Raw genomic sequence first — 144,179 nt, forward strand, 5'->3', positions numbered from 1 at the left:
ACCTGTGCATATTTAATAGAAATAAACCAAGAAGTTAATTTTAAAAACATGTTTAATTCTCCCTGTGGAAATCAACACCTGCCCTTTCGCTGCTTAATGTTGTTATTATGATGAGTTTGGAAGCTCTGAATAGATGCAGCCATGCTTATTACTAGGAAAAATGTGATAGCCATGTTCAATAGAGAATAAAGTTGTCAAACCCAAATGACAGACCTGCATGTAGATTTCCCATAAGACCATCTTTATGTCCAGTAAAAGACAGCCAAGTCCCCCTTTAACAGGCAGCACTCTTGGCAGAGACAGTAGACTATTGCCTGGTTTGTCACTCCAAGGGCATATTTGAATTACTTTCTGTTGACTGATTGTTTAATTATAACTCATAAAAGTTTATCCTCCTTGAGACATTCAGTACTTTGACCCTGACCTCAGTTCCCTATCACTTTCCTAGCTTCAGCTTTTTCTCTATCCAAACAAAATGACCTCAGTGACAGACACCCTCACAACCACTTTTGATTCTTGCTTCTTTTGGACATTTTACAGATCCTCTATGTTAAGTCCAATCATTTCTTTTGTCACTACTGCTCCCATGTTTAAAGCATATCTAGGACGATGGCCTTAGAGTTATGCCCAATTGCTGTGCTTCACATTTATGGTTTCCAGCCTCAGCTGAGCCTTCATCTCTATACCTTTTAAGACATGGCTCTAAATAACGATTGTAGTGTTTACTGCATTGTGTACATACAACACGTCAGCGTCTGTATGCTGCATTTTACATTAAGTATCTTTTTCAGTACTTTGGATGCCCTGTGAGGTAAAAATGAGGCTGAGGAAACTAAAGCAAAGAAATAAGAGGTTACAAAATGTGTCTTGTTTTATACAGGTAGAAAATGCCAAGCGAGTTGCACGCTCTGGTTTCTCTCACACCTACGCCCCTGCTTACAAGCAAGCCGTCGATCAGCTCCTTCCTCTCTATGCTGAGACAGTTGGCAAAGCGTAGGGGTGGAGGTTCTGGCAAAGAATTCTTAAAGCATGTCTTGAAGAATTATGTATGTATTTAAAAACACATCAGCCTAATGGAGAAATCTCAGTTAATATTTATTTTCATCTACTTTTATAACTAATGCAATGATGGCTGTAGAAAATTTTGAAAATGCATAAAAAAATATATATATAAAGAAAAAAAGAAAATCATTCATAATTTCACTACCCAGAGGGGACCACTATTAACATCTGATTCTTTGCAATGTTACATAATCTAACATCTTTAAATAATTTGACATTTTTAAACAAAAGCAACTTAATTATTATTTATATAATTGATCTGTAATTATGATATATATATAATACAAATACACAGGCATTTGGAAGATATTTATAACTCAGGGAACTAACACTTCGAACTACCAATACATGATGTTACAAAATTATGGAAGAATAAAATATCCACTCAAAATGCAAGATAGACCAACAGTATTAACATAGTAAAGCACAAAAGATTTACCAATATGGTTTCAGATTCCACATTGTAAATAACTTTGAAGACGCTACCAGAATTTTGGTGCTATCTCAAAGAAAAATATACAGAATTTCCTGAAAGCTAATTGAAGTTGTCGGCCTCTTCCCACTACATATGTGTATACATCCAGGCTTTCTTCATCTACTTCAATCAAAACAAAACATCTCAACAGATTGAATAAAGAAGTAGGTATGGGAGTCCAACTATCTTCTACTAAACCAGACATTAAAATGTTAAATTATATTAAAACATAAGTGTTAAAATGATATCAAACCAACGGCAACCTTCTCCAAGTTTTGAAAATATATGGATTTTTAAAAATAAGTAATATATCATTTATGACAACATGCAATAGGCTTATCTTTAAATAAATTGACAAATAAATATATTTTAATTTAAATTTTAATTTCTAATTTGATAAATATAGGTAGATAGAGTATACATAAACTGAAGTTAATTGGGTCCTCAACAATTTTGAAATATATAAAAGGTCCTACATTCAAAACCTTTGAGAACCATGATCTAAAAGAAATGCACGGCCAGGCGTGGTGGCTCATGCTTGTAATCCCAGCACTTTGGTAGACCAAGGTGGTTGGATCATGATGTCAAGAGATCGAGACAATCCTGTCCAACATGGTGAAACCCCGTCTCTACTAAAATACAAAAAATTAGCCTGGTGTGGTGGCGCACGCCTATATTCCCAGCTACTAGGGAGGCTGAGGCAGGGGAATCGCTTGAACCCAGGAGGCGGAGGTTGCAGTGGGCTGAGATTGCACCACTGCACTCCAGCTTGGCGAGAGAGCGAGACTCCATCTCAAAAAAAAAAAGAAAAAGAAAAAGAAAAAAAAGAAATGCACATGCCAGTCCTCAAAGAGAGGTGTTTATCACAGCACTGACCACAGAGTTAGCCTACATATTGATCACAACGTGACTAGATAAGTAATAATCATAATACTTTATGCAGTATTTACCATGTCCCCTTGTTGTTCTAAATGTTTTGCTTATTATATGATTAAGTCATGTAATTGTTACAACAAACTTATGAGGAAGGTATGAATATTACTTATATTTTATAGATGAGAAAGTGAGCCCTGAGATGTTCATGACTTGCTGGTAAGTAGTGGAGGCCACAATTTAAGCCCACAGTCTTACATTAAAGTCTATGTGCTTAATCACTCTGCTATGGGGGTCCCTCTAGAATGTGGTATTTGAATGGAACAAAGCAGCACGCAGTAGTCAGAAACCATAGGTGAGGACTGCATAGCCTCGCATGGGTAAGGTGCCTTACAAATAATGTCATTTTTAAAAATGTGGGAAGATGGGGGTTGTTTGTATGGTAGAAATAAAGAGACGATCAAAGTATGTCACAAATCGCAGTTGATTGCTATATAGCATGGTTTGAATGTCTGTCCCCTCCAAAATTCATGCTGAAATCTAATTGCCACTTTAACAGTATTAAGAAGTGGGATCTTTTTTTTTTTTTTTGAAATGGAGTCTTGCTCTATCATCCAGGCTGGAGTGCAGTGGCTCAATCTCAGCTCACTGCAACCTCTGCCTCCCGGGTTCAAGGGATTCTCCTGCCTCACCCTCCTGAGTAGCTGGGACTACAGGAGCCCATCACCATGCCCAGCTAATTTTTGTATTTTTAGTAGAAACGGGGTTTCACCATATTGGCCAGGCTGTTCTCTTACTCCTGACCTTGTGATCCCCCCACCTTGGCCTCCCAAAATGCTGGGATTACAGGCGTGAGCCACTACACCCAGCCAAGAATTGAGATCTTTAAAAGTGATTAGGCCGTGAGGGTTGGGTGGAATTAATGTCATTATAAAAGGGCAAGTTACACCGCATTTTGTCTTTTTTCCTCCTACCTTCCACCATGTGAAAACATGGTGTTCCTCCCCTCCTGAGGATGCAGTGTTCAAGGTACCATCTTAAAATCAGAATCACCAAACCAATAGTGCCTTCATGTTGGCCTTCACAGCCTCCAGAACTGTGAGCCAAAGAATCTCTGTTCATAAATTACCGGAGTTTGTGGTATTCTGTTGTAGTAGCCAAAAATAGACCAAGACATCATATAAGAAGAAATTTTTTTTCCTTAGGTTCACAAAACTTAAAGGGACGAGGAATAGGAAGAACAAATCTCACAGGGAATATGCTTGATAGATGAGGTACATTGACTACATGGTGAGTGAATTCCAAAATTACTGAAGTCTAATTGCTCAATTAGGATAGAAGCAGGCCTCTGTAAAAAGTAAAGTCTAGTTAAAGTTTGAGGTGTATATTTATATAAGTGGTTCTCAGGTGAGACTGTCATGAGTGACAAAGCAGAGATCTTAGATGACTGGTGTTGGCAGGGCTTCAGAGATTAGCTCAAAGGCTAACAGGGTGCGGCTCTGTCAAGGCTGAGGGCTCAGTCTTCTGAGAAGCAGGTGACAGTGTAGCTCTGAGTCAGCATATGTAGAGAGGTAGCTCACAGAGTGTAGACTACCATGGCCTAAGCGCTCGGATTGTGTGTGTGTGTGTGTGTGTGTGTGTGTATACACATGTATATATATATACACACACACGTATATATATATATACACGTGTATGTATACATATATATACATATGTGTATATATGTATATATAGACTATATATACACGTATATATACATGTATACATGTGTATATATACATATACACATGTATATAGAGAATTATATATACATATATATGTATATATATACATACATGTATATATATATACACACGTATATATCTACACATACACGTATATATATACACAGGTATATATATACGTATATATATACACACGTATATATATACACACGTATATATATATACACACACACACGTATATATATATATATAGAAGTCCAGTGGTTGAAATCAGTAACTCACACATGGGGTATGATAAGGCTAAGGCGTGGTGTCACATTCCTGAGGGCAGGGGAAGATCACTCCAAGTTCTCACATATGGAGTAGGATAAGACGTCACATTTTTGAGAGGCTGAGGAAATACACTTCAAGTTCTTATCACAGCAAAACATATATCGCTCACATAGCAGAGTACATGTTTGGAATCATTTCAAAGCTACATGACAGGAGAGAATTGTATCGCTATGACTTTATAGCAAAATACCACTTGTGCCTATGTTGAAGGCATATAAAACAGCACCATATATTTTCAAGGATAAACAAGTATCTCAATAAATTTGCAGAAGGTGAATTGGAAACATACTTAGTAGTTACCCCAGACAACTTCTGTTGGGGAAAATAAATGGACTAGAAAATAAGCAGATGAAAAATATAAATAAAATAGAAAGGCCCTTCACAAAATGATACTGATAATATGCAGTGAACTGAATAATATTGTTAATTTAATTTTTATACCAAAGTTAGCAAGAACAATGAAAATAACATCTACCCAATCTCCCACCCCTCATAAAAACATAACCTACAATTGTCTCGAAGAAAGAGATTCTCCTCTCTCTGCCATAGTGACAGGTATATGCCCAACTAACTGTGGAAAACAGTCAGCTCTTTCTTTCAACCTTACTCATCAGCCTCACAGTCTGTTTATGAGGCTCTCCTCCACCAGCCAGAAAGGATGACATGCCATACCTGCAAAACTTACACAGCATGAACAGAATGAATCTTTCCAACAAGCCAAAACACTGACTATTGTGGCACAGAATATGCCTCACCCATTACTAAATCTAGATATCCTTTTATTCCACCGTCTCATGATTTTCTTTTTCCTGGAAAACAAAAGTATTTCTTTCATAGTCCAGCTAGCATGATAAATCAGTGAGTCAGAATTCTAGCTTTGTTGTAAGGTTTTGCGAATATCTGATCCTCTTATTTTGTACTTTTCTATTTCCTAGGCAAATCTGAGTATTTCACCCAGTTTTCCTTAACTAGGCATTGAAAACTCAGGTTTTTTCTTACAAACCTTCATGTCTTCCTGCTCATTTGCACAGTCTTATCTGGCAACTCCTATAAAATGGAGAAACTTGACATTAAAACGTAATTTTTATTACATTTTGAGGGATTCCCAGAGAATTTTTTCCCCAATCTCCTTAGGTAGGGACTTCTTTACTACAGTTCCCACACACATCTATTACCCTCCCCAACTTCTACGCAATTTTGGGGGGCATTCCTCCCTTCTCCCACCAATCAAGGAGCCAGGTATTTCTACCGAGCTGAGTAACTGTAGAAATCTTTCTACTTCCAGTTTCTAGCACCAGCATTACCTGAGGGGATTGATTCCTAGAGGTCAAACACAAATGCTAGGTTTGGTGCCTGCGTTGATTTTAGGCTTCTTTTCTTTCCTGTCTTCCTCCTCCCTGCACAGGTTCAAAGTTGTTTCTTTCTTCATAACTATATCTGAAAAAGCAAGGCCCATTCTACTAGAAGACCTTGTATTTTCCGTGGAGAATCCACAGAGTGAGTAGTTTGAAAGTGCAGATAGGAGGAGGGCTCTTCAGGCTGTGGCTGCTGAGTGAGAGCGCGGTGTTCCCAAATTGGTGAGCACATTTGTGGAAATGAGACAAAGTTTCTAAGTCCTGAGCTGCACCCTTAATTCTTCACAGACATGTTGATTTTTAAAGTTAAACCTACAACTTCCTCCTTGCATAGAGCCAAACAAGCATGGTGTTAAGAGAGGAAGACAAATGAACTGCGTTCTAAACATTTCCCAGGACTTCAGTTCCATAAGGCATCATCTGGTCGAATTCCTATGTAGAAGTTGTCTGGTTCCTCAGTTTCACCCATTCTATGGCCAGCCTAGACTTCCCCAGGTAGGATTTATGCCCCTTCCTCCAGAAAGCAGGACTTCTCCTGCCCTAAATCCTTCATTCTCTCCATCTAGCAGTTAAATAAACCCCAGGAAATACACGGAGTGTTCCTTGTCTTGAAGTATCATACCATCCTTGTAATATGCTACATGGCCTTATCTTTATCCTTACATTTAGGAATTTCTAATATTTCTCCCTCTTTTGTTGCTTCAGGTGCCAAATAAACCAAAATGCTTCATCAAACCAATGACATACATCATGTGTCAAGTATCTGCCTCAAAGTAACTTGTTGCATACTCTTTACTTCTATATACATGCTCACAGTTTCTTAATATTTACTAAAAATCAGAATGCAATTCTTTAATTTTTATGTTCCCCTTTGTACATCATGTGTCACCTTCAGTTCTTTGTTCATCCTAGTTACTATGAAGTTTTTCATTTATTTACTTGCTTCGTAGTTACTTTGAAGAGTAAAATGTAGATGAGATGCAGTATACTGTTAAGGTTTTCTAATACCAAGGGGAGCGTTTCATTCGTTTTTATTTTTTATTTTTTATTTTTTTATTATTATTATACTTTAAGTTTTAGGGTACATGTGTACAAAGTGCAGGTTTGTTACGTATGTGTACATGTGCCATGTTGGTGTGCTGCATCCATTAACACGTCATTTAACATTAGGTATATCTCCTAATGCTGTCCCTCCCCCCTCCCCCCGCCCCACAACAGTCCCCGGTGTGTGACGTTCCCCTTCCTATGTCCATGTGTTCTCATTGTTCATTTGTTTTTAAAGTTAAGGCCATTGCAAGAAATTTGCTCCTTAAAATTCTAATTTTTTTTAAGCGACAGCTGTAACATTGTTTACAAACGTATAAATATCATCCCAGCGAGAAACTAGCTTTGTGCTTCTGTCATAAAAGAGACACAGGTTTCTAATAGGAAACGGAAAGGGGAGAACTACTGTGTGAAGTGCAGACTCCCTGCCAGGCAGAGAGCAGCTGACTCTACAGAACCGTCCCTCCCCGTCTCCCTCCACACCTTCCCTCCTCTGGGCCCAACCCCATTCCACCAGCACCCCGCCCCAGGTGCACTGCCAAGGTCTGGAAGGCAGGGACTAAGGTGACAGCTGACTCTGCCGGGGCGGAGTGCCTGTCCTCCCACCGTGCTGGCGCTGAACTGACAGTCCGCTGCCAAGGGAAGTGACAGCCGCAGCCAGGCTCTCAGCCAGCGGCCGGGCGCCCCGCGGACCATGCTCTCCAGTCCGCGGAACTGGGGCGGCTCCTATCAGCGGGTCCGCGGGGGGCTTGACGCACAGGTAAAGTTCTCTGGTCCTTAGGGGAGAGGAGAGGCGGGTCGTGGGGACCACTGTGGGTGCAGGAGTGGAAGTGGGGAGAGGTGAGTCCTCGAACCCTGAATGTGGACTGACGAGCCCTTGTTTCAGTAGCCATCACACACGGGACAGACAGACCCGCGTACACACTCACTCCTGAGAGCAGAGATAAGAGATCAGGGTGGGTGCAACTTGAACCAGAGAAGCTCAGTCTTGGTAGGGCTGGAGGAGAGGAAGAGGCATCTTTGTTCGAAGAGATAAGTAACTCCCCCATAAGCAGAAGGCGTGGGTGGGCCTGTCATCGCTGAAGGAACACGGGTTGGAGCGAATTCTACAACCAGTGAGTGAACCCATTAAAACCGCAGAGCATTGGGGATTAATAGCACTCAGTGTGGATTTTGGGACCCAGGTCTGGGGCAAATCTAGAAACTTCAGACAGTTAATTGTGCTCTCCTCTGGTGCACTATAACTCATGCTTTTACAATGGGAGTCACGTGCTAAGGCGGTAGTCAGAGAAATGAGCCCTACAGTTGTTGTGTATTAGCAACAATTCCCCTAACAAAAGTTCCATTTGTTTCACTTATCATCACTATACAAGACATGGGCTTAGAAACAGCCCTGTTGTCCTAACAAAGAAAAAATATATAATTCTGATTCAGGGGACTTGTTCTAATCCTGGCTTTTTTAGTAACTCTGAGTGTCAAATATATGTGACATCTATTCTGATCACATACAAAATCAAACTATAAATTTATTTAAAGTTAAGTTATATGTAAAGTACTTTTATAAAAGTCTATAAGACAGAAGGGCTGAATAAGTTCCTTGAAAATGTGAAAAAGCTCCATCACTATAGCATGCGTCATTTTACCGTACCGTAGAGATGGCAGGCTCAATTGCGCAAACTGGTTTAATATCATTAGTAACCGCCAAGGTGACCAAAGGCAGTAAATTATAAACTTGTGGTTGAAAAATTTAAAAACTCAATTTTGTCACCCCAAATTCTGGTCGACTCTTCCTTTAGTATTCAAACAACGTTTGTTTCCTGATTATTATTCAACTTTGATAGCCTTCATAGATCAGGAATCTACTTAACCAAGGTTGAAAATATTCATTTTAATTTCATTCTCTATTTGTTATTTCTATGATGCCAATTTTTTAAAAAGTTGATGGTAGCCAGGCACAGTGGCTCACGCCTGTAATCCCAGCACTCTAGGAGGGCCAGGCATGGAGGCACGCTCATGTAGTCCCAGCTACTTGGAGGGGCTGATGTGGAAGGATTACTTGAGCCTGGGAGATTGAGGCTGCAGTGAGCCATGTTTGCTCCACTTCACTGAAGCCTGGGCAACACAGTGAGACACTATTTCAAAAAAAAATTGATGGCTTCAAAATGTATGAAAAACCTCTGTTTACTTACATATTGACTTCATATTTTTAATACAACAGATCTCAGGTAAAAATCCCTATGTAACTATAAGGTAAGAACATACCTTTTTAATTGAATTTTTATAGCTAACATGGTGACCTGTGAATAGATGCTTCTAAATATTTTTTGTTGGTAGTGATTAGCATCCATCCATTCAGTCAGTCAGTCATCCGAAACATGTTTATTATGAGCTGGGCCCTGGGCCTTGAGAAACTGGAGATTTCTCCAGAAGCTAGCGATACAGAGATAAACCAACTATAGTTTCTGTCTTCCAGCGGCACTAAATCTAGTAAGAGAGAATCACCTTCCAGGAAATAATGAGAGAGTTGGGTAATATGAGGGTAAATTCAGTGAGTGCCAACCTGAAGGAGCCCTTAAGTCCTCCCTGAGGAGTATGTTAAGGCTGCTCTGGTAATACAGAACCTGTTTCAGAGCCTTGGACTGGAGTGAGAGGACAGAGATTACAAAAGGCACTGAAACCTGAATCGGATTGAAGCACAAAAGCCAGGAGAAGGGAGGCAGAAGGATGTGGGCAGTAGGAAAGGTCTAAGTCGTGAAAAACAGTGTTGCATGGGTACAGAGTTGAGAGTGTGGATTTAGAACTGGAGTATAGAATAAATTAAGTGGTTTAGATCTTGTTTCCAATACTTTGTTGCAAGATCTTAGGCGAGTTTCTTAAACTCTGGGTGTTAGTTTCCCTTTCTATAAAATAGGGGTGACAGAAACTATTCCACCATAAAGATATTTTACGTTTAGTGAAATAATATACTTAGTGCAGAATTTAGCATCTTTTAAGTGATTAAAAAAATGTAAGTTTTATCCGTCTGGAGCCATGGCTCATACCAGTAATCCTAGCACTTTGACAGTCCAAGAGGGGTGGATCACCTGAGGTCAGGAGTACGAGACCAGCTTGGCCAACATGGTGAAACCCCGTCTCTACTAAAAGTTCAAAAATTAGCAGAGCCTGGTGGCAGACACCTGTAATTCCAGCTACTTGGGAGGCTGAGGCAGGAGAGTCGCATGAACCTGGGAGGCAGAGGATGCAGTAAGCCAAGATTGCGCCACTGCACTCCAGCCTGGGTGACAGAGCAAGACTCCATGTCAAAAAAAAAAAAAAAATGTAAGTATTTTTTTTAATTTCTAGAAGTTTTCCCTTCTCCATGAGCATCTACTTTAATTTTCCAGTAACTTCCTTCACTATTCCCAAAATCCCCGTATAAAATCTACACGGGAAGCTTCTGAAATTAGGCATTATGGGATATCAGTAAACATCTGTCACACAAACCATATTGCCATGAGGCCACATCTCAACATTAAACCCAAGGAACTTTGAAAACAGCACACTTCAGAACCCTGGCTGTGCTATGATCCAGTGGTCTAAATACTTCTTGTTTTTCTGCCATAAACCAGAAGTAACAGGACCTCCATTCTAGTGAAAATTGCTCTTAAGTCAGCAATGTCGAGGTATGTTTATGGAATGCCTACTATAAGCTCAATAGTAAATAACTACAATAGATATAAAACAGCTTAAACAAGGTCTGTAGTGGACATGGGGACACATGAAATGAGAAACTCACTTGGGGTCAATTAGGTCTGCAGACCAGAATTGCTGCCAAATTGAGAACAAATGAGTTAGAAAGATGATAAATATTTAATGGAGAAGATGGGAGTAAACTAGAACATTCAAAGATACTCAGAATTGTCACGTTCTATTTTTCTACATAGAAATTACTATGTGCAATATATAATCAACTCACTGAGATCCATAGTATGAATTCAATAATTATGAATGTATTGAAAAGTCATTTGCACATTCTCGGTGCTTGGTAAGGATTAATTCCCTTCATCAGACTTTTTTTTTTTTTTTTTTTTTTTTTTTTTTTTAAACCTGGCTGCTATTCCTTCTGGGAAATAAAGTATGGTTGGACTTTACTGTGATTCAGCATAAGATACCTGGTTCACATCTAAGGAGACTATGTACCAGAAAATATAAAGGGCATAATATAAGATGCTTTCACATGAAAAAATGGCCCTAGAGGGAATGTTAAACCAAATACTGAGTTCTTAGTCTGCTAAAGTAGCCATCTGCGGTAGCTTTGCAAGGCTTAGGTGCCTAAAACGACAACCATGTTATTTAGTTCATTATTCTTTGGGTCAGTTGGGTTGTGTCCTGGTTTGGGTCAGTTTGGTGGATAACTCCTGCGCTGTTTTGTGCATAGGATTGTTTGCGAGAACTAAATACAATGACAGTAATTCTACAATGATTGTAGAATCAGCTGGCAGATGGGCTGGTAGCCAGATAACCTAGAACCACGTTATTCCTATATCTGGCAGTTTTCAAGCTATTGGCCTGGTAATAGACCACCAGATGAGTGCCTTAGCTCTCCTCCACGTGATCTGTCATCCTTCAGCAGCCTAGCTCCAGCTCAGTGACATGGTGCACTCAGTGTTCTAAGCACAGCAGGAGCCAAAGCATTAAGGCTTTTTGAGGCTTAGAATTGGAGCTCTTTCAATGTCACTCCTGTCGTATTTCTATGACCAAAACAAGACACAATGCCAGCCCAGATACAAGGGATGGAAAATAGATTCTACCTCTTGATGGGAAAAGCTGCAAAGAATTGGTAGCCATTTACAGTTTTCCACAGAAATATATGTGTTTCAGCTATGAATCAGATCCTTTCATTGGTAGCAAATTATCGCATTAGCAACTCCCTGTGAAATTTGAACTTATGACATAAAATATGTTTTCCAGGTTAGAGAATTTTTAGAATATTGTTTTCCAATAATTTGTGTACTTATTTTTTAAATAATATGTTGGTAACAGTAGTGATGACAATTTTATTGTTCATATATTTGAGTCATTGTTTTGGGCTAATGGTGTGATAAATATTTTATATTTATCATTGTATTAGTTCTTGCAACAATCTTATAATGATAAATGCCATTTTGGTAAATTGTGTATATCTTACATGATTTATATTATATAATTTGTTATAACACAGAGAACAGATTTGGCTTCAAATATATTTTCTCATCTCTACTTTGGGCATTTTGTTGTATACAATGAAATTTGGATTTAGTCATTCCTTCTAGCTTCAGAAATTTTTAAACTGGTAAATACTGATTATGGAATCACAACTGAGTTAGAGAAGATCACAAGGAAATTTCTTAAATTTTGGACAGTTTCTAAAAATCAAAATTAACTTGGTGACCAGTCTTACTTTTTAAAATGCAAAGAGATTGATGATGACTATAAAAACATAAAATGGTTATTTTTGAGTCCTCTATTTTTAAACCTCTTTTCTCTTGGTTAAACCAACACAGTAAATGGGAAAACTTTATGGAAATGTTATAACCCACCCCAAAATAACATGTAATTGTGACAAATATGTAATTGTGTATATAATTTTTAAAATATGTAAACACACAGAGAAGTACACCAAATAACTATGACATTCTCTTTTCTATTTTTCAGAAAAAGAAAACTATCTTTAGCAATTTAAATGCTTTACATTTATCTTATATTACATAAACATATATAATACATATGTGTATAAATTATTCACTTATACTGTCATATAATTGTGTTAATGTAAATAGACAATATGGGCTAAGTTCAAAGAACTGTCCCTCTGTATGTGTACATATATATGTATATGTACGTATATTGCATATGTATATATTGTATACAAATACATATAATTGTAAATTTACAGTTCTAAAATCTCTCTATGTATGTATATGTACATATACATGCAATTTTCCTTTCCAACATGATTTACTGCTACATGCACCATCACAATGTTGAGAGAAATCTTGAAATTCCTCTAGTCCAACCACCATACAAGAATATCTTCACTTAACTATACTTCTTAAGAATTATGACACCGACATATCTGTAACTGTTAGTAGAATAAATCATTTAAGATTTACCCCTCTGACAAAAAATACTTCAAATGTAAATTTAAAACATTTACTTTATACATTACTCTCTGTATTTTTTCTTTTCAGAAATGCAGTCCAGAGAAAAGTGCCTCATTTTTCAGTAAAGTGACATATTCCTGGTTTAGCAGGTAGGAATTTTACTAATATGTTTGTAGCATACCACACTGAAAAGATCCCAAGGGCAATGACACCTGAATTTCCTTTAATCTCAATGTGAATAGTTGTACGAAGTTGTCTCATATTACTTATTACACAGAAATCACAGGTAAAAACATACTAAATAGTTCCACAGATAACAGTACTAATATTCCTCCAATATGTCTGTCTCTTTATCGGGTTTTCATCTCATTAGCACTAGGGAAGAACAGAAAAATGAACTTCTTTTTTAGCATCAAGTATATGCTATCCACTTTGTGTTTATTATTTCATTTAATTCTCCTCCAAGTGCTATGAGAAAGGTATTTGTATGAGAAAAATTTAGGCTCAGGAAAGGAAAGCACCTGTCCATTGATACCCATGTAGGAGTAAGTATGTGTTTTAAACCAATTTCTGATGAGTTCATGTTTCATGCTTTATTTTTGCTATGTCAATCTACTTTTTATTAGAAATGTTCTCTTTTATACTAATATATGCTGCTATTAAAACACACACACACACAGCCCTAAGCATTTTATAAGACATATATTATGGTTTTTCTCATAGAATAATTCACCCATAACATATGATGAGGGCTCAGAATTTCTTCAGGAGATACCATTGTGAACTCTGATTTTTAATACAGAAATTAAATGGTATTGAATGGGAAGAGTTGGTGTTTTCTTATTTTATAAATTCAGAAGCTTTCTTTAGAAATGTATTTCTTTTTCCCCCGTGACAGAAATTCCATAATAATATGAAGTTAAATTTGTGTTTCTAGCTTTATGCCCCTTGCTCTACAGTTCACAGAGACAAAACTGCTCAATTTTATCTACAGATATGTTCCCAAGAGTGGATTAATCTTTTAAAAAATGATTGGGTACTAGATACCCCAAACTCAAATAGTCTTTAAAAATGCAGAGATAAATGAGCTAGTTTCTGTCTTCTAGGAATTCATAGTAGAATTAAAAAGATTAAAAAGTATACCACCATTACAAAAAAGGGGAAAAGGCAGCATAAGCATAACTGACAAACACAAATTTTCCGTAATATCATCTAATCAAGTTTGCACAATTAGGGACTATTTCACAGATACCAATGCTTTCACTTAACATTTAAAGATGTGTAGGAGTGAGTAACGTGGTATCCCAAATTGAGCAAATACTATGTGAAAACCACATACTAAAAGGTGGGAAAGAACTGGCTGTGAAGTTCAGATGTGGTGAAAAACTGTGGGTTCAGATTGAGAAATTTTTAAATTTTGCGATACTTATTGAAGGGGTGGGTTGCCCCTCCACACCTGTGGGTGTTTCTTGTTAGGTGGAACGAGAGATTTGGAAAAGAAAGAGACACAGAGACAAAGTATAGAGAAAGAAAAAGGGGCCCAGGGGACCGGCATTCAGCATACGGAGGATCCGCGCCGGCACTAGCCTCTGAGTTCCCTTAGTATTTATTGATCATTATCGGGCGTTTCCTGGAGAGGGGATGTGGCAGGATAATAGGATAATAGTGGAGAGAATGTCGGAAGGTAAACACGTGAACAAATGTCTCTGCATCATAAACAAGTTAAAGAAAAAAGTGCTGTGCTTTTGATGTGCATACACATAAACATCTCAATGCCTTAAGGAGCAGTATTGCTGCCCGCACATCCCACCTCCAGCCCTAAGGCAGTTTTCCCCTATCTCAGTAGATGGAATATGCAATCGGCTTTACACCAAGACTTTCCATTGCCCAGGGACGAGCAGGAGACAGAAGCCTTCCTCTTATCTCAACTGCAAAAAGGCGTTCCTTCCTCTTTTACTAATCCTCCTCAGCACAGACCCTTTACTGGTGTTGGGCTGGGGGACGATCAGGTCTTTCCCTTCCCACGAGGCCATATTTCAGACTGTCACATGGGGAGAAACCTTGGACAATACCTGGCTTTCCTAGGCAGAGGTCCTTGCGGCCTTCCTCAGTGTTTGTGTCCCTGGGTACTTGAGATTAGGGAGTGGTGATGACTCTTAACAAGCATGCTGCCTTCAAGCATTTGTTTAACAAAGCACAGCCTGCACAGCCCTTAATCCATTTAACTCTCAGTTGACACAGCACATGTTTCAGGGAGCACAGGGTTGGGGGTAAGGTTACAGATTAACAGCATCTCAAGGCAGAAGAATTTTTCTTAGTACAGAACAAAATGGAGTCTCTTATGTCTACTTCTTTCTACACAGACACAGTAACAATCTGATCTCTCTTTCTTTTCCCCACACTTATGAAGCATCACATGTACGGGAGTTTGGATATGTGGCTTCCAGGCTTAGAATAAACCTTTGACTATAGATATGGATTTGGGAGTCACTGACTAGAGGACAGTAGTTGAAACCATGCGTATGAATGAGATTGCCCAGAGGAAGAACCCATTGAATAGGCTGAACAAATGGAACATTGGTAATCCTCAGTATTTAAATGGTAAGAGAAAGAGGAGTCTACAAAAACAGCTAAGTAAAGGTGTTCAGAATATATTATAAGAGAAGTATCTGATGAAATAGTATGAGTGACAGGTAAGAAAAGAGAAACTGTCAAGAAAGGAGAAAAATAAAGTGGTCAATAGGGCCAAATACTGAAAAGGGGTAAATTAAAATAATAACTCAATATTCTCCATTAAATTTGGAACATGAAGATCATTGGGGAGTTTTTTAAAGCAATTGAAGTAGAAAATGTATATACTTGTGAGCAAATACTTAGGCAGAAGGGGTTAAACTGTGATAAAATTTCCAAGTTACACAAATCTAAGAATCTCTTAAAGAGGATGGCAAAACTATGTAACATTAAGCAGCACACTAGAAAAGAGAAAGCACAGCTAGAAATGTAAATGTGAGCTATTTAGAGTTAATGATTTTAATGCTTCAAATTTGTATATGTATAGAAATGTTTTCCAAACCTGATTTTTGTTTATGGAGGAGTTGAGAGGAAGAGTGACACCTACCCCAGCTTTAAAAAATTCCAGTCTTGGGCCGGGTGCGGTGGCTCACACCTGTAATCCCAGCACTTCGGGAGGCCGAGGCGGGCGGATCGTGAGGTCAGGAGATGCAGACCATCCTGGCTAACACGGTGAAAACCCGTCTCTACTAAAAAATATACAAAAAATGAGCCAGGTGTGGTGGCGGGCACCTGTAGTCCCATCTACTTGGGAGGCTGAGGCAGGAGAATGACGTGAACCCGGGAGGCAGAGCTGGCAGTGAGCCGAGATCACGCCACTGCACTCCAGCCGGGGCAACAGAGTGAGACTCCGTCTCAAAAAATAAATACATAAATAAATAACTAAATAAATAAATAAATAAAAATAAAAAATAAAAAATTCCAGTCTCATTTTAAAGCCATAGGTATCACAGAATTTAAGTAATGCAAATAAAATTAATTTTAAATAAATGTAGTTTTAAAGTTTGATTATCAAACTATAAAAACTATATGCATATATATTAAATATTGCAAACATTATTTTAGCATTCCTAAAGATGCTGAAATTAAATTTAATAAGCAAGACAAGACATAGCAAATCTTCAAATATGACAACCTAGTGTTTTGAAATCCATATCTTGAGTCAATCAAACAAACCATCCAGCTCTAACTGTGAATATCACATTTATTTTCTGTTTAATTTGAATATCTCAGAATTAGATACAAAATATTTTCATAGGATGTTGTTATCCAGAACTGTCATTGACATGAATCTAATCTGATTTCTTATGTGGTGATTAAACAATTGTATTTGAAACCTAACTATTGTTTAAGAGAATGTCCCTTTGAAGACAAAGATTAATTGTATTCTCCGATCTATTTTTGGAGTTACAGAATAGTGTCCAATTATTTCCTAGAGCAAATTCAAGCATCAATAATTGTATGAATAACTCAATTAAAATGTGCTCAGATGACACAATAATTAAAAAAATTATATACTTATGAGCCTTAATTCCTAAGACAATAGCTATCTAGATCATTCTGGTGATCAAATAATTACCAAGCCTTTATTAGCAAATATAATCTGTCACCAGTGTATAATAATCATGGCCAGAGATATACATGGAAAAATCTAGTAAGAGTTTTCATAGGTCACAATCGTGTCATTATTCTAACCAGATATACTATTCAATATGTCCTTTTTCTCACATATTAAAAAAAATTTGTACATTAAACAACTTTCTCCCAACCTATAATTTTTGGCCAGATTGATTTCTTTCCTTTTCCCATAACATAATGCCTCTTTCCAGAAATGGTTTTTTTTGTTTGTTTGTTCTTTTTTTTGAGATGGAGTCTCGCTCTGTCGCCCAGGCTGGAGTGCAGTGGCGCGATCTCGGCTCACTGCAAGCTCCGCCTCCCGGGTTCACGCCATTCTCCTGCCTCAGCCTCTCCGAGTAGCTGGGACTACAGGCCCCTGCCACCACACCCGGCTAATTTTTTTTGTATTTTTAGTAGAGACGGGGTTTCACCATGTTAGCCAGGATGGTCTTGATCTCCTGACCTTGTGACCCATCCACCTTGGCCTCCCTCCAGAAATGTTTTAAAAGGTTATTAATAGTAATAAAATTGATAATGCTACTATATATTTGTACTTTCTAAGTATTCAAATATTACTCATCTATAAAAGTTATATTTCAGCTCATCTTCCTAACAGAATGCCACTGTTTTTCTATTCTCTTCACGTCAGTTGGTTGAGATATTTATGCACACTTGTTAATTCTAAATATAGTCAAAATTCTCTCTAAGATAATAAAATTTAAGAGTGGAAATTGTATTAGTCAGTTCTCACACTGCTCTGAAGAAATATCCGAGACTGGGTAATTTATAAGGGAAAGAGGTTTAATTGGCTGACAGTTCCACAGGGCAGGAGAGGTCTCAGGAAACTTACAATCACGCCAGAAGGAGAAGCAAACACGTCCTTCTCCACCTGGCAGCAGGAAGAAGTGCCAAACAAAGAGAGAAAAGCCCCTTATAAGACCATCAGATCTCATGCGAACTCACTCACTATCATGAGAATGGCAGCATGGGGGGTAACCACCCCTATGATTCAGTTATCTCCCACCAGGTCCCTCCCACGACATGTGGGGATTATGTGAACTGCAATTCAAGATGAGATTTGGGTGGGAACAAAGCCAAACCATATCAGAAGTAATACATTTCACTGTCTGCTTTTTGCTAAGTTAGCCCTGGTTTATTTTCCATATAAAACACCATCACCAGTCTCTGAAGTTCTTAATGTTTAACTGCCTGTAAAAATGAGAAATTAATCCTGTTCTGCCAGATTTGGGGAGTTGTGAGAATCAAATTCATTGATGTGAATGTCCTTTGAAAAGAAACATCATTCTAAAAATATGAGATACATGTGTAAACTGTATTATCGTTTTAGGAATAAAGCCCACAGGTTGATGGGACCTAGTATGTGTTACACATTTCACTTACTGAGAGGGCCAACTCTTGGTCCTCATTGTTTCCCAAAAAGCTGCCTCAACATTTGATTTAAATACACACCACTTCCTTGTCACTTCCTTGCTTATTCTTTTTCCAAACTCTTGTGTGGGAAGGTAAGGCCAGCCATGTGATCACAGTCTATTAGAAGACAGCAAAAGATAGTGGAGGGGAACACACATCTGGGAAAAAAGTCAAGGTAGTTAAACCACTAAGCCATAAGAGTCACAATCAAGTCAGCTTAAGTGTCACTTTTAGATGCTGCATTATTTGGGGACCCAGCATGAAAGCAAGAGGTCACTTTTCCCTGAACCGAAACTGCTGAGTTTTGCACAGTTCTAACTCAAAATGCTGAAGCAATAAATGTTATTAAAAATGCTTTTCTAAAAGTCAATGCAGTCTTATTTTGAAAATGAATATTTATTTTATGGAATGAAATAGAACTTTATATGACACGAAAGTAGTTTATTGCTTAATATGTTTTTAAAAATGCCCTGCAGGAAAATGTCCAGCATATTTGAGCCAACAGAAACATGATTACAGAAAGTCCCTTCTTATTACATTTAAACCTTTTTGTTAGATATGAATTGTGGTAAGATATTATGTATTATTCTAAAAGTAAAATAAAATCTAGTGGAATCTCTTGTTACCATAGGGTTTAAATTCATCCCAGAGTCAATCAATTGAGATTATTTAGTAACAAGGCCAGTGAAAGCAGTCCCAATTTGGAGTAGTTTGAGGTATTGTTACCGTCTCTTTGGCTGATACACTTTATATGGACGGAACTTAGGCCAGTCAGAAGGCCTGGATTTAAATATGGGTTTAATTTCTTATTGAACAAGTCATGTCACCAAAGTCACAAACTATATCTGATTTAAATCACTTCAGAGTGTGTTTGGCTTCAAGTAACAGAATAGCCAGATAATAATAGTTTAAACAAACAGGTATTTATTTTCTTATGTTATTGGAAAGAGGGTGTTACTGGAAATAGGTTTTTGAACTATCTCAGAAATGTTATGAAAAGCCCAGGCTAGGTCAGTCACAGTGGCTCACACCTGTAATCCCAGCACTTTGGGAGGCCAAGGCAGGCTGATTACTTGAGGCCAGGAGTTCAAGACAAGCCTGGCCAACCGGGCAAAACCCTGTCTCTACTAAAAGTAGAAAAACTAGCCAGGAATGGTGGTGTGTGCCTGTAATCTCAGCTACTCAGGAGGCTATCGCATGAGAATTGCTTGAACCCAGGAGGCAGAGGTTGCAGTGAGCAGAGATTGCTCCACTGTACTCCAGCCTGGGCAACAGAGCAAGAGTCTGTGAAAAAAAAAAAAAAAAGGCTCAGGCTTTTTCTGTCTTTCTGTTTCCCATCCTTATTATTTGGCTTTTTTATCCATAGTGGCAAAGATGGCTTTTATATCTCAAAGCATCATGGCTTCAAAGGACAAAAGGGAAGGAGAAGGGAGGCAAAATGTTTTCTCCTTTTGAAGTTCTGTGCTTTCATTTGAAAAAGAAAGTTCTTCCTAGCAGATATTTGCTTAGGTATTGTTAGCCATAACTCAGTTATATTATTAATCCCAAGCAGAGGGTATTGAGAGTACCAGGACTGGCTTAGATCAATTATAATTCATAACTCTGTGGCTAAAATAAGAACTTACCATGAGTTCAAGAGATTTTCAACTGAAGAAATATCAGATCCCTGTTAGCAGAAAGATGGTAGAGCAGAGCCGTGGGTAAGTACAATTCATTCTCTCCCACGGTAACTTCTGTGGTAAAACTACACTACGCATCTTGTTTGCCTCCCAGTTTAGACCCATTGTTCTTGCATAATTATTTGCAGTGTCACCTGGGATAAGTTCATTGAATGGAGGAGGGTGGAAAAACTAAGAGGCTGGTGGAGACTTGCCTTGCTTCTTAAGGCATCAATTCAGAAATTTCACTCTCACATTGGCTCATATTCTGTTGGTCCTAAGGCCAAGGCCAGAGCTTATGGGATAGGGACAAGTACTCCACATCCAGTTGTACGATCTATAAAGTCAGGTGGCAAATTGTACAGAAAGTCCTAGTAGAATAGAAGAAAATTGCAAATGCAGAGGTTGGATTCGTTTCCCCTCCAATACAAGCCTAAAAGCCAATTTGGGTACTTGAGTGGTAAGGGTAATATTCTTCTGGGAAAGTTTGCTATTTAAATTTTAATGAGCTGAGTGGTACATATCCCAAATATAAGATTAATAAATGAAGTCAGTATTTCACTGAGTAATTGGATGTCTAAACAGCATTTATGAAAACTATAAATGATTATTGCACATTATTGACCTCCAGGATAAAACTGTGTGATTTGTTTAAACACATAATCTAGTCATTGTATTTTAATCAATAAAATAATGTAAAAATCAAAGAAAGAAATCAATGCATGACAATTTATTTTTAACTAGATTATTTGTTTTGCTATCTTGTTTACCTTACTTTTTCATCTTTAGAGTAATGACTTTAGGCTATGAGAGACCTTTGGAAAGAGAGGATCTTTTTGAACTAAAGGAAAGTGATTCCTCCTACACTGTGTGTCCCATCTTTGAAAAACAATGGAGAAAGGAAGTTTTAAGGAATCAAGAGAGGCAAAAAGTAAAGGTAATTAATTACTAAGTTCTATAAAATCCTGAAGTAATCACTGCCTGAAAACTAGATAAAGCTTTTTTCAAGTATGAGATACTATTATTAATATCGAAATTCATAAAATGTGTGAAATGACAATCTATTTTTATAAGCATAATTTGTTGCTATTGCAGCCCATTTCTGTCTTCAAACTACTCAACATTCCTTCTCTTTAATGTTCAGGAGCAAATGTGTTGATATGCATGTATATATCTTTGGCTCCTTACCAGTGGTGACAAAGATAGCTTCTGTATCTCAGAGCATCCTGTCTATTGGTCAAAGCAAATTATATGGTGGCCAGAATTAAAGTTTATGGGAGCAGGGGCAGACACTCCACCTCTAGCATCATATACATATATATTATTTTCAGACTTCTCCAAAAGAAAATATAATTTGGAGATAAAAACTGTATATTAATTAAATAGTTTCAAAACTCACAAAAATAATAAAATGCAACTATTGCACTTGCCCTTTTATGCCATGTGGTATAAGTAACACCACCTACCATCTCAATGATATGGGTCATAATTTCAAGGTTAACTGCTTTATTCCTTTCTTATTACCTTATTGTCTTTAGAGCACATTGTTAATTGTATAATTCGTTTAGTTATATTTCATTTTATTAATATTAGTTGTGTCCAATTTTCTCATTGTTTCTATTTTCTTTAATTATGTAGGCATCTTGTTATAAAGAGGCACATATCAAGAAACCATCTCTACTCTATGCATTGTGGAACACCTTTAAATCTGTCCTGATTCAAGTTGCCTTATTCAAAGTGTTTGCTGATATTTTGTCCTTCACTAGCCCACTCATAATGAAGTAAGTTAAAGTCTGGTGGGTTGTTTTTCCCTCCTCACAGATAAATGATAAGTAATATCATCTAATATAAAAGTTCTAATACAAAAGAGTAGAGAAGGTTCTTATTGCAAATATTATTAGGATATGGACATGCTATTAGGGTTATCTACAATATAAATGGGAATTAGGATAATATAGTCAATATCTAATAAAGTCAACCCTGTACTAAGCACTGCTCTAAAATCTTATATTAATTTTATTAAGCAAGGGTTTGCCAGAGAAACAGAACCAACAGGATATATAAACCTGAATAAGAGGGGATTTATTATGGGAATTGGCTCTTGCAATTATGGAGGCCAAGAAGTCCCACAGTCTTCCATTTGCAAACTAGAGACTCAGGAAAGACAGTGGCGTAATGCAGTCTGAGTCCAAAGGCCAGATAACCTTGAGTTCTGATGTCCACGGGCAGGAGAAGGTGGATATTTCAACTCCAGGAAAGAGAGCTAATTCACTCTCTCTTTACCTTCTTGTTCTATCCAGGCCCTCAACAAACTGGATGAGGCACTATGCCCTGGGATCATCTTTACTCACTCTACTGATTCAAATGCTAATCTCTTCCAGAAACAGCCTCACGGACACACCCAGACACTGGTAGATGGTAAAATATTATTTAAATGTTATTACACAGAAATAATGTTTTACCATCTCTTCACCAGTCAAGTTGACACGTAAAATTAACCATCACATTGGTAATCTCATTTAATCTTTACTACACTCCTGCAATGTAGAAAGTATTATTACATTCAGTATTACAATGGCAGAAACAGACAGAAAGGGTGGAGTAATTATCCAAGTCCCCACAGCTAGAAAGTGCCAGAGTCGTAATTGAAATCTAGGAAGTCTCACTTGAATGTATGCTTAGAAAAGGAAATGATATATATTTTCACTACGATACTTAGTTGTGGCCTTTTGAGAGTTGAGCTTTAACAGCCACGGCAATTACACACACACACAAACATACACACACACACACACACAATTACTATGTATAACATATATGAACACATATTATCATTACCTAATACATGTATATTTCTGTGTGTCTCTATATCTAGAATAGACATAATAAAATGACTTGAAGCATTTCTATAACATCTATCTACAATGGTTTACACGCAGACAATGAAATTGATCTTTTGACTGTGCCACCTTTTTCAAGGAAACCTTGACTTACACCTAGCTGTCATATGAAGGAAACACAAATAAACATATATTTTATTGACTGGTGGTTATATTTTTAGTATTGACAAATTTCCATGTTGTTAGAGTTTTTAATAACCATTTAATTCATGAAAATATCATTAATCCTGCATTACCTACATCTCATACGATATTCAGGAATATATTCATTCAACATTTATTGAGCACCTATGCATGCCAAAACTGTTCTAGGTCAACTGTGGGGACAGAACAAAAATCAAAACAAAGAACCTGCTCTGATGACACTTAGAGGGGAGAGATGAAAGTCAAACAAATGAATAAACATAAATAATACTATCAGTGCTTAGGAACAAAGTAAAGTAGCGTAAGGGAATGCCAGTCTGAGGAGTTAAAGTTACTGTTTTATGTAAGGTAATTATGAAAGACATTGGTGATAAGGTGACATTTGGTCAAAGTTCTGAAGGAAGTTAGGAAGGAAGCCAAGAAAATATCTATTGTGATGAAATGTAGCAGGAAGGGCAAAAGTCATGAAGAAGCTCATGGTGGGTATCTCTAAGGGCCTGCAAGGAGGCAAAGTGAGGTTGGAGCAGAGAGCTGGAAAGATAAGACTGAGGTCAGAAAGGTGCAGAGATGAAAAGATTTTGAAGGACCTTATGAAATACGATGGGAATATTGGCTTTTAGTCCACATTAGCAGGGAAGCATTTGGAAGATTTTGAGCAAAAAAACAATGATCTGATTAGACTTAAGTCTTATAGGAATGACTCTGGCTGCTATGTGGAGAAGAAAATCAAGAAGTGCAAGAGTGGAAGAAGATACACCAGTTAGAAGTTTGTTTGCGATAATCCAAGCAAAAGTCAATGGTGGCTTCAACTAGGTAGTAGCAATAAAGGTGATAAGAAGTGGTCAGACTCTGGTTGTGTTTTAAAGGTAGAGTTAACAGAATATACTGGTGGACTGAATGTAGGTTGAGAGAGGAAGCGAAAAGTTAAGCATGCCTTCAAAATTTTTGTTTAAATCATCAGGTAAACGCGTCAGCATATCCTGAGATATAGAAAATGAAAGAAAGACTAGAGAAGGGAATGGGGTTTGCTTCTGGACTTGTTAACCTTGAAAGATCTATTAGCTATTGTGCAAGAAAGAATTAACATAGCAGGCCTGCCTATGGACTTTGGAAAGCCTGCTTACAGGAAGGGTCTTTGGCTGGCAACTGGAGCTTACATTTCAGGAGGTTACCCACTACCCTAACTGATAAGAATGGCTCAATATCTCCAAGTTGTTTATACAACCAATGTGGTTCATGGTGAATATCTGTTTTGCTTCTGGAAGTCTGGAATTTTGGTGTGTGTTAAGAAAAGGGTGCCCACTTGACCAGCATCCAATAAAAACCCTGGATGCTGAATTTCTAACAAGCTTTCCTTGTAGACAACATTTCACATGTATTGCCACAACTAGTTGCTGAGAGAATTAAGCAATTAGAGTCACACTCTGTGTGACTCTACAGGGAAAGGACTTTTGGAGTTTGTGCCTGTTTCCTCCCAGACTTCACCCCGTATAGCTTTTCTTTTTTGCTGATTTTGTTTTGTATCCTTTCACCATAATAAATATAGCCATGAGGATAACTATATGCTGAGTCCTGTAAGTTATTAAAATAAATAATTGAGCTGGGGAGTCGTCATGGGGATCCCTGACATGGGGCCGTCTAGATTAAAAAGTTGAGTAGGCCGGGTGTGGTGGCTCACGCCTGTAATCCCAGCACTTTGGGAGGCCAAGGCAGGTGGATCATGAGGTCAAGAGATCGAGACCATCCTGGCCAACATGGGGAAACCCTGTCTCTACTAAAAATATAAAACATTAACTGGGCATGGTGGCCTGTGCCTGTAGTCCCAGCTACTTGGGAGGCTGAGGCAGGAGAATTGCTTGAACCCGGGAGGCAGAGGTTGCAGTGAGTCAAGATCGTGCCACTGCACTCCAGCCTGGCAACAGAGAAAGACTCCGTCTAAAAAAAAAAAAAAAAAAAAGATTGAGTAAGCAATTGTCTATATACACCTGGTATTAGGAAAGATATAGGCTGGAGTGACAAACTGGAATTGTTCGAAATTGGATTGGGTATGTCAAGTCATTGTTCTGGATGAAATCACCTTAACATATGTAAAGAAAAGTAAAGATGTCCTCAAAAAACAAAACTAAAAAAAAAAAACTATCAGCTACTCCAATGCATAGAGTTGATGAAGATGAGGAAATTTATCAAAGGATATTGAGAAACAGTGCTTCTCAAGAGAGAATGGAACCAGGGAATCCAAGCAAGGTGTATATTGCTGTCAGAAAACTGTTCCTGACATTTTTCACCCCAGATTCTTTGTTGGCTCCCTTGTCTGTAGAAGTATAAGCCAAATGTTTCCTGGATTAACTGCCCCCTCCCCACAAAATGACAAATTTCTCCCTCCTCTTGCCTCTGCCCCTCACCGCAGCATATCCCAGGAGTCACCATAGCACTATTTTATGTGTGACCAAAAATCTTTCTATCAGAGAAATTGGCCAGCATCTTCCTCTCCTGCCCTATTCTGGTTATCCAATGCTGCAAAACTAATCACATCACAATTTGGTGGCATTAAACAACAATTTTATTGTGTTCGTGATTTTGGTGGTCAAAACTTGAGGCAGAAGACTGCTTTTCTCTGCTCCACCATGATTGTGACCTTGGCTGAGTGTCTAGAACTACTGGAGACAGCTGAAGCAGCTGAAATGGAGACATATGGCTGGTGCTTTTGTTCTAACTGTAGGCTGAGTTACCCTGGTCCTTCTCCCTGTGTGCTGGTGCTGGAATGCCCAAAATGGCTCCTTGACACACATCTGAGGCCGGCGCTAAGATGGCTGGAAATGGTCAGATCTCTCTCCTCTGTCCTCTCTCTCTCTCTCTCTCCACCCCGCCCTCGCCATCTCTCTTCTTCTCTCTGTTTCTACAGCCTCTCTGAACGGTTAGCTTGAGAACAAAGGTCTTAGAGTAGTTAAATTTCCTACATGGCAGCTGGATTGCCTCAGAATGAGTATTACAAGAGGCTCAGACAAGTCTTTCCATGACATAGGCTTGGAAATCTTAGAAGGTCACTTCTGCCACATTGTTTTGGCCAAGAGATTCCCTAAATCAGCCCACATTCAAAGGGAAGGGAATTAGAGAAAAGAGGTTCAATTTCTCAATGAGAGGAGTAGCAAGGGATTTTCAGTCATACTCTGATTCCCCTTTGCCAATGACTACTGCTGAAGAAACTTGTAAGAGAATCTCACCATGGCCGTGGTCTTTCCTAAAATAGCAGTAGGTCATAGCAATTCAGTGTATTTATGTTCCCTAAAAGTTGTACTCGAATTGCCAAAGAATGTCTGTGGGGTAGAGAACAGTCTCCTTTACTTTGTGAGACACTTTTGCATCACACTGGTTTGATCAAACCTGCAAAACAAGAATTTTAATATTGCATTGCAATGAGTCACACCTTTGTCCCTGCCTAGGTGATGAAAGAGGCAAACTATCCTGTATTATTCAATCGTGTCTTTAGCTCTCAGCACAAAATCTGGCACATAGAACCGAAATAAATTCCCTGAAAAAAATACAGAACAAATGGGACTTAACCCAAAGTTATAATTTTCCAAAGTACCCTTATTCTGCAGCAGCTGAAAAACCTTAAAATTTTCACAATAAGTAACAATTGAGTGATCAGAAAGAATTGCAGAGCTTGTATGATCATAATTTGGCCATGGAAGAACTAATTTTATAAGCTAATTTTGAGACTACATATATACATGTGTAGTCTCATATATATATATACACACACACATACACATATGTAGAATATGTATATTTTGAGACTGCATGTGTATATATGTACATATGCATATATATTTTGAGACTGTATATGTACGTATATGTACATAAATGTACATTTGTACATAAATGTACATATGTACATATGTACATATGCAGTCTCAAAATGTATATATGTACATATGCAGTCTCAAAATATATATATTCTTTTTATATGAAAAAGTTGCTGGAAAGGACTATTTTTAAGGATGAGAGCACAGTCATATTATTATGACTCATGTGTAAAATAAAACATATAAAAGGAATATTTTTATTAATTTATCAGTAAAACTATACTTTCATTATTCACTACATACATTTCTTGTTGATTGTTGTGTTGGCTCTCTTCCTCCCTTTATGGATTTTACTTTAATATCAAACAAAAACCAAGTATTCGTATCTAATATCATGAATATTGTTTTATGGTCTTTATCATGCCTTGGGCACAGATTGTTTTTAATATTTCTCAATTAATGTGTGAAGAACCACTACAGTGCCTGATTTTAGTCATTTAGTTGTTTTGTCTTTATGCAAAAGGAAAAAGTATAATTGGTAGATATATGCCCAATAAGAATAGTGCTACTCTTTCAGGAACTGTAATTCCTAGAACAGGAAGGCATTTAGCAAATTGCTTTCATAAAAAGCAGGTGTCCCAATGGATGACATCAATTAAGAAATACAGAACTTTCTGCTGTTATTATGTATATGTGGGGTGTGGGATAATTTAATAGTTTCATTGAGCATATATAATGCTACAAATAATTGTTGATACCTAGAGGTTTTACTATTAGAGACACTTGTATATATTTTATTCTAAAGTCTGATTTTAATAAGGTTAATATTTTAACTACTTGGTTAATAAAGCAATTTGAACAAGACAAGTTACTTTTAATTTTTCACACAGTAGCTGTCCAAATTGTCAACAAATAGATCAAAGCCTAGAAATTTATGCTTTACTTACCACTTAAAAATTTAAACTTTTGGCTGGGTGCGGTAGCTCACACCTGTAATCCCAGCACTTTGGGAGCCCAAGGTGGGTGGATCACTTGAGGTCAGGAGTTCAAGACTAGCCTAGGCATGGCGAAACCCCACCTCTACTAAAAATACAAAAATTAGCTGGGCATGGTGGCGCACATCTATAATCCCAGTTACTTGGGAGGCTGATGAAAGAGGATTTCTTGAGCCTGGGAGGCAGAGGTTATAGTGAGTCAAGAGCCCGTCACTGCACTCCAGCCTGGGCAACTGGCGTGAAACCCTGTCTCAAAAAAAGAAAAAGTTAAACTTTTATAAAGAATGAGCCTTTAAATATAATATTTTTTGAGAAAAGGGTAGATATAGTCAAACCTAATTGCGTATGGTTTCATTTTAGTTCTACTAACCTATGGATTCACTCAAAATGGCTCATTACAATGATTTAGAACATTTTTGCATCTCCAGAGTTTACAGTGAAAAAGGTCCATTTATCAAACCTCTAATACTATACCTTTACATGTGAAATAGAAGGGACTACTAAATAAAACCCAAAATGGTGAGCCTGCAAAATAAATGACATGTTAACTTGTAGTATGTCACAGTATACACCCAAATTGTTTTCACCATATTGGATGTGCTATATAGTCTTTTAAATTTAACATTATTTTCAGTCACATTGATGCAGTTTAAAAAAGGTGAAATCATGCTTAAAATATTATTACCAGTGAACATCAGGCACTCTGAGTTTTAGACAATGTTTATAGTTGAGGGACTATCAGCCAAGATACTTGCAATTAGAACCATCCCCACTATTTTTCTGCACCCCAGCATTGGCCCTAATCATACTGATCATGCTGTCACAAACTTAAGAGGAAATAAGGAAAAGTAGAGAAAAAAGAAATTGGTTATGAATAAAAGTGACATTAAAACATGAGATATAAATCAAGCTTAAAAAAAAAAGCAGCACCTGTGTGCCATACTAAACGATCCCCTGCTTATGTTCTGGTTGTCATGTTTCCCTATATTTGATAAAACACATAATTTTGAGAAAAAAATAAAGTTTTAAATGTATCTATGTCTCGACTTTTCTGATGAAGTTATACCAGAAAAGTTAATTATTTGATGGGCCTGCCATGTGAAAACCAGAAAATAACCTCATACTCACAAGCCAGTGGAAGGGATTCCTGATTTTACTAAAAAAAAAAAAAAAACAGAGGGGGCGGGGACAAATATCAAATTAAGCAAGTAGAGAAAAAGAACAGGTAGGAGTGTGTGTGTGTGTGTGTGTGTGTATAACATTTTGACAATACTAAACTCTCATAAGCATTTAACACTTCAGATGTTTAACATTTCTGCCCCTTTCTCAATTTTTATGACATGCAGGCAAATGATCATTTTCTGTGAACACAGCTCAGATTTTGGCTGGAATGGCTATGGCTATGCAGTGGCACTTTTTGTTGTAGTCTTTTTGCAAACTCTGATTCTTCAGCAATATCAACGTTTTAACATGCTCACCTCAGCAAAAGTTAAGACAGCTGTAAATGGATTGATCTACAAAAAGGTAAAAATTCCAAGGAATCCCCATTTCTGGGTGGACTATTCCCTTATGTGCTTTAAAATAAGGGGACTAGAAAAATAGGGGAGTATATCAAAAAGTCCTTAGGAAATCCTTTGTATATAAATTTGTTTTGCTTTAAAAGAACTTTGGCTCATCGATATTGGTTGCATTAATTTCTCTTTAGTGCTCTCTCTCTCTCTTTCTCTCTTTCTCTCTCTCTGGTCTTTGCAACTTCTAGTCAGCCCTAATCCATTACATTAAAGATAATCTTTGTTTAATCTCATGCCACCTAACTGCTACTCACAAAGTCAGCGGAATTGAATATTTTCATGGTTTTCTATATGTATGCATCAATAAAACTCTCCTTTTCACAATATTATTTTCAGCCTTCATATTACCTTTTCCTTCCTCCTCTGTGAACTTCATTTTTATGCAATAAAGTCATTCATTTTTGTACTGTCATTCTCTGTTTCTCTTTTATTCTAAGTCCTGCCTCCCAAACTTGGCTGATCTTTATTCCCGGCATAACCCTAAAGTTTAATTAGTCCTTTTTTGAAAATACCATTTTAAACACTACCTCTTTACCATGCAGGGTCTTTTATTAACAACATAATTATAAACAGTTAAAGAGCTTTCTCCTGCCCCTAGTTATCAAGTAGTTATCCAAGCAACAACTGTACTTTGTTCCCGCTTTGCACTCTGATATAAATTGTAGGTTCATCAGGATTTGGAATAGAAATTTATTTACCTGTTGTATCCGTATCATATAAGACAATGACTTTTATACTTTATTAAAGTTGGATTACTGAATGAATGAATGAATGAATGAATAAACAAGTGAGCCCCTGCTTTCCAAATAAATTGAGGGAAGTGTTAGCATAAATAACAAACATGTGGAACTAAATGCAGATTTTATAAGAGATCGATGAACAGGAAATCTACAAGGGTTGTGCATAGTTAAGGAAGTTTTCACATAGAAAGTCTTGAAAAGGTCTTTGAGAGAGCTATTGACTTTGTGTAAGGGGAAGGAAGTATTATAATTTGGGCTGAGCTGGACATGAAGCATTACAGGCCATTTTGCTCTGTTGGGCCACAATGGGGGCATGAAGTGGTTGGTTTTATGGATCTTGGAAAGCCAAGTACAAATTGAGCAGTACATGGTAACTGAACTTGCAGCAGAGTTTAGCTCTGTAGAACTCAGTCCACATACAGGATTAGAGGGGCTGTCCCAGTCCCCCATGTGTCCATGTGTTCTCATTGTTCAGCTCCCACTTATAAGTGAAAACGTGGTGTTTGGTTTTCTGTTCCTGCGTTAGTTTGGTAAGGATAATGGCTTCCAGTTCCATCCATGTCCCTGCAAAGGACATGATCTCTTTCCTTTTTATGGCTGCATAGTATACCATAAATTCTTATTGTTTGGAAACCCAAATGTTACTCTCTACCAGTAAACATTATTCCAAAACTATATACTTTAATCACTAATTGTATTTCCTCACCTAAAAGTCATGTCTCTTTGTTTTATAATACCCCAATACATAAATAACCTTGTACATTTTCCTAATTTTATTAAACATTGATATTAAAAGTTACCATTGCTTGACTATAAAGATGCCCCATAATCACAGAACTCTAAAATCTTTGCTTCTCTCTTTATAGGCCCTACTTTTATCAAATGTTTCTCGACAAAAGTTTTCCACTGGGGAAATTATTAACTTGATGTCGGCAGATGCTCAGCAACTTATGGACTTGACAGCAAACCTCAATCTCCTCTGGTCTGCCCCTTTTCAAATCCTAATGGCCATATATCTCCTTTGGCAAGAGCTGGGTCCAGCAGTGTTAGCAGGGGTGGCAGTCCTTGTGTTTGTTATACCAATAAATGCTTTAGCTGCAACTAAAATAAAAAAGTTAAAGGTAAGAAAATGACTGCCTCATGTTACATGTGTCAAACAGGAGCTGAGTTTTCTGACTTGAGTTAACAATCACCATCTCGCTAATTATATAGAGAGAGTTATAAATGAAAGTCATCCAATTTTATCATTTACTTATTCACTCAACCAGTATTGAACAAGCATGTATCCTATGTCAGCCAGTGTTCCAGGCACAGGAAGTACAGCAGTGAGGGGAAATGACAAGTCCAGCTCTCATGAGGGGTAGTGGAGGAGACAGGCATTAAGCAAGTAAATAAATAGAAAGAAAACATTTGTATATGAAGAAGATTTAGTAAAGATACAGTGATGAAGAGACAAAGGATGCCATTTTACATTTAGGATCAGGGAAGTCCTCAGGAAGGGAATGGTATTTCAACAGGGTGAAGGAGTAATTCAAGTGGACGTCTGAGGGAAAGACACACCAAGCAAAGGGAAGAGTATGCATGCAGTCTGGAGGTAGGGGTATGCTTGCTTGTTTGAAAAGTGAAGTACTGCAGCAAGCAGACAGGAAATGCTTCACTAAATTAATGTTGATATTCTTCCTTTATATTCAGTCATTTATCCTACCATCAATATATGTTTTGACATCCCGCCATGTGTTAGACAGTGTGCAGTATGCTGTACTGTAAGAAATGGAGAAACCACAGAGTTCACTGCATTGAAGGAAATCACTCCGCAATGGGATAGATGCTTTCATATGTTAAATTAACAGAGGTGGATGTATTGCTGATGAAAACATTTTATAATTTTAAATGGATCAAAGATTAACAATATATATTGACATGGAAATGTGTCAATCATATTTTAAAGCAAAAAGTAGATTAAATATATGCATGTATATAATGCAAATATGTAGCTATATCATTGATCCATTATTAAAATGTGAATATACCTATACACATGTGTGTAATGGAGAGATAAAAAGATGAAGATACATAGCTATAAATATATTTGCATAAGCATAGAAGTAATCTAGAGATAAAGCATCAGTCTTTAAAGAATAGTTACCTGTAAAGTAGAATTAGACAGAAGGAGGATAGATTTTTACTTCTTACTTTAATACCCCAAGTGACTAAAAATTGTATAGTATTTTATATTTTTCTTAATTTTTCAAGTAAAAGATGACTTATTTTTAAACATAAAAACTAGAAAATAGGTATATTTATGAAGTAAAGGTACTTAGCATGCTAGTGTTTAGAATAAAAGATATGTTTATAACCAATACTTTTAACTAGTTTTAAAAAATATATTCTGGATTTTAAAAACTGCTATTTAAAGGCACATTATTAAGAATGGAAAAATATTTTTTGAATCTTAATCTAGAGTCCTATAACCTTCAAAGATATTTCAGTATTATGTCCAAATATACTAAATAAAAAATATGACTTTAGGCCAGGCGCGGTGGCTCATACCTGTAATCCCAGCACTTTGGGAGGCAGATCACCTAAGGTCGGGAGTTTGAGACCAGCCTGACCAACACGGAGAAACCCCGTCTCTACTAAAATACAAGATTAGCCGGGCGTGGTGGCACGTGCTTGTAATCTCAGCTACTCGGGAGGCTGAGGCAAGAGAATCACTTGAACCTGTGAGGCGGAGGTTGCGGTGAGCCGAGATCATGCAATTGCACTCCAGCCTGGGCAACAAGAGCAAAACTCCGTCTCAAAAAAAAAAAAAAAAAAAGAAAAAGAAAAAGAAAAGAAAAGAAAATATGCCTTTAAATCACACACATAATACTATTGGTATTAAATCGCACACAGAATATGACGGATATTAGCTTGTAATGCATTCTTCGTAAGATGTACAAATACTTATGACATATAAAGTGCCAATGTTAATGGAGAAAACACTTAAGAAACGATACCCAAACAAGTATAAAATATTATGATAATTGTTAAATATTTGAATAAAAGTACAATTGCTTAACATTTATAAAAAGAAAAGGAAGGGTATTTGAAACTATACATTTTAATTATTCTAATTCCCAAAGAACAAATAAAATTTATAGAGAGCCTTATTTTTATTCTTGTGACATTTCTGTTACAAGTATGTATATAAACAGTTAATGGAGTTTCAAGAAATGTGTTCTATTTTAGTAGGATGTGGGTGTTATTTTATTATTCAATTTTAAACAAATTGTGTTTAAAGAAATGTTATATTTTCTACTATTCTACTGTTCTCCTGTTGGCTATGTTCAAGTTACCTATTTATAACTATCTTCCAACATTGTCAATAGAATAATGTATAAATATTGTAAGATGCTTTTCTCCATTAAATCTTAAATAAAAATAGAGAAAATAGACCACATTTTTTAAATAGCTCTGGACATATCAGTAAAAGTATTACCAATTTTGTCAAACATTCTTTTATTTTCTTTCCATTAAATAGAAAAGCCAAAGAAAGAACAAAGATAAACAGATAAAACTACTCAAAGAAATCCTACATGGAATTAAGGTAATATGAAAGGGATATGCCTTCGACCTATTTTGAGTCAATGAATACAAATGAAGTCTGTGGTGTTCTCAGTATCTCAGAGTGATGATAGATAATAATTGTTGGCAGAAAATTTCAGATTTCAGATATTGTAGGAATTCTTATCACTAAAATAACATTTAAATGCAAAGCCAAATAAAATGCAGCCATTTTCTTTTTGTTTCTCACACAAGTAAACACAAATATCCCAGAAGTCACAACATATTACTTATTTTAAGGTGTTATGTTGAAAAGATGAGATGAAGCAGGCAAGAGTGGTAATAATACATCCATCAGTGTAAAGGCAGATTTATGTAAGGGAAGTGATAAGGTGTCATTTAGGTTATTTTATGTGGGATACAAATGATCACATAAATGCTGTTCTATAAATAGTATGTTGCAAATTATTTTTCTCTAGAAAAGCTGGGATAGCTTAAAAGTGAAAGCAGTCAGTATCCTTGGGGTCTGATAACAGGTGTTATAAAGCCTCTCTCTGACAATACTTATAATTGCTACCATTCATTAAATATTTTCTATGCATCAAGTGCTGTGCTTATTACTTTATATGTGTTTCCTCATGGAATTCTTATAAACCTCAAGAAGAAGGTTCCCCATTTCCATTTTATTAACTAGGAAGCAAAGACACTGAGCAGTTAAGGGTCAGGTCTAAATTTACAGAACCAGTGAGAGCGTATTACAGTTCTCCACAGAAAGAGAATCAATAGATTTCATATAGAGAGACATAGATATACAGAAATATGAAGAGAGATTTAAGAAACTGGCTCATCTGATTGTGGGGGCAGGCAAGTGTAATATCTGTAGAACAGGTGGGCAAACAGAAAATTCTAGCAGAACTTGATGCTGCAATCTTGAATCTGAAGGCAGTCTGGAAGCAGAATTCCTTCCCCACTGAGGAAACTTAGCCTTTCTCTTAAGACTGTCAACTGATTTGATAAGGCCCACTCATATAACAGAGGGTAATCTGTCCAACTCAGAGTTTAACTGACTGAAATGCTAACAGCATCTAAGAAATACCTTCACAGAAACATCTTGACTCCTGTTTGAACAAACAACTGGGCCCCATAGCCAGTGAAGCAGTCACATGAAATTAAGCATTGCGGCCGGGTGCAGTGGCTCATGCCTGTAATCCCAGCACTTAAAGAGGCCAAGGCATGCAGATCACCTGAGGTCGGGAGTTTGAGACCAGCCTGGCCAACATGGAGAAACCCCGTCTCTACTAAAAATACAAAAATAGCTAGGCGTGGTGGCTCATGCCTGTAATCCCAGCTACTTGGGAGGCTGAGGTAGGAGAATCGCTTGAACCAGGGAGGTGGAGGTTGCAGTGAGCTGAGATCATGCCATTGCTCTCCAGCCTGGGAAACAAGAGCAAAGCTCCACCTCGAAAAAATAAAAAATAAAAAAAAATAAGCATCGCATAGAGCTGGAGTTTGAATGTAGGTCAATTCACTCTAAAGTGTTTGCAATAAGCCAGTGTAGGATCCTATTTCCCCACATTTTCTGTCTCAGAAAATAATTTACAGTCTCAAAACACTAATCAGCTTTCAGAGAATGGCTTGAAGTACCAAAACATCTGTCGTGAAGAAACTGGAAAGGCAGGGAGAAGAGTTTAGCTATAAAGAAAAAGGTAATAGACAGAAGTGAGAGTTGGGTCAGCAGGAAGAGTGACAGAACTGAGCTAGATGGAAACTGTCTATGGAGTTCTATGGAGTTCGTGCCTTACAGCTGGGATGTTGCCGGAGTCTGGCTCAGAAATAAGCTATTGGGAGTGGTGGAGACATAAGGCTGGGGAATGGTTATTCCCTTCTTCTGCTCCGCTCCCACCCCCAAAATACCGCAATTTAAGAAAATATTCTGCTTCAGTCAAAGTGGAAGCAATTTAGTTTTCTTTATGGTTGTACCATCATTTTTTTGTTTTCACAATTGTGTGTGTGTGTGTTGTTTGTGTGTGTGCATTTTTTTCTTCTATGATATAGATTGTCAGATCATTATCGTGTGACTCATTTACAGATCCTCAAACTTTATGCATGGGAACCCTCCTATAAAAATAAGATTATCAAAATTCGAGATCAGGAATTGGAATTTCAAAAATCAGCTAGGTATCTTACTGTATTTTCCATGTTGACATTAACGTGCATTCCATTTTTGGTGAGTGTATGTCATATTTCCTGTTCTGATTTTCAAATCTGATTTACAGATTTACCTCCAAATTACTTGGAATTAAGATGTATAAAGTTAAATATTATGTATCTGAATTAAAATTGTAAAGAAATACATTCATTAACATGTGGATTAGAGAACGAAAGTTACAAAGAAAGGGAAAATACTGTATAAAATACTGTATGTGTTTTCATTGGTCTGTATTTTTTAGATACAATAAGATTTACTTCTCTGTAAATTTCTCAGAGATTTCATATATGTCTATATCTCCTAAAAATATTATCTACATTTCAGAGTTTCATTCCAATTTTAAAGCTTGATATGTGTGACTGATTCCTTTTAAGCAGACTCAAAGGGCATATTATATGGAGATGAGAACAGAAGCAGCATTTATTGAGTTGTTACTGAGTATCAGGAAAGTTACATACATTGCCTTATTTCAATCTCACAATAATAAGGCATTATTTTTCTCATTTCACAAGACGAAATGGAAGTCCAGAGTAGTTGGAAACATCCTCAAAGCTATAAAATTAGTATTTAGAGGCGAATTGACATGAAGTGACATTATTCTCTTTCTACTACACCATGTAAACGTTGGGAATCCCATGCTATTTTAACTAGAGTATAAATTGCCTTGGGATATGAAGCCATGGACAAAAGCCAAAGGAAAAGCAAGCCACATATAACCGGAGCATCAATTTTAATCAAAGTTGCCACTCTGTGTTGATAGTTAATTTTTTTGTGTTTCAACAAACATGTGAGTATTATGGAAGTGAATACAATATTTACATTTGGAATATGTTGGTAAAACCATCCAAGATGTATTTGCTTAAGCCAGGGCTATATACATGATAGTAAGTCCCTTCTCATGAATGAATGAATTTTTCCTGCCTTTTCTAAATGAAACTTATAAGAACAAATAAAAATCTTAGCCATGATTTATTCATATCTTCCTGTTAATCTTATGACACAAAGAAAGAATAATTATTATTATTATTATTTTTTTTTTTTGAGACGGAGTCTCGCTCTGTCGCCCAGGCTGGAGTGCAGTGGCGCAATCTCGGCTCACTGCAAGCTCCGCCTCCCGGGTTCACGCCATTCTCCTGCCTCAGCCTCTCCGAGTAGCTGGGACTACAGGCGCCCGCCACCACGCCCGGCTAATTTTTTTGTATTTTTAGTAGAGACGGGGTTTCACCGTGGTCTCGATCTCCTGACCTCGTGATCCGCCCGCCTTGGCCTCCCAAAGTGCTGGGATTACAAGCGTGAGCCACCACGCCTGGCCTAAGAATAATTATTATATATAAGTCAGAATGTATGCAACTGGAAAATAAGTTTACATAAAGCTTCTGAATTTTAAAGAAATGATGAACTGGTTTACAATGTAAATGGGAATAGTAACTGTGTAAGAATATAACATGTCTTACAAGAAAAGCGCTGGACCACATGGTCTCAAGGATGTCATTGTCCAAGATACATGAGTTTATGACCCGTACTAAAATATATTTTATATTCTTCAGCAAGAGTACTAAATTTCAGGAAACAAACACAATTATTGAGATTTTATTTTCTAATTTTGGGGACTGTAACTAATAATGTTGTTATCAGCAGAAATTTGAAGAAAATAACACATCTCTACTTTTTAGGTGTCCCTGGCAACCTTGTGTGTCTATTTCTTACTGGATGAAGGAAACATTTTAACAGCCACTAAAGTGTTCACATCGATGTCTTTGTTTAATATTTTAAGGATTCCTCTGTTTGAGTTGCCAACCGTGATCTCATCTGTGGTCCAGGTACATACAGAATACCTTAAACTAGGAATTATCCCTATACTGGAATCTATGGTTTGTGACATTTTATTTCTTTGTCTTTCTAATTTTATTTTATTTCACTTTATGTAGTTGTTTAACACTGCATTCAAAATTAGTTTTCCTGAATTAATGAATAATAGAGAACATTATAGAATTAAAAAAGCATGTCTTCCTTGCTTGTGCTTTTTTTCCATCAAAGTGACTTTTAAATATTTCAGTATGTCATTTTGTTTTCTTGTTAAGTGCTAGATTCTCTACTTAGCATTTTTAAAGCTGGTGTTAGCCACTATGCCATCACAGGATTCATTTCCTGCTTCCAGCGGAAAAGTTATAATTAGGTGCTTTGTATGAAACTAGATCGAATGTTTTCCCAGGGTTTAGCAGCATTTCATCTATACTGAATGGATAAGCAGGGAGAAAAGCACATTGATAATATGAGTCAGCCAACAAGCCACGTGTATGAGATGTCTGGGTCAGCCTGATTTTAGTTGTAATCTCCAGTTCCCGGAGGCTGTTTAGATGCTAGATACAATGAGTAGATGAATGCTAAAGCCACAAGAAACCCAGAAAAGTTCCTTGATCCTTTTGCCCTGAGATTTATGGTTACATTTTTTGGATGTCAGGTTTGGCCATCCTCCATTCAATTATTTTCCTCAAGTCTGGATTCATAAACAAAGTGAATATTTGCTTATTGGAATCATCCTTTAATCTAAGAACTTTACTCTTTAAAAAAATATTATTTGAATAAGGAGTAACATAATTGAATAGTAAAAACCAATTAAGCTATTTTGTTACATCACATCTTTTTCATGTTATTTTTCTTAAAATAACCAACAGAGGGCATAGAAGAACCGCTGATGTGATGCTTTTAGCATTTGATTTCATAGCACGCTTCTCATAAAGAAAATGGCAGTTCTTAGAGTAACAGTTTTGGTCTAGTTTTGAAATTAGAATCTAGCTAAAGGTCCGATATCAAAGCCTTTTCCAATTGCTAGCAGTACTCTGCTACCTTCATTTAAGGAGACCATTTTTCCAAAATGGAAAAAAAAGAAAAAGCTGACTGTATGTTCTGATTTGACACACTTGGTAAACAAAACCACAGCCCAATTACATCTTATGTGTTAACGATACAAGTCCCCTAGCACAAAGTAAATAAAAATGTACTAGAAATTGTATGTAAGTCAGTTTTCAGAAAATAATGTAATTTTATTTATCCTAATGTAGCTAAACATTTTATAGCTATTTTACTATATTACTATTTCCTATTTTACTATAATTGAATGTTATTTTATCAACATTATAGTTTTGTTTACTATCAGTAGCAGAATTCACTCACCAATCTTAAAGTTGCTTTTAAAACCTTATTTTTCTATATCACAAGAAAATATCACCCTACACCTGTTAGGATGGCTATTATCAAAAAGTCAGAGAATAACAAATGTTGGCAAGGATGTCAAGAGAAGGGAACCCTTGTGTACTATTGGTGGGAACATAAATTGGTACATCCGTTATGGAAAACAGTATGGAAGTTCCTCAAAAAATTCAAAATAGAACTACCACATGGGATAGAAATCCCACTTATGAGAAAATATCCAAGGGAAATAAAATTACTCTGTTGAAAAGATATATGCACTCCCATGTTCATTACAGCATTATCAGGAGCCAAGATATAGAAACAACCTAAGTGGCCATTGGCAGAAAAATTGATAAAGAAAATACACAAACAATATAATATTATTCAACGTGGCAGAATATTATACTAAGTGAAATAAACTAGGCACAAAGAGACAAATACTCTATTATCCCACTTATATGTGAAATCTAAAAAAGTCTAACTTACAGAAGCAGAGTGAAGAAAAGTGCTTATTAGGGCTCAAGGGTGACATTGGGGTGGGGTGGGGTGAATGAGATGTTGATCAAAGATTACAAACTTCCAGTTCTAAGATGAACATACTCTGGAGATCTAACGTACAGCATGGTGACTATGGTTAATGATAGTGTATTGCATACTTGAAAATTGCTAAGAGAGTAGATGTTAGGTATTCGTATATACAGGAAAATAAAGGTGTCTACGGGAGGTGATACATAATCTAATTAGCTTGATTGTGGTAATCATTTCAAAATGCGCATGTATATAAAAAAATGTTGTATACCTTAAATATGTATAATTTTTCTCAATTATACCTCAAAGAAGTTGGGAAAAAAATCAATCTTTCTATAATTATTAAGAGTTATTACGGCTTTTCTAGAATAATAAATAGGATTTCCATTTCTTTTTCTCATACCTTTCTGCACAGATGACATTAGTTTTGATCTTTGATTCTCGAAACTGCCCTTTGTCTTTAGGAATGAATGTATTTATAACATTAAATCAATTCAAACTATGCTTGCTATGTTTATCTCAATATCTTTAATTTGCGTAAAAATTCTACTCCGGCTGTAAAACATAATAAACATTTTTTACTTTAAGTTCTACTTGAACCCCAGATAAATTCCATCTGTGCTTATTTTGATAGACAAAGATATCCCTGAGCCGTCTGGGAGACTTTCTCAACACTGAGGAGCTTCCTCTTCAAAGTATTGAAACAAACTATATAGGAGGTCAGCACTTCCTCTTTTCATTCATTACTTATTTGACTTCTGGGTTGAAGGTAATTGGTTCTAAAATGCATCACTGTGTATTTCTTTTCTTCCTTAGATCATGCTATTGGGTTTACAGATGCTTCTTTCTCCTGGGATAAAACAGGAATGCCAGTTCTAAAAGAGTAAGTTGTGGTTTGGAGAATTTTTTTTAATGTTAATATTGGGTTCTAAAATGCTCCATATTTTTATTTCTTAGAGTTTTTAATAAGATTAATATACTGAAATTAATAAGCCTGTTAACCTCTCATTTTACCTTTCATTTTCATAGTGATTTAGCTGTCCTTTTTTCTATTATTTCTTCTGTCTGCAGCACTTTAGTGTTCATTTGTTTGCATTTTGGAAGGGTAGGTGTTTGTAGAAAAAGTGAAAAGCAACAATTTCAGGGATGATGCTAAGTGCTGCATACAGTGACTTATCTAGGAATATATTTTAAAAACAACCATAAAAAGAATTCCCTATGTTGTCTCCCTTTCTTCTCATGCAGCTTGAACATAAAGATTCCAGAAGGAGCTTTAGTGGCTGTTGTAGGGCAAGTTGGGTCTGGAAAATCATCCGTGCTTTCTGCCATTCTGGGGGAAATGGAGAAACTTACCGGAGTAGTTCAAAGAAAGGTAAAATAAAAAATACATTCTTTCAACATCTCCTAAGGTAACAAAGCTATAGCCAACTTGTCATTAGTGTTGATAAGAATTTATCAAGTTGAATTGAAAATGCAAGCATTTAATGGGCATTTCTAGTTTATAACAAACATTTCAATTTCCATAGAAATTGATTAACGATGGGTGGATTAATAACAGAATTCTGTTCTCCAAATTCTTCAGCAAATCATTTATAAATGCTTATGTTAATTGTCTGATGATATTAACTGAATTGCAACCAATTATAGAGAAACGACTGTGATTTATATTGTAATTTGATTAGGTTTCTATGTATTAGTCAGCAAGGTTCCCTAAGTAATTACAGCCATTTCATTTCTAAGAAGTCTTGTAGCCAATCTCGAGTAGGATCTTTGACCAAAAAGAAACTTCAGAAAAATAGTTATTAATAACTTACATTTAAGATTCAGCATTAGGACCACGAAGAGGTCTACTCTTGACTAATTGTTCTATTCTTAAGGGTCAATAAGAATAAGAATTGAACAAGTTCGCCCAGCGCGGTGGCTCACGCCTATAATCCCAGCACTTTGGGAGGCCGAGGCGGGTAGATCACGAGGTCAGGAGATCGAGACCATCCTGGCTAACACGGTGAAACCCCGTCTCTACTAAAAATACAAAATATTAGCCGGGCGTGGTGGTGGTCGCCTGTAGTCCCAGCTACTCGGGAGGCTGAGGCAGGAGAATGGTTTGAACCCGGGAGGTGGAGCTTGCAGTGAGCCGAGATCGTGCCACTGCACTCCAGCCTGGGCGACAGAGCAAGACTCCATCTCAAAAAAAAAAAAAAAAAAAAAAAAAAGAATTGAACAAGTTCTTAATCAGCTTTCTCTTTTTGAAACAGTAGACTACCCAATGAATTTTTCCTTAGATGTAATCAACTCTTAGGTAAAATACCAAGTAGCCCAATCTTTTCTTCTTACCTGTGACAAGATGAATAAGCTCTATATATCCTGAGATCAGTATCTCTTCACTCTCTTATTTTTTCTTTCCTCTCTGGGAAAAATCAGTTCTAACTCCTTTTATTTTTCCTCACATATTTCTTTACACCCTTATATCTTTGCTGATTCCAGTCCTTTGGTGGCTAATTTTTTGTTATTCTTTTTTATCTCGGCATGACTGTTACCTAGTCTAGGGCCAAATATGATTCCTATGACATTTTCTAATAAGATTGCACTTAATGAACACCACTATTTTTAAACCTTAAATATACTATCTTTGTAGCACTATGCTGTTTGTAGCAATTGCAATTAGCCATTTCTCTGCGGTTTAAGATAGCTGTAACTTTTACTTGGGTGTACATTACAAACATAATGAGTGTCCTATTAATTTTATTTTTATTTAGTTTTTTCAGCTATTTTCACTAAGCAATTACTGAGCCCATGCTATGTGCCTGGCACTTTCTGCCAGAGAAGTAAACGTGAATAAGATATGCCCCTCTTCTTTCAAAGGTCATAGTCTAGTGAGGGAAATACCATAATCAATTATAAAAAGGTCTAAATCAGATATAAAAAATGAATTAAAGCATAAAAAACAACAAATTCTGCTTCAAAGAGTTCGAAAAAGAATACGAGAGGAGGTCGCCCTTTATTTGATCTTGAAAAATCATTAGAAATTGATAAAGATAAAACGAATGTCAATTCTAGATTTCACCTAATTCATTAATAATAGTAATAAGCTGAAAAGGCTGGGGTGGGAATTGCATAGGATAATGTGCAAAGACCTAGCCTAGCTCCTCTCCATGAATATGTATGGATGATCATCATCTTTATTACGATTGTTGAGGCTCTCATAATAAGATTTAAAGGTTATTTCTGATATCTTTGAATGTTTTTAATCAAGAAGGTGTTCATAGTGATGAAAGAAACTGTAATAATGCCATTATTAGTGGTAAAACAGAGAGGATATTCTTTGTTTACATTAAATTACAGATGCCCAAGTAAAAAGATATTATCTGTTTTTATAACTGGTCATTGGCCTTCAGGAAGATTTTGGCCTGGATCAATGGCAGGATTTGAAGTATCACACTCTGAATTTATTTCCCCAAATATTTTTTATTCAGAATTTGTATCATCCTGATTATCTCTATTAAGTAAAATTAATATAGCAGCATTTTCAAAGTGCTTTTGTGTGTACCTTCTATTTTTCGGTTTTTCAGGTGATTACTTTTTTGAGGCATATTTTAATCCACAATGTTCAAACTCTAAGACTGCCTATCATCGCTAAACTTTCTCTGTAGATTCCCTACTCTTCTCAGTATCAAAAGCTCACACCAGGCACCGCTCATGAAAAGTATTCAGTATTCAGTGTTCTGTGGTAGAAACATCAGAGATTTGGAGACCATTTTTGAATTCACAAAATTTCTATTGTAGTTTCTTTATTAAGAATGAAACAAAATGTTTTCATTTGTATGTGAAAGGAAATAATAAAAGAGAACATTTACATATCTATGAAAACTGATCAACTCGTTTTCAACTGTTTTAATACCAATAAAAGGCCATACCTCTTAATGTAGTATTTAGTTTCTGTTTTCTCATGTTCTCCAGTCTCTTCTTCTTTGTTTTTTATCCTCTGCACTGCTCAACTTTCTTAATACATAGCAAATATTCAAAATATCTATTAGTCACATGCTGATTTTATATGCAATTCAAAGCAAAGTTTAGATTATTCACTTCACAAGGCAATTTGAGAACAATTCCTTTTGTGTTCAAGATCAGGTCAGATCAGAATTATATTGTTTTTGATCAAAAGCCATTCTGTGTCTTACATACTCAACAAAGAAGAATTATAAGTTAATCTTTGACCTTTGAAGTAGTAGGTAGAAATCAAAAGGCTGATAATGGCTGCACATGTGTGTATATCAGAAAGTACTTTAAGTGTCTGGTATTGTTATAGAGCGTTGAGTACTTAAAATACTAAATCAATGTTTGGATTAAGTCCATGGGGCAGATTGAAAGGTAGCCCACTAGTGCAAATATTTGGGTTCTTTTTCTAGAAAAGAAGGGTTAGTTGAGAAGATATTTTATGCAGCAGACTGTCATATTTAAAAATCATTTCAAGGTATAAAATCATAAAAAATAAATTTGGGAGCAGTGGTTAATGTATAACACACGGAGATTTGACACCCAGATCCTCCTACTAGTTAGGACTTCTACAAGTCACAGCTGTAGGAGTATGAACAGGAAATCATCTCCTTCAAGGTTGGCCTGGACTTCAGATAGTGGCCTGTCCCAGGGTCCCACTTTTGCTCTGCCTGACTTGGAACAGCTGTGTTGACCAATTCTCTTCCATGGCACTCAGGAGGATTGGCCAAGGCTTTCTTGGTTCTGCATCACATCTGCATCTGTGGCTTCTCCCTCTGCCTAATCTTCCCTCCTCCTTTCCTTCCACAGGGGTTGATCCCAAATAAATAACTTGGGCCCCAAAATCAGATTCAGTGTTATAGACTGAATTGTGTTCCCCCAAAATTCATATGTTGAAGTTCGAATTCCCAATACCTCAGAATGTGACTGTATTTGGACACAAAGTCTTTAAAAGAGCTAGTTAAGTTAAAATAAGCTCATTAAGGTGGATTCTAATTCAATATCACTGGTGTCCTTATAAGAGGAATTAGCACACACACACACACACACACAGAGGGAGAGAGAGAGATATCATGTGAAACACAAGAAAATTACAATCATCAACAAGCTGAAGAGAGTGGCCTCAGTAGAAATCAACCTTGCTAACACCTGATTTCAGACTTCTAGCCTCCAGAACTGTGAGAATAAATTTCCACTGTTGAAGCCACCCAGTCCATGGTATGTTGTTATTGCAGCTCTAGCAAACTACCACACTCTGCATCTGCTTCCAGAGAATACCACTAGAGACAGATAACTTAGATAGAAGCTACAGTGAAAGTAAATAAGAAGCACAAAGTAACTCATTTGGAGGAAATTCCAATAAAACATATAAAATATGGTGCCATGATCTATATAATTCTATTTATCTATATTAAATTTTTTATTTTTATTTTAAAGCTAAAGAAGGCAAAACCATGAACTAAATATGTTCCTTTACTGTGGAGCATGCAACTTCTCCTTTTCTCTAGTTAAGAATTTTTTTTTAACCTCTTTCTTTTTTAGGGCTCTGTGGCTTATGTTTCTCAGCAGGCCTGGATTCAGAATTGCATTTTGCAAGAAAACATTCTCTTTGGCTCCATCATGAAGAAAGAGTTTTATGAGCAAGTATTGGAAGCCTGTGCTCTCCTTCCAGATTTGGAGCAGTTGCCAAAGGGAGATCAAACTGAGATTGGAGAAAGAGTAAGGAAACTGTAATTTATCATGTGAAGAAATATAATCCCATTCAGCTGTGCTAATAAAATGTTTATGGCCTTTTTCTTGAAGTCTCGAAGAAGAGGTATACAACTATAATTTTTAAAAATTATTATTGTAATTCCTATGTAAGAGATGGCAGTATTAAGGACAAGTAATCATTTATAATTGACTGTTTGGAAAACAGATTAAAAATCAGTCGGAAATTCTGTTGTTAGTATCCACGTGGGGGAATAAAAGCCCATTAATTAGATCATCAAACTTTTGTTTTGGTGGCTGACACAATGCAGTTCACTTTCTAAAGAGTGACTAATAGTTTTGTTTATTCCTGTATCTCTGGTGCGCAAAGTCAAGGCTAAAACAGGAGCAAAAGTGCACCAGTCTCCAGCAGTGGCACCGGAGTCCAGGTTCTAAAGAAGCTCTGATAACAATACTGTTATGAACGTGACTTCTCCACGTTTGCTCATTCCTGCTTAAGTGGAACTTGTTTCCCAATCATCTTTCTTTGTTCTACTCCATTTTCATTGTGTTAGTAAATAGTCATTACTCTGCTCAGTGTTTTGGATTTAAAAAATATATATATCATGAGCTGAAGTATGAACCCCGAGAAATTATCTCCAACCCCTGACTAAAATCTCCATTAATTAAACATGAATGCAAAAGTAGCCTCTGCCTACAATTCACGTGTGCTATAAAGATGAATAAATAATCCTTACTGAATGCTTTGAATCGCTGAAAAGAGAGTGAGCATACCATTGTTAGACATTTTTACACCTGCCCTCATGTTATCTAATAAGCCCATTATAGAAATTAATACAAGAAATATATAACAAAATTGTAGAACATAGAAATATATAAAATCTGGGATGAGCCAGAATTTACCTTGTAACTAGAATTACTTCATTTATAATCTATAACTTTACAGGATGTATATTCTCAATAGTTTCAAATAGGTTTATTTTTTCCAACCCTTGGATTTCTTCTTGCATCTTCACCATCTCTAAGCAAAATTATTCCATAGCTAAAAGGCAGAAATGTGAATTCTTCTTCAAACTTGTTAATACATGTTGAACAAGATGCTGATAAACCCAGTCTCTAAAAATATGAAATATCTGATATTTTGTAACTATAAAAATCTTAAAAAGGGAAACAAATCCAAACTAAGAAGTATAGATTTAATATAGGCATTGAATGCTATTGCCATTTATAATGTCTTATTTTTATGGTTAAATTTATCCCAATCTGCATTTGAACTTTACACATGTAATTGAATATTTCAAAAGGAAATCTGTTTACAGGTGCTTAAGAGACAATAAAGGCAATGACTGTACACTTTTCCCCTACTTGTATTCATCTTTTCTTTTGGCATTCTTCATTTGACCACATTTATTAATATTTTATATGCCCTTATTCTGCTATGGGGTACACAATAGTGAGTGAGAGCTCTACCACTCTGCCTTCAAGGGATTTGCAGTCTGGTGGACCTCTGCCAATAATACTAATCAGTTGTCTTTATCGATATTTATGAATCATCTAGCATTAGATGCTGGGTGTCGGGAACACAAGGATTAACTAGGTAGGGGCTCATAGGCTAGCAAGAGAGACTGAGATAAATATTGCCAATTCTAGCAATGGGATGAACACACAAAGCGCAGCAAGACAGGAAGGGAGGGAATGAATCACTTCACTTGGGACACCTGATGGAAAGTTGCCTTCAGAGGACATTTCAGTGTGAGTAGCCCTTAAGTTAAAACAGAAGGATGTGGTCTCCCAAGCACAGTGAATAGCCTCTTCCCGGTATGAAAGACCAGGTTAGTCTGCTTGGCAAACCACAGTCACTTGAAGGCAACTTTGGGAGAGTGGGTGAAGAGATGAGTTAATGCCAGAATATAAGCATCTTAGATTTATACTAAATAATTTGTTGTTTTTGCTGTTGCTCATGAGTGATAAAAAGAGGGAGCTGTGGATATCCAAGGTTTTCATGCAAGATGATGACATAATTACAGAAAAGTGATGACAAGGTAGAGGGTGAATTGGAAAGAAGGGTAACTGGATGATAATAGCTAATGTTGATTGTATCCATACTCAGTGTTGGATTTTTCCTAAAATTTTCACTCTAATCTTATTGAATGCTCCCAACAAACATATGACTTAGGTGCTATTATAAGCATATGCACACACCCGTATTACATTCCTTTAAGTGAGTATATATGAGTGTGTGGGAGGAGGGTGTATAATGCCTATGGCCCTTGCTAAAATGTGACCTCCTCATGACAGACTGTTTCACCCATCTTTGAATCCCAAGCATTAGCATAGTACTCAAAATATAGTCATACCCAGAAGATGTTTGCTGAGTAGGAGAAGGATGAAAAATGCAAAGAGGCAATGGCATTTTATAATTACAGGTCATTGGCTAAATTCTGTGCTGCACTGAGAGCTTTTAAACCAGATCTGTAAATACTAAATATAAAATAAATCAAGTAAATTGGGCCTGGCTCCATAATTCTTCATACATGGTTGTACATGTCAACTTTAATTCTCACATGGAGTGATGAATATTCCCTATTCTTGCTTCTTAGAGTTGTACTTTTGCCAACAAGACTTGTACTAATCTTTCTACAGGAGAAAATAGGACATGTTGATTACTTCTTTGGTAATTTGGCTGTTATTTTCAATTTCCTGTGTGTCAATTTAAAAATAATCACTAGTGCCAGTATATGGTTGGCAGCCAAAAGTCTTATTTAATATTCTACAGGCATGACTTTTCAGAGTTAGAGATTTGGAAATTCTTTTCTCCTTACTCGTTAGCATCCTCTTTTGAGAGTAAGCACTTAAGAGAAAGTAGATATATCTTCTAATTTGTGCAAATTAGTAATGCTAGGAAATGAGATGGGGCTAGGACTGGAAAGTCATGGATAAAGAAAGGTTGGAGCATTCATCTTGGGTTGCTATCTATCCATGCTATAAAAGAGCCTTTGGATGTAACTGCACGTGCTTTGAGATGTATATACATTTCCTCTGGTCTTGTTTTTCTCCTGCTCCATTTTCAGGGTGTGAATATAAGTGGGGGCCAGCAACATCGAGTAAGCCTGGCCAGAGCTGTCTACAGTGGGGCCGACATCTACCTCCTGGATGATCCCTTGTCTGCTGTTGATGTTCATGTTGGAAAGCAGCTTTTTGAAAAAGTGATAGGGTCCTTGGGCCTTTTGAAAAACAAGGTAGCCATAGTTTCATTTATGCTTTCTTGTGGGGCAGGGGATCTGTCTAGCACTGTGCCTAAAATTTCTATTTATTTTGTTTATTTGTTTAAGCAAAGTAGTCACATTTCACATGAAAAAAATGGGATGCTCAGATTGCAATTTCACAGACAAATTTCAATGGGTAATTTTTAAAGTTTTACTTACAAGTTTACTCTGGTGACAATTTAAGTGATTGTTATCTCTTCATCTAATACCATATCCTAAGGGGATTTATGTGCCATAATGAATTGTTGTTGACTCAAGTGATTTTTACAATGGTATTTTGGTGCACACTACTGTTACTAAAAACAGAATTATTTTACTGATTATTTAAAGCGTAAAATTTGATATTATTAACATAGCAATTTGATATTATTAACATAGCAATCGTAGTGATTCAGCTGTTTTGTTAAAAGGCCAAGAAGATGAAAATTAGTATTTACCAGTACATGCCATATTTCGCAGTGTAAATTAGTTCATTTATCCGTATTGCACATACAAAGGAACTCAGGGCTCACAATGACTTGATATAGGTTGCTCAACTTAAGAACAATAGAGATTTTTAAAAGTATGTCTGACTCCAAAGCCACATTCATTTCTTCATAGTATGTGTTTATGGAATTATTAATATAGAGAATTCTGAAAATATATGTATAAAATTATAAAATATGTCTCAGTAAAAATAGACAAACATCTTTATATATTGACATAAACCCAAGATTAAAAATGTCACACTTAATTATATGTATAAAATAATATGAAGGATTTAAAAATGAGGACCATGAATTATGACTTGGATTAAACACTTTTTTGTAATGGTAGTTTATATTTAAAAATAAGCAAGAATGACATATATGAAATTGTTTTGAATTTCCAATTAAATTGATTCATTTCTAATGAATGAAAAAATACCTGAACTAAAGTGTTAAAAATCACATTTAGAAACTATTTTCTCATCTAGCAGCATGTCATTATTCCTTGTAAAATATATAGATGCTGCCTTAAACTGGCACCTACCAAAAATCATACTCTGAAACAGTAAAGAAAAAAAAGTCACTGCAGCTTTTTTTAAAAAGCCATTTTTTGTAACCTCTGAGATAAAACACTTTGTTTTTCAGACTCGTATTTTAGTGACACACAATCTCACACTTCTGCCACAAATGGATCTTATTGTTGTAATGAAAAGTGGCAGAATAGCTCAAATGGGAACATACCAGGAGCTGCTGTGTAACACCAAAAATCTCACTAATTTGCACCAAGTCATCAGTGAACAAGAAAAAGGTAAGGACACAATAAAAAATTAACTTAAGATACAGTATACCTACCCATTTTGAAAGTTCATTAATTGCGTAATTTCATGCTATAAATTTTCATTCATCCTGCTTAAGTCAGGGACGGGGCACCTTCCTTTCCAAAGGAAAGAAGCAAATACAATGAGATACATCAGTTAAAAATTAAACTCGTTTATGATTTTTAAGAAAAGTTTTCAGTTCCCTGGGGTCTGTTTATTCATTTATGAAATAAATTAGATTACTTATAAACTCTAGTCCCAGTCGAGAACATAATCACTCTAAACATTATATCTACTTTTCAGTAAGAACAGGGAACATACATGTGAAATAAATAATAAAAATTTTAAACATCTAGGTATCATATAGCACATTGAGGAAGAGAAAACAAAAGAAAGAAATTGGCAAAGGCAAAAGGGATCGATGTTTGTTCGACTTTTAAGAATTAGTTTTATTTGTCAATTTTTGTTGCTCTAGCCCTAGAATATTAAATTAAGATGTATGGACATTTCAAAATAAAACAAGTGGTTTGATCCTTATCCAATGTGTAAGATGCAAGAATGTTTGATATCCAGCATTATCCTAAAGTTGGGTAATGTAGCATCATCTCTTTTTACAGCTGTAGATGGTTTGTCATGTAGACACCATCGTATTTTTTCCTGTACTTTTCTAGATCCTTTTCCTATACCTTTCCAGAGCAGCGCAGCAAACTAACTGTAAAACCAGTTAACTATTTCATAATTTCAAGATAAAAGAAGAAATATAGAACTATGTCTCATTATTTTCTACATGAACTAGTATCCATTAGCTCACCTGACACTTGTCCTGGATATGAAGTCCTAAAAATATGAAATTGGTTTATAACAAGATCAGTACAATTTATTACTTTAATGCCATGAAATTCAACAACAAAGTCATTTTGCTGATATTTCTCTTTCGGACCTAAGCTAACACACATTAGTTTTGTAGTACTATTTTTTAAATTCCTTGTTTTTCCACCTTTCTCATATTACAAATATTCTATCTGCAAAATTATTTGGTGCATTGTCAGATGACTGTTGGCATCCTTAACAAAAGAACTTCCTCTTTTCTTAACGTCTAGCACTTTGGAAATGATTCCTTGCCTTCTCAGAAAGGTTAAGTAATAATTTATGCTTCTTGTGTAGAAAACAGATGTCTAGGAGTGCCTCCTAGACTAGAAGAAGCATGGACTCTGTCATTTCTTTATCCCTGTCACTTAGGTAGCCTCATGCTAGGCAAATTACAGGCACTCAGTAGCTGTTTGTTAAACAGATGAATCTGAAAGTGTATCCCCTCAGGAGTTAACAAGGTGCTATGGAATGCTATGAGCCAGTCTTTCCTGTGTGTGTGGCCATTTGTTTTAAAGGTCACATGAAATATAGATTGTATGACTTCAGAAAATATAGTTCCAAAAGTAGGCAGAGTGTAAGCTTTAAGCTAAATATGTAATTTGCCATAAAATATAAACAGTGTGTCTTTTGAAACCTGTGGAATTTGCTGTTGTTTAAATATCCAATTTTGGAAACAAAAATCCCACCTTTCCTGCATTTGTATAACTTTTTTAGGTACAAATGCCCTCTACTGTGGCAGAATAAAAGCAGTAATATTCTTAAAGTTGGGCTGATAGATGTTAATAGATCTCTATTAATAGATGTTACCAAGTCACAATCAGACATTTGCCAGAGTTAGAAAAACGTAACTTCAACTTCTTTCTAATTACCTGAATATTTCTGTCTTTCCCATGACAATCAGAAAGGTGGAAAGTAGAGAAAATTTTTATGCCAGAAATAGAATGTGTTATTAAAAGTGAGTATTCTGGAATTTTGATTTTTTGAATGCTGGATAAAAAATACATAAAGACTTAGACTCACAATAAAAACTAGCTAGCTAGATCAAGAGATAATCTGTAAAAGGTTAGCTCTATAGAGTATGATTTCCTTAGCCACTGTAGGGGGCAAGACAAAAATGGATTTTGATATCAAACACTACATTAAATAATAGCTTACATTCAGCGTGATGTCCTGCAATGCTGCCCCCTAAACCTGGGCCAAACGATCCTGGCCTTGTACTTCATGCTTTAGTCAGTTCCCACTCTAGCCTTCCCTGTATGGTGTCCTCCCCATTTCCTACTTCTTGACCATTCTAGGTACTCAGGTCCCAGAATTCTCTGCTCAAATGATGGAAGCTTGTTCCTGGGACCTGGGCTCTCATTCCTCAGGTTTGTTCTCTCATGGACAGACTGCCCGGTGGCATGCATCATTCTTTGGCCTGAGGATGTTTCTCTTGCGAGTGGGAGAGTGGGCAGAGTCTGGACATGGCAGCTGAGGTATCTGCAGATGTACAGAGCTTCTGAGAGTGCAGAGTGGAGCTTGGGAGGGGGAGAAGAGCAGCAAAGGCCTTGGCTGAGACTGACTCATCAAGGACTGCCATGTCCCCCGGAGGAAGTCTCAGGAATCCAGACATTCTCATCTGATCCTTGCCTTCCAGGTGGCTTGGAAGGTGTATTGGTCAGAGAAAGCAATAGAACTTGAGTCTTTTAATTCCATCAGTGACTTTTAAATAATTGGAAATGCAACATGTGAGCTTTTATTTGCCTTCTTGCTCTGGTTCCACAGATTTTAGGTGCAGGTCTGTCCCTGTGGGGAACTTCTTTCTGTTATTTGCATAAATATCAAGGGAAATGAGATTCTGTTTGAGCACACTTTTGCTGAGATTTAGGGGAAAGAAATTACCTGGCAGAGAGTAGGATGTAAGAGGCATAATCACTCTGTGATCTTTCATTTATTTATTATAATTCACCCTTTTCGGTCTTGAGTCTGTTCAAAAATTCTTTTAAAAGGTACACAATTCTTCAGTTTCAAAATTCTAGTTAATTTATGTGTCACTACAATAGGAATGCAGTAGGCACACCTTATCCACAAAGGATGCATTCCAAGACCCCCAGTGGTTGAATGAAACTTTGGATAGTACCTAACGCTCTATATACTATGCTTTTGAAACTATGTATATGCCTATGATAAAGTTCAAGTTATAAACTAGGCACAGTAAGAGATTAACAACAATAACTAATAATAAAATAGACCGAGATGCCAGCATTACTACTCATGTGCTTTGGGGCCATTATGAAGAAAAATAAGAGTTCCTTGAACACAAGCACTTTAATACCATGACAGTTGATCGGATAACCCAGGCTCTTAAGTGAGCAATGTGTGGGGAGCATCCACACAGCACGGATGTGCTAGACAAAGAGATGGCTCACTTCCCAGACAGGACAGTGCACAACGGTGAAATATTTCCTCAGGCCAGTCAGAGTAGCAAGTAATTTAAAACTTATGAATTGTTTATTTCTGGAGTTTTTCATTTAATATTTTTGGACCACAGTTGACCGTGGGTAGCTGAAACCTCAGGAAGCAAAATTGCATGGAAGGGGGAACTAGTGTATAAATCAGCACAACATTGTGGAATAAACCGTGGACCAATTGTTAGTTCTCTCACTGAATAACCATATCAGTCTTCATCAAATGACTTAATTCTTGTGGTTCTTCCCGTTTGTGAAATACAGTGCTTCGGCTTGCTCTGTTTTTCCTAGGGGCAGACATGGAACTGAGCAATGTACATTATTCTCTCTCCCCTGTCCCCCAAACTGCTTATTAGCCATTTCTTTTTCTTTCCTATCATTCTGAACTCTCATTGCTGAAGTCAATAACAAGTAGCTTAGAAAGTAAATGGTAAAAAGTATGCTTTGCAGTGTAATGTGGGTTTGGATATATCAAATCCCTAAGATTCCATCTAGCTCTAAAAAATCTAAGGGTTTTGCCTTATGGAAATGTTATATAAGATAATCAAATCAGAGCTGAGAAATGGGTTTATGAAGAAAAATATAACAAAGTTAAGATAAATTTTACATATTTACAGATTTAGGTTAGGCTAACTCTTTTTTTTTTTTTTTTTTTTTTTTGAGACAGAGTCTTGCTCTGTCACCCAGGCTGGAGTGCAGTGGTGCGATCTCGGCTCACCGCCAGCTCCGCCTCCCGGGTTCAAGCCACTCTCCTGCCTCAGCCTCCCCAGTAGCTGGGACTACAGGCGCCCGCCACTGCACCCGGCTAATTTTTTGCATTTTTTAGTAGAGACGGGGTTTCACCGTGTTAGCCAGGATGGTCTCGCTCTTCTGAACTCGTGATCCGCCTGCCTCGGCTTCCCAAAGTGCTGGGATTACAGGCGTGAGCCACCGCGCCCAGCCTAGGCTAATTCTTACACAAACTAATTATACTGATGATAGCTTGTATGTCGTGGATAGTGATCTCAATATATTCATGAGTTTTACATTTACTTAATCCTCCCCCAAAACTCCAGAGGCTGCCATGGTCCTCATTTTACAGAGATTAGGTGTCTTGCTCAAATTAAGACAGAAAGCAAGTGACAGAATTTGAATCCCATGCTACCTCTGTTTCATGTCAGACAACAACCAGGCTCTTAAACATTGTATCAAATGTGTAGGAACAAGTACACTGACTTAGTACTGACTTAATGTGAAAAGCAGGAGTGGCTCACTCATTTACTGATGCGTGCTTCTTCCCCAATACTCTGTCTTAAACAATTGCTTCCTCCCTTGCTCTGTCTTAAACAATTCTGGGTTTCAGGCAAGCCACTTACCCTCTCTGAGTTTTATTTTTTCTCCTGCAAAATATAGGTAAATTTACCTATTCTCATATCGTATCAGGTCATTTGTGAGCTCAATTTATATAATGCATGTAAAAGTATCTTATAAATTGAAAATAAATACATTTAAATATTATTATTAAAGGCTATAAAGATGAGACTGTGCCTTAGAGGGAGAGGCTGAAACAACTCCAAACTGAATTTTCATTCTTTGAGCCACAGAATCCCCATGTTTCACAGAGATGTTTGAGATCAATCAGTTTCTTCCATTAGGGGCTAGATGATTCCTTATAGAAAAAAGAAAGCATAGAATTCATAGAAGAGAACTTCGAAATCTCCAAATCCAATTCCTTCTGCTTAGAGATAAGAAATCTAAAATTCAAAGAGTTCAAGTATCATACTGTGAATAAAGACAAAAATCTGTCTAGTGCTGAGGTATTTACCATCAAATTCACCAGCCCATTTACCATCAAATTCACTAAGGTTACTTGAACCTCAGTAGCTGATAGGTCTAGGTGGATGACTTTGGTTTGTGTTTCCTGTGTAAGAGCTCAGTGCCTCAGTCTTTTTATCCCTAAAATAAGGATAATAACTGTAGTACCTTTCTCAGTAGGGGTAGTTCTGAAAATTAAAAGACATACAAAGCCCTTAGGGCAATGCCTGTCACATAGGATGCTATTATCACTGTTAGTGACACTTGCAAGACAGTGACAGCTTTGGGGAATTTACCATTGTTTTTCCTTACTAATCTTCACAAGAATCACGTTGGTATAAATCCTGCATGAAATTACGCTTCTTTTAAAGGCTAGAGTGGTTTTCCTCTTGGGAAATATTTAGCCCTTCTGTGGAAGATCTGAAATAAGTTAGCAGCCCTCTCAGAGGGACACTGAGAGAGTTAGCAACCCTTTCTCAGAGAAAAAAGAGAATTTATCTGTAGGTTTTCTCATTAAGAAATCTCACTTTTACTGCAAGATTACAGAACATTTTAGGACAAGCTGAAATAATGGAGAAAATACAAGGGCTCCCAGGAAACCTATAGATCTAGAACTTAAAAACCTCTCCAGTTTGTGTAATCCTCCATTATACTTCTCTCTATTTTGTTTATTGTTGGCTTATCATTTTGGATATGAAAACACCCACTGTCTTTCTCTCCAGCTCATGCTCTAAAGCGAGTCAGTGCAATCAACTCCAGAACTAGACCAAAAGACAAAATCCTGGAGCAAAAACATAGGTGAGTATCAGGTAATGCTAGGCTCACTGGGATTATGGACTGATTAATTACTTTTTTACAGCATTTGAACACATCCTATAAAAAAGATCCATACATTATAATGGATATAAAATGTACTTAGTGGTTTCCAATTCTAAACTACAAGTTAGATGGATGTGTCTAAATTTTTAAGTGAGATAGATGAGACTTATTTTTGGAAACATATGATCATTACATTCCTCACTATTTATAGCCAAATTCTAGTGGTAGAAATTTAACCTGATTGCCAAAAACATCCCCATCCCATAGCATTCATAGACTCTACAGATGAGAATGTGAAAAATAAGCTTTGGACATAAACATTTCATGATGGATTGGGATGATTATCAAGACAGAATATGTGACCTAGACATACAGACCAGTATAGGACCTGAAGAACCTGCCTAGAAAATAAGAGAAAGAAAGAGAGAGAGAGAGAAGAAAGAAGGAGAGAGAAAGAAAGAAAGAAAGAAGAAAAGAAAAGAAAAGAAGAGAGTAGAAAGGAGGGCAGGAAGGAGGAGGGGAGGGGACAGAAAAAAAAAAAGGGCAAAACATTGGTCCTGATTGGATTTTGTTATATTATGCTTTTTTTTTTTGTAAGTGACTGAAATGAACAGTGATTGAATAAATTAATCTAATCAGTTTTTTTTTCCTCAATGTTTCTTCCCATCAGTTGCCTAAACAGGAAGCCAAAAGATAATAGGAAATAATAGGAATAAAGAGATTACAGGCTGGGCGTGGTGGCTTATGCCTGTAATTCCAGCACTTTGGGAGGCTGAGGCAGGTGGATCACCTGAGGTCAGGAATTCGAGACCAACCTGACCAACATGGTGAAATCCCATCTGTACTAAAATACAAAAATCAGCCAGGCATGTAGGCACCCACCTGTAATCCCAGCTATTTGGGAGGCTGAATGAAGCAGGAGAATCGCTTGAACCTGGGAGGCGGAGGTTGCAGTGAGCCGAGATCATGCCACTGCAATCCATCCTGGGTGATTGAGTGAGACTCTGTCTCAAAGAAAAAAAAAAAAAGAGAGAGAGAGATTATAAAATAAGCGCCTAGAGCTTATAATTGCTAAAATTGAGCATTAGGACAGATTATAGGGAATCAAGCACTTTAGGATCCAAAAGCTCAGATAGTGGCAGTTTTGATCTTGAATGAAGGAATGAGTCTTGAAATAATTATTTTTTAAGAATTGGATATGCCTAAGGATGTGTGGATGATGTGGACGATGCAGGTTGGAGATTTGTGTGCATATCAGATTTAGCTGACTCCGTAGGTAAACTAATAATAAGTCATTCCTCCTTGATCATAAAGATCTTGGACTGCTTCTGCTTGTCTCTTATCTTAGTATTTTTATACTGTCTCATGGCTTTACTTTCCGTATACTAATATCTCCAAGTTAATCTCTCTAGTCTGGATCTCTCCTCTGAACTCCAGGGTTGAACTGGCAGCTGACCCTCTCAGCATCTCCCCTCTAATGTCTAAATGACATCTCCAATTTACGTGTCGCACACAGGATTCTTGATTTTCCTTCAGCACACACAAACCTGTCCCACATGTGATTTTTTCCACCTTAGTTAATGGCAATGTCATTCTTCCAGTTGCTCAGGCAAAAAATATCTTGCAGTCATCTAGACCCTTCTTACTCTACATCCAATCTATAATCAAATCCCATTGGCTCGATCTTCAAAATATATCCAAGAATCCAGAATTCACCTACTACCCATCACCTTCACAGCTGCCCCCTTTTTCCAATCAGGATTATTTCTCACTTGCCGTTATTCTAACTGCCTGCTCACAGGCCTTCCTGCTGCCATCTTACCCCATACAGCCTATTTGCAACATAGTATACAGAGAGTTTCTTTTATAAATGTAAGTCAGAGCATATTGCTCTTCTGCCCAAAACTTCCAAAAGATTCACCTTTCAGAGAAAAATTTGATGTCCTTACACTGACTTTTTGTAAAGTCCTATAGGACCTGGACCTGTTTACCTTTCTGATCTCAGAACCCTAGGAAGTTCACCCTTCATTACTCTTTCCAGCAACACTGACCGTTTTCTGTTCCTGGAATAGCCAGGCATGCCCCTACTTCAAGGCCTTTGCATTTCTAATTCACTGCATAAAGTATACTTTGTTCAGATAACCGTATGGCTTGCACATCCACCTTCTGTTGGTGTTTGCTTAAATGTCATGTCATCAATAAAGACTTGCTTATCCACCCTATTTCATATCTCAAGACTTCCTACTCCTTTCCCAGCTTTACTTTGTCATAAGTCTTATTAATTTCCATAAGATTGGGAAATTTACTTGTTCACTTTTTATTTTGTCTTCCTCCTAACTCTATATTATAAAGTTTTATAAGGGCAGGATTTTTTGTTATTTGTTCCATTGCCATCAGCTAGAACACCAAATGGCACATACATAAGTATTTGTTGAAAGGGTGGATAAATAACTAGAGACTGAAAGAACACTGAAAAGTCTTCTGATCCATCATTTCTTTTATTTTTGGCCATTGAGACTTAATATATTTCATTTAAATGAGTATAATTTTTTAAGAGTCTCCAAGAAAAGCTAATCCAGAAGCACTGAAACATACTTTGAAATCCATTTGCTATAGGGTATACATATCTTGGAATCCTAAAGAGCATATTTGCCTGTGTATAGTATCACCATGCACTCAGTAAATAGCTTAAGAAAAGCTTAAAATGTAAAAATTAATAAATGTTGTTGTAAACTTAATCATTCCCTTTCCCCTACAGTAAATCAATTTTCCTTATTTATAAGATCACTGTTAATATAATATCTAAATTGAACCTCTTGAAGTTTCTGTAAACCAATTTTGGGAAACCCTTCTTCTTCTCCCTAAAAAAAGAATTCCAGTCCCTATAAATATTTGTTTACAAAATTGTTTTTTTAAAAAATTATAAGTTGCAGCAGCTCATATAAAGAATACAGCAGAGCGTGGTGCTGCACGCCTATAGTTCCAGCTACTCAGAGGCCAAACTGGGAGGATCCATTGAGCTCAGGAGTCTGAAACCAGCCTGGGCAACATATCAAGACTCTTGTCTCAAAAAAAAGGAAAGAGAGGAAGAGAGGAAAGGAGGAAGAAAGAAACAGAGAGAAAGAAAGAAAGAAGAAAGAAAAAGAAAAGAAAGAAAGAAAAAAAGAAAGAAAGAAAAGAAAGGAAAGAAAGAAAGAAAGAAAGAAAGAAAGAGGAGGGGAGGGAAGAGGAGGGAGGGGAAGGGAGAGGAGGGGAGGGGAGGGTCCAGGGCAAGATGACCAGATGACCGAATAGGAACAGCTCTGGTCTGCAGCTCCCAGGGAGACCATTGCAGAAGGTGGGTGATTTCTGCATCTCTCACTGAGGTATCCGGCTCATCTCACTGGGACTGCTTAGACAGTGAGTCCAGCCCACAGGGGGCATGCAGAAGCAGGGTGGGGCATTGCCTCACCTGGGAAGTGCAAGTGGTAGGCGAACTCCCTCCCCTAGCCAAGGGAAGCCAGGAGGGACTGTGCCATGAGGACCGGTGCACTCCAGCCCAGATACTACGCTTTTCCTATGGTTTTCACAACCCACAGACCAGAAGATTCCCTTAGGTGCCCACACCACTAGGGCCCTGGGTTTTAAGCGCAAACCTGGGCAGCTGTTTGGGCAGACACCCAGTTAGCTGTAGTTTTTTTTTTTCGTACACCAGTGGCACGTGGAACACCAATGAAACAGAACTGTTCCCTCCCCTGGAAAGGGGGCTGAAGCCAGGCAGCCAAGTGGTCTTGCTCAGCAGATCTCACTTCCACGGAGCTCAGCAAGCTAAGATCCACTGGCTTGAAATTCTCGCTGCCAGCACAGCAGTCTGAAGTTGACCTGGGATGCTTGAGCTTGGTGGGAGGAGGAGCTTCTGCTATTACTGAGGCTTGAGTAGGCGGTTTTCCCCTTACAGTGTAAACAAAGCCGGTTTTCCCCTCGCAGTGTAAACAAAGCCGTGGGGAACTTCAACTGGGAGGAACCCACCTGAGGGCTACAAAGTCGCTGTAGCCAGATTGCCTCTCTAGATTCCTCCTCTCTGAGCAGGCCATCTCTGAAAGAAAGGCAGCATCCCCAGTTAAGGGCTTATAGATAAAACTCCCATCTGCCTTGGACAGAGCACCTGGGGGAAGGGGCAGCTGTGGGCGCCGCTTCAGCAGACTTAAACGTTCCTGTTTGTCAGCTCTGAAGATCCCCCAGCACAGGGCTCAAGCTCTATTAAGGGACAGACTGCCGCCTCAAGTGGGTCCCTGGCCTCCATGCCTCCTGACTGGGAGACACCTTCCAGCAGGAGTCGACAGACACCTCATACAGGAGAGCTCTGGCTGGCATCTGGCTGGTCCCCCTCTAGGAAAAAGCTTCCACAGAAAGGAGCAGGCAGCAGTCTTTGCTGTTCTGCAGCCTCTGCTGGTGATACCCAGGCAAATAGGGTATGGAGTGGACCTCCAGCAAACTCCAGCAGACCTGCAGAAGAAGGACCTGACTGGACTGTTAGAAGGAAAGCTAACAAACAGAAAGCAATAACATCAACATCAACAAAAAGGACTACCACAACAAAACCCCATCCACAGGTCATCAGCATCAAAGATCAAAGGTAGATAAATCCACGAAGGTGAGGAAAAACCAGCACAAAAATGCTGAAAATTCCAAAAACCAGAAGTCCTCTTCCCCTCCAAAGGATCACAACACCTCACCAGCAAGGGAACAAAACTGGATGGAGAATTAGTTTGATGAATTGACAGAAGTAGGCTTCAGAAGGTGGGTAATAACAAACTCTTCCAAGCTAAAGGAGCATGTTCTAACCCAGTGCAAGGAAGCTAAGAACCTTGATAAAAGGTTATAGGAACTGCTAACTAGAATAAACAGTTTAGAGAAAAACATAAGTGACCTGATGGAGCTGAAAAACACAGCACGGGAACTTCATGAAGCATACACAAGTATCAATAGCCGAATCCATCAAGCGGAAGAAAAGATATCAGAGATTGAAGATCAACTTAATGAAATAAAGCATGAAGACAAGATTAGAGGAAAATGAGTGAACAAAGTCTCCAAGAAATATGAGACTATGTGAAAAGACCAAACCTATGTTTGTTTGGTGCACCTAAAAGTGATGGGGAGAATGGAACCAAGTTGGAAAACACACTTGAGGCTGTTATCCAAGAGAACTTCCCCAACCTAGCAGGACAGGCCAACATTCAAATTCAGGAAATACAGAGAACACCTCAAAGATACTCCTCAAGAAGAGCAACACCAAGACACATAATCGTCAGATTCACCAAGATTGAAAGAAAGAAAAAATGTTAAGGGCAGTCAGAGAGAAAGTTCAGGTTACCTGCAAAGGGAAGGCCATCAGACTATCAGTGGGTCTCTCTGCAGAAACCCTACAAGCCAGAAGTGAGTGGGGGCCAATATTAAACATTCTAAAAGAAAAGAATTTTCAACCCAGAATTTTATATCCAGCCAAACTAAGCTTCATAAGTGAAGCAGAAATAAAATCCTTTACAGACAAGCAAATGCTGAGGGATTTTGTCACCACCAGGCCTGCCTTTCCAGAGCTCCTGAAAGAAGCACTAAATATTCAAAGGAAAAACCGGTACCAGCCACTGCAAAAACATACCAAAATGTAAAGACCATCAACACTATGAAGAAATTGCATCAACTAATGTGTAAAATAATCAACTAGCATCATAATGACAGGATCAAATTCACACATAACAATATTAACCTTAAATATAAATGAGCTAAATGGCCCAATTAAAAGACACAGACTGGCAAATTGAATAAAGAGTCAAGACCCATTGGGGTGGTGTATTCAGGAGACCCATCTCATGTGCAAAGACACATGTAGGCTCAAAATAAATTGATGGAGGAATATTTACCAAGCAAACGGAAAGAAAAAAAAAAGCAGGGGTTGCCATTCCTAGTCCCTGATAAAACAGACTTTAAACCAACAAATATCAAGATCAAAAAGACAAAGAAGGACATTAAATAATGGTAAAGGGATCAATGCAACAAGAAGAGCTAACTATTCTAAATATATATGCATCTAATACAGGAGCACCCAGATTCATAAAGCAAGTTCTTAGAGACATACCAAGAGACTTAGACTCCCACACAATAATAGTGGGAGACTTTAACACCCCACTGTCAATATTAGACAGATCAATGAGACAGAAAATTAACAAGGATATTCAGGACTTGACCTCAGCCCTGGACCAAGCGGACCTAATAGACATCTACAGAACCCTCCACCTCAAATCAATAGAATATACATTCTTCTCAGCACCACATCACACTTATTCTAAAACTGACCACATAATTGGAAGTAAAACACTCCTCAGCAAATTCAAAAGAATGGAAGTCATAACAGTTTCTCAGACCACACTGCAATCAAATTAGAACTCAGGATTAAGAAACTCACTCAAAACAGTAGAACTACATGAAAACTGAACAACCTGCTCCTGAATGACTATGGGTAAATAGTGAAATTAAGGCAGAAATAAATAAGTTCTCTGAAATCAATGAGAACAAAGACAAAACATACCAGAATATCTGGTACACATCTAAAGCAGTGTTTACAGGGAAATTTACAGTGCTAAATGCCAAAAGGAGAAAGCAGGAAAGATCTAAAATTGACACCCTGACGTAGCAATTAAAAGAACTGGAGAAGAAAGAACAAACAAATTCAAAAGCTAGCAGAAGACAAGAAATAACTAAGATCAGAGCAGAACTGAAGGAGATAGAGACACAAAAAACCCTTCAAAAAAATCAATGAATCCAGGAGCCGTTTTTTTGAAAAGATTAACAAAATAGACCACTAGCCAGACTAATAAAGAAGAAAAGAGAGAAGAATCAAATAGATGCAATAAAAAATGATAAAGGTAATATCATGACTGATCCCACAGAAATACAAATTACCATCATAGAATATTATAAACACCTCTACGCAAATGAACCAGAAAATCTAGAAGAAATGGATAAATTCTTGGACACATATACCCTCCCAAGAGAAAACCAGGGAGGCGTAAAATCCCTGAATAGACCAATAACAAGTTCTGAAATTGAGACAGTGATTAATAGCCTACCAACCAAAAAAAGCCCAGGGCCAGACGGATTCATAGCCGAGTTCTAATAGAAGTACAAAGAGGAGTTGGCACCATTCCTTGTGAAACTATTCCAAACAACGGAAAAGAGGGAATCCTCCCTAACTCATTTTATGAGGCCAGCATCATCCTGATACCAAAGTCTGGCAGAGACACAACAAAAAGAAAATTTCAGGCCAATATCCCTGATGAACATAATGTGAAAACCCTCAATAAAATACTGGCAAAACAAATCCAGCAGCACATCAAAAAGCTTATCCACCATGATCAAGTCAGCTCCATCCCTGAGATGCAAGGCTGGTTCAACATACACAAATAAATAAACATAATCCATCACATAAAGAGAACCAATGACAAAAACCACATGATTATCTCAATAGATGCAGAAAAGGCCTTTGATAAAATTCAATAGCCCCTCATGCTAAAAACACTCAATAAACTAGGTATTGATGGAACATGTCTCAAAATAATAAGAGCTATTTATTACAAACTCACAGCCAGTATACTGAATGGGCAAAAGCTGGAAGGATTTCCATTGAAAACTGGCAAAATACAAGGATGCCCTCTCTCACCACTCCTATTCAACATAGTATTGGAAGTTCTGGCCAGGGCAATCGATCAAGAGAAAGAAATAAAGGGTATCAAATAGGAAGAGAAGAAGTCAAATTGTCTCTGTTTGCAGAATACGTGATTCTATATTTAGAAAACCCCATCGTCTCAGCCCCAAAACTCCTTAAGCTGATAAGCAACTTCAACAAAGTCTCGGGATACAAAATCAATGTTCACAAATCACAAGCATTCCTATACACCAATAACAGACAAAGAGAGAGCCAAATCATGAGCAAACACCCATTCACAATTGCTACAGAGTGAATAAAATACCTAGGAATACAACTTACAAGGCATGTGAAGGACCTCTTCAAGGAGAACTATAAACCATTGCTCAAGGAAATAAAAGAAGATACAAACAAATTGAAAAATATTCCATGCTCATGGATAGGAAGAATCAATATCGTGAAAATGGCCATACTGCCCAAGTAATTTATAGATTCAATGCTATCCCCACCAAACTACCATTGACTTTCTTCATAGAATTAGAAAAAACTACTTTAAATTTCATATGGAACCAAAAAAGAACCCATACAGCCAAGACAATCCTAAGCAAAAAGAACAAAGCTGGAGACATCACGCTACCTGACTTCAAACTATACTATAAGGCCACAGTAACCAAAACAGCATATAAAGACCATGGAACAGAACAGAGTCCTCAGAAATAACACCACATATTTACAACTGTCTGATCTTTGATAAACCTGACAGAAACAAGCAATGGGGAAAGGATTCCCTATTTAAGAAATGGTGTTGGGAAAACTGGCTAGCCATATGCAGAAAGCTGAAACTGGACCCTTTCCTTATACCTTATACAAAAATCAACTCATGTTGGATTAAAGACTTAAACATAAGACCTAAAACCATAAAAACCCTAGAAGAAAACCTAGGCAATAAAATTCAGGACATAGGCATGGGCAAGGACTTCATGAGTAAAACATCAAAAGCAATGTCAACAAAAGCCAAAATTGACAAATGGAATCTAATAAGAAGAAAGAAAGAAGGGAAGGAAGGAAGGAAAGAAGGAAGGAAGCGAGGGAGGAAGGGAGGGAGGAAGGGAGGGAGGAAGGGAGGGAGGGAGGGAGGGAGGGAGGGAGGGAGGGAGGGAGGGAAGGATGGAGAGAGGGAGGGAAGGGGGAGGGAGAAAAGAATACTTTGGTAAGATCACCTCAGGTCCAATATGTCATATTTTTATCAACACAACCCAGAGTCAAGCCCACTTTTTAAAGAATACACTAAATTTTTCAAATAAGAAATTTCAAACAACTAAATAAATCACATTTTATCTCATGTTTGAGAAGCCTATTATAATTTTTCCAATTACTTGGCTATACTAGTTTTATTATTTTCTATTCTCCCTTTCATTTTTTATCTGCTTTACTGTTTGGTAAGATAATATTACATAAAGAGAGTTTTCCTGACTTTTCAATCTAAATTTCTATTTTTCTCGAATTCTCCGATCATTTCCAATTAGTGCAGAATTAAGATAGATTAAGGATTGGGGCTGGGTGTGGTGGCTTATGCCTGTAATCCCAATGCTTTGGGAATCCAAGGCAGGCAGATCACTTGAGGTCAGGAGCTCGAGACCAGCCTGGCCTACATGGGGAAACCCCATCTCTACTAAAAATACAAAAATTAGCCAGGTGCGGTGGCGTTTGTCTGTAGTCCCAGCTACTCCGGAGGCTGAAGCAGGAGAATCACTTGAATCTGGGAAGCAGAGGTTGCAGTGAGCCGAGATTGTGCCACTGCATTCCAGCCTGGGTGACAGAGTGAGACTCTGACCCCCCTCCACCGCCCCCCCCTCCACACACAAAACAGTAAGGATTGGAAGATACAAGCCATCAGGAACTTTTCAACAAATACAGGCTCTCTGTAATGGGGTCTACTAAAATAGAATACAGTAAGTCTTCCTCATGAAAAGGCTCATGGGAAAACTGTCTAGCTGCCTATCAGGGTATGTTGAAAAGGAGTAGAGGGGTTGAACCAAATAATTTCTGAAAAATTTTCCCTCAAAGTTTAAGAATTAGAGTTAGTTTAATGACATTATTTTTCTAGCAGAACTAAAATATTTATTTCAAACTCTTTCCACGTTTTTTTCTAAATTTATGTTATGCCTATTAATTACTTTCTTAAATCTCTATCACTGTCTTCCCTGAATAAAATGAGCTGGAAATTTTACTTTACTACTTAGGCTGCCCCCTTTTGTCTTTCATGCACAACACTGAATCACTTTTGTCTTCCCGTATGTACTCCACACTTTGTAATTTTGGGTTAGCTCAGAGACAAAGGTTTCAATATGATGATATTACATATTTTATACAAAATATGTAAATGGATATTGTGCCAATTTTCCTGAGAATTTCTCAAGGACAGAAGAAAACTCATGTTTAAAATTTATCTACCAAGATTAAATAATTTCTCTTTTAAAAGACTCAAATAAAGCCTGTTATTCAAAACAAAGAGCCTAGAACCAAATGCAAGGTATTTTTTTTGTGAAAAAACGATGAATAACATTTTCGTTTGAAAAAGCAATACCTTTCTATATAGTATCCAATAAATTATTGGTTTTTGTTAGTTATATCTAATTAGGAAGGCTTAATTCCCTTTTAACAGTTGGATTTCATAGCATTTTATGTCCAGCTACATTAAGAATTAATTTTTTGGCTTGGCACCAATGCTAAATTTGCTTATCCAAACAGAAGCCATGCCAACAGCTTGAAGGATGATGACAGTAATTAACCCAAATCATATACCAGGAGCTATTCCAATGAAAGTGTCTGTTAAATAGTGTATCTTTCTCTGATGCTGAGGCTGATCCTACAAAGGACATGCACTGCAACTTCCCACAGAATGTTTCTGGATACTAGTGCCAGAGATAGGAAGGGAAGAACTACCAGGCTGTCCGAATAAGGCATTTCTTATTCTGAAAAATACAATGGAAACCATGAAGAAATGGGGGTTTCTCATGATCTGCTGAGAGGTGTGTACATCAGTTCAGCATTTCTAGAGGTCAGTATAATAGTAGATACATCAAATGACTTGTAATTGATCATGTCGCATGTTATCGTGTATGGGATTTAGTACAAGAGGCAATAAAAGATGTATGAAAAGAATGGTCACTATAGCAATAAAGTAGGAAAAAACTACAACCAGTATAAGCATTGACTTTGTTAAATAAATCATATCATGGTAAAAAGATAAAATATTATATTATAAAATATAATGGTGTTATAGAAGAATATGTTTTTTATAAATTGAGTTATAAATGTGTAATTTTCTTAAAACAGTATGAACTGGTTATAGAGCAACATTATCAATATTATTATTGACAATCATGTTAATAATTACAATATTGACATAGATTATATCAATATAAGAGCAACACTAATACAAGATATATCTTATCTTATACACATTATCTAATATAACATAATATAATATAAAAGCAACATTAACAATATTGTCATACCACACACAAAGAGAGGCAAGACTACTGAAATATTCACAAGCGTGTTATCACAGATTGTCTCTGAAACGTAGGATTGTAAATCTTTTCTTCTCCTTTTCCTCTTCTCCATCTTTTATCCTTTTCCTCCTCCTTCTCCTCCTGCTTTCTTCTCACTTTTCTTCTTGCTGTTTGTTATTTTCTAAATATTTATCCAATAATATGATTCCAGAAATATTTAGAAGATGAAATTGACAAATACTTGGTGAATAGATGGAAATGTCCCGTGGTCAAGACAGAGGAAGTGTTGTGGCTCCTTGCAAAGCCAGAGAAAATATCAGGGGAGGTAGGAAAATAACTGGCTCAGTTAACTTTGTGTATGATAGAAACAAGCAAAGAAATAAAGTAGATGTCAAGAAAGCATTTGACACATAGATCTGGAGATCAGGGAAAAGCTGTGGACTGGAGATACCAATTTGAAAGTCATCCACAAAGAAGCAGGTTATTGAAACTATGGGAGTGGATGAGATTGCTCAGGAGAGTGTGAAGCATACAAAGGAAATAATTCCTAGAATTGAGCCCAAGGAAACATAAACATTGGAGGGAAGACAGAGAAAGGAACCTAAGGAGAAACTAACGGAGGGCCAGAAAGGTGGAAAGAATATGAAAGTACAGTGGTGAAAGGAAGTGAAGAAGGAGCCCTTTAAACAAGTGAGTGGTCAACAATATTAAACGTGATGAAGAGTTTAAGTGAAATAACTTTCAAAGTGTCTAATAGACACAGCAATAAGTAGTTTACTAGCAATCTTGATGGAAGCAATTTCAACCAGGTGCCGAAAACTTTAAGGAGGAAAATGTGGTTTAACAGAAAAATATTTGGCTACAAAAGGGCAGCAAAAAGTAGGATGGTAACTGAATAAGGATAACTGTTGTTGTTGCTATTGTTGTTGTTTTGTGACGGTTTTAAAATGAGAAGACTGTGTTCTTCTCTGTCAGCTGACGAGAAGGAGTCAGTAGAAAGGAAGAAGGTGAAGATTAGAAAAGAGAACAACTCAGTGTTTTTCAGACTTGCCTTAAGATAAGATCCCTTTCTATCATTTGTTTAAAAGATAGATTTCTAGAGGAGAAGTCTTACAGCCTGTATTTTTAACTATCTGTGTTTGTTACAGGAGAGAATTGGGAAAGGCTGGGTGGAATGCAATAAATGTAAAGGTTTGGTGACTGACTTCCTTGTCTTCTGTTTCCTCCATGAAGTGGGATATGAGTCCCCTTCTGAGAGTCACGCAAGGATTTCTAGGCACTATTAAGAACCCAGGTAGAAAGAAGATGTTAAGTGATGGTAGAACCAGTTTTCAGGGTTGCCTGATTTTTTGAAGCAGCACTTCAAAGAAGTCGATGTGACCAGGATTGACATGCAAGTTCTAAGAGACTGGTTAGAACTCACCTTTTCTTCATGGAAGAAAAGCAGGGAATTGGGGTTCAAAAATATTACCAAAGTTTGCATGAAATGATAATCATGGAGAATGCAGGGAAAAGAGAGAGAATATAGGTTTGCCTGGGACTAAGGAATTCTCTAGAAGTTGGATAGTCAATGCTAAAACCAGGTAAATCTCAGGTAAAGCAGGATCATTGATTATCCAAGAGAGCAAAGATGATAGAAGGCTAGATTTGGGAATCTAAGTAAAGTAAAAACCAAATGTAGTGAGAATAACTGAATTTAAAACTTATAAAGAGAAGAGGTTATGATCAGAGATTGAAATACTTAGAGTTGGGTTTTCAGAGATGGGTTAGTTCTAAGTAATAAGATTCATGGTTTAAGGTCATGAAAGTTGATGGCCAAAGTGTGGTGCACATGCAGGACCTGGAGCTATGAAGATCATGAAGCTGGAAAAGAGATTAAGTTTAATACAGTTTTTCATGTAATCTATGACATTACCCAGGGTGGTGGCAGAACAAAATGAGAAGAGTAACCTTGATGTTAGTTCATCTTCTGACATACCAAGAAGTGAGTAGATGCCAGTCTAGGCCAGGATGAGAAGGGACAGAGTATGGTACAGCCAGATGGCATTAGTTTAAATGCTCTAAAGGCTTGATTCAAGTTTAAGGGATAATTATTTAGAAGAAGCAGTTAAAAATAGACCACATGCCCTGGCCCTAAATTATGTAGGATATGGTAGAATGAACAGTCTGCCTTTGATAAGACCAAAAAGATGCAAAGTTATTATCAGGGAAAACCAAGTTGCTGTTAGGGTAAGGGAGTAGAGAAAGATGCAACAAAATGGTTAAGGATGTATAATTTTTTTATGTTCGTTTCATGTAAAACCTAAAAAGCAAATATTGTCTTGCTTTATCAGGCCCTCATTGGATCAAGGAAAACAGCTCTCAATGAAAAAAGAAAAGATCCCTGTTGGTGGGGTAAGCACCAGAAGAACTAATGTTATTTGCTATTAACCACTGAAACATAAAAGTTTACATTGCATTATTGATAAATATTATCGATTTCTCATTTAATTTGAGGAGAATTGCTATATAATAGTTTGAGGAAGTTGAATGAAATGGAATTGTTGGTGATTAGTTAGGATTACATGTTATTTAGTTATGTATATTCTTTTTCACTAATGATAGCAACTAACATTAACTGAGATTTTAAGGGTTCAGTACTGTGCTTGACACTCTACGTATACTTATATGGTGACTACTGTTATTCTAATTAACAGGTGATTCATCTGAGGGTTACAGATGTTAGTGACTTGACCCAGATCACAAAGCTTAGAAAACATCAGAATAGGGTTTAAATCAAGGTGTGACTTTAAAGTACATCTTTGAAATGCTGTATCTTACTATGTATTTAATTGATGCTAATCAGAAACTATCAATAAGGGAACTTATTCAGAAACGGCATGTCATGTTCCGGTATCTCTTGGTAATCTAATTTTATATCAATTTTGCCTTTAGTTGAAGTTCTCCATCATTCTGCAGTACCTCCAAGCCTTTGGCTGGCTCTGGGTGTGGCTGACTGTTGTCACTTACTTAGGGCAGAATTTGGTGAGCATTGGACAGAATCTATGGCTTAGTGCATGGGCAAAAGAAGCAAAAAACATGAATGAGTTCACAGAATGGAAGCAAATAAGAAGCAATAAACTTAATATCTATGGATTATTGGGATTAATAAAAGGTAAAAGAAAATGTATAGCTGCTTCTCTTTTCTTTTTCTGACCTAATTGATTCAAACACAAACATATGGCACCATGTTATTTCAAATAAAATCTGGGCCATAATTTTCAAATATTTGGGGATAACTCAAATGCATATGTTTCCACTTTACCACATTTGAGAGAATAATTCAAAACTTATGGTGTCATCTACATGGCTCACATTAAATATTACACATAGTTATTTAATCTTGAAAATAATTATTTAAAAAGGTGCTGTTGTCCTCATTTTACAGCTGAGGAAACTGAGGTTTTTATGTAAAGTCATGAAAGACTCAAAAATGGCCACTCTCTGTATATGTGAAGGTTGTGGGTGATGTGAAGATAAATCGGTGTCTATTAAGGGGTTTAAGGCCTAGTGAGCCTAGGTCAGGTATACAATCAAACTACATGATCAGCATTAAACACTATAAAGGTAGTGAAAGAAAACACTATGAGAATTCAGAGCAAGGGGAGGCTGTACTGGGTTGCCATATTAATGTGATTTCTAAGGAGTACTTGACAATTGAGGGGAGAATAAAAGGATGAATAAAAGTTTATCAGCTTGAGATCACAGAGAAGGAGAGAAAGTCATGGAGGCAGATAGACAGGTGTGAGTAAAGACAGGGATGGGGAGGTAAGAAGGGATTTGGCAAGAGTGAGGGTGCCAGTTTGAGTGGTCTTCAGGTTATTGGTAGAGAAAAGTAGGGGAGCTAAAGGTGAGAAGGAAGATTGGACATATGTCAGAGATGATCATTGGGAAGGCAAGTGGAGAATTTTGGAAAATTGATGAAGGAAGTGACATAGTTGGATTTGTATTTCAAACAATAAATTAGCAGTGATAATAAAAAGATGTGTTTTTATTGGAGGGACTAAAGTCAGAGAGACTAGAATGAAGCAGGGCTTGGTAGGAAAAGAATAATCAAGTGGATTTGGGAGTCCAGATGAAAGGTAGTCTAGTATAGAAAGATCTCCTATCTGATCCATGGCTGTGTCACCCAAAATAACCAATAGGTAAGAAGCAGAAGAGAAATGAATAAATACCAAAGGAATGAATGACTGAATGGCCAGAGAGCTACAATGGAATTGGATAAAAGGGATGAATAGGAAAGACATTACAGTGAAAAACCTAAGAATTGTCCATTTGAGGGCGAGTCAGGAAAGGGCATTCATTAGTCAATCATACTTTCGAGGTTTAGGTTGGGTAACTGGGATAGCAATGATGACAAAAATGAGGAAAACAGGAAACCAGGAAAAAAAAATAGGAAACCACTAATTAAACCAGAGCCTTAATTAGTGAAGGACAGAAATGGTGAGTTCATTGTTGGACACATTTAATGGGAAGTGTTGATGAATTTTTCCATTTTTTTTCTCCAGTTGGCAAACTAAAAATGCACATCTATAAGTCTGGAAATTAGGTTTCTTTATCTGTAAAACGAGGGGCTTAAACTGGATGATTTCTACATTTCTGTCAAATTCTAACATTCTAGAGCTCTCAGTTCTACTTACGCTTGGCATTATTCTGTAGAGATAATCAGTGAACCCACAGGAGTAGATAGAATCACCATGAATGAGGAATAAGAGCTATGCGAGTGAATGACAGATTCTTGAGGGGTGTCCACGTAGAGCTGATTAGTGGACTAACTTCACAGAAATTGAACAAAGATAACTTCCTTGTCAGATGATCAGAGGGAGAGAAGGAGATAAAACAACAGCCACAATGATGTGAATGCTTGCTCCATGTCTGGAAACCCGGGTATGTTTTCATTGTTGAAATTGAAACAAATGAAAACGCCTGTATTTGACTTGTTCTGACCCACAAAAATGGCAATTTCATATGGCTTAAGCTAACACAGTAGTTTATTTAGCATGCATCCTAATGAGGGAGCTCTGACACTCTTTACTTAAACTTTGTTACTTACGGTTTCAGTTTTATCACTTGTAAAGAATAGATATTGTTTCCTTGGTTACATCAGATATGTGTAGTGCATACCTCAAGAGTGCAACAAATGTTAGCTATTATTTAACAATAGAAAAGATAAGTAATTATGACAAAGCCCTATGACTGGTAAGTTTTGGAGCCAGATTTGCATCCATGTCCAGCTTACTCCCAAGCCAATGTTCTTAAAAACTAAATTGGCATTTACATGGACAGCAATGAGATATTCTACAAACACCAGGTTCTATTTCAATAGGTTTGGGAAATTGAGTTCCTCCATGAATCTGAAATCTTTTTTCTTTCTTTCATTAAAGGTTTTGAGATATTCTACAATAAAATGACCTGTTTAATTCTGTTTAACACAATGCTCCTCAAATTTGTTTGACCATGATTTTTTTTCCTTGTGTTGCTCATTAATATATTGGAGCAACTTGTGTTCCACAGACTATACTTTGAGAAATTCCAAACTATGATCATTGCCTTCCAAGAAACAGAAAAGTATGATGTAACAAAGGCAAAAAAAAAAAAAAATAGTGTTTGAAGTAAATTCTCAGTTGTTCTGAAATGTTACATATCTATTAAAAACAAAGAAAATTAAGAAATGATTCCTGATTATAGTCAAGGAAACATGATCAAGAGAGAAATGGAAAAAGAATATAGAGTGTAGTTAATTAAATAATTGTTTGGAAAATTCAAAAGTATAGGGTAACTAAAGGGAAGTTTTTTTTTAGAGATAATTTCTTGTGTTTGTATCAAGAGAAACAGGCGCACCTAGAGTGAGACTGGTAGGAATTCAAATAAGAAAATATTAGAGCCATCTATGTGGAAGTTGTTATATCTTCATATTCATATCCATATGGGAAAACAGAGAGAGATGCATGATTTTGGTAATGGAAAAGTCAGATAAAACAAAAACTATGAAACTTAGAGCCTTGCTTCTCTTTTCTCCTCTCTTATCTTATTTTTACTGTCTGGCCATTGTACTGCTTGTAACTGTCTCCATTTAAAAATAGGCAGATATTATGAGACAGATTTATGTTTGTTCTGTCATTTTGTTAACATTCACTGGGAAAAGAGATGTTCATAACAAAAATGAGATATAAGAATTATGTGCAGTATGAAAGAACAGGACTTTACAATTTCTTTGCTTTTGAATCAGTGAGAGTCAGATTTATTGACTTGCAGTTTGCAACTCAGTGAGGAAGATATAGATGTAGAGGTCTCAAATTATAGCAAGAGAAACCTCCATATATACATGAATCTCCATATCTCTGCATGTCACATATACATATGAAGGCTTAATTCACACCAATTCAGTGAAATTATGTTACAGCTTTAGAGTAGATGCAATAACCTTTGAAGAACATTTTAAGTGAGTAAATAGCATTTCTATCACATATAAAGTATGCAATTTTAGTGTCCATAATATTACTTATGTAAAGTCTTAATTTTAACTGTCAGTAAATATAGAAAGATTTTATAACCAAAGAAACAGATTATGAACAGTTTTATCACAAAGATTTTTTTCCTGATTGGCTTTTGTTTGGAGTGGTCTGCAGTTGTTAGAATATTAATCTTCTCTGATTTATTGCTTCTTCACATTTTTTACATTTAAAAAAATTTTAATTTTTAAGGCTTATTAAGTGCAATTGCAAATTATGTTTCCATAAGTAAGGTGAGCCTAGAAATAAAAATCTATAATTTCTGGGGTTTTTTGTTTTTTTTTTTGGCAGAACTCAGCTCTCTTATGGAACCTGATTTAATTGAGAGCAGGCTGTATTCACTGACATCATCATAGCTCATTTATATTTTTTATTTTTTGGAACTTTAAAGCATAAACAGCACTTTCACATGTTAATACTAGAGGCCCACTATGAAGAATATAGAAGGCTAGCATTCAAACAAAGCTGGAGAACTGAAGCTGAAAATGCTACATCCATATTTTATGACAATAATAAAGATCTTACCTCATTTTTTAAAAAAGAAATTGCCCCGAATAGTTTTTTCCCCTGAGTCTCAGCTATTTGTTTCAAATTTCTAGGATACTTGGCACATCTCTAACGTGTCGTGTTTTATGTCTCACTGTTGGGAACTTCCTTGCTCCGATCCAATGTGTAAAATACAGGCACCTTATTTTCAAAGTGTGATGATTAAGGAGCACACTGCTGCTTCCGGTTTAAGAGGGCTAAGTGGTTCATTTACTTTACTTACCTCACTAAATTCCACTGAAAGGACAGTGAATAAATATAAAAGGAAAGGTGTCAGGAGACTTCAGAGTAACACATTTCTATATATGGGAATATATACGGGACAGAAAATGAAGGGTAGAAGAAAACCTGTAGCCAGGAACAGATACTGGAGAAGCTGGAACAGAAGAGGGAGATGTTCAGTTGAGCCACGGAAAAACATTAAACTTATGTTCACAGGTACAGAGAGAAGAATTGAGTTTCATGGAAGTAATCAAAGTAATTCATTAGAACATTGTTCTGAGGGCCCATCAGCCTCTTTTAGAACAACACTGCTACCACCACCAATGTAAACAGCCACTGTGATAGTAACAGTATGATGAAAACTAGAAAGCTGATGTTTAAAGAGGAAAGTAGGGTTTCTAGCATGTGTGACATACATAGAAGGAAGCCTCCTTATTGTGGCTTTTGGAGAAGGCTCAGCCAACATGACTTGCATCCCAGTATGAAGCCTTTCAGGGTCATACCTTTCCTCTTAAGCAGAACTTGAAGCAAACTTTTCCATTCAGGGGAGAGAAATGTCGGGGGAAATTAACGTATGCAACGGCAGAAGAAAGCCACATCAGGTACCTATATTAATTAACCATGTCTTTGTCTCATATTTTCAAACTGATAATGCCCATCCAGGCAATACATTTCACTCAAACCAACAGCATAAATAAAAGTCAACAAATACAGCAGTCAGGCCCAGAAGTAAAACAACAATATTTGGAATACAATTAGACCTTCAAAATGTCTAATTACTGCTTTCAGAGATTCAAAATATTGCATCCATAAAGTAAATGTGGAATGTGCTAAAATAAGCTCAGCGTGAGAACAAGAAAACTCTTGAAAACATTTAAAGAATTTTAAAAGGTTGTACAAATGTAATATAAGTTAGAAGAAATTATGCCAAATGTAAAACATTATAAACAGAGATGGAAAATGAAAGATAAGAAAAAATTACAGATACAGTTCAAGAAGTTTAACATGTATATAAAAAGAGCTTCAGTAAATGGGGGAAAAATACTAAGTACATAATATTTTTAAAAAATACTTCCTGGCCGGGCGCGGTGGCTCGCGCCTGTAATCTCAGCACTTTGGGAGGCCGAGGCAGGTGGATCACGAGGTCAGGAGATGGAGACCATCCTGGCTAACGTGGTGAAACCCCGTCTCTACCAAAAATTCAAAAAATTAGCCAGGCGTGGTGCCAGGCGCCTGTGGTCCCAGCTACTTGGGAGGCTGAGGCAGGAGAACGGCATGAACCCTGGTGGGCGGAGCTTGCTGTGATCCGAGATTGTGCCACGGCACTCCAGCCTGGGCGACAGAGGGAGACTCCGTCTCATAAATAAATAATAAAATAAAATAAAAAATAAAAAAACGAAAAGCTTCCCACACTGAAGAATAGAACTGCCTGTTTCAGCAACCATTCTAGTTTAGAGCAGGAAGACCGAGAATTCCAAGGGAGTAGTTTATGTTGCAGAGGGCTGGTGCTAAATAAGATTAAAGAAACAGTAGGATATTTGATGAGTGTGAGTGTATTCAGAAGAGACTTTTGGCTATTGAAGTGTTTGGGAACAAATTAGCCCTAGTTACACAGAAAATTAAGCATACAGAAAAATAGTGACACAAGCTACATATTTGGTGACCTTCATGAGCAATTATGTGCTTATTGAATATTTGAGAAAAAATGGGTAATCTATTGGAAAGGAAATAGGGAAGTATGGGAGGAATGGAGGAAAATAATAGAACACACTTAAGACTGAGAAAGCTAATAGCCATATGAGATATTACTTAAAAATATAAGGAAATTAGCTAAAAGAATGTAAGTTGGTGAGAAGCAACTAGTTTTGTTTTGTTTTGTTTTAAACATGATACCTGCAAAGGAACAAGGATCATAGTGGCAACACACTTTTATTAGCAGTTTTGTATACTAGAGTGCAATGGAGCAGTTGTGTATGTGTTAAGACTCAAGAGCAAACTGGCTTAAGTAACATGGAAGTGTATTGACACCCAAAGGTAAAATGCCCAGGCATCCATCGATTTTTAAACACACTTGATGCAGAGGTTCAAATAAAGTGTTCGCAACTCTCTTAATTTTGCAGATCTACTTGTTTTGTGCTGGTTGGTTTTGTTCCCAGGCTTCACATATTGATGGAAATGTATCTTTCAAAGAATTTTCTTCTGTTTCTATGTGTGCTAATAACTGTTTTTCAGCTTCTTCCACTAAAGCTACAAGTTTACCTGATAAGCAGCTAATGCAAGAACAACCCTCCCTTCAACCACTTCTCAGGAGCTTAGCACACCAAAAGAATTGTAGCCCTCACTCATTTTTTGTTTTTTAAGATAGTTATAAATTTTTTTTATTATTATTATACTTTAAGTTTTAGGGTACATGTGCACAAAGTGCAGGTTAGTTACATATGTATCCATGTGCCATGTTGGTGTGCTGCACCCATTAACTCGTCATTTATATTAGAGATATCTCCTAATGCTATCCCTCCCCCTTCTCCCCACCCCACAACAGGCCCTGATGTGTGATGTTCCCCTTCCTGTGTCCATGTGTTCTCATTGTTCAATTCCCACCTATGAGTGAGAACATGCGGTGTTTGTTTTTTTGTCCTTGTGATAGTTTCCTGAGAATGACGGTTTCCAGCCCTCACTCATTTTATGTGTCCATGGGTCAGAAAAGGGACACTGCTTATCCTAGGGACTCCAGCTGAGGAAACGAGCCAAGCACCATTTTAAATGCTGGCAGGCACTGTGCAAAGGGAATAGGACTGACACCAGCAATTAAATGTTCTAACTCGGAAGTGTCGTATATCATTTCTCTTATAATTCACGGTTCAAAACTATTCATTTGGGTCTACCAACCAAAAGGGGGCCAGAAAGTTCAACTCTACTATGTACCAAGAAGCTGGGAGAATGGAAATATTTGGCTCAAAGCACTGGTAACTAACATATTGTCCCACAGAACATCATAAAGGTAATAGGTTGCTAAACTTCTTTGCATTAGATCGACTTTTTATCTTCTGTACATTTCTGTGTGGAACCTATGATCACAAATGGGAGCATTCTGCTGTTGCAGCATGGCAAAACATCAGTAATGTGTATTTATTTCACATGCATCATATATTATGTTTATATTTATTTTAGTCTACAATTACACATTTTAGGTATAATATTTGGGTTTTCAGTTAAAATAAATATAAATAGTTTTTATAATTAATCTTTTTACAGCAATCTTTTGAAAGCTAAAACACAAATTTCCTTATATTGTTAATATAACTGTGATAACTATGTGTGTTTAGGTCTCTTTGTCTGCTCTGGAGCCTACGTAATCACTAGAGGATCCCTGGCTGCCTCTCGAACCATGTATGTTCAACTGTTGAATAATGTACTGCACCTCCCCATCCAGTTTTTTGAAACAAATTCCACAGGCCAGATCATTAGTCGTTTCACCAAGGTAAGGAAAGACACACCTTATTAAATAGCATACATAAAAGTGACCCATATTTAGTACCTTATATTCTCACTTGTACAAAATATTATGTGTTTTATATAGATTTCATTGTTAAATATATTTCTAAGCCTTAGGACATCTATAACTGATGTACAACAGTCACATTTTGTACATATAATTAAAATAACACTTGAAAAATTACTTAAAGAATCCAAGAAACACATGTGCTTTGAGATGTACCACTCTAATTCTTACACACATCGAGTTTGAGAATCACTGCTTTAGGCTAAGAAGGGAAAGAAAATGTAAGTAGGCCAGGCACGGTGGCTCACGTCTGTAATCCCAGCACTTTGGGAGGCCAAGGCGGGCGGGTCACGTGAGGTCAGAAGTTCGAGACCAGCCTGACCAACATGGAGAAACCCTGTCTCTACTAAAAATACAAAATTAGCCAGGCGTGGTGGCACATGCCTGTAATCCCAGCTACTCGGGAGGCTGAGGCAGGAGAATCGCTCAAACTTGGGAGGTGGAAGTTGTGGTGAGCCGAGATTGTGCCATTGCACTCCAGCCTGGGCAACAGCAGTGAAACTCCATTGAAAGGAAGGAAGGAAGGAAGGAAGGAAGGAAGGAAGGAAGGAAGGAAGGAAAAGAAAGAAAGAAAGAGAAAGGAAGGAAGGAGAGAGAAAGAAAGAGAGACAGAGAGAAAGGAAGGTGAGAGAAAGAAGAAAAAAGAAAGAAAGAAAAAGAAAGAGAAAAAGAAGAAAAGAAAGAAAAAGAAAGGAAGGAGAGAGAAAGAGAGAGAAAGAAAGAAAAAGAAAGAAGGAAAGAAAAAGAAAGAAAGAGAAAGAAAGAAAGTAGGAAAGTCAATGTGGAGATATCTAGACTTTAAAAACATCCTGCCTTTAAGAAAACATAACATCACTTATGGTGAATGGGGAATGAGTTGAGATTTTCAGTGTCTCTGCTTGTCTGTAGGAGTTTTCTCATTGTGTCTACTATAAAATGCTTCTAATAGAACTGTCCAATAAAGATAAAATGCAAGCCACGTATATGATTTTAAATTTCCTGGTAGCCATAATAAAGAAGTAAAATAAAACACAATGGAAAGAATTAATTGTGATAATACATTTTATTTAACACAGTATATCCAAAACATTATTCCCAACTGTAATTAACATAAAATTATTGATTAAACTTTATACTTTTTTGTACAAAGTATTTTAAATCTGGTTTTTATCATGTGCTTATAGCATATCTCAATTTGCAATAGCCACGTTCCAAGTGTTCAGTAGTCACATATTGCTAGTGGTCCCTATATTAAGATGCACAAGTCCATAACCTCAAAGTGTATTAACACATTTCTATGTATATGTAAAAACATGGTGGGTATATAAAGGGAAGTGAAGATAAAACACAAAAATAAAAATGAAAGTACCTAACATAATAAATTTCTAATGTAATATTAAATCTTGCTTAATTGTACCAATGTACATACTGTTTTTTGAAAAATTATAGAAGAGTTTGATCACCACCATTCTGTTTCTGCCAGAAGACGTTTCTGACTACAACCCTAGTGATTTATTATCATTTTTATATAGTAAAATTTCAAATGATTGAGTCTTAAGCAGATGGGAATATGGGCAGGTAAATTCAAAATAGGAAATTCCATGTGAATACGATACTGTTACACTGTTTGGTATATGAAATAACCAGGGAACTCCCAAAAGAGGGTAGAATTAACAAAATTTCATCTCTGTTTTTTATATCAGTTTTGTCCTGAACTGAGTAGGTCATCCAGTCAAGGTTCAGAGTCTTAGTATTCCCTAGCATCTCTCAGGTCATACCTTGTACCACAAACAGATTAAGTTATATGCAACAAAGTGTAAAACAAGCTGGGTGTGGTGGCTCACACCTGTAATCCCAACACTGTGGGAGGCAGAGGCAGGTGGATTGCCGAGACCAGCCTGGTCAACATGACGAAACCCCACCACTACTAAAAATATAAAAACTGGCTGGGCATGGTGGCTCATAACTGTGTAATCCTAGATAGGTGGGAGGCTGAGGCACGAGAATTGCTTGAACCTGGGAGGCGGAGGTTTGCAGTGAGCCGATATCACACCACTGTACTCCAACTTGGGTGACACAGCGAGACTTTCTCTCAAAAAAGAAAAAAAGAGTACAAATCAATGCATGACCTTCCCATTGTCCTTCTCTCGTTCCTATTGGCCACTCCATCTTTCAGTTCATAATTTTATAAATGAAGATTATTTTGTTGTCCTGCCTCTTCTGATATGAGTAGGATCCAGTTACCCAGGAAGGCCACTGAACATGTTCTTAGTTGATAACAATGCCCCAGGAGTGATTTACAAATTTTGAGTCATAAATAATGGTAGCCCAATGCCCCAAATACTGGAATGAAAAAAAAACAGCTATTGAATAATGGACTGTTTTTTTGTTTTTGTTTTTGCTTTTTTGATCAAAGTCTGACTTTAATTGTATAATTAATTGCCATGTAGTGGTCATTGGGAAACACAAATTGCTTGATGATAAGTATCTTGAAATTAGAACAGCCTTTTAATTGTTATAGTCGACTACAGGGGAAAAATATATGGGGGACGAGCAAAGATCATGTAGTTAGATTTATTTATGAAATCAATAGATTGTCATACCTGGGTATTTTTAATCTTGCCATTGAATAATATATTTCTTCTTTCTCTCATTTTAAACTGTAAAAAGTTAAAAATAAAGTGACCTAATATCAAATTTTTCAGGACATATTTATAATTGATATGCGTTTGCATTACTATTTACGGCTGTGGGTGAATTGTACACTGGATGTTGTTGGAACAGTTTTGGTCATTGTGGGAGCTTTGCCCCTCTTCATTCTGGGGATTATTCCCTTAGTGTTCTTCTATTTCTCTATACAAGTAAGTGCATACATTTTTATTTGTATTAATAACTTATAAGTTCACAATCAAATGTAGTTTCAGACCCACTTAAACCTCCTCTTTGTCCAGGTTCTCTAAGAAGCAGAGTCGAAGAAAGGAATAGATGTACTAGAGATTTACTGGGAGAAATGCCTGTAAAAGATAAAGGAAAGGGAGCAGAAGAAGGCTGGGCTGAGCAAGCCCTCAGACAGTGACCCAGGCTGAATCCCTGTGAGGGAGAAAAGGAAAGAAGACGGATTGGGTAACAAGGGTCTTGGACTACAGGACAGTTCTACAACAGGTTCAACAGGAAGTTCTCAGTCACAGTTGCCCGTTGGAGAGTCTCATGTGCACTTTCAGCCAGTACCCAGTCAGTGGCTGGCCTCTATGCTAATACAGCAGTGGATCCATCAGTGCAGTGGCGGGGGCTGTCAGTCAGCTATGCCCCTGCAGCAGGAGAGCCGGGGCCTGCATTTTTATGCCCACCACAAAACCTGTATGTTGTAATTTTAGCAGAAAATTAATTTCCCTGCATATCCAAGAGAGAAACAGATACTGCCTTTTTGTCCTGTTTTTTCAGACATCACCTGTCTCTTCCAGACAAACAATTGCTGGAAGAGCTAAATATGGTTCTCATGATACTTACATGATATCTTCATATTAAAATGGGATCATCCAATTTAAACTGCAAAATTATGTCACTGTAAGGCTGCAGTGGAAAACAAAATTTCTTAGCATTTTTTTCTTCAGTGATCAAACAAAGCAATTTTATTAAACAATGAAAGAAATCAATTAAAATGGATGTCTTTATTATCTTTATTATTTTACAAGAAACCATGACAGCTTTTGGTTTAAAAAAAGTTTATAGCTTCATACAGTAATGACTCACATAAAAGAAATTTCTCCAGCTCGCTCCTACACTGTGACATAAAAGTTCTTTTCATATTCACAGATTTATACAACTTAACTTTTTTTGACACTTAAACCAAGGTACTAGTCAAACATGCAAGAACTATAAATAGATGAATTTTTCAAACGTATGATATCAAGAGATTATTATTATAAAACATTTTAAACATCTTTTTACATTGCCTTTATCAAAGTATGCAGTTTTTTAATTACAGGCTTAATCCACAAATAAAGGGTGAAATTTAAAGACAATTGCAGAAATAACTATTTCCCATTTATTTTATTTATCTTGGCAATAAGGACTTCAATAAAAGATGAAATTAGTTTAAGTAAACAGAAAAACAAAAGTAGATTATAGGTGTAAATGGAGCTCAGACTGAATCCAAAATAATGAATGTATATTTTTCCACTCCATATTTTAGTTGATTATCTTCAAATATGCAACCTACTATGAAAACGTAATCCTTACATTTGTTGGAGATTTTAAGTGAAGTACAAAATACAGAGAAAATTACCCATTATTTCTAAATTTTCAGTGAAATTCCTATATTAAAATAATATTTATTCCAAAGCATGATTTCTTTATCCTGATAGTTTCAATCGGTGACATACAAGGTAAAATCAATGCTGAAGCATATTTTAAATATAGAAGTATCTGAGGCTCTTTTCACAAAAAGATTCTTAGAATTTAATGCTTTTCAAAAACCCAAGTTTTAAAATTCACGTTACAGTCTAGTCTGCTCAAGCCAGACTACAAATGATTTTCTCATTTCCATACCTATACTCCATTATTCTCCCTACTTCACATCTTTTCCCTGTTCTTTCTGTCTGTCCCGATCTTACTTGACATTGATGGCCTAGGTCATTTTCCATTTTCTGTGTGGCGCATTCTCTATCACAATAGTGGAAAAAGAACTGACTCCTTATCTACTACTCTAATATCTACTATTATGGATTTATTACACTGCTGGCATATACTGATGGTATAATAAATCCAGAATATATGAAAATGTAAGTGCTCTGGGGGCAGAGGCTATGTTTTATATATATTGTAAAAATCTAGAAAAAAAGCACTCATGTGGCAAATGAAATTTTATGTGTTGGTCTCCTGTCTGGTAAACTATAACTGAGTTGTCAGGAGTAAAAAGGAGTCTAGAAATCATGTCTCATTGGGGGAGTCATATAGGATGAGGTCTGAATTTGGATGCAGGAACTTGGAGTTCTAGTCATCTTCCTTACTCGCCTGCCTGGGACATCATTTCCCTTTCTAGGCTCCATTTCTTTCCCCTGTGAAATAAAAGGTTTGATTTAGATGTGTGCTATGTACAGTGTAGTTCCTGGACCCACGGGCCATAGCCCAGACCTATTGGGTCAGAATGTCCCGAGGCAGGGCCCAGAAACCTGCCTTTCAACGAACCCTTCAGGCAGGTGATTCTTACTAAAGTACGAGAAGCATTGATCTAGATAAAATTTCTTAAACCAGATTCCCCAGAGAGCTGCATGAAAGAACATGGATTCTACAGTTCACTGAAAATTTATCAGAAGCTCCAAGTGTGTATGCATGTTTACATTTGTCTAGGGAAAGCATTTTACCCTTATTTATCTACTCACATGGTCTGTGACCCCAATAACACATTCCCTAATCTAGGCAATCTCTTAAATCCCTTTACAGCCTCAGAATGCCATAGTCCTCTGTATTCTTCAGAGCACTTAGCATAGATTAGAGTTCAGCTGTAGACTACGAGGCTGTATGTAACCTGAGATATGTTTTTGTTTAGCTTGCTCAGTGCTTTTACCAAATGTAGACATTTTAAAATCAGGGATTTTACATAAAATTCCAGAGTTAAAATTTTCCTGAAAATTGTGCAAGACCTCATAACTCTTGATTTTCATTTCCAATTGGTAGCAATTTTCTGGGGCTAATTAATAATCCAGTTAATACAGGGCATGCTCCATCCAGCTCCCCGCAGTCCTACCTATCCTAATTGTCCTCAACTTCAAGCCAAGGGGAAATAGATAACTTACAATTGTGACTGTAGTGGAAATTTTTGAAGAAAAAAATAAAAAATATTATTTTTCTGTAATTATGTTTAAGTACAAAATATCATTGTGCATTTGGTCTGCTTCCCTCATTCAATGAGTTAACTGTTCTGTCACATTTTCAACATGTAACATAGAGCTTTCTTCATAGTAGGTACTCAATAACGGTCATTTGGGAGCATTGTCGAAGTGAAATTTTGCCCAATTATGTTCTTGTTGTGCTGTCCAGAATTGGCGCTTTTTTTTTTTTGAGACAGGGTCTCACTCTGTTACCCAAGCTGGAGTGCAGTGGCATGATATGATCTCAGCTCACTGCAACCTCTGCCTCCCAGGTTCAAGCTATTCTCCTGCCTCAGCCTCCTGAGTAGCTGAGACCACAGGCCGTCACCACCACAGCAGGCTAATTTTTGTATTTTTGGTAGAAATGCGGATTCACTATGTCGCCCAGGCTGGTCTCGAACGCCTGAGCTCCAGTGATCTGCCTGCCTCGGCCTCCTGAAGTGGTGGGATTACAGGCGTGAGCCACCACTCCCAGCCTCAGAATTTGGGCTTTTTACCATTACAAGGGCACATGAGTTTCCTAAGCCTTCTGTAACAAAGTGCTACCAACTGGGTGGCTTAAAACAACAGAAATGTATTCTCTCACAATTTTTAAAAATCTGTTTGTTTTATTTTATTTTATTTTTATGAGACAGGGCCTGGCTCTGTCACCCAGGCGGTAGTGCAGTGGCATGATCATAGCTCACTGCAGTCTCAACCTCCTCGGCTCAAGTGTCAAGTGCTCCTCCCACCTCAGCCTCTCGAGTAGCTAGGCCCACAAGCATGCACCACCACATCTGGATAATATATTTATATTTTGCTTTTTGTAAAAACAAGGTCTTCATTTATTTATTTATTTATTTATTTATTTATTTATTTATTTATATAACTTTTTGTAAAAACAAGATCTTCCTACATTGCCCAGGCCGGTCTCAAACTCCTGGGCTCTAGCAACCCTCCTGCCTTGGCCTCCCAAAGTGTTGGCATTATAAGCATGGGCACCACCCTTGGCCTCTCTCACAGTTCTAAAGGCCAGAAGTCTAAAATCAATATATAGGCAGAGTTGATTCCTTCTGGAGGCTTTGAGGGAAAATCTCTTTCATGCTCCTCTCCTAGCTTCTGCTGCCGGTCAACAATCCTGATATTTTCATTGGCTTCTAAACACATCACTTCAATGTCTGCCACTGGCAGAGATGGTGTTTTCCCTGTGTCTATGTCTTCTTTTTTGTCTTTTATAAGGATACCCAACATTGGATTTAGGGTCCACCCTACATCCAGGGTGATGTCATCTTGAGATCCTTAACTTAATTACATATGTAAAGATGCTATTTCCGAATAAGGTCACATTCACAGATACGGGGGGTTAGGACTTGTATCTGACTTTTGGGGAGTCACTTTTTAAATCACAACACAAGGGTCTTGTAGTTTTTGAACTATTGAAGCAATTTCTGCTACATCTTTCCGACTGCTTCTTCTGTCTTCTGATTAGAGATACTATGTGGCGAGCTCTCGGCAAATCCGGAGGTTGACAGGAGCGTCCCATTCTCCTGTCATTTCCCACTTTAGTGAGACTTTATCAGGAGTGTCCACCATCAGAGCATTTGGACATGAACAGAGGTTTATCCAGCAATACAAAGAGGTGGTGAATGAAAACTTGGTCTGTTTCTACAATAATGTAATTTCCAACCGGTGAGTCCCATCAATACCCAGCCTAGGATCAATCTCTTCTTAGACATCTTGCTCACTGACTTCTAAACAGAGGGTTTTGAAATGGCATTTCATCCAAGTTTTAGAAGTATGTATTAATAAGACAAATATTTTCCAGTATTTAATGTACATTTAAATTAAATTATATCTATTTATAGTCACATGAAAAGTACATACTATTTAATATGAAAAAGGTGCTTTTAGAATTACTCATGACATAATTCTACATTGTGTTTTATATTTTTAGAATATATTTTATTTGTATACACTGTTTTGTAAAATTTTTGAGTTTGAAGTTATAATTTCATATAAGGGAGAAAAATGAAATATTAAATAGCAGTTGAGCACATTTCAATTTTAAAGACTAATATATTAAAAAGTATATACAATTGGAAGGGAATTGATTTTCCAATAGGATTTAAAAAATGCAATACATCATTATAGCTGGTGTTATTTTGCTTTTAAATTTGGATCAAGTTTTAAAGCAAAGTTCTGCAAAAGTAAAATGCATTTTCATGCAGATGAATTCTTTAAGTTATCATATGATGATCTTATGTTTGATTGAGTTCCAAGTAAGTCGGGGAGAAAAAAGAAAGCAGCTATTGCTGTTTATGTCTCGATTTCCCAGAGGAGAGGGTTAGTACTAAATGCACCAAAACTTTTTCATCTCAGTTACTCATGAATATATTCCATCTATCACAGGTGGCTGTCTGTTAGACTTGAATTTCTTGGCAACTTAATTGTGCTTTTTGCTGCACTGCTTGCTGTGCTGGCTGGCGATTCTATAGATTCAGCAATAGTTGGTTTGTCTGTATCCTATGCCCTAAATGTAAGTAATAATGATTTTTGTGGTATATGGTGTGTTTATAATCCAGTTAATTAAACACTCTTCTTCTTTGCTTGTCTGAATTATATATTATATTAACTAAGTAATGAGAGACAAATGTGGATTGCCCTGGAGGCTCATTTCCTTCTCTATTTTGTTAGTAGCAGGAAGCTAGCTCAGTAATTCTAAGTTAACTTATAGGAAGAACAGGCTGATACTCAAGGCTGAGTGCTAAAAGACCAGGAAACTCCTGCTATTCTGTAGTTACTCAGAAGTTTCCTGCTCTCCTGTCCTGGTGGATTTATAGAGTATTACAAGGGTAGGGTCCCTATCCAACACAGCTGGTGTATCTCATTTGCTCAGCCTAAGCAAGAAGATAATTCTCTAGGGAGAATATATTTGCTGTTTCCCTTCGGCTTGTAAATTTTTCCCTAATAAACCCTATTTGATATTACACTGCGATGCCCCCTTTTTAAAACAGCAAATGCCCTAAACTGCTTCCACATTATGTAGAAGTCTATGTGATTGTGTTATATACTCTTGGTCCCGTATCCAAAAACCTTGAGCCAGTTGCATTTCAGAATTCAGAATTTAGGCTTCTAGAAAGGAAATACGTACACAGCCATATCCAGCGTCTGGTTCAGAAGCCCATAATCAAACACTACTGCATGTACACCCTAACTGGATTAAGTAAACGCTTTGAAGAGCCCCATATCAGTTCAAGTCAGGTGGGCTATGAAATGAGTTGGCACCAAACTCAAGAAAAAAATTGAATTGTACAAGTTTCTTGACTTTTAGAATTCTGTTCAAAGTTACACCCTTAGAGAACCTACATTTGTGAATAGAGTGAGAAGAAAATATAGGTTTTTTTTTTTTAAATAGGGGAGCAGGAATAGTTAGAAAGCCAGGAGAATCTTCCTTCTGATGGAAGGTAGTGAAGAATGCCAAAGTGTTTGCACACTATTTTTTTTCCCATTTAGGATGCACATTTTTTTGAGGCATATCCCATCAATCTTGGTATTCATCATTCCTTATACCCACTATGCACTTCTTGCATATATGCTGAATTATGGTCTATCTTATCCCAAGTAATTCCATTATTTATGATATTAATGAGTTCAGTATCCTTAAACACAAATATGCATATGAAGAAATATGCTTATTTCTAGAGCTGCTAAATAATAATCAAAAGATACAAAGTATATGAGATAGTATGTGACAAGCTCTCAGCAGATTCAAGAAATGAAAAGTGAAACTCTATAAAAAATAAAGTATTATTTATATTACATAAAAAACTAAAGAACATGCATTAAGCTCTTGTTTCCTCCCCCATAACCCCCAGATAACTCATTCTCTGAATTTTTGGGTAAAGAAAGCGTGTGAAATTGAAACCAATGCAGTTGCTGTTGAAAGAGTTTGTGAATATGAAAATATGGATAAAGAGGTAAGCACGCCTCCTGTAATCCCAGTACTTTGGGAGTCGTGGGAGGATCACTGAAGTTCAAGAGTTCAAGACAAGCCTGGTCAAAATAGTGAGATTCTGTCTCTACGAAAATAAATAAATAAATAAATAAATAAATAAAGTGGGTAAGCTGGGTATGGTGGCTTATGCCTTTAGTTCAAGCTACTTGGGAGGGTGAGGTAGGAGAATCCCTTCTGCTTGGGAGTTCAAGGTTGCAGTGAGCTTTGATCATGCCACTGCACTCTAGCTTGAGTGATAGAGCAAGATCCTGTCTAATAAAAAAAAAAGTATGAGGAAAAAAAAAGAGGTAAGCACTCCTAAATAATCAATAAATGGATTGGATACAGGAGTAAGACATTGTAATATACCATAAATTGACATTTAGAAAAAATGTTAAGCAAACCTGCATTTCCAAATTCACGTGATATTCAGTGTTTCAATGAAATTAAAACCAAAATTGTTATAAAGTGGCCTATTATTTTATATATCATTAAAATAGAAATAAAAATACTTCTAATTAAATTAGGATACATCCTAAATTATAAGATATTTCCCTACTTCAATGAGTTATAAAAATGCAAGATGATATCTTGTTTCTAAAAGGCACAGTGATTTGTCCTCTACTGATGTATAGAGTAAAATATACAACTTGCAATTATAACTTTGTGGGGATTTTACAGTGATAAAAGTGTCTTAATATAGTCAACTCATAACTATTTAGATTCTGCACAATTCTAAATTAATTACATTTTATTGCTTATACCTTCTGTTCTATTTACTCATCATTAATATCTCTGTGAATGGGAAGGGAGAGGAGAATAAATCGGTCTGTTTTGTTCCCTGTAACTGTAATTTGGGAGGGTGAAGAGTTATTGCAACTATTGACAGAGTATAATATTTAAGTTTCTAAAACACTTTACTCATCTGGATTACTTCTGCTTCCAAATTCTATTAATTAACAGGGCAGATGACAAAGATGACTTGAATTTCTGTTCCTTCTTCAATCCGCCTAGGAAGCTATCTTTCTTTTTTATCTTGTAACTCTTCCTCTTTTGCTCATGAATCTGAGGAACAGGTACCTCCTCCAAATAAAAATCTGACATTTCCCATTGCATTTTTGGTAATATCTCTTCCTGTCTTCTCTCAGATCTTACTCTATTAACCACCTCTTCTAATTCCCACTCCCTTGCAGTCCCTCTCAGCCTGTAACTATGCCAAAATACTTTCTACATTCTCCAACTCCTACCTGAACTTTGAATTTTCCTCTGGATTTTTCCCCAGGTCTTGCCTTTCCTTCTCAAAGAAATTTCATGAAAGATTGGTCTACCTTCACAATCTTCAGTTACCAATATTCAACTTGTTCGGTCATCTCATGGCTAATATCAAATATTATTTTTCTATATTTTCTAAATTTTTGCTTATAAAATATATTTCTTTCACATTAGAAAAAGATAATAAAAATATGTGTGTACACACATTTAAACAAACAAAAACCTTTATGTAATTTGATGCAAGTTGTGACAAATACTGCTACAAAAACTCTTGATGTGGAAGGATAAATGTGTTCAAATAATCTTATTCAGCCCTTTGCACCTGTTTCTCTGCTTTCCATTACAGAAAAATTCTTTTGCAAAGTTGCCTGTACTTGCTTTTCTATTTCATTTTCTCTGATTTATTTTTGGACCCTCGCCAAACAGGCTTCTGATTCCACTATTCCACTGAACCTTCCCTCATGCAGATCACAACGGGTTCTTTCCCAGTCCTCACTTTACCTGATCTATCATTTGATGTTAGCCATCATTCCCTCTCCCATGAAACACTTTACCTCACTGCCCAGGCATCACACAGTCTTGTGTGTTCTTTTACCTCGTGCTTCCTCCAGTATTCACACAGGCCCCTGTCTTAGGTCTTGGGCACAACTAATTAGATCCAAATAGTTACTAAACCCTTTGCCTAGAATGTTCTTCCACTGGTATCCACCTAGCGTTTTCCCTGACCACAGTCAGCAAAGCCTTTCCTAACTACCCTGCTTTAAATGACACCTCCTCCTTTTCCCAACCCTGGCTGTTTCTTGTCTTACAAAACTTTATTATCATTCAACATGGCTGCATATGTTATATGGTTCTTTTTGTCTGTCCCCACTACACCCCATAAGGGAAATAATTTGTATCTGTTTTTCTCACTGCGGAACCTCCAGCGACTAAAATAGTGACTGACACAGCAAACCTTTGAGGAATGAATGAATGACAAGCTGTCCTTATCTCAGCTAAAATTTCAAGTTATTTTTTCTTAATAACTTGATAGGAGATGAGAAGTCTTGTTACCTCAAAATATTTATTTCTAATATTTTTTTATAGCTAGATGAGTTTCATGTTGGTAACATTTAAAACTATTTTCAGAAAATCATAATATCCACAAATGTCTTCCATCATTTATATTCACTTTTGTTACCTGCATAAGAATTATTTTGGGGGGAGGGATTTTTTAATTATAATTGTTGTTTAAAGTATTTATTTTTTGTTTGTTTTTGTTTTAAGGCACCTTGGATAATGTCTAGAAGACCTCCATTACAATGGCCCAATAAAGGTGTAGTGGAATTTATTAATTATCAGGCTCGATACCGAGATGATCTTGGTTTAGCATTGCAAGATATCACTTTCCAGACTCATGGGGAAGAGAAGGTATCATATATATTTCATATGTTTTGGTTTCCCTCTTATCTGATTGCATTCATTGTTGAGTATAACATGATATTGAATATAAGGTGGTTTTTTGTTACACAAAAGTAATAAAGACATGTGGTTGGTGTGTACTGAATAAATTTTCCCTCTATAAAAAATACATTTCTTAATTAAATTGCTCATATACTACTGTGAAACACAACTTTGGTGTACTTAGTTTTTACTTCCTCTATAAAATGAATTGCAACAATAAGTAAATCATTACCCCAAACACAATAAATCCCTATGTTTGACTATTTGTATACTCAAAGACATCATGTTTTCCAAAACCGTTAAAGAGATGGGAAAATGCTTGAAATGTACTTCAGTTAACACAAGCAACTTACTAAGCTATTGATAGTATATGATATTAGTTTTATGCTTTAAAAAAGCAAACAGGCACATTAGCAAAAATATTTTTGGAGCAGAAATATTTTTGGAACAGACAAATCATTCTGAAATTTTCATTACTCCAATGAATTCAACAGATTTCTGTTTTTTCTGATGTATTTTGTTAGACTTAAGATTTTATATTAGGGTAAACCAACCACTTTAATATTCTATCTGCCTAACACTCCTATTAATACCAAGACGCACATCAGCAATCAGAAGATACGACTCTTTAGTTCTCATGGTCATAGGGTAACGTTTAATCACTGGGATGTTTATGACAAGATGATTATTTTGGCCAGGAGTCAAAATCCTTAAACATTATTTTTGGTTACCCATAATAGTTTTAATGCAGAGTTCCTTTGATACACCAGGGAAATTTACAGACATTCCTTTGGATTTTCTAGTCTATCTGGCAAAAGATTCCAGTGCCCTATTTGTTTCTTTGCTTGTTTCAATGAAGGGAAGATAGAGAAAATCTGTTTTCTGAAAATCTCAATAAAACCACTCATTATCATTGCTTCTTTTGCCCTAACCTTTAATGGGTAGTTCAGGGGTGGTTCAGGAATGATCTGTTTTTCCTGGGTCTGCTGGGGATCTTTGGTGAGGAAGTGACTACATTACTCAGAACTAAAGGAAAAACACAGATTAGTCAGAGTCTTTCCAGCAAATGAAGAGTATTTGGATAAAGACTGGTCCTTAGAAGTCACCTGACATCTTCCACGCCCATCAAGGTTAGTCTTGTTGACAAAATTGGATCCCACTGACCTGACACCTAATACATTTGTTGCCAGTGCAAAGGCCTTGTTTCCTTACAAAAAGTAGAGTTTATGATTATTTCATTACAGATTGGAATTGTGGGCAGGACTGGAGCAGGCAAATCCACACTATCAAATTGCTTATTTAGAATTGTGGAGAGAGCAGGAGGCAAAATTATTATTGATGGAATTGATATATCAACTATTGGACTTCATGACCTTCGTGGCAAACTTAATATTATTCCACAGGTAAAGCCTACGTTGCCATAGGCTTTCTTAACCCACTCCAAGTAAATCTGTTTTCTTTCTTTTTAAAAATCTGTTCCTTCCAAGTCTAAATTCATTGTTCGAAGCCACATCATTTTAAATGGAATATATGAAGAACTGCTATGTAATTGAACCCTCTTTAAACACCCTTATCATAAAGCATTCTACCTAAGAGCATTTATCTATTTGAAAAACCAGTACATCTTTCTGATAAAATTTCCTTCATAATAGTAAGTGCAAATAAAATTCCAATAAACAGATCAGACTGGAACACATTGATTTTTTTGACAGAAATATTACTGAAGTTTTTGCTTAGTTGTTAGAGTGTAGAATTTTGACTCTTTTTCACTTGAAGTTTAGAAACATTAAAAAAAGAACAGTAGGCCGGGCGCGGTGGCTCACGCTTGTAATCCCAGCACTTTGGGGGGCCGAGGCGGGCGGATCACGAGGTCAGGAGATCGAGACCACGGTGAAACCCCGTCTCTACTAAAAATACAAAAAATTAGCCGGACTTGGTGGCGGGCGCCTGTAGTCCCAGCTACTCGGAGAGGCTGAGGCAGGAGAATGGCGTGAACCCGGGAGGCGGAGCTTGCAGTGAGCCGAGATTGCGCCACTGCACTCCAGCCTGAGCGACAGAGCGAGACTCTGTTTCAAAAAAAAAAAAAAAAAAAGAACAGTAATTCAGTTAGATCTCTTTTCTCAAGTTCTTTGATTTTTCCATCTGTGGAATCAAAGGAACTTGATCATTAAGGGGCATGCAAACTAGCTTAAAAATATGCCTCTTAAGTCAAAGATGAAATACTCAGCTGAAACTGGGTGCGGTGGCTCACGCCTGTAATCCCAGAACTTTGGGAAGCCAAGGCAGGTGGATCATCTGAGGTCAGGAGTTTGAGACAAGCCTGGCCAACACGGTGAAACCCCGTCTCAACTAAAAGTACATAAATTATCCGGCCATGATAGTGCACACCATGTACTCGGGAGTAATCCCAGGTACTCGGGAGGCTGAGACAGGAGAATTGCTTGAACCTGGGAGGCGGAGGTTTCAGTGAGCCGAGATTGCGCCACTGCCCTCTAGCCTGGGCAACAGATCTAGACTCCATCTCAAAAAAAAAAAAAAAAAAATTGTACTGTCTTCTAAAAATCTATTAAAATACTAATTTTAATATATTAAAATGTTGTATTGTTTAGACGTATACTTGTATTCATGCATTTACTTCAAAACAAATTTGAGTAAAATCTGGAATTCTGGAAGGGAAAAAAATTCGTGAAAAAAAAAGAGACATCAGTCGTTCCTCTCTTATAGATAGAGTAAAATATAGTTTCACTAGGCATCTTGGTGTAGCATAAAGAAAATGAACTCAATCCTCTTCGAATTCTCTTCAATCACTAACTTACCTTCGTGTGGTGTAGACAAGAACTCTTTGGAACCTCCAGCTCACTCTCTGTGAAATAAGAATACTAACTTCTATCTTTCTGAGTTGGTATACTGATTGATAATATTATATACCTACTATATTTCATATTTATTATATGTTATATCCTTGACTACACGGCAGTAATTATCATCATTATTTCAGTGCTAGTTATTATTTTCAATAATAGGAAGAGGAGAAAGAAAATCAGGAGACTTATGATGACTTAATATGAATTATAGTTTATTCTGACTCTCTTCTGTTTTTGTTTTAAACATAAAATAAATTTGATGACTATATTAGGTCTGATAGTTTTGCTTTCTCCTGCTTTGTTTTCTGAGTCTGATTTTTTAAAATGTATTTATGCCTCATGATAGTAAGATTATGCAGGACTATTTTCTGCTTTAGCACCCCGTTTTATTTTCTGGAACCCTTCAAATGAACCTGGATCCCCTAAACAAATATTCTGATAGCAAGCTGTGGGAAGTGCTGGAATTGTGTCACTTGAAAGAATTTGTGCAGTCCCTTCCTGAGAAGCTACTGCATGAGATTTCAGAGGGTGGTGAGAACCTCAGGTAAGCTGCTAAGAGCAGAGCTTGTCCAAGTTATTCATTCCAAGCTCTTTAGAAACTCGAATTGGCATCCAAGAGAAGTGTAGCTCCTGAGCCACCAGGGCCTGTTTAAAGTACACCACAGCTGATTCTTTCTAGGGAAGAGGAAGGAAAAGTAAATTGGTAGCTGCAGGCTGGGAAACAACTGACTAAGAGAAAGGAAAGAAAAAAAAGAGCAATGCCCTATGAAAAGTCACTATTTAATTGAATCTTCTTTTGTCAAGACTGCTACTCTAAGAGCCTTGTTCCTAAAAAATGTAAGGGGCTACCTTGCCTTCACCATTGTTTGTTGCCTTAAGATAGCCCCCTTCGTGTGATCAGAAACCCCAGAAAATGAGCTAGATCCCTGTAACGGCCTGCATAGCAAGACTCCCACCACCCCTTCTTTGATCACTTTCTCCGTACCCCTCTGTGTTTCTGCGACATTGGCCTCCATGCTGTGTCGTGAGTTTGCCAGGCCAATTCACGCCTACCCCAGGGATTTTACATCTGCTATTTCCTTTACCTGGAACAAGTTTTTACTGGAAATCTGTATGCCTCACTCTCCATGTCCTTGAGTTCTTGCCTTAAACCTTCTCCAGAGGATTTCTTTGGCACGCCCATCTAAAATGCCCACCCCACACCTACACTTTATACCCCACTTCTGTTTGTTTGAATTCTTAACACCTATTATATATATATTATCCACGAAATTACTACATATAATGTTGCACCGTACTCATATACCCCTCCTACTATGCTTTTTACTGAATTATCTTAATTATTGTTTTCTGTGTCCCCATGAGAATGTATCTGCTACACAGAGATTTTTGTCTGTTTTGCTCATTGGTCTAAAGGCTGGCACTCCCTCAAGAGATGTTTCTTGAATAAAAGAACAAGTGAAGTTGTGGGTGAGAAAAAGAATGAATAGCAGTATTATCAGAATTTTAAAACATGAAGTGTGTTACCATAAAGTCCATTGTTGAAATTATTATTATTATTATTTTAACAGCATGGGACAACGGCAGCTCGTCTGTCTAGCTCGTGCTTTGCTTCGAAAAACAAAAATTCTCATCTTGGATGAAGCAACAGCCTCCATTGACTTTGAGACGGACAAGTTGGTGCAGACCACAATCAGGAAGGAGTTTTCTGATTGCACCATCCTGACCATTGCTCACAGACTGCAATCTATCATTGATTCAGACAGGTGTGCTTTCTTTCTTTTCGAAAATAAAATCATTTCTGCCAAGATAAATATTGGGCATATGAAACACACTGATTACTTGCCAGTCATAAATAATTATATCTGTGCTGAGAGATACAAAATTTTCCCTAATGATATAAAAGGTGTTTTCCAAAATCATTGGAAGAAAAAGTTCAAGCTAAAAGAATATTAGAAAACTTGATATAGATAATGATATAGAAGGTATTTTCCAAAATCACTGGAAGAAAAAGTTCAAGCTAAAAGAATAATTATTAGAGAACTTGATATAGTTCCTGAATTAACTAACACCTTTATTTTGTACTGAAATGACTCATAGAGTAGTTTAAACTTTATATTAGCAGGACCAATAAAATGTGAGGTGGAAGACTGTATGTTACCTGACGCTATTCTTTTCACATTTCAGGGTGCTTGTTCTAGACTCAGGAAGGATTGTGGAATTTGAAGCGCCTCAGAATTTGATACGTCAGAAAGGACTTTTCTATGAAATGACAACGGACGCTGGAATAACACAAGACTCAGGGACAAAAAATAAATTACTTTAGCTGTATGTTAATTTGCATAATAAAAAAACACTACAGTGCATTAGTATTTAAACAGCAAAGACAGAAGAGAAATGCAGAAGGGCTGGCCCCTGCTATGAGTTGGCACACACACACATAGGCACCAGAGTTTCTTTGTTTGTATGTTTTTGTTTGTTTGTATGTTTTTGTTTATTTGTTTGTTCGAGATGGAGTTTTGCTCTTGTTGCCCAGGCTGGAGTGCAATGGCTCGATCTCAGCTCACTGCAACCTCCGCCTCCCAGATTCAAGCGATTCTCCTGCCTCAGCCTCCCACGTAGCTGGGATTATAGGCACCTGCCACCACGCCCAGCTAATTTTTGTATTTTTAGTAGAGCCGGGGTTTGGCCATGTTGGCCAGGCTGGTCTCGAACTCCTGACCTCAGGTGATCTGCCTGCCTCGGCCTCCAAAAGTGCTGTGATTACAGGTGTGAGCCACGGCCCCCGGCCAGCAACACAGTTTCTAACCATCCTGGGCTGTACCTAGACTTCCCTCTTCCGTTCGTGCTTACCTTATCCACATTGGCCAAAATGCTAAGTGCTGCCTGTCCTTTAAGTCCCTGACTTCACTTGGGAGTTCCCTTCTCAGTGTGTCCCCCGATCTTCCCCTCTGCCCTGCAGTGTGATCTAGACGCCCCTTTTCTGTGCTCTCATTAGCCCCATGTGCATACCTTTATCATAGCAGGGCTCATACTCTATTTTAATTTTCAAGTCTGCCTTCCCCTTGAAGGCAAGTGCCCAGTTTTATTCATCTTTGTATGTTATGTTCCTAGCATAGTTCCTTTCACATAACTGATACCCAACAGATGTTTGTAGAATGAATAGCTGGACATTTTAGAGTACTATAAGTACTTATTTATATATAAATAGATGTGGGCTGGGCACTGTGGCACACACCCATAATCCCAGCATTTAGGGAGGCCGAGGTGAAAGGATAGCTTGAAGCCAGGAACTTGAGACTGACCTGGGCAACAAAGCAAGATCCTGTCTCCACAAAAAATAAGTAAATATAATGAAAAAAATGAGACGGGCATATAGTGCACACCTGTAATCCCAGCTACTCAGGAGGCTGAGGTGGGAGGATTGCTTGAGCCCAGGAGTTCAAGTTTGCAGTGAGGTATGATACACCATAGCACTCCAGCTTGGGTGACAGAGAGACACCCCATCTTTAAAAAAAAATTAAAACAAATAAGTTTTAAAAACATTTTTTGAGCCATTGCATAATTTATGAAATGATGAAGGACTCATAGAAAAAAATAAGCTATTCAGCTGCTTTTTGGAAAGAGTAATTATATATTAACAGAATTTTATAATTGTTTATAATGTTTTATATTTTTACTGTTTACCTTTGAGTGAAAAAAACCTAATATTTTCTTTGGAACATTATTTTTTGGTTAATACATCAACCTCAGTGACATATTTTGTTACGTTTATGGCAGGATTGTTGATTTGTAGTCCTAATCAGATTTCGAAGGGCTTTTTCTTTAGTAGCTTTATTTAAAAGAAGCAACATTATGTCTCTGAATTGCCCTTCAAATTTAAAGTCTTTAAACTTCAATAGGATTTTCTTTCAAGAAGATTTTAATAAAATAGTTTAACATGTTCTTTAAAGCCCATCAACCATTTCTTTTGTCCTCCTTTCTTCCTCCCTATGCAGCCCTGCAAAACCTTGCTTCATTTCCTAAGGGTATTTATGAAAAGTTTCCTTAAACTAGAAAACTTGTATTATCTAAAGTCTCCTCCCTTAAGGATGTAAGCTACTTGAAGTGTTGTCCCGTCTTGTCTTTACAATCCCTGAAGTGCTTTGTAAACACTGAATAAATAGCTGTTGAATTCTATTAAGAAAGGAATCAAAATATTTCATTCATATGAGTTAAAGGATGTTTTAGCTCCCTACTCCTATAATTTTAGTAAATCAGAGAAGCCGAATAATTTTAAAATCTAATGGGAAATCAACAGTAGCCTGGATAAATTGCGGTATATTCACATAATAGAATTCTATCTAGCTATGAGAATGAATGTACAACAGCTACTGTGTACATTAGGCAATCTGATGAATCTCACAAAGAATGTTTAGGGAAAGAGCCACAAAAGAATACTGCTACATGACTCCATGATTCTAATTATACAATTTTTTTAGAAGAAAAACTAATTTATACTATTAGAAGTTGGGATACTGGTTATCCTTGGTGGGGAGCGTTATAATAAGGTACACAAGGTAGACTTCTGGGATAATGGTAGCATTTTGTTTCTTGAAGTGAATCTGAGCACTCATTCAGTTTGTGGATGTTCATCAATCTGCATATTTAGAATATGTGTAGTTTTCTGCATATATATACAGATATACATTATCTTCATATGTAATACAGAGTAAAAGAAAAGCAAAAGTAAAAAACACAAAAAGTGACTAAATCAAAGTTATTCAAAGATAATTTTATTGTTTTAAGAAATTAATATTTTATTCTTATATCAATTATGTACATCAAGCTCATTCAATTATTGATGTATACTAGAAGCAAAGTGCAAAGTACTCAAAATGATTGGATTACAGAGAGGTAGCACATTTGTAATAAAAAAGGTTATTCCATGATTGTATGATTTGTTTAAAGATTATAACTTCAAAATAGATTCATAAAATAATGATAAATTTCAATATACAAAATATTTACCATAGCTGATAGAGAAAAATCCTATGTAGCATTAAGTTTCTTTCTTTGAGGATAATGAGAATGTTTATTATTGAAAGCCCACGATATGCCAGGTAATGTGTCACTTTCAATTCTCACTAAATAATATAAGAAAGGAATTATCTGCTGTATTTTACCAAATACGATATGAAGATTCCAAGAGTAGCTGGAATCCAGGTTTACGTGACTACAAAGCTGATGATGTTCTTTCTACTTCTCTACCAAGATGTCTCATTCCAGAAAAGTCACTAAAAAATGGTCTGTAGTTCAAAAAAGTTTCAAAATCTTTTAAAAAACAGGATTTTGAACCAATATCTTTGTAAGCATACTAAATAAAATCAAAGCTTGTGGTGGGGGTGGGATCCATGCCTCTTTAAATATAGTATTAGGTTGGACCATATAAAATAGTCATTTCTGTAGGTCAAAAAATGGCTGAATAACGGCAATTTTATTTACTTCTAAACATAGCCTTGATATAGAAGTGTTTAGAAAACTTAATGTTGCATTTTAATATGCATATAAATAATGAATAGTTCTACCTGATCTAAAGGGACTTTCTTTTAAAAGAAAATTTAAAAGCTAGAATGCAAAAACATAGTAGTTAAGAGTTCAGGATCTCAAGACAGGGTACCTATGTGAAATCCCAACTCAACCACTTAATAGTTGTACAAACTTGAGTAAGTTAACATATTTCTCTGTGTTTATTTGGGAGTCATAATTCTATTTACCTCCTAAGTATGCTTTGGAAATTAAATCATGTAATACATGTAATCACTTAAGACAGTGTCTAGCATATAAAAACCATTCAATAACATATTGGCTATTATTTAAACACCAACACTCATTGTTCCTTATAAGTTTAGTCTCATATCTACAAAATCACATCATAGGACAAACTTTTTTTTTTTTTTTTTTGAGACAGAGTCTTGCTCTGCTGGCCAGACTGGAGTGCAGTGGCATGATCTCGGCTCAATGTAACGTCTGTCTCCTGGGATCAAGCAATTCTCTTGCCTCAGCCTCCCAAGTAGCTGGGATTACAGGCATATGGCACCAAGCCTGGCTAATTTTTGTATTTTTAGTAGAGACAAGGTTTTACCCTGTTGGCCAAGCTGGTCTCGAACTCCTGACCTCAGGTAATCTGCCCACCTTGGCCTCCCAAAGTTCTGGGATTACAGGCACGAGCCACCGTGCCAGGACACACTCCTTTTTTTTTTTTTTTTCAGAGGGAGTCTTGCTTTGTTGCCCAGGCTGGAGTGCAGTGATGCAATCTCGGCTCACTGCAGCCTCTGCCTCCTCGGTTCAAGTGATTCTCTTGCCTCATCCGTGTGCCACCACACCCAGCTAATTTTTTATATTTTTAGTAGAGACGGAGTTTCACTGTGTTAGCCAGGATGGTCTTGATCTCCTGACCTCGTGATCCGCTGGCCTCGGCCTCCCAAAGTGTTGGGATTACAGGCGTGAGCCACTGTGCCCATCCCAGGACACACTCTTTTAAGTAAATAAAAACTGCAAAAAGTTTATAAAAGGCTATTTTATACACAGCAACCTTGGGATAACTGGAGATTCAAAGAAGAGATAGGCCTCAGTAATGCCTAATATTATCTCAGTGAGATCAAGCAAATATGAGGAGACAGCAGTTAGGAGCTTCTTCTAGCTCCTTCTAGTTCTCCTTTCCTACTTTCCTGGATGCAAGCAGATCATTTTTAAATACAAGAAGTAAGAATTTCTGGCTGTACTGTTATCTACGTGTCGCTAAATCTTCTTATGAAAAGGAAGGCTAGTTGGTAGTTCAAGTGTCTGCTATGCTGCTGAGTTAATGGGCCGAGGTAATGGGTCTGAACCATATAAAGAGTTACTGGCTTCTCGATGATTGCTGTCTAGGTAACCCAGGTTTCTCACTAGTTATTTTCAGAATGCCCAGTCTGTGCTTAGTTTTCATTGCTGCCCAAAGGTAGTAACCTTTTGTTTATCTCAATAATGCTGCAAAAAGAGAAAAGGAATAGGCGTAGGAGGAAAATGTAAAATAGATCATTAATAGAAAATTGTTTTTGATAAATTTGCTTCAAACATTTAGAAAGAAAATAACACATATGCATTTTTTTGTGTGCCAAGGAAAGTAACATAGGATCAGTTTTTGAATTCATGTTTAAACAACTCAGATCTTCATTAATGCGCTTGTGGTGACTGGTTTATGGCCTTTTTAAACTCTGATATACACAGTAGACATAATGTGGTGATCAAGATGAAGACTAAGATGAATGATTTGGAATGCAAGACAATGGAGTGCAAAAGGAACCAGGCATAAATATTAGTACAGCTTCAGTCACCGCTAATTCCCTGTGAACATCTGCTTCTGGCTTTCTGTCGTGAGCATTTGTGCAACAATTTCCAGATTTTACAGAACATCTTACTGCTTGACCTATATTACCACACTTGTCTATGATATTAGAGAGGTAACAAACAAGAATTATTATTAGTCATGATACATAAGGTCTTGAAAAGTGTTGTGTCATATATTCTGTTTGACTTTTTGGTTAACACAGGCAAGAGGAAAATCAGTTTTCTTTTATTCCATCTTGGGCAGAAGCAGAAGTCCAACAAAGGACAATGTGACCAAATGTTTAACTACGTAAGGGTCATAAATTGAAAACTACAAGTATGAAAAGAAGTAAAATAAGAAGCGTAAACAACCACACAGCTTATTGTCCTCAGGTAGAAGGAAGTTCCAAAATACAGAGTACAAAGTTGGTTAAGGTGGCTTCATATGGCCTGGGCTGTACCTATCTTCGTTTCAAACATCCACAGCATGTTTGTTGCTTAGTAGTTGCAAACCCCTTGCTAACTCCAGTATCATGTCTGCATTCCAAGAAGGAGGAATGAACGGTGAGCAGATGTTTGTACAATCCAGATGAGTAAATTAAAAAAAGCCTGAGTTTATACCTAGTGATTTATGCTTATATCTCATTGGCCAGAATTATGTCACAGAGCCATCCCTAGCTGTAAGGGAAGCTGGAAAATATAGTTTTTGAAGCAGGGATATTGCTGCTCCAAATAAAAGTGGGGTAAGCATGAATAGAATAAATATTGTGATAGCATTTAGCAGGGTCTGCCACAACTACTCAAAGAACTTTTCAATCATGTTAAAAGTATCTTATTAGTTTAGCAACTTGGGAGACAGAGGAAGGGTATTGATTACACCTAATAATTGAGACCCAATTTCCAGTTTCCAACAGTCCATGTTAAATAATTTAAGGTGAATGAACTCTTAACAAAAAAAAAATGTGTTTTTATCATATTAGTTTTACATACATACACATACACACATATATATGTGTACATATAATATATATAAAATAAGTTACAGAGTTACAAGTGTTAGAGCATTTGAAATTTTTTAGGCATTTTAGGTAGGCCAATTAATAGGCAATTCAATGAGGTATGAAACAAACTGCATTTATTCCTGCTTTAAAATCCAAATAACTTAATGTGAGGCAAATCGTTTATAATTCTTGTCAAAACAAAGTAAATGCTTTACCAAAGCAAATTTTTTTTCATAGTTCATCAGAAGAACTCTCAATAATTTACAGAAATTTTAGACCCATTGAATTAGGCTCTGATGATATTGGGGAATGTAATCTATTCATGGCATCCTTAATAAACCCACATAAGGCCATATGTGGTGGCTTACACCTGTAATCCTAGAATTTGGGAGGCTGAGGCAGGTGGATCACCTGAAGTCAGGTGTTCGAGACCAGCCCGGCCAACATGGCAAAACCCTGTTTCTACTAAAAATACAAAAATTAGCTGAGTGTGGTGGCACGGGCTGTAATCCCAGCTACTCAGGAGGCTGAGGCAGGAGAATCACTGTAACCTGGGAGGTGGAGGCTTCAGTGAACTCAGATCGCACCACTGCACTCCAGCCTGGGAGACAGAGTGATACTCCATCTCAATCAATCAATCAATCAATTAAAAAACCCACATAAAATTGAGAGTCACTGAACTTTGTTCATTTCTATATCTACCATATGTATTAATCGTTATCACTTTCTATGTGCCAGACACTTACAAAAACCAAGTGAAATAGGTGCTATTGATTTCATTTTGTATTTAAGAAATCTATACATTCTAAACCTGCTTGTTGAAAATGTAAAGGAATAACAAGCATAAATCTCCAATGTTAACATTAGCTGGTAAATAAGAGGTCTTACATGGATACTATCCAGGTTTGGTAACAGAACAGAAAAGGTACTATGGGATTGTATTCTGTAATGGATAAGGCAGCGCAGCACTGGGATTACAAGCATAGACTGGATTTGAATCCCGACTTTCTCACTTAATTGTTGTAATCCTGGGAAAACTGCCTAACACATCTATGCCTTAATTTCCCTATTTGAAAATGCAGATAATAGTACTACTCAAATGGTGGCTAGAACTAAACTAAATTGATTAGTATTAGTAAAATTTTTAGAGCAGTGCCATAGTAAGAAATCTATTTTCTGCTGTTGTGTAACAAATTAATCCAAAGTACTTTAAAATAACAGAACTTTAAAATAACAGAAATGAATGATAATTCTTTGCCAAAACAAGAATTATGGAAGGCCAACTGTTTATAATTCTTGCCAAAACAAGAATTAAGGTCTCCATGTGGTGGCGTTCAAATAGTCAACCGTGGCTGCATCATCTCAAGACTTACTAAGGCTGGAGGGTTCATTTCAAGAAGGCTGTCTCACATAGCTGGAAATTCGTGCCTTCTGTCAGTGGGGGGTACCTGCCTGCCTCCATGTGGCCTCTCATCTTCTAGGGTGTTTTTCTACACCTGTATTCACTAGAACAGCCTTCTTTACATGGTCTTCTTTACGTGGCAGCTGGGATCCAAAAGAGAAGGCCAGCAAGAGTGTGCATCCAAGAAGGAAGCTGATCTTTTTTAAACCTAATTTCAGAAATGACATCCCAGCACTTCTGCCGTATTATTCATTAGCAGTGAGTCATTATCTCTTGCCCAAATTCAAGAGAATAGGATTACCCAAGGATGTTTATTCCACAAGGTGGGATCATTGGGTCCCACATCAGTGGCTGCCTACCTCAGTGAGGCACTCTCTGTTAATTAAGATAAATATGAAGTATTGCTGTATTTCCTCATATATTTGAGTCTCTCCAAGGTCAAGTCTACCGTCATTACCTAAAGGCTCATCTTAGAAGACTACATTAATCAAATGAGTTTCTTAAAGAAGCAAAACATAATTAATATATTGGTTTTTTTTGCCCAAAGACTAATATAAACTTTGTTAGAGAAATATTTATTAACCATCAACCAAAGGAATCCTGTTATGCAGGATTATTTCCTAACTAGCTAGATTAGGTTAGCTTACTTTCTGGCTCCATCATGGTCAGAAGCCATGAATTAGTATTCAGAATTCTGAAGATACTGTTCATATGCTACAAGTTGTCTTTTCTAAATTAGAGAAATAAGTGGAAAGCATATAAGCAATAGAAAGGATACAGAGAAATGTACATTTCGGAAACAACTAGGCAACAGCTACTGAGACTGAGTGTCTAGGCATCAAATCGGTTCCATCCTTATTTTCTTATTTATATGCCTGAAAAGTATACTCCAGACTAGTCCTGAATGACAAAGTACATAGTTTAAAAAACAAACTGCAAAATGGCATTTATTTACATTAAAACATGAATTGCCTGTATACACACAAATATTTAAGAGGAACAATCTGTTATGCACAATAACTGTAATATTTAGTACATGTTATACACAGTAGTATCTGTTAAGTCAGTGGTTTGAGTGAAAACACAGTACCAAAACATTCCTGATACAAAATAAGTGACTCATTCACATATTCTAATCATACAAGACACTTAATATTTTAAAAGTTACATACTTCAAATAACACTGGCTAAATGTACAACTAAAGTTTATTTTTTTTTATGAAAAGACTTCAGATTGTTATTCATAAATGATCCCTTTCAGGATGCATTATCTTTTAAATAAATAAACTAAATTGACTTCAAGACTATTCATAAATAGCCCACTAAAATCTGATTGAAGACATTCCTTCATTTTATTAAAGGTGTAGCTATATACTAGAGAATATGCTCAACTACTGCCTCCAGATTCCAACACTGTCATTCTAATTTGCAAATAGAAATTATTTAAATTCCAACTTCAGGATATGAGATTAGCTGCCTGCCTTATTTTGTCAATTGTTTCCAAAAGCATTAATGGATTAAAAGACTGTCTTGAACATCTCAAACATTTGAGAAATTCAAGGTTTTCTTTATGTTTCAGGTTAAAGCTGATCCTATATATGGAGATTTTGGGATAAATTGGAACACTTTTAGAAGACCTTCACAAAGAATTTTTCAATTCTAAAATCTATTACAGATTTATATAAAGTCCAAGAGAACATTTGGAATATTTTCATAATGCAGTGAAGGATTCATCTTTGGCATTTCTCCATTCCTTCTAAAATAAGATACTTCAACAAACATTTTATACTTTTCCATCTACCTACTATAGATATTTTCTATACACAAAAGTATTTGATTGAAATTTGTGTTTTAACAGGAATTTCATTGCTAAGAATTTTTTTTTTAGATATGAAAAATATTAGTAACATTCAGCTTTTTACTATGAGAAGCTGAAATGTTTTGATGTTGTTGAAATGAATTTGCTCAGTTTCCTTTTTTGGTGACTGGCAATTCAACAGCCTATCAAATTCAGCAATGGATAAAGCAGAGATACTTTACAGTATCTCTGCTTTAAAAACAGTAAAAACAAAAAAAGGTGACCAGGATATAATTTTTGAATAATATGAAGCATTCCTCTATTAAGGAAAATATGTATATATATATATAATCTGTATCCATATATCTTCAAATACAATGGGTATGACAGAAATCAAACTGTTATATTTTCTTTCTTGGTCCCTGTGGTTTTTCTTGAAGGAAACAACAAAAACAAACAACTCTGCTACAAATGCCGATTTGTAGAAACTTTGCCATGATGGCTTCCACATTAGATTTCCACATTACTTCCAGCATTCACAAATTTTTTGCTCTCATCACAAACTAACCTAATGTTTGAAGAGTCCAAGTGTGATTATTTAAAAATAATAATAGAAAAGAATAACACAGCTTTTATAATTGAGCACATTTTCCTCATTCAAAACTAAATATGAGGAAAAAATCTCAGTAAAACGGAACCAAAACCATTTAGTAGCTCAATTCCATGCTATATTCCCCAGGGCTTACTGAAAATATAAACAAAGAAACAAATACAGTAGGTAAATGATGCTATTTGCCAATGTTTGCAAAGGTCTTGGATAACAAAAATAAGATAGTAATCATGGCTTTATTATGACATTAACACATTCTTCAAATGCAATTACCAATTTTATTCTCTAACCAAACAGAATAATGGAAATCCAAGGCAGAGAATGATGTACAGGACATAAAGGAACTAGAATATAAATTGGGTATTTCTACTATATGGTGCTGAAACATTTGAATACCTTTAGAAATAAAATAAATTCATCTATTAAATACATAAAACTCCTGGAGAATGCAGATTACAAGAATATGACACTTAACAGGATACTGAATTTGTGAATGTAAATTTGTTACACAATATGGCAGTTACTGAATATTATGTATGCAGCTTATGCTAATAATACTGCTATCTTCCAACCCCTGTAAATACCTGACATCAACATGGTCCTTCAAGTATAGTTCAAATTATTAGTTACATGTGATAATACAAGTAATTACCAGCTCCTGCTAATACAATTTAGTAAGAACTGGGAATCTCATAATTGGCACTACTTAATGTTTATAGAATATAATGTTAAGTGCATATGGTTATCAATCTCCAGAATCCAGAAAATACAGTTATCCATACTCTTATAAGAGAGTTGTACCTCAATTTTATCATTTTAGAGTATTTGTTAGAATAGGATCTCTCCAAAATCAAATAGGATCAATCTGGTCATGCCTAACCCTAAGACAAAACACTGTAAAATTTTCCTGTATCTAAATGTTGCCCTCTAGGTAAATCTGTGATATTTTAGAGACTTTCTTTTGTGGAAAAGGTAATCTGATAAATGGGAAGAGATCATCAGACAAGATCACAAATAACCATTATTTCTCCAGAATTCAGTTGAAGTTGGTTTTTTGTAAATGCTTATTGGGAATTTCTAAAGCACTGACTTGGAGCGGCCAAGAGCCTCCATCAATCCCTGCTTGGATAGCCACTCCCGTTACCACTGCTAGGTCAGGGTCCACAGATGTGTTGGGATCTTTTCCAAAGAACTCCTGAATGACTTGACGGATCCGAGGAATACGAGTGGAGCCCCCAACTAAAACCACCTCATCAATCTCAGTCTTTTCCAGGTGGCCTTCTTTCAATACTTGCTGAATGGGTACGAGGATTTTCTGAAAGAGGTCTTCATTAAGGGTATCAAAGAGTTTCCGTGATATTTCTGTTTCAAATAAAACCTGACTTTCTCCACTTTTCTTATCAGAAAGGCCACGTCCAAACCCACTGTTCACACGACGGTCATCTGCTAAGGAAAGTTTGTCTTCTGGCAGTTCAGTGTCACTACTGTGAGGTTCCTTCCTGTCCTGTTCCTCCACCGTTAGTAATACTGACAACTGAGCAGACTGATGAAGAGTCAGATTTAATTTGACCATTTCCACGGCTTGTCTCAATCTGTGGATTTCCTCTTTCCTAGAGGGCACGAAGCCATACGTTTGATAGATCTGTTTATATAAGTACTGAAGCAATCTCTGATTGAAGTCCTGTCCTCCAAGTTTATTGTTTCCTGAGTGAAAAATAAAAAAGTTTAATATAGTTATGCATATATGTGTGTATGTATACATGTATGCTATTACGTATATGTAAAAATTATATTCTGGCAATAACAAATCCCTGTTTCATGTATCATTACAATTTTATTCATACAGAGACTGGTTAAAAATAACTGTGTTGCTGGGCATGGTGTCTCACACCTGTAATCCTAGAACTTTGGAAGGCTGAGGTGGGAGGACTGCTTGAGGCCAGGAGTTGGAGACCAGACTGGTTAACACAGCAAGACCCTGCCTCTATAAAATAAATCAATAAATAAAAATTAAAAAAATAATGACTGGGTTAAAGCTATCTTAACCCAAATAAGTACTATTTAAAAACTAGTGCACATCAGGGTCAAAATTTTAAATTATATAAAAGGAAGTATCTCTTCACAGTATCAAATAATTTTTCAGTAAACAGAGATTAAGAATACAGATTGGCTTATAAGTAGCTATTTAAAAACACTGAATGTCATTCTCAACAGAGGAAAGTGCTTCTTATAATGAAAAAGTAGGTATTTAATCTCTTCTTTTCCTTTCATTTTTTCTTGCCTGATTAGGACCTGAAAAGGTCTTTCTACTTTTCTACCTGAAAACTAGATAAATAATTTCAAAGGAAAAGAGTAATGTAATATAATTTCCTGGTATTTAACTTGATTCGAAAAAGAGAAAAAAAATGCAGAGGTTAGAATACCTATAACTTACAACTCAACGTGTCAAACAGGTTGAATCCCTTAAGCTAAATTTGACAAAACAAAAACCTTTAAAAAAGGGTTTAGAATGCAAAATCCTATCATTTCCTAGGGAAAAATACAATTAGACTTTCTAAAGACATCTACTTTATAAAACATATTAAAGGAAATATACTGATCACCTTTCATTTTAAAGAAATTTTTCTTCCCTCTGTTCCCTTTCTTCACCGTCACCATGAAAAGTCCTACTGGCTCCGTGAGCCGTAACTGGGTAACTGGCAATGTATTTATTTGACTTATAGGATGCCCAGCATTTTTTGAGATTTAACTTTCTGCTGTAAATATATACAAATGGTGGTATAAAATTACATATACAGAAAATTATCAAAATGAAGTCAAAGAATTCTGGGGGAAAAAAAGGATGCACTACACATTGGATATGTTAAAGAAAGCACTGCCCAAACCTCTTCAACTCTCCCTGCGTTTTTCTGTTTTTTTTTTTTTTTTTTTTTTTTTTTTAGTAGAGACGGGCTTTCACCATGTTAGCCAGGATGGTCTCGATCTCCCCACCTCGTGATCTGCCCGCCTCGGCCTCCCAAAGTGCTGGGATTACAGGCGTGAGCCACTGCGCCCAGCCTCTCCCCGCGTTTTTCTTACCAGACATTGCTCGGGTTAGAAACATCCCTCCTTGTTTATTCAGCAAAGACACATCTAGAGTTCCTCCGCCCAAGTCTATCACCAAGACGTGGAAGACGTCAGCCTTGTGGAGGCCATAGGCCATAGCTGCCGCTGTGGGTTCATTTATTACCCTCAAAATCTTCAGTCCTGTAAGATTGGTTAAGGGAAGAAAAACTCATGAGAGGATGCGATAAAGTAATCTCTTCCCATTTATAGCATGTTTGTGTCTTCTGTGACATGAACTCCACCACAGAGTAATGATGAGAGCAGTCACAAACCGAACAGAAGCATGAAATGGGGACAGTAAACACAGGCTCTTCTAAATGGTATCTTTAAAATTATTCTGAAAGATTACAATATAAAGAAATAAAATCCAAGGTTCAGTGGAATAAGTCATTCTACTCTTTATTAATTAACACTTAATTTTCAAAAGGTCTCCCAGCCTTTTCTAACATTCATATTCTACTTTGGAATATATGAGCAATAAAAATTTAATCATTATGCCGAGGTGGGTGGATCACGAGTTCAGGAGATCAAGAGACCATCCTGGCTAACACGGTGGAACCCCGTCTCTACTAAAAATATAAAAAATGAGCTGGGCGTGGTGGCGGGCGCCTGTAGTCCCAGCTACTCAGGAGGCTGAGGCGGGAGAATGGTGTGAACCCGGGAGGTGGAGCTTGCAGTGAGCCGAGATCGCGCCACCGCACTCCAGCCTGGGCAGCAGAGCGAGGCTCCATCTCAAAAAATAAAAAAAATAAAAAATAAAAAAAAAATTTAATCATTACATACTATCACTAAGTTCTATGGAAATTAAAGAGGCTTATGTTAAGCAGGTAAAAGATCAGGTTTCTTTGAATGACATTCCTGTTTTAAACTAAATGCCATACTTATGAGCAGTATGCAAAGTAGTATGGCATTATGTATCAGGAGCTATGACAACATTCAAACTCTAAAGAATTATTCCAGAGATCATAACACCCTTCCCTTCAGCTCTCAGATTTTACCACTTATTCTACTCTGGCCACATTGAACAACTTCTGGCCACACTGACCAACTTCCTATCCTCCATGTACCAGCAAATTCCCAGCTATGGCTGTTGCAGTGGCCATCTCTTCTTCCTACAACACACTTTCTCCATGTGTCTGCATGGTTAACTATTTTGCTTTCTTCAAATGTGCTTAAATATTACTTTCTCAATGAGGTTTGCCTGATCACCCAATTTAAATTCTACAAGTCATCCATCCCCTGACCACCAAAAGCAACCTTGACCCATTAGCCTGCTCTTTTCTTCATAGTAGGTTACTTTCTGACATACATTGTATCAGTGGCTCTCAACAAGGCAGGATTTTACCTCCAGAAGAAATCTGACAACATATGGAGACATTTTTCATTGTCACCACTTGGTGGAGGAGGGTGCTGCTAGCATCTGGTGAATAGAGGCTAGGGATGCTGTTAAATATTTTGTAGTTCACAGGACAGTCCTCCACAATAAAGAATTATCTGGCCTAAAATATCAGTAATGTAGAGGCCGAAAACATTATTAAATTTACCTTTTAGGCTCATTCTGTGTTCCCCTCTGGTAGAACATAAGTTCCATGAGAACAAAGATTTCTTTCTTTTTTTAGCAAAGTCCTCAATATTGGTTCAATGGCATTAAATATTAAATCATTAAATGATCTACCTCAGATTTTACTTAAAAAATTATATTCACCTTAACATTAATGGAATTTAAAAGAATTCCTCACTGCTAACATGTGTCCATTTTCTCTTTGAGCCTTTGTCCTGTAGCATCTGGTTGGTTCTTGTTACATACACATTTTATATTGTGCTATAGAGCTTTCAAAATTATAAACCTGTATAAAAATCTATCTACTTTACCTACTGTGATGGTTACTATTATCATCTTGATTGGATTGATGGATGCAAAGTATTGTTCCTGGGTGTGTCTGTGAGGGTATTGCCAAAGTAGAATAACATTTGAGTCAGTGGACTGGGAGAGGCAGATCCACCCTCAATCTGGGTGGGCACCATCTAATCAGCTGCCAGACCGTGCCTGGAATAAAAGCAGGCAGAAGAATGTGGGAGGATTAGACTGCCTGAGTCTTCTGGCCTCCATCTTTCTCCTGTGCTGGATGCCTCCTACCCTTGAACATCGGACTCCAAGTTCTTTAGCTTTTGGACTCTTGGACCTACACCAGTGGTTTGCCAGGGGCTCTCGGGCCGTCGGCCACAGTCTAAAAGCTGCACTGTTGGTTTCTCTACTTTTGAGGTTTTGGGACTCAGACTGGCTTCCTTGCTCCTCAGCTTGCAGCCAGCCTACTGTGGGACTTCGCCCTGTGATAGTGTGAGTCAATACACCTTAATAAAATCCCTTCCATATACACATATATACTATCAGTCCTGTCCCTCTAGAGAACCCTAATACACCTACCATATAGTTTGTTTATTTTGACTACGGTTGTGTGGTTTGGGAAGTGGTAAACCTTACTACAGAAGGTTTTCAACCCAACACAATTTTGAGAAAAATGTATCTCAGTCAAGGGTACTGTTACCTGCAAGGTTAGCAGCTTCAATCGTTGAATTTCTCTGTTTTAGATCAAATTCTGCTGGTACAGAAATGACAGCATTGGCAACTGGCATTCCAAGATATGCCTCTGCCATTTCCTTTAACTTCAACAACAGTCGAGAGCCAACATACTCTGGGGACACCGTGATGGTCTCATTACTTGTCACAGAAAACTCAACCATTCCATTTTTGTTTAAAACCTGTGAATAGGATTTGCAAATAAGTAAATAAATAAAAGAGTAAAAGTATACAGACATACATATATACATAAATACTAGACTTCATGAGAACTTACCCTTATCTTTACAAAATCAAAAAATGCATTTGAAATCTATCTAGTACATTCACCAAGATTAGAACTTGTTAAATGTTATACATTAAAATCTATACAATGAATCCATATTAGTTTTACTTTTTTTTTTTGAGATGGAGTCTTGCTCTGTTGCCCAGGCTGGAGTGCGGTGGCATGATCTTGGCTCACCACAACCTCTGCCTCCCGGGTTCAAGCGATTCTCCTGCCTCAGCTTCCCGAATGGCTGGGACTACAGGTGCGCGCCACCATGCCCAGCTACTTTTTGTATTTTTAGTAGAGACGGGGTTTCACTATGTTGGCCAGGGTGGTCTTGAACTCCTGACCTTGTGATCGGCTCACCTCAGCCTCCCAAAGTGCTGGGATTACAGGTGAAAGCCACCGTGCTTGGCCCAACACTAGTTTTTAATAACAGCAGAATAAAATTCATCACCAAGCACATGACTAGAACACAAAAGATTCTCAATATATTTTTGCTGAATAAAGAAAGAATAAATGATGAAGTGTAAGAAATAAAAGTTGCTCATTCAAGTATGTAACTCAGAATCTTTTCCCAAATTTCTTGTTTCTAAGAGTAATGGATAGCTGAAAGAATTTTCTAGTACATATTAACAAGAATAATTAGTACATCATTATGTACTTACCCAAGAATCAAATCTCATTTACACTGTTGTTTCCCATGAAAACATGTATTGTGCATTAGCTCATTATCCCCGATAATGTGGGTATACATTTAAAAAACTATTTTAACTCTAAAAAATACTATCCTAGTTTTACCAAGGTTGTATTAATATAAATAAAAAAGACAATCTAAGAAATTATAAGAATGTTTTCTCACTTTAGGCTTCATAGTTAGGTTTCCATCATGAAAAACTGACCTTCCAAAAAGTACTTCACTAGTCTGTGGTACATGGACAATATTAAAAAGCTACATGGACAATATTAAACCAAGATACAAATATACCAGAATACCATCAGTGCCCACATGAAACAAAAACAACACAAAAAAATCAGATCACTTAGAAACATTAAGTAGTTTTTGGGTCAATAAGTAATGTATCCAAAGCTGCAATTCAGAGGGCATATATAGCTTTAGATGATTTTTTCATTAAAGATTGTAAGTCAATAAAGAATCCCAAAAAAGAAGTCAAAAAACAACAAAGTAATAAACCTAAGAAATGCAGGGAGCAATTGTTTTTTCTTTGAAAACAGATGAAAAATTTGAAATTTTTTATGGCTAGGTTTATTCAATAAGCAGCACTGATACAACTATCTATTTTGAAACTAATTAATGGCTGGCATGGTGAAATCCTGTCTCTACTAAAAATACAAAAATTAGCCAGGCATGGTGGCACACACCTGTAATCCCAGCTTGGGAGGCTGAGGGAGGAGAATCACTTGAACCTGGGAAGCAGAGGTTGCAGTGAGCCGAGATCATGCCATTGCATTCCAGCCTGAGAGATAGAATGAGACTGTCTCAAAAAAAAAAAAAAAAAAACCTAATTCATTTAGATTTTCACTTCATAACTTCCAAGAAAAACTCCACATGGAAAAAAGCTTTAAATGTTTAAAAGAAAATAAAAAAGCAGCAAAATCCAAACCAACAAATACTCACATAAACATAATAAGAGGAAAAAAAAAAGTACCAGTGGATAGGATGGGATAGGGTACAGTAAACATGGTAAGAGTCTAAAATCAAAAATTTAAAACTTTGACATCCAGATCAAAAACATCAGTGAAAAAAAAAGGTAAGGAAAAGATAACAAAAACATATAATGAAGGTCTTTTATTTTATAGCTCACTAAGGAAAAGAAAAACACACCAAAACAAAAAAGGACAAAGAACAAAAAATGGACCACAAAAGAAAATTAAAACATCAATAAAATTCTAAAAATTCTGATCTCACTAAAAAAATCAAAAGAAATAAAAATTAATACAGGATACTATTTTTCACTTATCTGACTGTTAAAAGATTAAAAAAATAACTAGTGAAGATATAGCCACTCTAAAAAATGATGGTTAAGAGCATATAACCTTTCTGGTGAGCAAACTGGAAAAATAAATCAAAAGCCTTAAAAATGTACACAATTGACCTATCAATTCGACTTCTAGCATTCAAGTTAGGAAACTTTCAGAGAAGTGTACAAAGATAAGTGTGTAAGGATATTACCTGAACCTCCAACATGAGTGAAAAACCACAAAAAAGTACACTGATAGAGACTAGTCTAATTAATAATGGAATAGTCATTCCACAAAATCATTAAAGATAATGACATGACCCTATTAATTATCCATGACATATTAAATAGCAAAAAATAACACACCTGGTATGTTCTCTTTATATGTATACAAGTATGTACACATACACACAGAATATCTATCTATGGTACACAGGGCTTCATCAACCTTCCTGCTACCTTGAAAGAGCTAAGCAAGACATGCTGAGGATGGGACAGCAAGAAAATGGCAAGGCCTTAAGTACCTGTTGGCATTATGGAGTCAGTGATAACTGATCCTAGAGCTGCTGTGGAATTTCTTGTTATGTGAGATAACAGAACTTTTATGTATTAATAGATAAAACTAGATGAGACAGAATGTTTTGTGACATGAAGCCAAAGCATTAACTAAAAGAGTACACTAAAATTAATATAGATTTTAGATTAATCACTTACCTTAAATGGGTATCTGCCAATTTCAGCCTCCAGCTCTTCTGGGGTAAAAATCTTGCCTATGAATCTTTTGGCATCATATATTGTGTTTTGAGGATTTGAATCTGCCAGCTCTACGCTTTCATATCCCACATATACATCATTGTCAGTAAAAGACACCATGCTGGGTATGCTGATATGCCCATTTTCATCTGGAATCACCTTTACTTTTCCTGTGCCAGGAAAAAACACCCCAACAGAACAATAGGTGGTGCCAAGATCAATACCAATCACTTTAGGAGTAGGCAATGGTAAATACTGTTGTGCCAAATAGCCGGCCAACAGGAGAGTCAAAACAGCCGATCCTGAAATAAAGGAAAATTAAAAGATGTATTTTATCAAACTAGTACAATGTACTAAATTACTGTAGCAAAGTCCCTTTAATATCACTCGTCGAAACAAGGCTAAAAAAGACAAATTTCAAAATTTTTTATAGGACTACTGATAACACTCCTCTCAGACAGCAAGTTTTTCAAAATGTAAACTGGTTATAATAAAATTTAAAATGAAGTAACAACACAAACAACAACAAAAAACCCTATAACTGTATGTTTGTGTCATTCTCTAATAAATGTAATAAAATGTAAAAATATCTCAATAATAGTTGTGCAGATGCTGACAAGGAACAACATTGATCTGGAGCAAAAGCCAGATATAATCTAATATTCTTGATCAATTGATATTTAGATTTTACAGCTTTATAAAAAGCTTCGATTATCATTTTTTTAAAAGCTCCATTATTAAAATTCTCACAACAAAAACTTTATTATTTTATAAGGCTAAAATTCTCTCCTCGTATCTCACCTCCTTTTCCCTTTCAAAAGGATGAAATGGATAAATGGGATAAAATGATTTTGAAAGTTCCTTAGATATGAAACTGTCACTTCATAACAGAACACAGTTAACTTCTTATGTATTTAAGTATGAACTAAGGACATCCTTCTTGCAGTGGTAATATTTAGGGGAGAAGAAGCATAAAGGTGGGCAACCCTGACAGCAACATCTATGAAAGCTTCTTGAAGGCAAGTTTCGTTCACTGTTGTACCCCCCAGACCAGGAATAGCAGATGCCCAACAAATACTAATTTAAAAAAAAGAAAAAAGAGTAGGAACAAATGCCACGCAGATTGTAAACATAAGCGAAGAAAGATGCCCCTTTAGTTTTTAGTTAATCTCGTATTTGGTATTAGGAGGCTGTGTTGTACACCTGTGTCCACTCATACTACATATGACCCAAAACGTCAATTTTCAGGGCTCTGTGTTACTAATTGGTAGCTCATCCTCATCAACACATAACTCAAAGAAATAAAACCAAGTGCGAATCTCACTTTCCCCTTCCAGCTACAGGCAACATTTCAGAAGCATTCATCACCTTGGAGACGCGGGGTGGGTGTGTGTGTGGGTGGGGGATAGGTAATTCCAAACCCGATTTGATGGAAAAAACATCGATAGAGCTATACATCAGAGTCCTGAATCCCTCCAAATTCAGCATCCCTGAGCCGACAGATCCGGATGTAGCTCCTCCCCCTTCCTCCACAAAGGGGTCCTGGAGGTGCACGTTCTCGCAGCCTTCCATAGCTTGCCCCAATTCAACAGGCAATTCAAAAACCTAGGTGCTGCTGAAAGGAACGCCTCCCTAAGCCTGATGTCCCTGGGATGGACACAGCTGGTCGCCGTCTACCCTACCTTGGCCTGCAGGGGCCGGGGCCCTCCTAGAGGCGTCCCCGCCCCCATCCACTCCGAACAGCCGAAAACAGCCTCTAAGTCACCTTTCTGACTCCCCTTCCGCTGCTCCAGCTGGATCCAGGAGGTGAGTCAACCACCCCCGCCCACTCTGGCATCCTCAGATCGCCTCTACGCCCGCAAGAGCAACAAGGACCCCCGGGAACCCACCTAAGATCGTCATCTCTCTGGCCATCACAGTCCCGCCGAACAGGCTTGTGATGACTGTACCAGACGTGAGGCACCGCCCCCACTCCGCCCAGCAGTCCCGCAGCCCCCTGGGAAATGCAGTCCGCTTGCTCTGAGGCAATCGGAGAAGCTATCGCTCTGACCAAAGCAAGGACTTCATCTACCGTGAGGGCGCGGGGCAAGGAGCCTCCATTCAACCGCTGCCAGTGACGACTAAGTCCCCCTTCCACGCAACGGCCGGCAGGACCAGTCAGAATGAGGGGGAGGAGCGCCCTGGCGAGAGACCGGCGTTTAATCAAACCTGTGGTCCCGCGATCCTACTTGAGGGAAAACAGGCTATCTCTTTAGCCCCGCCCCGCGCTTTGCATTCTGGGAAGCGGAGTTCCAGCCTTCCTCTTTCCGCGGGAGGGAATGAAAGGGAGGGTGAAAACCGTTAGTTATTTCTTTCTTTGGTCGCGCCCCTGATCAGGTCCAGGATTCGAGTTTGTGTTCTTTCGTTTTAATTCCTTTTAAATCGCGTTCGTTTGCCTGAGATCTAGCTTCTAGATGGCGTTCCTATAGCCTCCCGGAGCCCCAGCCAGCCTCCGTAGAAGGGTCCCGGCGGCAGTGCGGGGCCCATGGGAAGTCGGCTCTGGCGTCCGTGCTCGCAACGCTGGGAGCAGCCCTGAAACTCCAGTGACCCTCAGCCCTCTGCCTTTGTTTTGGGATAAATGAATTCAAGCATTCTTCAGTCAATTCCGTTTATCCAAGGGATCAGGGACACATTTTCTCTATTGCTAGCACTGAAGTGGGCCATTAAAAACAAAACCAAAAAAAAAAAAACGAAATTAAAAAGAAAACCTTTAGCTCTTTCTTCAAGTAAGTCTTAAGCGGCCAAAATTGACCTTATGGACAAGTCCTGTAACGTGACAGCCATTTTAGGACGCTTGTGACATGCTGTTCAGGTTCTAGTCTGAAGTAGGATTTTTTTCGCATCTTGGTCACTGGTAGCACTTAATGGCTCCTCTGAGAATGATTTTGTCATTTTTGCTGTTAGAGTTCACGATGACTAAGATCCTGGAGAATTGAATCCATTTTCTCAGCTTAGATATAAATCAAACCATCCCTGTTGACAACACGTCAGCCTGCTGTGGGAATACATCGCTGTTTATTTCTATCTGACTTATCAATGTGAATTTTGATTATGGAAGCTGACTTCTGGTTGATAGGGATTCATTGTAATGTTCTCTCTACTTTTGCGCATTTTTAAGTATTTCATAATGCGAAATATAAAAAGTGTGTGTCTATAGTGAGTGCTGTTCAGTAAGATTCTTATGAGGAGTGAAGAATTCAAGCACTTAGTTCTTAAATATTACTTGTAATGGGCATTGGGCTGGAGGTGTTCCAGGCAGAGGGAACTGAATTACCAAGAGCATAGAAGCAAGAGATCATCTATTCCATAGATTAGAAAGTGGTGGATCATAAAGCATGAGGTAGAATTCTGAGAGACAGAACTAGAGACTTAAGCCAGATTAAGATTAGCCGTCTGTGGCAAGCACTGGTCATTGGGATTCTCCCTGCCACTCACTCCTTTCTCCTTCCTAACAAGATCCTGATCTGTTCAAGAAGCAGGTAAAGATTATGTGATCTCAGAGTAGAAGGCCTTTAGAATTAACATTGAACTAAATAGGTTGTATTCATTTTCTATTTCTGCCTTAACAAATTACCACAAATTTAGTGTCTTAAAGCAGCTCAAATCTATTATTTTTACAGTTCGGTATATCAGAAATTTGGTATGGGTCTCACTTAACTAAAAGCAAGTTGTTAGTAAAGCTGCATTCCATTCTGGATGTTCTAGGGGAGAATCAGTTTCCTGCTAATTTGAGTTATTGGCAGAATTCAGTTTCTTGCAGTTGTAGGGTTCAGGTCTTCATTTTCTTGCTGGCTGTAACCTGAGAGCTGTTTCCAGTTTCTGAGGCCATACACATATCTTAGCTCAGAGACCCTCTTTCTCCATCTTCAAAGCCAGCAACAGTGGGTCGGGTCCTTCACAGAGGATATCTTTTTGCATCGCTCTTCCAAATTTTAGATGTCATGTGTTTACACTGTACCTATCTGGACAACTCAACGTAATCTCCATTTCAAACCCTATAAACTTATCATATCTGCAAAGTCCGTTTTGCCATGTAAGGTTAACTATTCACAAGTTCTAACCGTTTGAGGAGGGCTTTATTATGCCTACTAAAATGGTTCTGTGGCCCCTCAGATTCACATCTGTCTCACATACAAAATGCAACATCCGCCAAAGTCCCATCCCATTATAGCATGAATTCAAAGTCCAGAAAGTTCATCTATACTTCATCAGTTCAAAAGTCTCATATCTCATTATCTAAATCAACTAAATGGGGTAGTAACTGATACCACTTATCCCTTCTTGTTTGTTTACAATCAGAGGAACAATGAAATACTTAGATAAGAATGCTGGTGAGACTACTCCAGTAATGTTATAAAGAACAGAAAAGTCAAGGCATTGGGGTTGGGAAGTAATCATTGTTATCATTCTCCACTAGTGACCAATTTGTTGTTTTTACAGTTATTGTTTGGTGTTTTATGTTACAATCCATTGCAATTATTATCCTTCTTGATACTTAGATTGCTTTAATTTTGGCCGATGGCAGCCTCTTCAAAATTCACTCATGAATGCTTTTGACACAATCGCTTTACTTACTGCCTTGCTACTTGCTCTAAAAAGATATCTAGGATCCTCTTATTTGTTTTTGTTTGTTTGTTTTGTTTTGTTTCATACTTATAATTAACTGTATGTCTAAGGAACCCTACTTTCTTTTATTAAGAAAGTGGTATCTGGAGACCATAATTTGTATGCCAGGGGGTTATTATTTTAAGGGTGCCAGTTCTTTTTATATCTTTGAATTCAGTGAAATATCAAATAAAAAGCCAGCAGGATATTTTATGACTTGATAAAATGGCAATAAAATTTATTTGGAATATTTAAGAATTTAATGGGTATATAGTCCTTGCACATGTTAAGTGACAAAACTACAAACTTAATACTACAGAGGAAACAGAAAATGGACTTCAGGCTTAGCAGCAGCACATGCTTGTAGTCCCAGCTACTCGGGAGACTGAGGTGGAAGGAACACCTGAGCCCAGGATTTTGAATCCAGCCTAGGCAGCATAGCGAGAACCCTATTGCAAAAAACTAAATAAAAGAAATAAAAATAAAACAGACCTAAGAAGAAAGTACCAATCTCTTCAAAATAAATGAAAGCTATATTATTCAACAAATGTAACAGGGCAATTGGCTATTTATAACTTTGAATGTAGAAAGAGATGTTATACCTTAACATCAAAATAAATATAAATAGATAAAATGTTTTAATTAAATAACTACAAGTAGTTTTATTCATTAACTTAGGGGTAGGAGAAGTCTTGGAAATTAAGACTTAAAACCTAGAAACAAGGCAAAACTAAACTGAACAGATAAATTTGATTATGTAGAATTTAAGATTATCTAGCAGGCAGAATTACCTATTTGAATTAATATGAAGTCAAAAGACAAATGACAAACTGAAGAAATACTAAACATACATGATGTACAAGAGATTTAATTCCTTACTTTATGGAGAGTTCCTTCAGAGTATAACGATGTACAACTCAATTGAAAAATAAGAAAGGACATAGACAATAGAAAATAAAATAAAATAAACCAACAAACATGAAAATAAATTCTACCTTAGTCACATTTAAATAAACATAAATCAGAATAATAACATGGCATTTCTACCTATCTGTAATCAGTTGAATTGTGGCCCCGTCCAACAAAGATATGCTGGAGTGCTAAACCCCTGTACCTCAGAATGTGACCTTATTTGAAAATAAAGTTGTTGGACATATAATCAGATAATATGAGGTCACACAGAAATACGGTGGTCTGTTAATCCAATATTACTGGTATCCTTATAAGAAAAGGGCCATATAAGGCACAGAAACACAAGGAGAATGCTATGGGATGACCAAGGCAGTGATTAGAGTTATGTAGCTACAAGCCAATGAACGTCAAAGATTGTCAACAAACCAGCAGAGCTACGAAGAGTCAATAAAGGATTCCCCTGCATGTTTTAGAGGGAACATGCCCAACTCATATTTTGATTTTGGACTTCTAATCTCCAAAACTATGAGACAATAACATTTTGTTGTTTTAAAGCCATGCAGTTTGTGATAATTTCTTATGGCAGCCCTAGGAAACTATATACTATCTTACTGGAAAAATATTTAAATAATGATAAGCAGTGCTAGTGAATGTGTCTGTTGCTCATGGTAGGCCTGTTTGTGGAGTATATTTTGAAAGGGTAATATTGATTAAAATGCAGGGCACATAGACTTACATTTACAGCCATGATTATAATGAATAGAATTATCCTTTCTCCACAGAGAAAGAGATGGAAAACAGCACAAAATTAGATGAAATAATAGTTTCAGACTTTGGAGAATAGGCATAGAAACACTGTGATCCCTGAGAAAAAAAGAGATAAACCATGTAAAGTCTGTAGTCATCCTGTATTTTTGAGAGACACGCACGCAAGACCACAGTGTAGACGAAAGTCCCAAGTAGAGTATATGGCCTTGCCTTGTGTAGAAGATACATACCAGAGTTCGGGAGGTTTGGAAGGAGGCTGAAGTTGCAGCAAAGGGCTCTGAAGAGGTAAGCGCTATGCAGAACACCAGAAATCCCCAAGATACTGGGATACCTTTACTTCACACCATACACAAAAATTAACTTGAAATTAGTCGTAGATCTGAATGGAAGACCTCAAAGCTCAAACAACAAATTTGTGGGAAAAAGCATGGGAGAAGATATTTGTGATCTTCTTGTAGGTAAAGTTTCCCTACATATGAAAGAGAAAGCATGAATCATAAAAAAGTTGATAAATAGAATGTCATTAACATTAAAAATTTCTATTCTTACATACCATCAAGAAATGAAAAGTCAACTCATGAACTGAGAAAATATACTACATATATCTAACAAAAGACTTGTATCTAGAGTTTATGAGTAACTCTTACAACCAAATAATAATATAATAGAAAATACCTAGTTAAAATTTGGTTGTTAGATTGTAATAGACATTTCATAAAAGAAAATACACTAATAGCCAATAAACACGTGGTAATATACTTAACATTGGGGACCAACAAAATCACCACACGTCCACTACAATGGCTAAAATTTAAAGGATGATTCACTAAGTGTTGACATAGATAGGGAACAACTGGAATTCTTATACGTCACCAGCAATATTATAAAATAGTACCTTAACTTTGCAAAAGCAGTTTGACAGTTTCTTAGGTTGTTAAACATATCCTTACCATATGACTCAGCAATTTCACTTGGTATTTAACCAAAAAAAAAAAAAAAACCATATCAAAAAAATTGTGCAAGGATGTATGTATCAGTTTTTCTTGCAATAGCCACAAACTAGAAACAATCATAGATCCATTAACAGTTGAGTGAATAAATAGTTTTACTGTACAGTTGTGCATAAGAAGTATTAAAATGTGTCCACACAGTGACTTATACATGAATGATTTGGGAATCTGTGTTCATAATGGCCTCAAACAGAAGCAATACAAATTCAGCAGGTAAATGGAGATGCCAATTGTGGTATATCCATATAACAGAATACTACTCAGCAACAGAAAGAAATTGTTGATAAACACAATAACATTATGATGAGCTAAGCAAAAGAACCCAGGCACAGAAGAATTTCTACTCTGTGATTAAATGTATAGGAAATTCTAGAAAAGAAATACCTAATACACAGTGAAAGAAAGTAGGGCAGTGATAGCTGAGATGCAAGGAGGTGATTGACTGGGAAGGGGCACAAGGGAAGTTTTTACAGTGATGCAAATGTTCTACATCTTAACTGTGGTAGTGGTTACATGGATATAGATCCATATCTCTCTATATAGATGTCTCCTTGTGTAAATACTTATCTATATAAATATATCTCTGTCAAACTCATTAGATTATACAGTTAAAATGGATGAATTTTATTTTATGTAAATTATACTTCAATGAAGTTATTTTGAAAAATAAAATTTTCTATACCTGAGAACTATGAAGAAGAACACCAGAAATTCTAAGTATTCTACTGCTAGGAATTTATAGCTATTCTTATGAAAGTACACATCTTAATTGCTCATGGCAGGACTCTTTCCCAAAAAATAATTGGAAATGACCTAATCAACCATTTATGGCTCTGTCAAACAGTGGAGTTATAACAAAAAATGAAATTCATTTGTATTGTTGTATTTCTAAAAAGTGTTTCTAAACCGTGTTGTTAAGTAAAATCAATCAAGGTTTGGAGCACATATTAATTAATTACACATTAATACTAATTTGAGTGGATAGCCTAAACAATATGTGCTAATAGCATAAACATTTTATATCCACTTTAATTTAATTTAAACTATAACTTATTACTGTCTTTACTATATTTTCTTATTTCTATTATCTTTTCATCTTTGAACCATTGGTTATTTAGAAGTGTGCTTCCTAATTTCCAAACATTTGGTGATTTTCTAATTACCTTTTTATTATGATTTCTAGTATAATTATACTGTGGATGGACAACATATTCTGTATGATTTTAATCCTTTGAAATATATTCACACTTGCTTTATTGTCTGGAATATATTCCGTTTTGGTGACTATTCCATATCTATGTGAAAAATGTGTGTTCTGCCATTTCTGGTTGTAGTATTTTGAAACTATCATTTAGATGTATTTTAAAGCTTCTGTATCCTAGTTTTGTTCTTATTATTGTTCTAAATGCTTTATCTGTCATTGAGAGTTGTATGTTAAAATATCCATCTATGATTGTGGATTTTCCCAATTGATGTGTGTGTGTGTGTGTGTGTGCTCTGTTTTTAGGCAAATACAAATTTAAGATTATAATTATTTTATTAGCATGAAATATTCCTTTTTATATTTAATAATACATTTTGTTTTAGAGACTACTTTGTCCCAGGATCAGAACAGAACTACATAGCAAAATTTAAGGTGATGCCTACTCTCTGATACCGACTCTGCAGTTGTAGGACCCTGAGAGTAAGCTCCCCCTTAAATTTTGTGCCCAAATGCCTCATCCTGTAAGAGGCATTCACTCTCATGGCAGTTGCACTTGCTTTCCTTGCCCTTATTCCAGTCCTGATTTGTCTGATATTAATAGAGTTACTCCAGCTTTCTTCTGTTAGTATATCCTAAGTACATTTTCCCTATCCTTTATCTCTTCACCTGTTTATCTCCTTATATTTAACATGGTTAACATGTTTATTGTATGGAAGCTAAATGATGTGTACACATACACATAGAGTGTGGAATAATAGACACTGGAAACTCGAAAGGGTGAGAGGGTGGGGTATGTGAGCGATGAGAAATCACTTAATGGGTACAATGTACGATATCGAATGATGGTTACACTAAAAGCCTAGACTTTACCAGTATGCAATATATCCATGTAACGAAATTACACTTGTACCCCTTACATTTATACAGATATATATTTTTTAAAATAGTGTCTCTTGTAAGTAGTATACAGTTGGGCTTATGTTTTAATGCAGTTGGATAATATGTCTTTTATTTGCGGTCTTTAGTTAATTTACATTAACTATAGCTATGGATACAGATCAATGCATGGATTTAAGTCTATCATCTTCCTTTATTAAAAAAGTATCTTTTTTTTTTACTTCTTTCCTGCTTTCTTTTAGATCACTCAGTAATTTTTATTCCATTTTATATCTTTTACTTTTTCAGTTAAAAATCTTTTTCTTTTATTCTTTAGTGGTTATCGTAGTGATTTTAACATATATCTTTGACTTATTACATTTAGTCCTTTTATCATGTCTTGAAGAATGCAAAACTCTCACAGCACTTTTACTTATCACTCCCTATCTTGAATATTTATTGTTATATGTTGTACATGTACTATGTTATACACCCTACAAGTAATAATTATTACTATTGTTTTTTTGTTGTTGTTGTTTGTTTTGTTTTTTTTGAGACGGAGTCTCGCTCTGTCGCCCAGGCTGGGGTACAGTGGCGCGATATTGGCTCACTGCAAGCTCCGCCCACCAGGTTCACGCCATTCTCCTGCCTCAGCCTCTCCTAGTAGCTGGGACTACAGGCACCCACCACCAAGCCCGGCTAATTTTTTGTATTTTTGGTAGAGATGGGTTTTCACCGTGTTAGCCAGGATGGCCTCGATCTCCTGACCTTGTGATCCACCCACCTTGGCCTCCCAAAGTGCTGGGATTACAGGCGTGAGCCACCGCACCCGGCCAACTGTTGTTTTAAAGACATCAATATTTTCCAAATTTTCTCACATATTTAACTTTTCTAGTGTTCTTCGTTTCTTTGATGTTTTCATTTTTGACCATTTTCCATCAGCTTGAAAAATTTCATTAATATGTTTTGTAGTGCTGGTTTGTTGGCAACAACATTTTTTGAGGAGGGCTAAAATATCTTGATATCATCTTCACTTTTGAAAAATATTTTCATTAGATACAGGATTTGGGTTGGCAGTTTTAATTTCTTCCCTCTTTTTCTTTTATCACTTTAAAGATGCCATTCCATTGCTTTTGTCTGGTAAAATTATCCATAAATCTCATTCTTGCTTTTTGAAGAAGATGTGCCTTTTTTCTATGCCTGGTTTAAAAATCTGTTTCTCCCTTTTTTTTTTTTGAGAAGTTTAAATACGTTTTGCCAAATATGGTTAATTTGTATATGTGTCTCTTGAGGCTGACTGGGATTCTTGGATCTCTGGTTGTTGCCTTCATCAGATTTAGAAAAATGCTCATCCATAGCTCTTCACATATTGTCTCTGTCCCTTTTCTCTTTTTCTGAGATTTCAATTGCGCATGTATTTGCCCATGTACTATATTAATTTTTGCCCTATATTCGTTAATACTTAGTTCTTTTCTTTCCATTTCTTTTCTGTCTTCAAGTTGAATTTTTTTCTGTCTCTGTGTTCACTAATAATTTCTTTACTGTGTCTAGTCAGCTATTAAACACATTCTAGAGTTTTTAATTCATGTATTTTATATTTTTCATTCTAGAATGTTTCATTTGATTTTTGTATTGATTCTAATAATATGTTAAAATTCTGTCTTTTCTTTCATTCCGCTCATCATTTATTCTCTTTTATTTAAATTTATTCATTAGTTATTTTAAAGCTTTTATCTGTTTAGTCCAATGATATCCATAGCTAGGGAGAAGAGGATGTGTCCTTATATCATCTGATTTTTTTCCATTTTCTTTCATTACGTTTTCCAGTTTATTCAGATGCCTCGTTTCTATACATGTTAGAACTATAGAGAGAGAGAGGTTGATGTTACTTTCCTCTCAAACAAGATTTTCCCTTTTCTCTTATGCAGATAGACTGAGAACGAATCATCTTAGTACAACTGGGAATTTAGCCACATGGGTTGGATTCCACCACAAGTAAAAAGTTAGTCCTTCTCTAAAATACAGACATGCCCTGTGTTTGTTGCAGACCCCTCCCTCTAGAGGTACTTTATCCCTTAAGCATTGCAAGAAACAGGAGTTCCTTCTCTCTTTGCACCACCTTAGCACTCATGTTTGGGGCTCCTTTAGATTCCACTGCCAGTGTCCACCCAAAGTTCTGAGGGTTTCTGTTTCTCCTAGAGGAGTTCTTTGCTTAAGTCAAGCTTAATCTTTACTATGTGCACAGATTTGGCAAATGCTGCCATGAAGAAAACTGTTGGTCTCATCTTTCCCAAGAAGTATTCCATCTCTGGAAACAGTTCATTTAGTCCTCTTTGCATCCACCCTACTTCGATGTCTTACAAACTTGACTTTGGGATGTATGCATTTTTTTCTATTTGTTGAAGTAGGAGTTATAACTTGTACCCTGCCTTCTTCATTCCACTCAGAGGTTAAAATAGACCAAAATTTTAATGAGTTTATTACCTTTTATTGATCCTGACTTATACAAATACTGATAAAAAGGATTTTAAGATCACATTCATACTTTTGGGGAATGAGAGCCACAATTAATTAACAATATCTGCAATGAGATTGGATGCAAGAGTATGGCACTCATACTATTCCTACTTCTGTCTAATTACACTATTTGTTTCTATGTGCAAAAATCTTTGGTGGGTGGTGGATGTGCCCAAGACATAGGGAAGAAAAAGAAGTAAACAGGGAAGTACAACACAGACTCTGAATTGGGGCATCATGGAAGAAGGAGCTTTGTCGTCTTGTTCTTTGCTATATATTCACTTCCTACAACAGTGCTAAATACCTTGTGGATGCTTAAATGTATTAACTGAATGCATAAATGAAAAGAGTAAATAAAGACTGTGTATGAAAGTATGTAGATAAAATTCTTCACTAAGCCTTTGGGATTCAGCTGCTTAAGAATTAAGACCATACCTCTAGCTCCTTTTAGTATTTCCACAGCATGCCATGGAGATACATGTTTCTGATTATATATGATACATGGAAATTATATGTTGTTGAATGAGTGATTGAGTAAATGTGTACTAGGGCAGCTAATCATAAATATTTCTACTATTGCTAAAATGACTGGATTTATCCATTCATTCTGAGAGTTTATACTGATTGCTTATATTGTATCAAATACCGTAACTGAGGGCAATGTTTACTCAAACTAATAGCACCATTCAAATTTATACAAACAATAAGACTATATCTTTAAAATGTTTTCACTAAAAGCTGCATAAAGAGTGTATTCAACAACTTAATAGAATAATTTTACAGTCTTTTTTCTTGCTTAATGGCCATTTGTGCCTTCTGACATGCTGCTAGCCATTCAAAGGTCACACTACCTTGAAGTTGAAGATCAAGACAAATGATTAGACTCATAAAAGACAAGTCACTTCTTTCTGGACAGGTGATTATTAATAATTAATTAGCATTTAAACATGTGTTATTTAAGTTCTTTTTAAGTTATAAAGTCTATGATTTGCTAAACAGTTTATATAAATAATGAATAAAACATAAAATAATAATAGTTATCATTTATTTAATTCCATAATAACTGATTTGTATGTATTACAAGCTTTCTTTCTGAAAGCAGAGTTTGGAGGTGGTTTCATAACTTTCTACAAACAGAAAACTGAGATTTAGAGGGTTAGCTAGGGACGAGTTTAAAACTAGATCTGTCTTATTAGAAAAACAATCAATGTTCTTGTCTTAGCTTGGGCCTCCATAACAAAATGCGATAGACTGTTGGCTTCAAAAACTGAAACTTATTTTCTCACAGTTTTGGGGGCTGGTGGGTCAGAGATCAAGGTGCTGGCCAAATGTGTGTTTTGTTTTGTTTTTTTTTGAGGATTCTCTTCCTGGCTCACAAACGGCTGCTTTCCTTGTCATTGATGACTTGATATAGACGGGGAGAGGGAGAGAGAGCAAAGTGTGTGTTTGTGTGTGTGTCTCTGTGTGTGTTTATGTTAGAGAGAGAGAGAGAGACAGAGATCTTACACTTTTTATAAGGTCACAATCTTGTGGTATTAGTACCTCATTTTTATGACCTCATTTAACCTTAATTACCTCCTAGAGCCTTTATCGCCAGATACAGTCACATTTCACATCGAAGGTGTGGGCTTCGACATATAAATTCTGTGGGACACAATTCAGTCCATAGCAATTCTTACGCACTATAATATACTCTTTTAATTTTTAAATAAAGATGGAATTATTTAATATGTTATCTTTCAATTGCCTTCTGGGTGTGATTTACATTGTGACTTATATATAATACTAACTCCCTGAAAAACTCTCTGACACATAATATCTGTTGAATTAAGGAGTGAATCCCATCCCTAAAAAGAACAAATTTGTGATAATGCAGATATGTGTTCTTGTATGATTTTCATTTTTTTTTTTGGTCTCCAAAGTATAAATTATGCACTATTTCCAATGCAAATGATACCCTTTAAGTTTTCTTTCTAGCAACTCTAGAATTCAGAGAATAAGCCTAAACTCAGCTTTGGTTTCCTAGACTTAATTATGTCTTAAATATGAGACTTCAGTAGTCTAATTCTCTTTGCATCTTCATTGTTTCTCAGTCCACCAAAACAATATTTAGCCTCGGCAAGATCTTTAGATTTTGGATATGACTTTAGAATATATAAATAATACTATCCCAATGGCTAAAATTATTTTTCAAAGCTGGACTAGTACGGAATTACAATGGATTATAGAATATGGAAATGTATCAGCTTTCAGGTGGTTTTCTCTTTTCAACAAAGAAAGCCTTAATAAAAATGGTATTTTCAAAGAACTTACTCAGTTTTTCTGAACACAATGCTATGGCCTTACATTTTTGCCTGATATGGTGAAATTCAATAACATCACAAAATAAAAGAGTTTTCTAGACTCACCTCTATACAGGTTGGAGACAAAGGAAAGAAGGGAATTTATGTCAAGATGTTCACAGTGTTTTTGTCCTAATCAAATGTTCTGATTCAAATGTTTTTACAGTAACATATCTGACATTTTGGTAATAGGTGTTGAAGTGCTTGGCTAAATTTAGAGCAAATTAACTATACTATATACATCAATATTCTTTTGATTCAAATTGGGAGGAAACCCACGAACTCGAAACAGAATAGGATCTGTTGCCTAGCAGAGCAGAAAGAATTCTGAGTGAGCTATTAGAAAAGAGTTCCAGGGCCAGTTCTGTGACATTGATGACATGACTCTTACACGTAAACATTGATAACATGACACTGATAACATCTCTTTAGCAGATATGGTCTTGGATATTCCTTTCTTTCTTCGAAAATGTGATTTCATTCCTCCCTCCCTCCTTTCTCCCTCTTCCTTTTCCTGCCTTCCTTTCCTCCACAAATAGTTGTTGTACAACTACCATTTCCTAGGCACTGTGAATACAGTAAGGAACCAGAACGATAGGATTCCTGAGCTCAGGGAGCTTATAGCTCAATCAGAGGAGCCCAGACCTTTAACAACTAGTTGCTAAAATAATGATATGATTTTTAAGCATGATAAGTGCTTCAAAGAAAAGATTTACATTGGTGGAAAGGGGGCTTTTGTGTATCATTTTACGTTTTTGTGTATACCCCTTTACTCTCATGTATTAAAGGGAAGTACTTCCATCTTTTTTTCCTGTAAAAAGAGAGAGATTTAATTGGTAATAGGCCAACATTTTAATAAAGAAAATAATACTTGTAATGCAGTCTACAGCTAATGTTAACCTTTTAAATATATTTTTAGTAAAATTCATTTTCTCTTTTCCTAAAAAAATTCTTTTGCAAGATTCTAGGGATAGGCATAAGCTTATTTCAGTGCCTCTACTTTAAGAATTTCTTTTTTTTTTTATTATTATACTTTAGGTTTTAGGATACATGTGCACAATGTGCAGGTTTGTTACATATGTATCCATGTGCCATGTTGGTTTGCTGCACCCATTAACTCGTCATTTAGCATTAGGTATATCTCCTAATGCTGTCGCTCCCCCCTCCCCCCACCTCACACAACAGTCCCCTGAGTGTGATGTTCCCCTTCCTTTGTCCATGAGTTCTCATTGTTCAATTCAAACCTATGATTGAGAACATGCGGTGTTTGGTTTTTTGTCCTTGCGATAGTTTACTGAGAATGATGGTTTCCAGTTTCATCTATGTCCCTACAAAGGACATGAACTCATCCTTTTTTATGGCTGCATAGTATTCCATGGTGTATATGTGCCACATTTTCTTAATCCAGTCTATCGTTGTTGGACATTTGGGTTGGTTCCAAGTCTTTGCTATTGTGAATAGTGCCGCAATAAACATACGTGTGCATGTGTCTTTATAGCAGCATGATTTATAGTCCTTTGGGTATATACCCAGTAATGGGATGCCTGGGTCAAATGGTATTTCTAGTTCTAGGTCCCTGAGGAATCGCCACACTGACTTCCACAATGGCTGAACTAGTTTACAGTCCCACCAACAGTGTAAAAGTGTTCCTATTTCTTCACATCCTCTCCAGCACCTGTTGTTTCCTGACTTTTTAATGATGACCATTCTAACTGGTGTGAGGTGGTATCTCATTGTGGTTTTGATTTGCATTTCTGTGATGGCCAGTGATGATGAGCATTTTTTCATGTGTTTTTTGGCTGTATAAATGTCTTCTTTTGAGAAGTGTCTGTTCATGTCCTTTGCCCACTTTTTGATGGGGTTGTTTGTTTTTTTCTTGTAAATTTGTTTGAGTTCATTGTAGATTCTGGATATTAGCCCTTTGTCAGATGAGTAGGTTGCAAAAATTTTCTCCCATTTTGTAGGTTGCCTGTTCACTCTGATGGTAGTTTCTCTTGCTGTGCAGAAGCTCTTTAGTTTAATTAGATCCCATTTGTCAATTTTGGCTTTTGTTGCCATTGCTTTTGGTGTTTTAGACATGAAGTCCTTGCCCATGCCTAAGTCCTGAATGGTATTGCCTAGGTTTTCTTCTAGGGCTTTTATGGTTTTAGGTCTAACATGTAAGTCTTTAATCCATCTTGAATTAATTTTTGTATAAGGTGTAAGGAAGGGATCCAGTTTCAGCTTTCTACATATGGCTAGCCAGTTTTCCCAGCACCATTTATTAAATAGGGAATCCTTTCCCCATTTCTTGCTTTTGTCAGGTTTGCCAAAGATCAGATAGTTGTAGATAAGTGGTGTTATTTCTGAGGGCTCTGTTCTGTTCCATTGATCTATATCTCTGTTTTGGTACCAGTACCATGCTGTTTTGGTTACTGTAGCCTTGTAGTATAGTTCGAAGTCAGGTAGTGTGATGCCTCCAGCTTTGTTCTTTTGGCTTAGGTGATGCGGGCTCTTTTTTGGTTCCATATGAACTTTAAAGTAGTTTTTTCCAATTCTGTGAAGAAAGTCATTGGTAGCTTGATGGAGATGGCATTGAATCTATAAATTACCTTGGGCAGTATGGCCATTTTCACGATATTGATTCTTCCAACCCATGAGCATGGAATGTTCTTCCATTTGTTTGTATCCTCTTTTATTTCATTGAGCAGTGGTTTGTAGTTCTCTTTGAAGAGGTCCTTCACATCCCTTGTAAGTTGGATTCCTAGGTATTTTATTCTCTTTGAAGCAATTGTGAATGGGAGTTTACTCATGATTTGGCTCTCTGTTTGTCTGTTATTGGTGTACAAGAATGCTTGTGATTTTTGTACATTGATTTTGTATCCTGAGACTTTGCTGAAGTTGCTTATCAGCTTAAGGAGATTTTGGGCTGAGAGAATGGGGTTTTCTAGATATACAATCATGTCATCTGCAAACAGGGACAATTTGACTTCCTCTTTTCCTAATTGAATAGCCTTTATTTCCTTCTCCTGCCTGATTGCCCTGGCCAGAACTTCCAGCACTATGTTGAATAGGAGTGGTGAGAGAGGGCATCCCTGTCTTGTGCCAGATTTCAAAGGGAATGCTTCCAGTGTTTGCCCATTCAGTATGGGTTTGTGGGTTGGCTGTGGGTTTGTCATAGATAGCTCTTATTATTTTGAGATATGTCCCATCAATACCTAATTTATTGAGAGTTTATAGCATGAAGGGTTGTTGAATTTTCTGAAAGGCCTTTTCTGCATCTATTGAGATAATCATGCGGCTTTTGTCTTTGGTTCTGTTTATGTGCTGGATTACATTTATTGATTTGCGTATGTTGAACTAGCCTTGCATCCCAGGGATGAAGCCCACTTGATCATGGTGTATAAGCTTTTTGACGTGCTGCTGGATTCGGTTTGCCAGTTAGCAACGACTTGTTTTGTATATGAAGATGTTGAGCTCAGAGGACTAGGTGAAATACACGATGCCCTAGGTTTCTCATTTTAGTAAAGTGATTTTTTTCCCCTGAATTTTAGGCCAGCTAAAAACGTTTTCTTTATGTAGCTCATTGAAAACAATTTAAACACAGCAGTATGTAAAGTTAGAAAACAACTCCTTTCAAACAATCCAACTTCCCCATGTGGTGTTTTCTTTTTTTTTTTCCTGCATAGACGTATATAACATAGCTATGTATTTTTATTAACAGAAATTTGTTAATATTGTATATATTATAATTTGCCCACCTCCCTTAACAATCTATCATGGATATCTTTCCATATGTTGTACATAATCCTGTTTCAGTCTAATACCTACATAATTTCCCATTACACTAATGTACTGTAATTTGTTTAAACAATACCTCTTACTGGATACTAGGGTTATTTCCAGTTTCTCAGTATTATTCTTATGCAATAAAATCCTTCTATGTCTGTCCTTCCTTTTTCTGCCATTATTTCTGTGTATCACTTATTAGCACATAGGACAGAGAAGCTGTTTTGCACCCAGGGTACTATAAGAGCATGCTCCACTCCTAAATTATTCTAATTACTCTGTGGTTTGCTTCTGGGCCTGCTCACATTTTCAAACTCTGCTGTCCTTGAAGATCATTTTTCTCTAGGGGTGACTCAGAAAATTGGTGCAACTTCTGCTCTGGACACTACCTTCTTTTCTTGTTGAATTACTGATTTCTTAACTCAATTTTGTTTTCATGCCCTTCTTATGTTTTATACATACAAAATTATAAATGTATAAATAATAAAAATAATAAAACATGATATATAATATATATTTAAGTTGTTAAGCAAAATAATAAAATGAACACTAATGCATCCCTCCTCCCATATTGAGAAGTCTGTCACCACCATTCTGAATACCACTGAGCCTACCAATGTGTTTCTTTTCTATCCTTTTCTATTCCTGCCTCCCTCTCAGAGGCGAATTTTATGTCTACCATTTTCTTTATTAAAAAAGTTTTATCATATATGATGCATTCCTAAACAATTCATTATTTACTTTTAGTTTTGAGTTATCTAAAAGGCCCCACACTGGCATCATACAGTTAGGGTTTGCTCAGAAAAGCAGAAAGCATATGAGTGATATAGACCAAGGGACTAGAATTTAGGCAGTTATGGAACTGATTAGCCAGTGTATGTAGTCTTTTTGTTTGTTTGTTTTTGCCTGTCTCAGCTCAAAGCCAGCAGTCACTGAGTCTGGAGGTAAAGCTGGAGTAAAGTTGGAGAGCCCAAGGAGACACACCTGTCTCTCATGACCTCCAATCTTGATGATGTAGGTGACTTGACAGAGAAGATGATTCTCTTACCACAGAGCTGAGCCACACCTGGCCAGAATCAGGGAAGGTGAAGGAAGAGATCCGGAGGGATTTGGGGAAGCTGCAGGGCTGGCTGCTGTCCTCTGCCAAGATCAATGACAGCGTGTGTGAGCTGCAACTGCACATGAATGTTACCAACCTTCTGAGACTTAAAATTTTCACCTTCTAACTCTTAGACAAATTTCTTTTGTAGTAATGTTATTTCGAAATCACGCTGAGAAAGCACTTCTGGGCCATGTAATTCCAAATTAGTTATATTGACAAAGTGGCAAGGTATCCACTCTTTATAGATTTCTGTGATTTTTCTCTCAATATTTACATTGCAAGTTGTTTTTTGTAGCTATATGTCTTTAATTTTCATTAGTCTATTATAGTCCATTATGTGAAAAATCTAAAATGTATTTTTCCATTCTCTTGTTTATGGACATTTCAACTGCTTTTAGTGTTTTGCTATTATGAAGAATGCTACTGTGGATATTCTTCTATATTTCTCGATGTAATTATGCAAGCATTTCTCTATGGCTTAGAAATAGGAGAACTGATGTCCAGCTTTACAAAATGGTACCAAATTGTTTTCCAAAGTACTTTTTATGAAATTTATACTTCCACCAATGCCATGTAGATTTTTTGATTGATACATAATAATTATAAATTTTTATTGATACATAATAATTGTAAATGTTTATGGAGTACATGTGATATTTTGATGCATGCAATATTTAATGATCAAACCAGGGTTTCTAGACTAGCCATCACCTCAACCATTTATCATTTCTTTATGTTGGGAACATTTCAAATCTTCCCCTCTAGCTATTTTGAAATACACAGTAGATTACTATTAATTGTAGTCAATCAACTGTGCTATCAAACACTAGAATTTATTCCTTTTATCCCATGTTTGTACCCATTAACCAACCTCTCTTCATCCCCATTCCCTTCCCAGCCTCTAGTAACCATCATTCTACTCTCTACCTCTGTAAGATCAACTATTTTATCTCCCACAGATGAGTGCTAACAGTGACATGTGTCTTTCTGTGCCTGGTTTATTTCACGTAACGTAACGACTTCCAGTTCCATTGATGTTGCTGCAAATAGGATTTTATTTTTTATGGCTGAATAGTATTCCATTCATCCTGTACAATTGGGAAAATATTTGCAAATTATTCATTGAACAATGTACTAATATCCAGAATATGTGAGTAACTCAAACAACTCAATGACAAAAAAACAAATAATCCTATCAAAAAGTGGGCAAAGGATCTTAATAGACATTTCTTAAAAGAAGACATACAACTGACAACAGGTATATGAAAAAATACTCAACATCACTAATCATCAGGGAAATGCAGATAAAAAACAATGAGATATCATCTCACCTCAGGTAAAATGGCCATTATTAGAAAGACAAAAAAATGACAAGTGCCGGCGAAGATAAGGAGAAGGTGGAACTTTTATACACTGTTGGTGGAAATATAAATTAGTATAACCATTATGGAAAACAGTATGACAGATTCTCAAAAAACTAAAAAAAGAACTATCGTATGCTCCAGCAATTCCACTAGTGGGTACTTATCCAGCAGAAAGGAAATCAGTAATGAAAAGAATACCCGCACCCCCATGTTTTATATTGGCACTATTCACAACAGCCACATAGACTTTTAATTGAGCTACGTGCTTGCCAACACTTAGCATTTATCATGATGGTCAATATTTTCTAGTCTGATGAAAGTAAAATGACATCTGTTTGTGATATTTATTTGCATTTTTCTAATTGTTAATGAAATTAAATAATTTTTCGTAGGTTTACTCACCATTTTTTATTTTCTATAAATGCTTGTTCATGTAAATTTTCTCATTTTTCTAATTTTTTTCTTCCCAATTTTAGGAATTCTTTATATATTTTGGTTACTAATGTTTTACAAGTTATACATGTTGCAAATGTCTCTATGGCTTATTTTTAAATATCTTTATAATATCTTTAAATGACATAAGTTTTTAATTATATAATGTGGTCAATTTTATGATTAGTACCTTTTGTATCGTTTAAAATCTCCTAACCTACCCTGAGTCATTAATATATCCTTCTATTTTATCTTTTTTAACTTTCATATTTGGGCCTTTGATCAACCTGGAATTGATTTGTGCATGCAGTGTATTTTTCCCCCATATTTATAACTATGAGCCAACACTATTACTGAATAGTCTGTAATTTCTGCAATGTTTTGCATGGCTATCTCTATCACATATTAAATTTTAATACTTACAAGTCTGTTTTTGAGCCCTCTATTTTGTTTTACTGGTCAATTGATCTAATACTGTTTTAATTATTATATTTTTATAATAGTTTATGCTGTTAATCAGGACAAAGATCTTCTCTTTTTCTCTCTTCTTCATGAGTGTGTTGACTATTTTTCTTCCTTTTATTATTTATGTCAGTTTTAGAAAAAAATTTTTAAGATGATTCAACTTGATTCTGAGCAACCAACCTGGCTTTACATTAAGCCTGTCCTAGGGCCCTGGCTACATCTGTGAGTTTCGAGTTTATCTTCGCTGTTTCATTACTGGCCCAGGATTTGGAGTGATGATCTTGGCATTTGCTCCAAAGGCATCACTGTCTCTTGGAGATTCTTTTGGTTTTTCTTCTTGAGTTTTAGCAAACTTATTTTATTTTTTGTCCCTTAGAGGTTTGCCTGAAATTCTCAGTAGCCTAGCATGCAATAAAAACAATGTTTCATGGAAGCTCTTTTTTTTTTTTCCCTAGTGAGAGGGAGCTTTGCATATGTAATATACAACTCTAGAAGTTCTCCAGATTTCTTATGTTGTAACCTTAAAACTCTGAGCCAAGAACATCATACTTTGAATTAACTGTTGACCTCAGAAATGACAATTTTTACTTGTGAGTTAGGGTAAGTGAAAGTGACTGAACACCTTAACTTCTGCCATTAAAGTCAATTGACTCAGACCCATTTCCTCTCTACTGTACATTATTGCAGAATTGGAAAGAACTTTACAGCTAAATAGTGAACAGCCCTTAACTTTCTTTCTCTCTTATTTAAAAACTATAAACCAGAGATGATTTGTTTTCCAGATAAGGATATACTAATCAATAGTAGTGAAAAGCCATGCCAAAATGAGAGAGGCAGCCTCGTAAAATCTCTATGTCAGTTACTTATGTCAAGAGCATTTAAAAAGTAGGCCAGAATGTAGAGTAGCTTGAATTATATCCTTCAAACAAAAAAGTAATTAAAATAAACAAAAATAAAACAAAAACCTAGCAGGAGGATTATTATGTTGTTAACTATTATTCAATGTCAGGCTTCATAATGACTCTAGGATACTGAGAATGAATTTTGAAATTATTAATTGAAACTCTGCCATTCGAATTTTTAGCAAGATCTTTCTATCAATACTTATGATTTTCACCATAGTAGTCCACCAACATTTTGGCATGCAATAATTTGGATGTAGTTTGAAGTGGCCTTCAATGTTGACATTTAGCTTCTTAAGAATGAAACAGGGACAGGTGTCCTCACCAGAGAGGCCAGGTGGGATCATGCAAAAAGCAGAATCTTTGGAGCCAGACAGACCTGCCTTCACATGCCAGTACACAATCTGAGAGAACATTCTCCAGGTCTTCTGAGCCTCAGGCAACTCAGCTACAAAAATTGGGATCACAATCCCTTCTTTGCAGGGCTGTTGTTAAGAATGACATAAGAGAAAACCTTTTTTATGCTTAGCAACTAGTAGGCACTCATTAATAGTAGCATAGTTATTATTATAACTCTTATCATTATTAGTGTCTACTTTAGATTCTTGTGTAATTCAGGACAAATTCTTCTCCTTTTCCTAAGCAGGAATAGATTATAAAAAGTGAACAATAACCATTCATTTGCCTTGAGCAATATTTTTCCTTTGATCAGGGAGTGGAGCAAAAGAGGTAGAAGATGGGTAGGTATGGGGTCTCATTTACTTTGTTGGTTATCCATAGAAATTAAATATATTGCTTAGCTTTCTTTCTCATTTATTGTTGGCATAGACACCAAGTATATAATTTAATTACCATATTGAATGTATGAAGTTATATATGAACCATTTTCCTTGTAGCTAAAGTTGGAATCCAAATATTATTAGCAAAGTTACCCAAGTGGATCCAATCCATATTAGACCACTTATGCTAAAGGCTGCTGCCAAACTAATCTTTTTTAAATAGTGGATTTATCAAATCTCTCTCTTTGAATTTATAAAAACTCATCTTTTTAATGTCCTGATGCATCAAATCTAAACTCTTCTGCCAAGCTTTCAAGAATTTCCCTACACTAAGGCCTGGCACAGTGGCTCACGCTTGTAATCCCAGCACTTTGGGAGGCTGAGGCGGGCGGATCACGAGGTCAGGAGATCGAGACCACGATGAAACCCCGTCTCTACTAAAAAAATACAAAAAACTAGCCGGGCGTGGTGGCGGGCGCCTGTAGTCCCAGCTACTCGGAGAGGCTGAGGCAGGAGAATGGCGTGAACCCGGGAGGCAGAGCTTGCAGTGAGCCGAGATTGCGCCACTGCACTCCAGCCTGGGCTACAGAGCGAGACTCTGTCTCAAAAAAAAAAAAAAAAAAAAAAATTTCCCTACACTGATCCTGTTCTTTTTAGCGAAATATTTTTTGCTATTCCCTCAGCCCAATCTCTGCCTTTAGTGAGATATATTCTCTTCCCAGAAACCAGTTGTCACCAGGCTTTGCTTCTTTCCTATTGCTTGTGTTCTTCCCTTTTCCTGAAATAACTTTCACTGAGATTTCCACGTACTCAAGTCCAGCCTGGGATTCACATGCCCATTCAGTACTCATTTCCACCGTGAACATTTCCCTGAGTAGCTTCTAGATATCCCAACTGTTATGTAGAAACTTTTACGTGACTTTGGGTCTTCATGTTTTGTAGTTCATAACTAAGTGCTGACTTTTCTCATACATTATTATTTATGTGAAATAAAGTGGTCTATACAATTAGAATGTGAGTGTCTTGAAAATAGATTATCTTACAGTTCTTTATCTGTTATAATTCTAAGCACACTATTGAGCACAGAGTGTTAAAAACTACCTGTTAATTACTGAGCTAACTGATTATGGCAAGCACTTTTTACATTTGCCCCCATGGTGAATTTAGCCATGTACAATATTTAACTTACTAAGTTAATTTATACTACATGACATTTTAGATTCTGATTGTGATTATTGGTCTCTGGAATATTTTTAAAATCTTTGTTTTCAAAATATGAAATTTGAGGGTGCTAAATAAAACCCAAATTATATTTTGCTTGCCAAAAGTGTATTATCCATAATATCTTAATTAACTTGAATTATTTAAGGAAAAGGGCTGTATTCTCACTAAGTCAAGATTCTCTTAGGGATAGGAGACCCAACTTATCCTACATAATCACCCGATTAGTCTTCATGTTTGACCCCTCTTAAGTACTATTCTGGTTGCTATGGACACACCCCATCAATCTTGATAATTTTATAACATTAAGAGAAAACAAACCCATATTTATTAGTGGTTTATTATAAGATAAACTTTCAATATTTCTAGATAATATCATTTGCATTTCTTTTCTAAAACATATATCCTAATCTGGCATCTTAGATATATTTGTTTTATAATTTTTTTTGTCTGTTTTTTCTTTTATTTCTTTTCTTTTCTTTTTTTTTCTTTCTTTTTTTTTTTTGAGACAGGAGCTGGCTCTATCACCCAGGCTGGAGTGCAGTGGCGTGATCTGGGCTCACCGCAGCCTTTGCCTCCTGGGCTTAAGTAATCCTCCCATCTCATCCTCTCGACAGGCACGGCTAAGTTTTTCTTTTCTTTCTTTTTTTTTTTTGTATTTTTTTGTAGAGATGGGGTTTCACCGTGTTGCGCAGGCTGATCTCAAACTCCTGGGCTCAAGTGATGTGCCTGCCTCAGCCTCCCAAAGTGCTAGGATCACAGACATGAGCCGCCACACCCAGCCTCATCTTTTTGATTACCATAATATTATTCTGTACTTTCAGAAAACAAAACTGTTTCTTTTTTCTGGTTAAGGAGTTGTTTGATAGACTTTAGTCTAACTTTTAGTGGCTTATTATACAAAGCAGATTTGATTTAATATATATTCAGATGACATTATCAAAGTTGTCTTGCTGGCAGAAGTTTTTCTCCAGATTCAATGTGACAAATACACTCCGTTGATTAAATTATTATCATTTTGGTATGAATCTCCCCTCATGTTTATGCTGTGAATTTTCAAGAGATTAGAGACTGTCTGTGGGAGTGGGAGGTAAAAAGTGAATGAGCAAATGTATTTTGAGCGTTTGAACAGTGAAATACACAGTGACCAGCAGGTGTCTCTGTTACACAATGCAGATAATATTCTCAAAGCTTTTCTAATATTAATCCTACCTTCTCAATCTATCTGAATTCACTTTTCAATTTTAACATTTACCTTTGCTTTCTTCTTCAACAACATATAAAGAAACTCTTACCTCTCTCATATCTTTAATCAGGGCTCTGTTTTTTTTTTCTTAAAATGCTGTATCCAAGATTATTAGTGTCTAACTTCTACCCTCTTTTTAAATGTTTATTTTAATTTTTTCTTTAAAAATATTTTTGAAAAATATAATAGAGACAGGTTTTCACCATGTTGCCCAGGTTGGTCTCAAACTCCTGGACTCAAGGGATTCACCCACTTCATCCTTCCAAAGTTCTGACATTATAGATGTGAGCCACTATTCCCGGCCTCTACCCACTTTGTCTAAGTTTATTTTGCACCATTTTCTAAAATGAGGGATGGATTAAGATCTTTATTTAGAAGCCCTAAGCACTGAAAAGTTTGCAATATCACATCTCCTCATATGTTAATTAAATCAAAAATAGTAAACTATCAAGAAATTGTAAGGAAGTTTGACAAAGTTTTTTTTAAGATAACTAAAAGTTAAATAAAAACTACAGCAGTGTTTTCTTAATATATCAAATGTATTTTTCTTAGAAGTTTGGGAAAAATCTGATAATCCTATTTTGAGGGAATTTCTAAATTTAGTTTGCCTTTTGTATAATCTATGACTGTATAAAATGAAAAGCCTAGACAGAACCAAGAATTATGCAAAATACCCCTGCCAAGAATTTAAGTCACAGACCAGGCATGTATGAATGGATGAAGGGGGAGAAGAGAGAGCCAAAGGAAAGCAGAGGAGTGAAAGAGTACATCTAGACACTGCCAGTGGGCATATAATTCCTACGTTCTTTCTAATAAAAATGAAATCTAACACTTACTCACAGTTTATTATGTGCTAAACTTTGTATATACTCTCTTATTTTTTCCCTCACAATGGCCCTGTTAAATTGTTGCTGTGATTAATCCCATAGTAAAATGAATAAACTGAGGCTGAGAGATTAGTTCCAAAAGGTTATACAGTCAGAAATCTGCTAACATTTTTAATCTCTATATTGCATTTTGAGAAGGTAGTTCGACACAGTATTTGCTTTTCAACTAAAATTTTGCGTAAGGTTGGCTTAGCATTTGTAAGATTTTTACTAAAGAAATAACAGTGGATAAGTGCAAAAGAGATCTTTAGAGTTTTTATTATAGACTTTCATTACATTGAAATTCCTGATTAATGCTACGGAACCAGACTGACTAACCCTTGCAAAAATGTATTTGTTAAGAGGGAGTCTCCAGAAGAATGGGAAACAGATTCAGTGGTACTCAAGTTACCAAGGAGGAAGAGGCAAGAAGCACAGTTACAGGCTTGTAGCCAGCAGAGCTGGTTAGGATGCCCTCAGAACTCCACCCCTGTTGGGATGAACAACCTCTAACATTTCCCTCCAGTACTTGATTCAAAGCTCAAGGTTGTAAGTTCCAGGAGAGGGCCTCCAACTGGCCAAATTTAGGTCACATGCTAACACCCGGATGTACAGTAATGAGGAGAGAGAATTTCTTTCCACTGGCTTCTGTAGTAGCAGGCAATCACCCAGAATTCTTCTCTCCTAATATTTAAAACAGTGAGAAAGAACTGCTTCCTTTGGTGAAAATTAAGGTTTTATGGGGACTCAACAATGAAGCTGGGCAGACAAAAAAAAACAGTTAGGGGGTAAGTGAAGTGACAAATGACCACTACACCACTTTAACAGTATAAAATTGAAGCATCATGCAATTGAGGACTAATTAAATAGTGTAACATCAATATAATAAAATACAAATAAGCAACTACAAATGAAATTATAGAAAACTATTTACTTATTGATTTTTCTTTTAAATTTTTGTGGGTACATAGTAGGTGCATATATTTATAGGGAACATGAAATATTTTGATTCAGGCATACAATGCATGATAATCACTCCAGGGCAAATAAGGTATCCATCAGTAATCTAGTTTGGATATTTGTCTCTGCCCAAATCTCATGTTGAAATGTAATTCCCAGTGTTAGAAGTGGGGCCTGGTGGGAGATACTGGGATCATGGGGGTGGATCCCCCATGAGTGGCTTGGGCCATCCCTTTGGTGACAAGTGTGCTCTTGCTCTGAGTTCACACAAGATCTAGTCGTTTAAAAGTGTGTGGCACCTCCCCCAACCCACTCACTCTCTCTTGCTCCTGCTTTTGCCAGGTGATGTGCCTGCTCCACTGTGCCTTCCTCCAGGAAGCAGATGCTGTTATGCTTGCTGTACGTATAGCTTGCAGAACCATGAGCCAGTTAAACCTCTTTTTTAATAAATTACTCAGTCTCAGGCATTTATTTATAGCAAAGCAAGAACAGCCTAGCAAAATTATCTCAAGCATTTATATGTTTTGAGTTACAAACATTCCAAAGGTACTCTTTGAGTTACTTTAAAATGTACAACTTACTGTTGACTGTACCCTGTTGTCATACTAGGTCTTAGTCGTTATATCTAATTATGTTTTTATACTCGTTAACCATCCCCACTTCTCTACCCACTAACCTTGCCAGTCTCTGGTAACCATTGTTATACTCTCTATCTCCATTTGTTCAATTTTTAGAAAATTTAATTTTCTAGCTCCCACAAATAAATGAGAACATGCAAAGTTTGTCTTTCCGTGCCTGGCTGATTTCACTTAACATAATGACTTCCAGTTCCATCCATGCTGTTGCAAATAACAGGATTTTACTCTTTTTTATAGTTGACTAGTACTCTACTGTGTATATGTGCCGTATTTTCTTTATCCATTCATCTGTTGACAGACACTTAGTTTGCTTCCAAATCTTGGCTATTGTGAATAGTGTTGCAATAAACATGGGAGTCTAGATATATCTTTGATATAATGATTTCCTTTCTTTTTGGTATATATCTAGCAGTGGGATTGCTGAAATATATGTTAGTTCTATTTTTAGTTTTTCAAAAATTCTCCAAACTGTTCTCCATAGTGGTTGCACTAATTTACATTCCAACTAACGGTGTACAAGGGTTATACTGATTTACATTCTCACCAACAGGGTATGAGGGTTCCCTTTTCTCCATGTCCTCACCAGCATTTGTTATTGCCTGTCTTTTAGATAAAAGCCATTTTAACTGGGGTGAGATGATAATCCCATTGTAATTTTGATTTGCACTTCTGTGATGATCAATGATATTTAGTAACTCTTCATATGCCTGTTTTCCATTTGCATGTCCTTTTTTGAGAAATGTCTCTTTAAATCTTTGGCCAGTTTTTGTTAAATTATTACTTTTTTCCTGTTCAGTTGTTTGAGCTCCTTATATATTCTGGTTATTAATCTTCTGTCAGATGGATAGTTTCCAAATACTTTTACCTGTTCTATGGGTTGTCTGTTTACTTTGTTGATTGTTTTTTTGCTGTGCAGAAGCTTTTTAACTTGCTTTTAAACTCCCATTTGTGCATTTTTGCTTTGGTTGTCTGTGCTTGTAGACTACTACTCAAAAAATCTTTGCCTGCTCCCTCTGTGCCTTCCTCCATGATTGGAAGCCTCCCCCGAAGCAGATACTGTTATGTTTCCTGAGCAAACAGCCTGCAGAACCGTAAACCAATTAAATCTCTTTTCTTATAAATTACTCAGTCTCAGGTATTTCTTTATAGCAATGCAAGAACAGCCTAGCACAGTCATCTCAAGCATTTATCTTTTCTTTGTGGTCCAATGTCTTGAAGAGTTTCCCCAATGTTTTCTTCTAGTAGATTCATAGATTGAGGTCTTTGAGTTAAGTCTTTATCCATTTTAATTTGATTTTTGTATATGGCTAGAGATAAGAATCTTATGGATAACCAGTTTTCCCATCACCATTTATTGAAGAGACTGTCCTTCCCCAATGTACATTTTTGGAATCTTTGTTGAAAATGAGTTCTCTGTAGATGTATGGGTTTATTTCTGGGATCTCTATTCTGTTCCATTGGTCTATGTGTTTTTATGCCCATATCCTTCTGTTTTGGTTACTATAGCTCTGTAATATGATTTGAACTCAGCTAATGCAATTTCTCTAGCTTTGTTCTTTTTGCTAAGGATAGCTGTGGGTATTCTGGGTCTTTTGTGATTCCATATGAATTTTAGGATTCTTTTTATTTCAGTGAAGAATGTCATTGCTATTTTGATTGGGATTGCATTGAGTCTGTAGATCGTTTTGGGTAGTATGGACATTTTAACAATTTTGATTCTTCCAATCCATGAACATGGAACATCTTTTCATTTTT

The 144,179-nt window shown here is 36.6% G+C and overlaps 2 protein-coding genes across 2 annotated transcripts; one reads left to right on the forward strand and one right to left on the reverse strand.

Annotated features, from left to right (window-relative positions):
- Positions 1-7,563: 7,563 nt before the first annotated feature.
- On the forward strand, positions 7,564-95,890 carry LOC100607007 (multidrug resistance-associated protein 1-like). Its single transcript, XM_030806201.1, has 28 exons — positions 7,564-7,629; positions 13,079-13,140; positions 21,058-21,205; positions 21,907-22,049; positions 29,460-29,637; positions 31,291-31,545; positions 33,948-34,013; positions 36,060-36,197; positions 37,853-37,999; positions 40,534-40,618; positions 40,716-40,782; positions 41,145-41,271; positions 45,435-45,611; positions 48,674-48,841; positions 49,981-50,143; positions 55,987-56,062; positions 69,616-69,676; positions 70,217-70,436; positions 77,928-78,082; positions 80,848-81,003; positions 85,481-85,680; positions 86,401-86,527; positions 87,867-87,968; positions 90,524-90,667; positions 91,945-92,103; positions 93,942-94,108; positions 95,136-95,330; positions 95,752-95,890. Exons 1-28 carry the CDS (start codon positions 7,564-7,566, stop codon positions 95,888-95,890), a joined length of 3,891 nt encoding a protein of 1,296 aa, XP_030662061.1.
- An 8,344-nt stretch (positions 95,891-104,234) lies between these two features.
- On the reverse strand, positions 104,235-116,406 carry HSPA13 (heat shock protein family A (Hsp70) member 13). The gene is made up of 5 exons (XM_003263780.3): positions 116,298-116,406; positions 114,370-114,710; positions 111,374-111,587; positions 108,801-108,968; positions 104,235-107,426 (listed from the first exon to the last, which is right to left on the reverse strand). Exons 1-5 carry the CDS (start codon positions 116,320-116,322, stop codon positions 106,759-106,761), a joined length of 1,416 nt encoding a protein of 471 aa, XP_003263828.2. The 5' UTR covers positions 116,323-116,406; the 3' UTR covers positions 104,235-106,758.
- Positions 116,407-144,179: the final 27,773 nt, after the last annotated feature.

Source organism: Nomascus leucogenys, chromosome 25, assembly GCF_006542625.1.
Source record: "Nomascus leucogenys isolate Asia chromosome 25, Asia_NLE_v1, whole genome shotgun sequence".
Lineage (NCBI taxonomy): Eukaryota > Metazoa > Chordata > Mammalia > Primates > Hylobatidae > Nomascus > Nomascus leucogenys.

What these genes read in the sequence shown, in the direction of transcription:
- LOC100607007 (XM_030806201.1), top strand. Translation starts at nt 7,564, where the DNA reads ATGCTCTCCAGTCCGCGGAACTGGGGCGGCTCCTATCAGCGGGTCCGC. An exon ending in TGAAACAAACTATATAGGAG is followed by an intron (nt 40,619 to 40,715) that starts GTCAGCACTTCC and finishes TTTCTTCCTTAG; the next exon opens with ATCATGCTATTGGGTTTACA. An exon ending in AATAATGTAATTTCCAACCG is followed by an intron (nt 85,681 to 86,400) that starts GTGAGTCCCATC and finishes CATCTATCACAG; the next exon opens with GTGGCTGTCTGTTAGACTTG.
- HSPA13 (XM_003263780.3), bottom strand. Translation starts at nt 116,322, where the DNA reads ATGGCCAGAGAGATGACGATCTTAG. An exon ending in TTGGCAGATACCCATTTAAG is followed by an intron (nt 111,588 to 114,369) that starts GTAAGTGATTAA and finishes TCCTATTCACAG; the next exon opens with GTTTTAAACAAAAATGGAAT. An exon ending in TGAAGCTGCTAACCTTGCAG is followed by an intron (nt 108,969 to 111,373) that starts GTAACAGTACCC and finishes CCAATCTTACAG; the next exon opens with GACTGAAGATTTTGAGGGTA.